Genomic DNA, 135609 nt, shown 5'->3' with positions numbered 1-135609 from the left:
AAGAACAGGTTTGGACACAGCTGGGGAAGGAGAAGGTAGGATGAGTTGAGAGAGTAGCAATGAAACATATACATTACCATATGTAAAATATTCATAGATGGCTAACGGGAAGTTGCTGTGTAGAACGGGGAGCTCAGCGTGGTACTCTGCGACAACCTAGAGGGGTGCGGTAGAATGGGGGTGGGGAGAGGTTTAAGAGGGACGGGACATATGTATACTTATGGCTGATTCACGTTGTTGTATGGTAGAAGCCAACACAATATTGTAAAGCAATTATTCCCCAATTAAAAATAAATTTAAAAATAATAATAAAATAAAAAGTTTTCACCAAAAAAATTAAGAAATTCTACTCAAATATTTGTTGCTCAGCTGGTAAGTTGTATCTGTCTCTTTGTGGCCCCATGAACTGCAGCACTCCAGGCTCCCCTGTCCTTCACTATCTCCCAGAGTTTGCTCAAACTCATGTCCATTGAGTTGGTGATGCCATCCAACCATCTTATTCTCTGTCACCGCCTGCTCCTCCTGTCCTCAATCTTTCCCAGTATCAGGGTCTTTTTCAATGAGTTGGCTCTTCTTAACATGTAGCCAAAGTATTGGAGCTTCAGCATCAGTCTTTCCAGTGAATATTCAGGGTGGATTTCCTTTAGGATTGACTGGTTTGATCTTCTTGATGTCCAAGGGACTCTCAAGAATCTTCTCCAGCATGACAATTTGAAAGCATCATTTCTTCAGTGCTCGGCCTTCTTTATGATTCAACCCTGACATCTATACTTGATTACTGGAAAAATCATAGCTTTGACTAGATGAACCTTTGTTGGCAAAGTAATGCCTCTGCTTTTTAATATGCTGTTTAGGTTTGTCATAGCTTTTCTTCCAAGGAGCAAGCATCCTTTAATTTCATGACCACAGTCAACGTCCACAGTGATTTTACAGTCCAGGAAAATAAAATCTGCCACTGTTCCCAATTTTTCCCCATCTATTTGCCATGAAGTGATGGGACTGGATGCCATGATCTTAGCTTTTTGAATATTTTAAGCCAGATTTTTCACTCTCCCCTTTCACCCTCATCAAGATGCTCTTTAGTTCCTCTTCACTTTCTGCCACAAAGGTGGTGTCATCTGCATATCTGAGATTGCTAATATTTCTCCTGGCAATCTTGATTCCAGCTTGTGATTCATCTTGCCTGGAATTTCACTTGATGTTCTCTGCATAGAAGTTAAATAAGCAGAGTGAAAATATATAGCCTTAATATACTCCGATGTCAAGTTTGAACCAGCCTGTTGTTCCATGTCCAGTTCTAAATGTTGCTTCTTGACGTGCATACAGGGGAAGGTAAGGTGGTCTGGTATTCCCAACTCTAAGAATTTTCTACAGTTTGCTGTGATCCACATAGTCAAAGGCTTCCGAGTAGCCAATGAAGCAGAAGTAGATGTTTTTCTAAAATTTCCTTGCTTTCTCCATGATTTAAAGAATGTTGGCAACTTGATATCTGATTCCTCTGCATTTTCTGAATCTAGCTTGTACATCTGGAAGTTTTCAGTTCACCTACTATTGAAGCCTAACTTGGAGGATTTGAGTACTACCTTGCTAGCATGTGAAATGAACACAACTGTATAGTAGTTTGAACATTCTTTGACATTGCCTTTGTTTGAGATGAGAACAAAAACTGACATTTTCCAGTTTTCAAATATTTAATAGAAAGAAATGTTCACAGTAGACATTCTCTAATGGAGAAGCTTGATTTTTTTTTTAAGTCAGTCTTTTGTGAATAGTCACCAGAATTTATAAGTTTCTGGATTTTTACCAATGGTTAAAAATGATCAGGTCTTCCCTGGTGGCTCAGTGGTGAAGAATTCACTTGCTCGTGCAGGAGACACGAGTCCAACCCCTGATCCAGGAAGATCCCACGTGCCATGGAACAGTAAGCTTGTGCTCCACAACTATTGAGCACAACTACTGTGCTCTAGAACCCAGGAGCTGCAACTGCTCAATCCATGTGCTGCTACTGAAGCTCCCACACCCTGGAGTCCATGCTCTGCAACAAGAGAAGTCACCGCAATGAGAAACCCTCATGCTGCAACTGGAGAGGAGCCCCTGAAGCAACATAGACTCAGCACAGCCAAAATAAATAAATTAAATTATAAAAATTATCAGAGCAGTGGGTGTTCATGAGAAGATGAAAAGATTTTCACATGTATAGTAGAGCAAAATCTTCCTAAGAAACCATCATGATTACACAACCCTATAAACCAATACTTTCTCAATTCCTTAAGGGATTAATCCCTTTATTTTTTATTTGAAATTTGTGAATTTTTCATTTAGACTGCATTCCAGGATGCTGTTTTATTCATTTATTTATTATACTTTTGAGAACCTATTGTGTGCCTGTACTTCTAGATGCTGGAGATGCTGCTGAACAAATCTCATTAAAAAAAATTCTATCCCCTCATGGAGCTTGCATTTTAGTGATTAGACCAGGAAGCATTACAAGAAGAATCAAATTATAGGTAGTCAAAAACCAGACAAGTTTTTGAAGTGGGTAAAGGATACATTTTTCTTTACTGTAAAACCATTTGTGAAATATTGTCACTTTCTTATTTAGAGTTCCATCAAAAGGAAGATCAAAATAAGGACCTCCACTCTCCTGAATAAATTGTGCTGAAATGTTTTGCTCCAGGTGGTAAGAATTATCAGAACATGAAGAGCAACTAAAACAAAGCAGAAATTTGGGGGAAGAGTATTTACATCAGAGAGAACTGCATCAAGAGACTCTTAGTGGAGCCAAGACACAATAAACCATCATAAAGAAATAATGCATCTAAAGAAACAAATGGAGATGTGCCATTCTGAGCAGGCTTAGAGGACAGTGAGAATGAAATGCCAGTGCATTTCTTTATGTGATTACCCCAAAGTAGCACCTTTTAAACTTATCAGATTAACTTACTAGGAAGCAAATTCAATCAGCCAAATGAATGTTTAGGTATGACATTTTTAATCATTAACTGTGTAAATATTTTTATCTCCTCTGGTCTTATATTTACTCAAATTACTTGACATACAATCACTCTCTGGGTCCCCCTGTTTCACCTCACTTCCAAAGTTTTATTTCCTCTATGTCTTGACATCACCCTCTAGACTACTGCCTTGGCAACACACATGCACACCCACAAACAAACTTGATTAAATACATCTCCAATTTCATCATATATTTCATACCACATTTTTTTTAACTTAAAGATATTTTTTTGATTCAAGGATAATGGCTTAAAATGTCGTGTTGGTTTCGGCCATACAACAGCACAAATCAATCGTAAGTGTATATATATATATATATATATATATAAGTATATATATATATACACCCTCCCTCTTGAGCCTCCTTCCCACTCCCATCCTACCCCTCTAGGTCGTCACAGAGCACCAGGCCAGGCTCCCTGTGTTAGGTAATAGCTTCCCGCTGGCTATGTATTTTATGCATGGTAGAGTACATTTGTTAAAGCTGCTTTCTAAATCTGTCCCACCCTCTCCTTCCCCTACTGTGTCCACAAGTCTGTTCTCTCTGTCTGCATCTCCATTCCTTCCCTGCTAACCGGTTCATCAGCACCATTTTTCCAGGTGCCGTATATATGCATTAACACGTGGTATTTTTATCCACATGTTTAAGAACATCTGTATGTAAGGGAATAGCTGTGTTTGCCCAGAAAACATACTTCTTTCTAATGTCTTGTTCAGATGCTAAGTTGAGTCCGATTCTTTGTGACCCCATGGACTGCGGCACGCCAGCTTCACTCTCCTTTACCACCCCCTGGAGTTTGCTCAAATTCATGTCTGTTGAGTCAGTGATGCCATGCAACCATCTCATCCCCTGTCTCCCCCTTCTCCTCCTGCCCTCAATCTTTCCCACCTGAGGGTCTTTTCCAATGAGTAGGCTCTTTGTCAGGTTGCCAAAAGATTAGCGCTTCAGCATCACCATCAGTCCTTCCTAATATCTACCTTATCCATTTTTGCAAAAGTTAAAACTCATTTGCTGAGTCTACATTTGAAAACAAAATACAATTTTTAGGTCCACAGTAGAAATTGAAATCTTTCTTTTGAAGCCCATATTTTCCTTAGCCAATTATTGAGAATCTTCTGAATACCCTGAAAAATATGATGAAATAATCTCTTTACTCCCTCACAATCATAGTCTATTTTTCAAATTGAAATTCCTGATTTAAATAGGTTCAGGTTCAGATTGTAATGCACTATTTCAGTGTTTTCAAGTACAGCTGCACTTGGCTTTGCGGCATAGAGAAGATTACATCGGAAGCATTTTCAAATGGCGTATACTTTTAATGCATGGTATTGAATTAAATAAACCCAGCTTGTGATGATAGTGATGAAAGTAATCATAGTCACTTACGATTCCGTTTCTCTCCATCTCTCCCTCCCTCTCCCTTCCTTGTTTAATTTCTATAAGCAGAACACACCTAAAGGTATTAAGATATTAGTTCAATATTTTAGAAAAGGAAGAGCATGGACTTTGGAAGAGGACCACCCAGAGCTGAATTTCAGCCTTATCACTTGCCAGCAGTGCAACCTTCAGGAACCTAGTTAACTTCTCTGGGGCCTCATTTTTTATCCCTTATATATTATAGATAAAATTCATAGTTATCTCATAGGATTGTTAGGATCAAATGAACTCATAAATTCCTTAAAACCTGGCACTAGGAGGTACTATTTAAGCACATTTAAATAAATAAGCCTAAAAACAAAACTGTTTTAGAAATAATTTCTCTAGAACAAAACTGTGGAAAGTTAGTCAAGCCACCCAGTTTTTCTACCTTCCACATTTGCACCAACCTTGCCCAACAAATATATTCTATTTCAAGAAATTGAAATTGATTCCTTCTTGTCTATTTAATTCACATTTGTAAACAAACATTCCAGAAGTTGGTGTATCCATTCCACTGGTCATTAACGTAAGGCAGGATTCCTTCTGAAATTAGATGACATTGGAGCAGCAGAGGGGAAAGAGAGAAAAGTATAGCAAAAGTGACTAAAGGTGAAATACAGGAAAGTAGAAGAAAACATTTAAAAATCTATAATTAAAAGCATGCACGGAGTCCTGTTGACCTCGGGGGACTCCAATAACAAGGTTACAAGAGAAGTGGTCTAGCCTTAACAGTAAATACAGAGATGAACAGCTCCAGGGCAATCACATCAAAGGCAAAGAGAAAGAGCTGATACGAAGGGGCCCCACCCAACCTCCCGGGATGGGCTGGGTTTGACATCTTTTTCCAGCAGACTAACCAAACAAGCAGTTTTGACCCTAAGTGCAAATCTTCACCAACCCTGGTACATGAGCCTGCAAGTGATATTACAGGCAGTTCCTCTTGAAGATCAAGGAGCACACAGAAATCAGAGGCAGATCTTTCATCCCCTTGTCTCTTGAGTGGTGACTTCTTGGGACCCTTGAGTTTGACTGGGATGAATAAAGACCCTCTCAGACGTGCAGACTCCCCCGAGGCTTTTGACATCACTCGCCAAGCACTTGCTTTCTATGAGCAGCGTCATGTCGCCCTTTGACCTAGTTCCTGGAAGTGTTCTGAGACAGCTATTCATTGGTAGGAAAGTTAAAATACCAATCTGGGGGCCTTGGAAATCGTTTTGAACTAGTTATTAATTCTGAAAATTTTAAATATGAATTTTTGGATTATTTTTTATTGCTCTTTAATTCCCAGTTTACTAAATCGCTGTTCAAATCTATACTGGAAAAAAACCCCAGCCAAACAAGCAAAAAATAAACATAAAACAAAACAGACCAGGAGGACTAAAATATGTAGCAAGAAACAAGCCAGAAGTATTTTAATTTACATTTATCAAGAAAGGATTTGCAATTTCCTTTCCTGCTAAGTCACTTCAGTCGTGTCCAACTCTGTGCGACCCCATAGACGGCAGCCCACTAGGCTCCTCTGTCCTGGGATTCTCCAGGCAAGAATACTGGAGTGGGTTGCTATTGCCTTCTCCAGAAATTTCCTTTGAGGTCAATGGAAATGTAATTTCTCTGTGTGGTAGAATGTGAGGCTGTGCCATGGCATGACAGGCAGCCTAGATTAGGAGTAGGCCTGGTTTTCCAGGGTAACATGATTATCAGGCCACCTGGAGCCAGCCAATCAACATGCGCCTAGCAAGTAAAAGGGAACCTATCAGGGGAAAGCTGAAAAGCCCGAAAATGCCCAAGTTTGAACAAAAACCCGTGAAAGTTTGTACCAATAAAATTGCTTTGCAAACATGTAACCAATCCGCTTAAGCCAGCTACTAACCGCTTATGCATACCTTATAAATTTGGGTAACTGCCTCTGCTCAGGGCTTTCTGACCCTGCACCACTGCGTTGGTTGTGGCAGTAAGCCCTGACTCGAGTCAGCAATAAACTTCCCTTTTTTGCGAGTTGCATTGTCTTGGAAGCCTTCTCTCTTCCTGCTCGGGGATTCGGACATAGGGCATAACAGAGAAAGTTGGCTCCATAGGGTTATGCTAACAGCATGACACCTGATCTTCTTGGGCTGAATCTCCTTACCTATAATCAGTCACCAGCTTTGTTCTGAATGGACCTATTTCAGAGCACAAAATCTTTCTAATTAATTAATTTAAATTATGAAAACATCTTGGCACAAAAAGACATAAAGAATACTATAACACATTTCTAAGTAAAGATGATTAACCACACACTTGATTTCCTCCTGGACTAACATGGTTTTTCAAAGCCCTACACCCACAAAGAAAAAGAAAATGTTACAGCAGGAAACAGAAGCAAAGTTTAGGAAACCATGAAGCATATGGATCAATGGTGACCAACTTAGCACATCTGAGAAAACAAAACCCTAACCTGGCAACAGAGAAAGTCCAGGAGCAAAGCGACTTCAAGCCCAGCATCTCCAAATGACCAAGCACAGCAAATTCCAGATAATCCTGCAAGTGATGGGAAGGGGAGGGCAGTGAAAAGAGAAGATTTAGAAAATGTAGGAAGTAGTTCGGTCCTTCACACAGATAACCAAATCCCCTCCGGTCTCCTTATCTGGGTTAACGACCCTCATCTATGCATGCGCGCTCAGTTGCTCAGCGGTCCGACTCTCTGCGAGCCTGTGGACTGTAGTCTGCTAGGCTCCTCTGTCCATGGGATTTCCAGGCAAGAATACTAAAGTGGGTTGCCATTTTCTTCTCCAGGGGATCTTTCCGACCCAGGGATCAAATGCGTGTCTCCTGCATTGACAGGTGGCTTCTTTACCCACTGAGCCAGCGGGAAGCCTTTTCCAGCCCCACATTGAAGGTTTATTCTCCAAAAAGGGTAACAGAGCAATTCGAATTGAGGAAGGAGGAGAGGGGATTAGGTGGCACTGAGGCAAGAGTCCTGGAGGGGAAGAGGGGAAATACGTGTGAAGTGCAGAATGTCACACTAGAGTTTTGTCTCCACCAGCTTCCAGAACCCTGAGTGCCGACAGACTCACCAGACTAGAAGACCATTCACTGAAGAATCTACCCAACCTAAAGATTTTAATGTTGGGTGCCTCCCAATAAAACTGCTAAGTCAAGTCATGCCAGAGTATACATGTCCCACTAGACCCTAAAACTTCCTGTTCAACTCTCCAACTTTCAGTATAAGTGAAGCTGCAAAAAATAACAAGGTATTTGAGGGAATGCTCTACTGTTTTAAAATGAAAGTTGAGATGGGGGGTGGGGAACAAAACAGATCATCAAAAAAAAAAAAAATTGCAACTTGAGGAAATGAAAACTATTTTGAGAAAACACAGTACAACAAACATCTATCATTAACATCCTCAGAGAAGTAAGAAATAATATAGCATCTGTGAAATGCTGGCAGGATGCCATAAGAAAGAAACAGTCAGATAATAAAAGGAAATCTCAGAGATTAAGAATAAAATACCATAAATGAAAAGCTCAAAAGAAGGCATAGAGAATAATGTAAAAGAAAAAGAGGGAGGTAAAATGTAAAAATAAGATGCAAAATAGCTATTTTTAATAACACCAAATTAGTAACGAAGCTTCTGTCCAAATAACAGAAATTCCAGAAAAAGAAAGCAGAGTAACTTGACTATAGAGGAGGGAAAAGTTATCAAATAATTCAAGAAAATCTCCCAAAACTGTAGAAATGGTTCCACTGGGTTCAGGATGAAAATAAAATTGTATCAAAAGAACATCATCATAAAATCCCTAAAATATGGGATGAAAACAAACTGAAAATTGCCTGAGAAAAAAATTGTATAAAAAAATGAAAATTGGATTGGATCAAATGTCCCAATAGCTCGCTGGCACCCTGAGGTCATTAGAGCAAAGCTATCAAATTTCCTAAAGACAATTATTTCCAACCTAAAATTTAGATTCAGTCAAAAGACCAATTAAAGATGTTGCTGTTTCTTGTTCAGTCATCTTAGTATTAAGTATTTCAATCCATAAATATAAAATACCTCTCCATTTACATGTTACCACAATGTCTTCTGTAAATTTTAGCAGCCAAGTTTTATATTTTTTTCCTCTACTTGGTTTGCTCTTCTTTTGTAAAGTTTGTTACTAAGTATTTAATTTTCTTTAATGAAATTATGAATGAAATTGTGTTCTTAATTTTATTTTCAGGTTTTTGGTAGCTGTTGTTCAGTTATTAAGTCGTGTCCCAATTTTTTGCAACCCCATGGACTGCATCACACCAGGCTCCTCTGTCCTCCACTATCTCCTGGAGTTTGCTCAGATTTATGGTCACTGAGTTAGTGATGCTTTCTAACCACCTCCTCCTCTGTCGTCCCCTTCTCCTCCTGCCTTCAGTCTTTCCCAGCATCAGGATCTTTTCCGAAGAGTCAGCTCTTTGCTTCAGGTGGTCGAAGTATTGGAGCTTCAGCTTTAGTATCAGTCCTTCCGATGACTATTCAGGAAAATAAAATTGACTTTTATATATTGATCTTCTACCCAATCTTGCTGAACATGTTTATTAGCTCTAATAGAATCTCTCGGTTTTCAGAATACAGGATCTTATCACCTGAATAAACAAAATTTTACTTCTTTTCAAATTGGATGCCTTTTTTTTCTTGCTAGAACCCCCAAACACAATGTTGAATAGAAGTAATAAAGAATGGCTATCTTTGCCTTGTTCTTGATCACAGGGAAGGAACATTTTATTCTTTCATCATTAAGTACAATCTTCACTATAGGTTTTTCAACAAATGCCCTTTATTAAGTTGAGAAAGTTTCCTTCTGTGTCTAATTTGTTGAGATATTTATCCTAAACAGTATTGACTTTGCCAAATATTTTTTCTGTACCTATTGAGATGGCTATATGGGGTTTTCCTCAGCTTTATGGTTGCTTTTTGGGGAGAGGATTTATTTCTTGCCTTATTCTGACAGGCTACAAGTAGGAGATCCCAATGAAATTATAATTTTGAATATCATATTATTTATTCTAATGTAATTCATGATTATTATTTTCCTCATTTATTTTTAAATCTGACTGATATATTTACATGTTTATTTTATATTTATTTATTTTACTATTTAAAATATGTTTTTAATATATTTCATTGTATTTAAAATACATTAGACTTTTAATTTCATAATCCTTTAATCCAAACTCCTGGGTGTTCAGTTCTGTAGCTTATTACTTTTTTGAATCTCACTCATAATGGTTTATTTGTATGCTTTATAATTTTGTAATGTATGCTTATATTTATTAAGCATACATTACATGGGAATCATGGTTTGAAGACATCTTTCTCCAGAGAGGATTTATAATGAATTCCGCCAGACACCTCAAGGCTACCAACTCTAGACCATGTTCGGTGAATTTTTTTAGTTTGAGACTCTTGGTTCCAAGAAGTATAAATCCAAACCTGAAGCCATGTGAGGGTCCAACAGTGGTTACAAATTCTTCGTAAACAGTATTTTTCCACCAGAACTCAGGCCAGTTAGGATGACTCTTGTTTTCCTTTCTTGGTGGGCAGATTTTTCTCGTCTCCCTTTGCTAAGGGTGTAACACTCACAGGGATCCAGTTATACTGTTAGTTTTCATTCCAAATTCCCCTCTTCCTGCGTCTAAGCCTTAGTTATTAATAACTGCTGTGCTTAGAAGATTATGCCTCAGATCCAGGAAGATGGGGACTGGAAAATCCCTTGGGGATAACTACTAACTCAGCGCTGTGCTTTGCAAACGTTTTTAGCTCCTTGTACCTGCTTTTCCTTATTTCTTCAGCGCACATCTGTGTGCATGCAGTGGTGCTAATCTAGTTTCCAAGACAGCCTTCAAGGATCTTTACTTTCTGCTGTTCACATCCTTGCTAGTTCCCTCCCACAATGAATCATGGTTGATCGGTGTGTCCATTAGGATAATGTGGAAATAACCATGTGCGCCTTCTAAAAAAAGCCATAAAAACAATGCAGCGCCCATCTTGGCTTCTCTCATGGATTGTTCTCGGGTAAACTGGCGTCTTGTTGCAGGAACATTCAAGCGCACTGTGCAGAGTCCCCCATGGGGTTGAACTGAGGCCTCCCACCAACAACCAGCATCTGCTTTCCAACTATGTGGGGGAACCACTTTGGGAGCAGATCCCAGCTTGGTTGCTCCCGAAATCTTGATTTAAAAAACTTGTGAGAGATAATAAGTGTTTACTGTTGCTGTAAGCCATTAAGTAATTTGTCGCACAGCTATAGAAATCCAATATTATACCATATCCAGCATTTGAAGATGTCTTATAAAGATGTTCATATTTTTTAGTCTATCATATTCCCAGATACAGAGTATTGGTCACGAAAAAGAAAAATATTCTCGCCTCAAGGCCTTTTCACTTGCTCATCCCTTCACCAGTCATCCGATCTAAAATCTCACCCCTGCATACTTTCTATGCTCCTTCCTCACTTTTCCCCTCTCCTTAGCATTTATCACTATTAAACATACTACTAATTTATTTTTTAAAAATAGCTACTATGTATTCTGAGTAGCTAAAATGATGGAGATTATTATGAACAATTATATGCCAATAAAATGGAAAACATACAAGAAATAAATTCCAAGAAACATACAATTTCCTGATGCTAAATCAGAAAGTAATAAAAAATATGAACAGACTGATAACCAGTAATGAGATTTAAACAGTAATAAACAAAAGCAAACAAGTTGAAGAACTCTCCCCAAAACAAAATTTCAGGACCAGACTTCTTCACAAGTGAACCATACCAAACATTTTAGTTAATATCTCTTCTCAAACTATTAAAAAAAAAAATTGAAGAGGAAATTTTTATGGTGACAGTAACTAGACTTATTGTGATGATCATTTTATAATGTATATAAATACTGAATCACTATGCTGTACACCTGAAACTAACATAGGTCAATTATACTTCAGTTTAAAAAACTGTCTGTATTCCAACTAGAACATGTATTCTATTAAGAGCTAGGATGTTGTTCTGACTAGTTCACTGCTATGTCCTGTGACCCAAGGACTGTTCCTGGAAAACAGTCAATATCTAATAAATATTTATTCTCAACCCAGGAATCAAACCCGAGTCTCCCACATTGCAGGCAAATTCTTTACCGTCTGAGCCATCACTTTCATCAAAAAGTGAAAAATCCTCCTAGCTGGCTTGCTGAAGTCCCCAGTAGAGATCCTCAAGTGGAGGTGCAAGGATTGAACCTGGGGCCTCATGCATGCTAAGCACACACTCTACCACTGAGTTACACCCCCCTCCTCCTGACAATAAATATTTCTAGAATTAGTAAAGGAGGAGATGAAATTTTCAGAGAAGGCAATGGCACCCCACTCCAGTACTCTTGCCTGGAAAATCCCATGGACGGAGGAGCCTAGTAGGCTGCAGTCCATGGGGTCGCGAAGAGTCAGACATGACTGAGTGACTTCACTTTCACTTTTCACTTTCATGCATTGGAGAAGGAAATGGCAACCCACTCCAGTGTTCTTGCCTGGAGAATCCCAGGGACAGGGAAGCTTGGTGGGTTGCTGTCTATGGGGTCGCACAGATTTGGACACGACTGAAGCGACTTAGCAGCAGCAGCAGCAGATGGAATTTTAGCCTGAACTGCAGCCGTATCATCTTGATAAAATCTTACTCTACTAATTCCCAGTAGAATGAAGTCCCAGTTCTCCAGATTTGTAGGTGTAATGTGCCAAGTTTCTATCCGTCCTATTTGTATCTATTCATTTCAACATCTATACCACTCATCTAGCTTCTAATCATTAAAATTTTTTGTTAGTGAAATTTCCTGAGTTTCCTATTTCCCTAGAAATAGTTTGTTTTGGCCCAAGTTTGATATCTTTTATCTACGTAAAACTTATTTTTATAGAACAAGACCTCCATATTGGAACTAACACTTTTCAGGTCTCTGAAACCAGGAAAGGGGTGGAATTTCACAAGTTCACCCATTTATTTGCGCTCAGCATTTCCTCCATCATTTCACCTAATTATTAAACTTAGGCATTGTAAACTCTGTTTCTTATAATGCTAAATTTGAAAAACCAAATTCCTACACAGTCACTTTAGAAAACTCCAAAAGGAAAACTGAATACAAAAGTTTTAAAATTTGTTGTTTCTCCCTGCATATTTAATTAAATGGTTTTTTAATGTAAATTCCACAAAGGATTATGTTTATTTGGCTATTCTTCGTCAGTAAAAAACGTGTTTGTGACTTTAAGTATTCAAATGGAGAAGAATGTTCATTTTCAAAAAGCGAGAATGTGACTTAATTAGACTTATTTATTCCTTGCTTTCATCTTACAGATTTTTGTTATGCCAGAGAACACCAAAGCATGTCCATTTTTTGTATTAAAAAGAATACAAACAACAGTTGATTTTTAACTTAAGCAAGATTGCCCTAATATTGTGAAATATTTACTTGACTAGAGTATGGAGAAGAGGGTTATTTCTGTGCCTGGGACATACGGATGTTTTAAATATGTCATGAGACTGTTATTTGGCTGATTAAAGTCAGATCTTCACATGGCAAATGAATTAAGCCAATTACCCTAGAAATTCTTGTTGGTGTTAGATTAATTCCGTTGTCAGTGTGGTGGAGAGATGCAACAGAGAATCAAAAATCACTTGGAATCAACAGTATGGTTACCAAAATACAATATATTTTTAGTTCTGAATGTTTTTTTATGATAATATAGAAAATTTAAAAATAATATAGGGATCAATTGCCCACAGTGTATTCTAATGATGTTCAGTTCAGTTCAGTCCAGTCACTCAGTCGTGTCCGACTCTTTGCCACCCCATGAACCGCAGCACGCCAGGCCTCCCTGTCCATCACCAACTCCCGGAGTCCACCCAAACCCATGTCCATTGAGTCGGTGATGCCATCCAACCATCTCATCCTCTGTTGTCACCTTCTTCTCCTGCCCTCAATCTTTCCCAGCATCAGGGTCTTTGCAAATGAGTCAGCTCTTCACATCAGGTGGCCAAAGTATTGGAGTTTCAGCTTCAACATCAGTTCCTCCAATGAACGCCTAGGACTGATCTCCTTTAGGATGGACTGGTTGGATCTCCTTGCAGTCCAAGGGACTCTCAAGAGTCTTCTCCAACACCACAGCTCAAAGGCATCAATTCTTATGCACTCAGCTTTCTTTATAGTCCAACTCTCACATCCATACATGACTACTGGAAAAACCATAGCCTTGACTAGACAGACCTTTGTTGGCAAAGTAATGTCTCTGCTTTTTAATATACTGTCTAGGTTGCAAGATACTATTATTGTTATTGTCACCTCCAGTGGAACAGTTAATAAGATTCAAAATTACATGTAAAACACCCCAAATTCTCCTTTCTTTGAGATAGTCATATGTTGTTTTATTGAAAGCAACTCACCCCTCAGAAGGGGTTTAAACTGCTACGAGTTCACAGAGAGGGTTTTCAAGTGCACACAGGGGCAAATGGAAACACATATGTGAACACACATGGAGCGGGGTGGGTGAAAGGGAGAGCAGAGGGGCACCCCTTTCATTCATCTGTCTACCAGCAGCCCTGGGATCAAGCTATCTTGCTTTTATCTTTTCAGCACATAGAGCACTTTTCACCAAATTGGTATAAAAGTTAAGTGTATCTAATTTTCCTTGAAGAAAGCTCTCCAGTGTTCCTGTGTCTGCAGATGCCATTCCAGTTGGTTCTCAGACGATTGTCATGTGGGAAATATGAACTGAATTCATCTTACATGAGCTAATGTAAGACATACAGAAACTAGAGTAACTGGCAACAGACTGATGCCACTCTAATGGCAGAAAGTGAAAAGGAACTAAAGAGTCTCTTGATGAGGGTTAAGGAGGACAGTGAAAAAGCTGGCTTAAAACTCAATATTAAAAATCTAAGATCATGGGATTCAGTCCCATCACCTCATGGCAAATAGAAGGGAAAAAGATGGAAGCAGTCACAGATTTCGTCTTCTTGGGCTCTAAAATCACTGTGGTGAGCAACTTGAGTCATGAAATTAGAAGACAATTATTTCCTGGCAGGAAAGATATCACTTCGCTGACAAAGGTCCATCTAGTCAAGTCTATGGTCTTTCCAGCAGTCATGTACAGATGCGAGAGTTGGACCATGAAGAAGGCAGAGTGCCGAAGAACTGATGCTTTCAAACTGTGGTGCTAGAGAAGATTCTTGAGAGTACCTTGGAAAGCAAAGAGATCAAACCAGTCAATCTTAAAGTATATCAATCCTGATTATCCTTGGAAGGACTGATGCTGACACAGAAGCTCCAATACTTTGGCCACCTGATGCAAACAACTGACTCATTAGAAAAGACCCTGATGCTGGGAAAGATCGAAAGCAGAAGAGAATGGCCAGTTGGCATCACTGATTCAATGGAAGTGAACTTGGCAAATTCTGGGACAGGGAAGCCTGACGTGCTACAGTCCATGGGGTCACAAAGAGTTGAACACAACTTGGTGACTGAACAACAACGAAAGGTCAACAGCCATTGAGAAGACAAGAGACCCAGGTCTCAGTAGAAGCTGATCTTTAGAGAATCCCTAAACTTGAAGGAGGAAGATGAACTTGGGTTGGTTCTCTTTACTTGTTCATTTAATATATATGTACCTATGTATAGCGTATAATTAGAGTAAGCAAGGTTATTTAAGGAATGGATTATTGCAACTGAAAAGGGAGAGGGTTGAAGACAAGGTCAGAGAAAAAATAAGACTGCAAGCCTTTTCACTGAGATATCTGAACGTTTAGGTCTCTGGGCTCCTGCCTCCAACAAGTCTGAGAGAAGCTCAAGATGTTTTTTCTTGGGCTATCTTTTGAAATGCATGAGAAAGGAACTAATTGCCTGATCCAAGGGGTACAGTCCCTTACTCCTACTCATATTTGTGCCCCATAAATCTTATTCCTAGCTCTGTCTGCTCTTCTAAACTGGGAGTCCTGGAACATGAGTGCCAGAAATGCTTCTTCATTAAGTATACTCACTCGACAGGTATCTCCAAACTGAAAATGAGAAATATGTATCAACTGACTACACACTGGTCACTCAGTAAAGGTTTTGGGGGTGAAGAGTAAAGGATAAAAACACAAACATAAAACTCAATCCCTAACTGAACAACTTCTTTTTTTTTTTAATTCCACGTCAACTGGTAAAACATCAACATCCATAATGTATTCTGTTGTGTACAAGATTTAATAGCATATTCTGTATTAGAAAGCCAATAGATTAACTGGCTAAAAATATTTTTATGTGTTTCTTTTTTTGTATGTTCTGGACACAAATTCACAATACTTAGTTTCTTTAGTCATAACTTATTTCCCAATTACGAACCTACCAACTCTTTCACCTTTTGTTAGCTTTTTATTTTTCCTTAATTTTAAATAAAACAATTATTTATTTAATTACTCTTGGTTGTGCTGGGTCTTTGTTGCTGCACGGGCTTTTCTCTAGCTGCAGCGAATGGGGGCTACTCTCCAGGTGCGGTGCGCAGGCTGCTCATCGCGGTGGCTTCGCGGGTGGAACGTGGGTTCTGCAGCACGCAGGCTTTATTAGTTGCAGCGCGTGGGTTCAATAGTTGTGGTCTCAGGCGCTAAAGCACAGGCTTCATAGTTGCGGCACACAGGTTTAGTTGCTCCAAGGCATGTGGGATCTTTTCAGACCAGGGATTAAATCTGTCCCCTGCATTGGCAGGCAGATTCTTTACCACCTCACCACCAGGGAAACCAGGGAAGCCCTAGTTTTTGAACCATTTGTAACGGGGGTTATGTTTTGAACTCAAGTATAATGTAAAATAATGATAATCGCTGACGGCTTTGGACATAAGGATTAGAGTGTTTATAGTTATTAAACTTTAGGAAAAATATAATTGAAGGGAAGTAATATGAACATAAAGTTTATATGAGTGTTTGTGAATCTCTTTAAATTCATTAAAAACAACCTACAGTGAACTTTCTCAAATGTAAACAGCATTGATTTTCAAACGTCAAAAGTTGCTCATTCAATCACGTGCTTTCTTCAAATGGAGATAAATGGTGTAGTAATCAATACCGTGTAATAATATTTGAAACAAAATCTAAGGCTGCAAACAGAAAATGTCTTATTATTTCTATTCTTCTTTAAACAACTCTTAACTCTGTCATTTATTGGTTTAAAGTATGCTTTTCAATATTTAGATTTATTATTTCTTGGACTAGTTAATTGATTTTTTCTGTAAAGTCTCTTATGTATCATCATCTGAGTCAAATTAGGTATTAAACAACATGGCCTGCAAAATTTAAAAAAAAAGACATATATGTCTGAGTATTACTTTTCCTGGGGATAAACGAATAAGCATGTCATTTAATGTTTGAAATTCTGCTTTAGAGAAAAAGCATGCTATTTGAAACTAAAGTATGTATTATTTCTGTTAGGCTTACTGCATTTATCCCATGTAAGTTTGATTTTTAAACATAAACATGTATAAGAGCAATAATACCAACAAATGTCCTCAAAATTATAAACTACTTAAAACAAGTTTTTCAATCTATCAGTGATTTAATCTTTAATCTATCAAAGATTTAAATGAATCTCTGTAAGCATGGCCAAGGTACCCACAGGCATATGCCTCTACAGAAGCCAAAAAGCGTACCTCAAAGGGATTCAAAATGAAGGCCAGGGGTGGAATGGTGGGGAGGGAGGCTCCCGAGGGAGGGGTATATATAATTATGACTGATTCACGTTGATGTACAGCAGAGACCACGATACTGTAAAGCAGTATGTGGAAACACACACGGCCACATGTAAGACATCAGTGAGAATTTGTCGTCTGACTCGGAGCTCAAATCAGTGCTCTGCGACAGCCTCGAGGGGTGGGATGGGGTGGGACTTGGGAGGGAGGTTGAAGAGGGAAGGGACATATGTGTACCTACGGCTGATTCGTGTTGATGGCAGAAACCAACACAATATTATAAAGCAATTATCCTTCAATTAAAAATAAATCTTAAAAGAGTATAAAAAAATAAATGAAGGCAGATCATCACGACACATAGGCTGTTGAACTGACTTCATCAGGTAGGGATTTTGGACTGAAAGGTGAGTCATTCTACTCACTGAAGTTTTCCCATTGAAACAAGCACCTGTCGAATTCCTGAGAAATCCTTCACTGAAGTTAAGAAGAGAAAGCAATCCCTTTCTCTGCTGAACACACTGGGGAAAGAACGGTCCATGGAAGAAACTCCGGTTTTGAAGTTTTGAAGCCAAGAAAAGAAAACAAAAGAAAAGCTGGCGCTATCGGCAGGCATGAAGAGGAAGCAACAAAGCAACATGCCATTGAGGTCAGCCTAGCATCCAGAGCTAGAGGAATCAACAACCACTGTATTAGCATCTTCCTCAGGAATTTATGAAACTGCTAAACGAAATGCTAGATTCCCCGAACTAGCTAGGATGGGGACTCAAACTATTTAGAAAACTTTCTGGAAGGATGTAAACCAAACGATTAAACACTTTTCATTGGAAAGAGGGATAACTGGAAACCTTAAGTCTTTTACCTTCTATATTTTAACATCATTTAAAAATAAACATGAATTATCTTTATAAACATGAAAATCAGTAAAAATGTTTTCACAATCATTATTTTTATGTATTGGTTTAAAGTTACACCACAGTGAAAAATTCAGCTGATAGTGTTGTTCAGAAGGTATAAACTTTGTCGTACTTACTCCCTCTGCTGGCTGGTCAAAAGGACCAATGAAGGAAACTTCCTCCCGGCCACCTATTCTAGGAGACTCTCATGCGGAGCAGAACAGTAGCACCTCTTCTTTAGAAACTCTCAGTTGCAGAGGCAGGACCATATGGCTGGTTGTTTCTCGGTCTGAAGGGAGTCAGGAGACTCTCAGGAAAGATGGTTCTTCTTGAAAAATTCTCAGTGTGAAAGCACTCAGAATTTGTCACCCTTTAAAATGGGGCTTCCTTGGCTCAGTGGTAAAGAATCTTCCTGCAAATCAGGAGGTGTGGGTTCAATCTCTGGGTCAGGAAGATCCCCTGGAGAGGGAAATGGCAACCCACTCTAGTATTCTTGCCTATCAAATCCCATGGACAGAGGAGCCTGGAGGACTATAGTCCATGGGGTTTGCAAAAAGAGTTGGACACGACTTAGTGACTAAAAAACAACAATAATTCCCTTAAGACCTACCAATGGTATCTCACGTGTGGTTATTTTTAACCTTAAATTTGATAAATGGATTAAGAGCCTCAGTTTACCAAATGACAGCCCTTCCTTCTTGTGTCTGTCTGGAATTTTCCAGGAAACAGAAAAAGTGCGTTGCTTGCAGTCAGAGCAAACCCATTGGTCACTTTATACTGCAGGTAGTCGGCCTTCAGGAAAGCCATCCACCCCTTCAACTCACATTCACGGTCATGCCAGGAGACACACAGTAATGATGACTCCGTGTGAGCGCCTGGGCGCACACTTTCTCCTCCAGATGCAAGAGCTCTTCCTTTTCTGCCTCTTGGGCCGTGGACTTTGATTGGTGCTGGCTGCCTCGGCTAAGTGATGACTACGGCTGTGTGGATGAGGACCTGGCCTCTGCGGCCCTGAGACAACGTTCATGCTCCAATTTCTTCTGTCTTCTGTCTGAGGTCCTCACGCCCTGCCGTATGCCTTTTGATTTCCACGTTGATTGCTTTCTCTGCTAGTTGGAAGGACTGTCCTCTCCTTGTGTCCAGTTCTTTCAAAGACAAGTTCAAACAGTCGAGAAATAGCTCCAGTGGCAACTCACTCTGTTCTTTTTTTGTCCCTACTGCAGCCTGTATAATCTGTCAATATGATGATTTTTTTTTTTTTTTAAAGTTTAAATCGTAAAATAAACCACTCAAGTACTGAGTCTAACAGACAGTTTACTACGGGGGATTCCTCCCCAAAGGCTGCTCTTGTGCCTTCCTGCTATCTGTCCTCACTTCCACACTCACTGTCCCTCTCACCCTGCGCTGTCTGTCCACTGGCATAACTCCACTCGACTAAACTCACACTCTGAACTAATTTCAAGGTCTTTGGTAGGGATGTGATGCTAATGAAAGCATGTGGCTAATTGCCTTCTACCATGCTGTGACAGAGACGCTTTGAGTATCTGCTTAGAAATGTACAAACACACCCTCCAGAGATGTCAGCTGTGGTCAGAGGTAGATTTATAGATTTACCAAGTTGTCAATGAATCTTAATGTTAGGGCCTCCCATTGGACCGGTTCTAAGGCCTCCTGTGTTCTCTGGTTAATTGGAGAAGGCGTGGCCCTAGCTATCCATGAGCAAGAACAGGGAGTAGTGCCCAGCTTGGCACTCACCCTCTGCAACCTGACAGTGGTACTGGGACTCCAGATATAACCTCAGGCCTCCAGATCATATCTGTGAGAAGGGCTAAGGAGATGTCTCCCTGCTTATGGGCAACTATGACCAGCATTCAGGAATATTTTCTGTCGATCACCTCGGGTACCACCCACTCAGAAGAGGAGGCAGAAAAGACCTAATCAAAGTGGACCATCTGCTGTGGCAGGAGGTTAGCAGGATCCACACCCAGTGACATCAACAGGCTGGAGTTTTCTTATCATTTTCCTGACCACCGCTTCAGAAAGAAATTCTGATGAGGCATTACCAATAATGAATGAAGAAGTTGCAAGAAAGCTTTCTGATCACTCAATTTCCATCAATCATGAGAGATGAAAGATTGAATTTCCATTCTTTCTAGAGAAAACACTGCAAAAAACATTCATATGAAGAGACACAGTGTATGCAGCCCGAAAATGTAGGAAGAAAATTGTTACAGAACTGTTAGACATATTATTCTTCATTTTTTTTTTTTAATTTTGTGGTATTGGTGCTATTTGTCTGTTTTAAAAATAGTATTTCTGCGATTCATTTTCTCATTCTAAATACTTTCATAGCTTATTTTTGTATTCGTAATTTTGTGTTCTTGTTCTTAAAGAAGGCCCACCCACCTGGCACTGGTCTGTCCAACACAAACTGTTGTCTGGTTCCCGTTTGGGCTGTGACTTAGCAAGGGCTAACCACGCAGGGACAGAGGCACAAGAAAGAAGTGTTTTTAATTTTGATGCAGTTTAATTAAATCAATTGACCATGGATGTAATACTTTATATTAGGACTCTCAAGTTTCTCCCACTGATCTATATGTTCCTTCTTGTGCCAATATCTCATTGTCTTGATTACTACTCATTTATAGTAGGCTTTGAGGGCAATATTTATTCTTGCTTTAAGATCCTGATATGACAAATGTTTTCCAGTGAATGATTCACCCCCCAAAAAAGGAATCAATTTCTCTTTGCTCTCTTTCATAGAGCTTGAGGAGGTTTTTAGATGAAAAAAAGAGAAAAGAATACAAATGTCGTATTGAAATTATTAAATGGGAGATTTGGCCTCTTCGTTTTCTCTTAATACAATGATTCTTTTTAAAAAAGGTTAAAACATACTACTTTACAAATCATAAATAGCTTTGGGGAATTAGCAAAAAGTAGACCTTTGAGCATTCTTTAGTTAAAAATTACTGGCTAACCTTACCCTAGTTCTCTGAGATACATTACCACCTAGTCCTAGAAAAGCAAATCAGCAAAAAGCCTGACCCATGAATCTCAGTGACCCTTACACACCTAAGTGTCTCCTCCAACCAAGTTTAATTTAAACCAAACTTTGCAGAGCACCAAAATAAGACCTGCTTTATCTTAAAAAAAAAAAAAAAAAAAAAAAAAAGAAGGATTTTTGTTTTGTCCTTGTGTGATATATTTGGGATTAAAGGTTGTTTCTTACTAGAACTACTTAGAAAAAAAGTTAAGTCTAGAGTGCCCCAAGGGCTTCCCTGATGGCTCAGTGGTAAAGAATCTGCCTGCAATGCAGGAGACCAAGGTTCGATCCCTGGGTAGGGAAGATCCCCTGGAGAAGTAAATGGCACTCCAGTATTCTTGCCTGGGAAATTCCATGCACAGGACGCCAGGCAGCAGTCCATGGGGCTGCAAAACAGTCAGATACAACTTGGCAACTAAAACAAAGTACCCCAAAATCAAAGCATATTGTCTGCCGTGAGTGATCCAATCCCTCTCTGAAATAACTCTTCCCCTTTGTCTATATTTTTAAAATTACATAAAAACTATGACATTTATAATGCAATTGATGCTGAATTATTACCCAACAGGCTAAGTAAGTGCTTAAGATACCAAAAAAGCAGATGAACCAGAAATTACTAACAAAGTTTAACTGTGATGAACTTATGCAGCATTTCAAAGTAAGGAAATCTAGAAAAAACCATTTTAATTTCAGTATTTAGGTGAGCTTTATGATCTTTTGAAAAAATAAATTAAAAAAAAATTAGATCTGGGGTTGCCATCACAGTCTTTTTAGTATCTGGAGCTTCTAAAATTCTCATTCCAGGACTGGATTAAAAAAAAAAAATAAAGAAAACTCTAAACACAGAGGGTTAAGGCATCAAAGATGAAAGCTAGTACACTCACAACTATTTATATTGCAAAAGCTTTGCCCTTCTGCAAGAACATGCAGTTTCCCAAACACTAACCTCTCTTTACAAGGTTATGCTTATTAGCTGGGATTTGAAGCTCAATAGCAACACTGTTCATCCTTGGTTCAATTCAGATTGTAATTTCTTTTTAAACTACCTGACCCTTATAATCATATGGTGAGTAGGTCTGATCATTCATCTTCCTGAAGCCAAAGTACTTGGTCTGAACACAGAGTCACTTGTGTTTCTGAAGTCTCTCAGCATCATGATGACTGGGGTAAAAACTGTTGATTGAGGAAAGTTTGAAAGAAACCTTTCATACAACATTTTCATTGTCTTTTTTTTTTCTTTCTGGAACTAAAATTCCTGATTGGAAAAGCGAAAGTCTTTCTAGATACAAGGATGAAGTTTTAAGGGATGTTTCTAATGAACTGTGGAAGCTATGAACCATTTCATTGTCCCTAGTGCCAGAATTTGCTAATTAAGATTTTCCTTTTTCTTAGAGCCCAGTATTTATTAAGCATTCAGCAAATTCTTACTGAATAAATAAATGAATGATTCTACCCAACCTCATGTCTTTGTCTTGAAGCTGTGTCATCCCTCATAGTATTAAAATGTTGCGTTGTCGTCCACCTTCACGTCTGGTGCACCAGAGCTCACATGTTGCCCAGATATGATTACAGTTTGCAGGAGAGTAATCCTGGAGCTGTTTGTTTGGATTGTGTTTCTGCTCATCCCTGAACCAACCGCCAAGGCAAAAGGAATGGGACAGGCTGACCAATTTATCTAAAGTAGTGCCCACCATCTCTGAAGTCAGGTTGGAGTCAATTCCACCCAAAGTGGCTGCTACCCAAGAGAGGAGAAAGAATATTCCAAAGGAAAGTCTGAGACCATTCAAAATGGGCAAGAATTGCATGGATTCTAGGTAGGCGACTAAGGCATACTGACAATGTAATTTCTACTTTCAGTATGACTCAATGAAAAACTGATAAATATAACTTATATGTTAGAAACCATTCTTTCTTAAGAGTTAAGGAAAACCTGCTTTAAATTGGCTGGGAAAAATTTTTTTAGTTCCATTGGACAGTATGGTCTTTTTCTTAGGGAAGAGATGCTAAGATAAGGATGACATGCATTGTATAGAGCAGTTTTAGATTTTTAACTAGACATTGATTAGGTGACTGGTCTTGGGGATTTCCTAAACAGTTAACAGTGCTATTTTTAAAGAAGTTTTAAATAAAAAGTGGTTTCTAAGAAAAATTTCCCTAGAGGTCATAGAAACCTTCTTTAATATTTTCCTTCTTAGTACATCACTCCTTCCTGCATCTCAGACCTTTCTTCTAGTCATTTTTGCCTACTCTAAATTCATCCTTATTCTTTTATTTTATTTTTTATTACATCCTTATTCTTTTAAATGAATATTTATTGGTCATAAATTCTTTTTGAAAAAAAAAAACTGTCTTTATTTTACCCTTGTTCTTGAAAGATAACTTCATTTTAGATTGACAGTTATTTTCACTTTGTACCTGAAGATGTTATTCTATTGTCTTTTGGCTTCAATTTTTGGCATTGAAAAGTTGGCTGTCAATTTATCATTCCTTTGTATGTGATGTTTATTTATTCTGGTTGCTTTTAAGATCGCTTTGTCTTTGCTGTTCTTAAGTTTCCTTGTATGGAAACTACATTGGTTTCCTTTTACTTATCCTGTTTGATACATATTTTTTTTCTTGTATTCGTGGAGTCATGTTTTTGACTAGCTTTTGCAATTTCTCAACAATCATCTCCTTCCATTTTAGACTCTGATTAGATCTTCTCATTCAACCCTTCAGGTCTCATCACCTGTCATTCATACTTTCTATCTCCTTGTCTGTCCTTGCTACAGTTATGCCTTACTTTTCAGTTAACTACTCATGAAAGCTTTTCATGATTAGGACTTCAGCTATGCAAGTTAACCTCACTCTTGGGCTAAAACTCCAGTTTCTGAAGATGTGAATTTGATTCCTTTTACCCTGGTCTGATTTCAGTATTTCAGATGTACCATTCAACATTGATATGAAACTTCCAGAAGGCACTAGAAACTGAAACTAGTATCAGTAAATCTTTGTTGAGGCTAAATACTGCATTTATAAGTTTCCACCAATGCTAAGAGATACTGGAGTTAGTAACTACTGTCTAACGGTACTTACAGTAAACACTTAAAAATTTGTACTTTGGGTTTGCCAAAGTGGGAATTAATGCCCTTTCAAGTTTATTTAAAGACTCAGTTGAGTTCTAGCAGACTCCCTCTAAAACAAGTAAGGGTGTTGTCCATGTAACGACTGCACAGGAAATCTGGTTTTGCCTTCTACCACTTACATTTTAAGCAGGAATGCCATCACTACACAAAACCTACAGGAATCCCACTCTGAGTAATTAAGTGACCAACCTCTTAAAAACCTGCCAGAAGCAACAGGGTCTATAAAAATCTATGTAGTGTGTCAGTTATTTAGCTCTATTTCTGCATTTAAAATTAGATTTGGAGAAAAATAAGATTTCATAATTTTGTTATTCAGTTGCCAAGTCATGTCCAACATTCATGATTTTACTGCTAACCAAAGGATTGCCAAGACAAAGGATTAAAACTAACAAATTGAAACTGTGTTTAATTTAGGAGAAAATGGGTTAACATGAGCCACTGAGGCTGTTCTTTATTCCCATCCCCCTCCCACCACCACACTCCCCCCAACCCCCAAAAAAGTTAAGGGATAGGGCAGGGTTAAATTAAAAGTATTTTAAGGGACATTTTACAAGGAGCATGCATAATGCATTGACTTTGAGTGTATTCTGAAGAAACATAGATTCCAAAATCCCTTTCATTTTCCTTCCTTTCCAATATTGGGAGCAATAATTTTGCAGAACTCCTATAAATGTCAGTCCTATCAGGATGTACTAGCTTTAAATTCAGATGCTGCCATCAAAAGATGGAAGTTTCGTTACTAGAGACAATACATACAGATCAATTCTCAAACTAGTAGTTACTCTTCAGACACTTTTCTAGTAGTCTGTTAAGTAAGAAATGAATGAAATTCAGTTACTTGGTAATGAAGGAACATGATACACAGGAAGGCAGAATGAGTGGTCCCCAAGTATAGGTGGTCCAAAGAATGACAAATCCATCCTTATTCCCTCACCTCTTCCCTCTCCCACCCACCATTTTTTCCCTAACGTCAAGTGCTAAATGTAAGCTCCTTTTTAAAGGCAGGGGCCACATTCTTTTGGTTCACTCTAATAGCCTCTGTGCTCAGGCATGTAGCAACCTGACACAAAATAAATGCCAAATTAAGTACTCAAACATTTATTGAGCAACGAGACAGCAAGGGAGGGAGGAAGCGGCTCAGCGCTCTGGCTCCCAGACCTCTTCCGTACACCTAAGATTTCAGCAGCCTGATCTTGTTATTTCTCAGCGAGAAATGATACTTAACAAGATTGGCACCCACAATCAGTGAAGATAAAACCATTTCCTCCACCTTCTTTTAGGAATCTGTGTCCTCAAAAGTGCTGTCACGTGAGAAGTAAAGAAACTGCTTGGATGTAACCCTGCAGGTTCGTCTTTCTTCGTTTCAGCTGGATTTAACAAAGTCAATAGGCTCGGTGAAGCGGCATGCCTTTCACTATGACAAGACATGCAGAAAACCTGTTTTCCCTTCAGGCTGAATTACACTGTTTCAACCTCTGCACCTTGATTCAGTCAGAACCGCCACATGATGACAAAAGCCCAAAGGGTTTCAGTGTGGTGACTTAGAAACTTCAGAAGCGGGGATAGGGAAGGTGTGTCTGCGGCACCGCCCTGGGCGGGTCTCGGGAGCGCATCCCGGAGACCCTGTGAATCTGGAGGCCTTCTGGAGACTCCTGTCACCCCAGCCTGCACCACGGACGCCAGCTGAGTCTCAAGGAGCTGTCAGCGGCTGTCTTGGCTGTTGACTGCCAGAGCAGGCGACCTGTAAGAAATCTCAAAGACGCTGTGATGCCCATGTCCGCAACCTGCGCACACACTTCTGCCTGCATGGTTTGAGGGCGGGCCACCTGGCCCTTCTCTCCTCCTCAGTTCCTGGGAATGCCTCTCGTTGGACCACTCTTAGAACCAGAAAACAAAGGGGGTTCTGGTTCTAGAAAAACACACCTTCTGGCTTCCCTGCAAAGGACTACACGGGAGGAGACGGTGATGCGGAGGTGATGCACAACCCAGCACAGTGGTGAAGTGCTGACAGACTGAACGAGTCAACTATGAAGGAGAGAGCCTTGGATTTTTCTTCTCTTCTATTAGGAGTTGGTGGGAAAAAAAAAAAAAAAGCAGTTCTGTTTCTCTATGGTAAATAAGTCTATTTTCCTAACCAGTACAAAGTGCAGAATGAGAAGCCTTCAAAATAAAAAAAGTCTTTTTTCATTGTCTAAATTGGTACTCAAAACAAATTTTTTTGTGCATAAGATTTCACTGTTTTAAATTTAATTTTTTTGAAATTGAAGCATGTAATTGCTTTACAGAATCGTCCTGGTCTCTGCCAACATCCAACATGAATCAGCCATAGGTATACATAGACTCCCTTCCCTCTTGAATTTACTATTTTGTAACAAAGCAGTGAGGACACAGAAGAAGACCCTGTTGCAGCCTCTTCAAGGTGCAGTGCTCTCAGTGAAGAATTCAAAAGCAACTGCTGGGTACCCAGTGTGCTCAGGGGGCCCGACTCCAGAGGCTGTCTCCACCGTCTGCTGTCTGAGATCAAGCTCCATCTGTGTCCACATTTGTATTTTCTAGGGTTGATCCCATGCCTGCTAAAGACAAGCTGCACTGTGTTGGAATGGCACCAAACTGTCTTCTACCACTAATCACTGTGCAAAACCAAAACATTTCCATAATATTTAACGACTGATACAGTGGTCAAACCCTTCCTGCGACACTGTCATTCAATTTAAGCAAAGAGGCTGGTTAATCACAGTCGGGGTCGTGCACGTATGTCTTCAAAGCACACTAAAAGGAATGATGTGTCATTTGATAAGGAAACTTCTTCAGCTTGAGACTTGGTTCGACTCAAACAGATTCAGATATGTTGACACTCATGCAAGTAAGCATTGCCTTTCAAAGAGATTCTAAAATTCACCTAAAGGAAAACTTTGTTCATTAAAAAAATTTGAATACTGTACCATTTTTCATTTTATTTTTTTCTCTCTTGTATTCCAAATATTTTGTGTAAAATTTTCTAAGTTAATAAATTTCTTAAAAAGAGCACAAACCACTCGGGTTCCTGTTTTCAACGATCTGTGTCCCAGTCAAAATAATTTATAAAATATTACATTTTAAATTCAGGTGCTTAAACTCATGTTTCCCAAAGTAAGTGCTTTTGCTGTTATTGGGAACTCAGCAAGAAATAAACAGAAGTAGATGCATTTGCCTGTATGAGAATAAACACTTTATCCAATATAATCACGGCAGAAAATTGAGCTGATATGTGGGATCCATAGATAGTCCTAGGAGACTGGCTTACTATACTTCTCTGCGCACTTACGGAGAAGGATCACATTCCTGCAGGCCTGATGGGCTTGCACTGCCTTCAGAGTAGGCAGAATTTGTAAGAATTCACCTGCCTGCATCACCCATCCTGTTCAATAAAGCAATCTCGTGTAAATGAACACAGTCTTGATGTATCTAATCATTCGCTCACAAAACAGTTTTCTACAGGCTCTTTTTGTGTTTTGGTAACAAGCAAAACAGCTTCTACCTATTAGCAGCAAAAGAGGGCCAAAATAAAAACTCTGAGTGAGCTGGTACTCCAGCAAAATGCAAAACGGTAGCCATGTGGTTACACTTCTACTGTTGTGATGTCAGGCAGTACAGTGGCAAAAGTGTGAGGTGAGTATCAAGTCCCGCAGAAGCGGAATTCTCTTGAAATAAAACTCTCCAGGCACTTTTAAAATCATCTTTATTTTGCTTGCAAAGATACAATTTACTTAGTTACTTAATATTTTATTTGTTCCCAACTGAAGTCTCATAGCTTGCCATGTAAAACATTGCCTTCACTATCAAACCGCTATGTAAGAACATTATAAAATACAAACTATAAAGATGATCTTCTTTGTAGTATTCAGATTAGTGCATTAAAACAACATTGATTTAAAAAGGCAAGTGAGTTAATTGGCAAACATCCAATTCATTTGCTAATGCAGGATGGTACAAAATGATATGCAAAGGAAACCCAGAATTTTAAGTGTTAGGTGCCCGAAAACAATAACTGTGGGAAAGTTACTTCCCCAAAGTAATCTTGACCCAAGGATACAAATGTAATCATTATTCTATAGGACAAAAGGGAAGGTAATTAATGTTCCATCATAACAGCTGTCGAGATACACAGCAGAACAAGTTTGGGATCTTTAGAATTCTAACACAATAGGTACTGATTTGTCACACTCTTCCTCCAGATCACATTACACATTTACAGGGACAACACAGTTCCTTGTAAAGGGATGTCAGGCTCAGCAGAACCTATATAAAAACAATCTATCCTTAGCATTTTACTCGACAGTCTACAACAAATGCTTACTATCCACACATCAGGAGTGAAAGAGATATTAGGAAGTTATTCACTGACTTCACTGAGAATCAACAAGGGTCTTAAGAGAAAAACCAAGATAAAAGTTAAATAGACAACTTATGCTGCTGTGAACCAGGAAAAAAACAAAATACCAAACACAAACACATATGTTACTTTTTAAAGTTATTGACAATGTTTCCTCTGCTGGCACAAATCAAACTGAAGATCTGTAATCAAAGTAACACAAACATGGGTGCATGTTACATCCTGATGGAAAGATGCACACAGGAAACACACACACACCTTTAAATTTACTAATTTCCAAAAGCTAAGTCAACAGGAAAAATAAATTATAAATGAAAGGCAAATACAACGTGGGCAGAATGATTATTAGATCGAAAAGCATGAGTGTTATGCCAGCAGTGATACATAGGAAAACTTTCAGCATTAAAAAATACAAGATTTAATCCAAAGAAAACTTTCTTCCAAATAAAAATAACAGTACGGGAACCATCCTTTAGGCAACTGCTTTAAAATAATATAATAAAAAAAACCCACCATGATTAAAGGAATCTTCCTACATAATTTACATAATGTAGTGCAGAAGTGCGCTCCTGTATCATCTTAGCCTTTCACTCCCCATATGATGAGACCGATAATTAGAACTCCAATAACAAGGATAAAAATGATGATGCAGAGGGTTTTTCTGGATTTGCGCTGCAGATGCAAAAAACAAAACATGTTTACAGATGTAGTGGAGCATCTCGATGGCAAGTGAACATCATTTGGTTCATTTCTAGAGTAAAATCAATGGTAATTTCTCACCCTCAAATTTAGGGCTATATTTTTTTGCTTTTCAATACATATAGTACTATGCTTTCAAAATATATTCTTGAATTAATGGTACTAATTCAGGGGATAATTATTCAACTTTTGTTGGTGCTTTTTCTAGATGTGTGGTTGGGAAAGATACAGAGAAAAATAAAAATGAAGCAACAGAGTTTACCTATATGTGAAAACAAAAAACAGCTTAAAGATATCAATTTTTAAACTTTTATCAAAAAACTGCTCTTCAAAATGAGTTCTCTGACCATATCAGCAAATATTTGACAATGTTTCCTAAAGTTTACTTAAGTTTCCCAAATCGTTCTCATCCCTAAATATGAATGGAAACTGCATTCAGAATTTCAACATACAAATAAATTTTTAAAAACAGTTTAAAAAATTAAAAAACACTCATTTAAATTATAAAGGTTGAGCTTTGCTCCATTCTTCATTCCTGGCCCAGCTGTAGATTTCTGTATTTCTCTAATGACTTGTCTATCTCACGACAACATCCAGGAATCTCTTTTCTTACAAAGTAGAAAAGTCTGTAAATTTGCTTTGGGTCAACCAGAAGTAACGTAAAATTTACCAAAAAGATATGTTTCTGACTCAATTTTTCTTAAAAAACTATTAATACTGCTTAGTATTCCACGTGGCCATCTAATTTTTCAACAAAATACTACTCTTCATATCTTAAACACAGTTCATTTCAATTTCATCCTGCCCATGTATTTTCCCCAGACTCTACCTGGTTACCACAGACGCATGTGTGATGTGCCTTCATCAACAATGACAACTGTTCCACTAGAGAATTTTATTTTCCCTGGGGCACCATCTCCAGGGGTGGCAAGACTCTGGGGTGCTATGGTGATGAGAACATTTTCCACCTTCTTTTATGTTCTTAATCTATCCAAACTATTTAGGAGCACCACGCCGCATTTTGCAGAGGCAGCGTGTAATATCGAGGTTGCCAAGGACTGCCGGGAAACTGCTCTCTTCCCAGCCCCTGTGCTGCATGGCTCTCTTCTCATCCCTCCAGGTCCTGTGAGAGCCCCCTGGACAGTAAGGAGATCAAACCAGTGGATCCTAAAGGGAATCAACCCTGAGTATTCCCTGGGACCGATGCCAATGCTCCAATACTTTGGCCACCTGATTCGAAGAGCCAACTCACTGGAAAAGACCCTGATGCTGGGAAAGACTGAAGGCAGGAGAAAGGGGCGACAGAGAATGAGATGGTTGGACGGCATCATCGATTCAAGGGACATAAATTCAAGCAAACTCTGGGAGATGGTGAAAGACAGGAAGCTTGGCGGGCTGCAGTCCATGGGGTCGCAAAGAGTTGGACACAACTAAGCGACTAAACAACAAGAACCAGGTCCTGTGGGATTAAGGGTGGGGGCAGCTCTGCCTCTGAAGGTTTAGCTTGGGAAGATGTGTTCCCCTTTTTCCCCAGAGCAGCTGCAGGTTTTCCTTCCACAAGGAAGAGGAGAAGTAAAATTTGGAGATATACCTACATCTCCCTAAAATTCAAAAGCAAAATGAAATGACATTGATGAATCTTGCTGAACACTATCTGAGCAGATTTAATGGTTACAGATTACTCTGGGGTGGGGGTGGGATGTGTGTGTGTGTGTGTGTGTGTGTGTGTGTGTGTTCAACTATTCAAGAATGATACCTCAGTCTACGATGTGGTGACATTAACTCGGCTGACCTGCATGTCTGAATCTCATGCATGAAGACAGTAAACAAGAGTTACTCTGCTGGTGAGCACAAGCAGGGGTGTAACTCAGCATCCTCTATCCAGCCTCATTGTTCCTGACATGAGATGGAATGTGTACTGACTCGTCCAGTGAAAAACTGTACTAAAACTAAAGGGAACGTCTAAAATCAGCGAGAAAACTGAAAAGCGATTGAACAGGTCTAGAAATTTTAGAGGAAGGTGACAATTTCTGAGAAAATAATTATGAACAACTACATCAACAAATAATGAAACTTTAAAAGGGAAATAAAATGCTAGGGTGGTATTTAGGGGTTCCCAGAGAGAACTTATCTCTGTTAAACATCAAAGATTTACATACTAAATGATATAGTTCATGGCACTAATATTTGTAGTCTTCTGTATATATTTATATTTGACTCATATGTATGGATTTCCTATACTAACCTGATTCACTTTAGGGATCATGTGATTGCTGGTGAAGGGTCTGCTGAATGCTGACCGAATACCCACTGGTCAAGGACAATCTGAGCTAATAAAATTTCCACAGGACCTGAGGCATCTTTCTGGGACAAGGATCTTCAGGTCCAAAGTATCATGGACCAAAAAGAAAGGCAGAAAGGAAAAGCGAGGAATGGAGGGAAATCGCTATCAAACAGGTTTCTGGTTTGAAATGTGAAAATGACATTGGAGACCAGAAGCTGCCAGAAAAGACTGGAGTTGTCTACCGCTCCCCTCAAGACTCTAAATGCTAAACTGCCCGTTCCTGTGGGCACAACACTTGTTTAATCCTGAGAACAGACAGGCTAAGCCCAGTTTTAAAGGACTGGCATATTTCTGGCCTGTCTTCCATGGGATTTTACATGTTAACATCTCCAGCCACATGATTACACACACACACACACACACACACACACACACTTAAGTCTCAGTTACCGGACAGTTCAGCACAGCTGATATTACCTGATAGTCAGCCGCCCTTGACAGCTGCTGGTTTGCTTGCTGGACGTGCACCTCGGCATTCTCCACGTTGGCTTCTATGCTATCTTTAGAATAAAACACACACACAAAACTGTTAAACAGGTGCTTAGTCATAGAGCTGCGCAAATCACCTAATTTTATTCATGGTTAAGACTAAATACATTCATTATTCAAAGGTTTATATGCGTACGGCTGAATTTTCTCTTAGCAACTGTGTTTCTCAGGTGCCTCAAACAATACAGAAACAATGTGAAGAAAATGAACTTGATTACCTTCATTGCATCGTACTCCAGTTCTACCTGGTAAACCCCAAAAGTACTGTCACCGAGTTTGCCTCCTGTGATGGCCAATTCAGTACCAAGCAAAGTATTCTGAGCTTTGGTTCACGGGAAATAGGGAGGCCTGAAAACCGTCATCTGCTCAGCAACCAGTGTCAACCTCCTTCTGTGCTGGAAACCGAGGCTCCCTGAGAGTCCCCACAGCCTTCTTCAGTGGTGACAGGTTTCCTTCCTCCCCTCCTCCGAACGGGGTAGAACATCCTGCATCTGTAGGATGGATGACCGCTGTCTCCTCCTCCTCCCTGCCGACGTCAGAGCTCACGCCTACCTCTGTCACTCCGCAGGGCGGCAGGCATCCCGAGATGTCTTTTCTTCTTTTTCCTTGAGTGTTTTAGTCCCTGCTCCACTGATGTTCTCTTCAACGCTTCTACTATTATCCACATTGGTGATCTCAATGTCCAACTGCTGACCCTCAAATACCTAGGCCTCTCAAATCTTTGAACATGCATTTTTTTCATCGACTTTGTCTGTGACGCTTTCTGAGCCATCTACTTCCATGGTCACGTTCCAAACCTGTCATTACCAGCAACTGCAGCTTCTCTATAATCTCCATTCCAGGTCTCCCTCTCTGATCACCACCAGGTACCTTGCGAGTTCTATCCTTCTAAGACCCCAACTTTAGTGACCCTACCCCTTTTTCATGGCCCCTTACATACTTCACGTCCACACCTCCCTCTTCCTTACGTTCGACTCCATGGATAGTCATTTGCCACTGCTTTCTTGCTCTCATCGTCAGCCCTCATCCCCCCATTGCAGTCACACTTAGGTGACAAAACCCCAACCTATTCTGTACCGCTGTATGTGGGTACAAAAAAGTCACCAGGGCTGACTTATTTCACTTTAAATTCTTGACTGCAGAGCACTTTGCCCCATCTCCCCAACTCCTGGAAGATAAGTCACACTTTCTCCACTAATCTCCCAGGCCTCCTCACTCACTGTCATTCTCCACCAGGGGCCTTATTTCTAGATCACTGAGACAACAGGAGCAATCAGAAGACATTCCCACAATCTCCTCTGACCCCACCCACTACCACATGCAACCATCTCTGTGCTCAGTGGGACCCATCTGTGCTCAGCGACAGCCAACCCCTCTGTGCGTGCATTTGATGCCATTCCTGCTGCCTAGCTCAACAACCTCAGGCCAGCAATTGCTTCCCTCTCACACTCAACACTTCTTTCTCATCAATCCTATTGCTGCCATCTTAAACACAAGCCAACCCTCAAATCTCTCCTTGATGCCACATCCACCGGTGGTTAGGGCCTCATGTGACTCCTACAAAAAGCTGTCTCCGTTTGCTATCTCTAGTCACTCTCCTCCCAGCCTCTCTGGAACCTACTTTATCATGCTTTTACCTGCACTATTTCGCCAGCACAGCTCTCATCTGAGGTCATCTATGCCCAACATGTTGTTGAATTCAGCAGTCAACCCTTAATCCTCAACTCACCTAACCCAACAGCAGCATCTGAGAGAGCAGAAGGGTCCTCACCCTGAAATGCCTCCTCCACACCATCCTAAAACTGTACACTCGCGTGGTTTTCTTCTGCATCACTGGCTATTCTTTCTTGGTCATTTTTGTTGGTTCCTCCTTGGCTCTCTAGCCTCTAAATCAGAGATCGACAAAACTTTTTCTTTGTGACAGATAAAAAATACTTTAAGCTTTGCAGTTCATTCTTATGGTTTCTGTCAAAAATACTCAACTATGCCTCTGTTGTACAAAACCTGCTGTAGATAACACATAAATGAATGGACACAGTTTGCTGACTGTACTCTAAATATTTACAAGTCCTTAGAACCTCCTCTTGCTCAGTTGTGTCATACTCTTTGTGACCCCATGGACTGTAGCCTGCCAGGCTCCTCTGTCCATGGAATTCTCTGGGCAAGAATACTGGAGTGGGTTGTCATTCCCTTCTCCAGGGGATCTTCCCAACCCAGGGATCAAACGCAGGTCTCCTACATTGCAGGCAGACTCTTTACTGAGCCACCAGGGAAGCCCCTCTCTTCTCTATCTCTACTTATTTTCCAGGTGATCTTACCTAATCTCATGGCTTTAAATAGCATCCATGTGCAGATGATGCCCAGATTTAAGACCCCAGCCCAGACACCTCCCCTTCCCTCACGTTCCCAACCCAACAGTCCGAGTGGGCCTCTTAAAACCCAAGTCGGATGATCACACCCTTCTGCTCACACCTTCCTCTGGCTTCTCCTCTATTAACACAAAAACCGTTCTCATGACGGCTCGGGGGCCCATGTGATCTGGTCCCGTGTGACTTCGGACACTGTCTCCATCCTCCACGTGCTCACTCCATTCACTTAAAATGTCAGGCATGCTTCTGCCCAAAGGCCAGGGCACCTGCTGGTCCCTCTGCCTGGCACCTCTTCTCCTGCTGACTTCCTTACTCCCGTGAAGTCCTCACTAAAACGTCACCTGCCCTTACTGACTCCACTGAAAAGCAGCGTCTTCCCCAGTACCTGCTGTCCCACCCCGATCTGGCCTTATTTTCCCCACAACCACTCATCACCACTTACTTTCCTTTCTGTTGTAATTGTCTCTCTCCTCCAATTAGATTATAATATCTTTTATTTGTTGTTTAATTTCAGCTGAATCCTCAATGCCTAGATTTATGCCTGAATGTAGTCGGCACTCAATAAATATTTATTGGATGAATGAATGGTTTCTTAAGTTTTACCCTGTAATCTACTGGGACTACAGAAGAGGGTAAGAATAGAAAAATAATAATTAAACTATAGGTTCAAGTATTTAAACTACACCAAATTCAGAAAACATATTAAATATATCTTCAGTATACTCACAAATATCTTCATACTTAAAAATGATAAAGAAGATCAGAATCTTGATCAATGCTTATAATTATATCCTATATGAATTACAATTACATTTAAAATTTAAAGGAAGTCTTACAGAGTTTATAAAAACGAATTAAAAGAATTCTCAGTAATTAAGTAATACTACAAAATTAATATGCTAAAAAAGTTATGAGAATGAATGTTTAGGCAAATGGCTACTTATTCCCTCTGCTTGAGAAGACAGTGTGCATGTTATGAAAAGACATTTTCTCCGAAGTCTTGGTGTGATGAGAATTAAACTGGGGATAAGACAGAAACCAGAGGTCCTGGGAATGAGATAGCATGATGCTACACGGAACCTTCCATGATCTCAGCAGCGGCAGACCCTGATTAAACTTAGGACTTCTTAAATACATGAAATTGGTCACTTCAACCAGTAGGAGCCAAAAATGAGATCTGTTTCAGACAATGCCAAGGGTGGTGCTTTGTCTGTTGTAGACTCCAGGCAGACCCAAAGAGAGAAAAGGAGGTAAGTTACTCTGGCTTGAGAAGCTACCACAGGGAAACTGCATGTGAACTGCTTCCACCTCCTGAAATTTCACATGTAGGGCTTACCTATTACATCTCCTTGCTCGTGAATCATCATTCCCAAATCTTTAAATATTTCATTAATATCCATAATATCAGCCTAAGAGAAAAAAGTACATTTTATTATAATCGGAAATTCAGTCCCCAATCCACAACGGGGGAAAATTTTTTAAAAACCCAAACCACTACTCATATCTAGGTGACCATGCATCTGGACTTAATAACATACATTTTGGGCATATGAGAAAACTATTTGACTATAGGCAATCCCAAGTAAATAGACTCTGAATAACAGTAACCATTTCTCTAAAACAAGTTTGTAATGTTAAAAATATCAGGTGATTTGGAATGGAAATGAACGATCTATGTAAGAGAGAAGGGTGGTGTGTTATTGAATTTACACCATGCAATTTGATTAGTCTTGTTATCACAAGCAGTATGTCCTCAAAAACATTGAGAACATTCTAGTAAAAATTTATACGTCAATTTGACACTTAGGACTGTGCTGGGTCTTTTTGCAGCACGTGGGCTTAATTTCCTCACAGTGTGTGAGACCTTAGCTCTCTGACGAGACAATGAACCTATGTTCCCTGCACTGAATGTGGATTCTTAACCACTGGACTACCAGGGAAGTCCCTCGATTTGACACTTTAAAAGAATAAAACATGAGGTGTAAATTCAAATTCTCAAATTAATAAACTTGAATACACAATGGAATAGTGACGAATAAATAAGTTATAAATTTAATTTTCTTTAATATATAACTACTATTTTGCCTGATTAAAGAGTAACATGTAAATACTTTATTCAGGAAGAGTGGGGCGATTTACACATTCATCCTAGAACTTGGCTTTCTCATCTGTAAAATGGGGAGTAATAATGACACGGTTACTTTTATGAAAACTAGATGAGACAATATGAACCATTTATCACACAGTGCTTGATGGATGGAATCCATCAATAACTGGTAGCTATTGTCAGTTATTATCAGGCAACTTTCCAGGGAACCGGTAGGTTCCCTATGAATTAAGGTTATAAACCTTTCAGACCTCTTCGATATCCTACATGTACTAAAGGGAAATAAAATACGTTTAAAGCCCTTGGAAGAAATCTGATTCATGCAGGTGCGATGTGTATTATGTGCCATGGGAGCCATGCAGACTCTCTGAACAGAACTTTATCATTAGACTGATATTTTTCTCAATGGTCAGATGACTTAACAGAATTTTAAAAAAAAGAAAGAAAATCTGGAGTGGAGGGGAGTATATTTTCTCATCCTAGCACAATTTCTAAAGAGACTACTCTTTTTAAAAGCAGTGATTCTAACTTGTATGAGAAATGCCACCGAATTGATATTTATTTAGTTTTCTCTCTTGACCCTTCTCCCAGCATCTTGAGAACAAGCTCACCAAGGGAGGCAGTTCAATCCTACAATGTAAAGCTTACTTCGAGTTGCCTGATAGAAGACTCTCTCTCCTGAATAAGGCGCAGGTCATCCTCTGTAATTTCTTCATCCTGCAACTGAGCCTGAGGCTGAGTTTGGCTATTAAAAAGAAAGGAATATGTAAAAAAAAGAAAAACCAGTATGGAAACAAGGGCGCTTCCTTCTTATTACAGAAATACTTATTGAATAGAACATTTTTGCCTCAAAGTCACAGAATTGCTCACTTAAATTCTAAAAGTATAACAGAAATGCTAACCAAATTTTATTCATTTTCATTTCAATGATTTTTTTAGAGTTATTACTTAATTATTGGAAGCTATTATATCTGGAAGTCAGTATTTCTTCTTGGTTGACTTAAACCTCACACAAGGGAAAAATCTATATCAAAAATAATCTTAATCAAAAATTAAGTCAATAATATTTATTTGGATAAATAACTACTTAAAGAGTATTATTAGTACACTGGACTGTTTTTATATATTTTATAATAATTATTTAAAAATTTTTTCAAATGTATTGTTTTCTATTTATAAATAATTTAGGAATCATGATATAATATATTGAAAACTAACTTTGCCCAAGACCATGATGTAAAAAACAAATATGAAAAATAATCTTTTACTCTGTATACTGTTTTATACTTCTTACCTTTCCCAGGATACAAGATTCCTTTCTTTTGAGCTCTCCTCAGGAAAACCGCCCTGAATAATTTAGTAAGAGAATGGATTGAGAAGGCACAAAGGAAAAGCACACAACACTCATTTTCCTTTATAATAATTTAAACCGATTTATGTCCACACTGGAGGAGAGGTGTAAGAAAAGAGAAAGGTTCTTGTTCTAATATTTTAAGTCAATTACTTCAAGCAATAATAAAACTATACCCTAAGCTGACATGGAAGGAATTCATTAAATATTCTCAAGAGCCAAATAATAAGTATTATTTGATTAAAACAGAATGTAGCCTTAGAACCTCTACATTAAGGAACAAGGAAACACGATAGGTTTCCAGGGAGATTTAAAATTAGATTAAATCAAAATTCCACTCTAACTTATCCTTCCATTTATCTTCTCCAGGTCTAAGTTCATTTTCAATATTCACACAATATATTCACTCTGTTCATTTCAAACCATCTTCATATAACCCAGGAGTAAAGAGTCTTCTACTCCAGCAGGAATACAAAGTAACAGCCTCAGGTGCAAATCAGGATTTGATTCCTAATCTTCTCTGACAGAACATTTCCGTATTTTTATATAATCTGTAATCTTTTGCTCCATGACATGGACAGAATAACCACAATAATACGCAATTATCATTCTTTTAAAAACTGAGCAGAAACTCCTGAAAATAAATATTCAACACTGATTTCCAAGATATTCACAGGTCTTTAAGACTCAAAAAACATGCCATGTAGTTTTTACAGGATCCCCGGGGAATACCGTGTTCAGCTTTACATGCTGTTTTAAATACTCACAGATACTCTGGAGCTGGCTCTTACTCGAGCAACAAATTCTTTCTCTCTCTCAGCAGCCTGCCTCTGCACCTTCTGAAAGTTTGTCAGTGATGTTGTGAATTCAGCCACTAAGCGATCCTTCTGTATTTTCCTTTGACGCTAGAGAGGCGGGGAAAAGAAACCTGCTAGAATCAAGCTGTGAAGTTCTATAGAATTTGCAAAAGCTGTTTTGCTAGTAGCTGGCTCTTTATTTAATTTTTAAAATTTCACGCACTCTATTACAGAGCCTTACTGATTAACACTCAATAACATTTTGCTCAATTTGATAATGTGTTCAAACACTGTGCATATTTACCTTGAGGCAAAGACCCATAATGTTGGATTTTTCACCTCAAGTTTTCATCCTAAAAACTAGGCCACACTTATAAAGTAATTCTTCTTCTTCTTCATTTTAATGGAAATAAAACCTTTGATTCACCTAAGTAATAACTTCCACTAAGTAAGCAGGGTAATAAAAACGGGTGCCCCGAGGAAACCTCACATCTTGAATGAGCATGCATGTTGCATGAAGTCAGTCCTGGAAGGCCAGGAAACAATTAGTCAGGAAGCATTTTCTGAGCACTTATTTAATTATGGGTCAGGACAACTGCATGGAAATAATTTTTGCTTTACTGAACCACAGGATACTACCTGGGCAATTAAATACAGTTTTGTGTTCTCTGAACTAATCTCAAATATTTTTTTCCCCCTGATTTCCTTTCTAGTACAAAGATCAGTTCAAAGATCCCACAACGCATTTGATTCCCTTTCACATTCAGTACATCAACAGCGTGTCTTAAAGCTTCATACCTGGTCACTGGGAGTGGTGGGCAGAGATCCAAACTCTTTAATGTACTTATCTGTTTCTTTGGCAAGTTGGTTCGTATACTGCTGCTTCTGCTGGCTAAAGTGAGAAAACACGCATCACAGTTAAAGAACTAAGGTATTTCTTGAAACTATAACTCTGCCACTTGATTCAACCCTGATGAACAGCTTTAGAAAAATCACTTTTTTTTAGAGACTGGCTCAAATTTTCTCTATGAAAACAAACTTCTCAGGTTCTATAAATATTGAGTAAATACTATGTGGAAGGTGCTTTACTCACATATGGAGATAACTAAGCTTTGAGAAATAAATATCAGCAGCTATTTAGAAAAGAAGATGACTAAAGCCAACGAGAGATTGTAAAATGTCTGATGTTTGAGATCTGGCGGATGTGGGAGCTTAAAACGCTGTCCCGTTCTCAGGGTACAGCCAGCCTCTCTCATTTCTCTACCTGAGTATTTATATCCTATAGATACTTTATTAAAAAAAAAAAGAGCAGACGTCACAATGAATAATAGTACAAATTTACTAGTATTTATGTTCACCATAGGAAAAAAAATGATAGCACTGCTCTGTAGAAAAAAAACCAAACACAGTGAAAAAGATAAATTACATAGTTATCTGTTTCTATCTTGCTAACTAGCTTATAAAGTGAAAAGTAAGATCTATAACTAAAGAAGTTGACATTTAAAAAAAGCTTGTATTCATGTGATGTTTTACAGGTCACAACATCAGTACCTCTCATATACATTATCTCTCATTTTATTTGTTTATTTTTTTGCCTTTTGCTTTTTTTTTTTTGCTTTTTAAAAAATAATTTATTTTTTATTGAAGAATAATTGCTTTATAGAACTTTGCTGTTTTCTGTCAAACCTCAACATGAATCAGCCATAAGTATACCTATATCGCCCCCTTTTGAACCTCCCTCCCATCTCCCTCCCCATCCCACCCCTGTAGGTTGATACAGAGCCCCTGTTTGAGTTTCCTGTGTATTGGTCACACTTTGGGTCCTTTAAAATAATGAGAAACTATATGATAATATCGGAGAAGGCAATGGTAACCCACTCCAGTACTCTTGCCTGGAAAATCCCATGGACAGAGGAGCCTGGTAGGCTGCAGTCCATAGGATCGCTAAGAGTCGGGTACGACTGAGCGACTTCACTTTCACTTTTCACTTTCACGCATTGGAGAAGGAAATGGCAACCCACTCCAGTGTTCTTGCCTGGAGAATCCCAGGGACGGCGGAGCCTGGTGGGCTGCTGTCTATGGGGTCGCACAGAGTCGGACACGACTGAAGTGACTTAGCAGTAGCAGCGCATGATAATATCTTTTAGTATATAAGTATCTATATTTGACTGATGAGGAATTATATCACACTTATATATGTTTACCAAATGCCCTATTTTTATATGCCTTTTGTAAATCTTTATGAAAAGTAATAAAATTATAAAAAGAAGACTTTAATGATATCTACATATTCAGAATCTCCACTCTTAACCTTAGCAAAATATTGTTAACTATTAAGAATTATGGTTTCTGTTCTGTTTTACTTTATTTTAATAAATGATGGTTTATTATTTAGATTTGGGACGTGTTTATCCCCCTGATATCTATCCACTGCAGAAAAATGCAATATAAATTATAAGTCAACTATAAATTCCTCAAACTGCACTTCACAAAAAATATGAATTACTATTACCTATCTTTTAATTTCTTCTTTTTTGCAACTTTTCCTTCTGTAGCTAATGTTTGGCATTTCATTTATTACATATATACTACTTGAAATTTGTAGCTGGCAATCGTGCTAAACTAACATTTAAAAATGATTCAGGTTTAGAATAATGTTGGGCAAACCATCAAATCCCAAACAGAAATGTCTTCCTTATAAGTAAAATGGAAATAGTTCTTTTGATCTATCTAGCTCACTGCGATTTTGTAAGGTTTTATGAGAAAAGGTATAAAAACACACTGTAAAATCTGTAACACCACAAAGTATTGTAGATGTTGTTCTATAGCATATTACTCAAATATGTAAGTACATTACTTGATTATATCTTTTATTTTTTAAACAGAGGCTAATGCTTTCTGAAATTCAAGGATGTAAAGATAAACTTTGCGGGGGCATAGTTCATACTGGATGTTCAATGAAATCTAAGTGAAATAAATAAAAATCATCACAGGGATTGTTAGCTATGAGAAGTGACTCACACAGGGAGAAGCTTAGAGTACTGTTTTTCTAAAGCCATCAAAAACAACCTATTAAAAAAGTATTAGGTAACCAAAGAAGTTCTGCTTTGATAGAGAAAGCCAGATCTTTAAAATAAAGAAAAACAGCTGCCCACTTTGGACAGGGAAAAACTTACACAAAATCTGAGTACAAATGAGGCAGCAGGAAAAAAAGTATTAATTTTTCATTGTTTTCTCCAATAAATATAACACTACACACTATCAAACGAACATAACAATAGGTAGTTTTCTCTCTTTATTTATTTTCTTTTTGATGTTTAACTAAATACTTACAGCTGTTGCCTCAATTCAGGTGAATCTTGAGGTGTTCCAAGTTGATTCAGAGTCCTCTGTATTTCCGCAGCTATTATGATAGAAAGTAAATGTATAGTAATTATTACAAACGTTAGACCATTAGAAATTAAGTTAGAAGTTAACACAAGCTAATAGGACAGTTAGAAAAAGACAGGAAAAGCAAAGAGATAAATATAGAAAATATTAGTTGAGAAAAAAAAAAATCAATGGTTTATTCAAATCTAATTAGTGACAATGAATAGTGTGGGTACCTTAGCATGTGAAACTGTAACTATGATCCAAAAATACTATCTTCTTCCCTATTCCACCAGGACATTTGGTACAATGGCACATGGACTATTACGTAAATTCTACTGCCACAAAAATTGTGAGGAAAATATGATTCACTGGGATATAAAGTGAATGAATTACAGTTAATAAATGATGAAGAATAACAAAATTAGAATAACCATTTTTCAACTGTCTATGTAATAAGCAAATCAAGCAAGAATCAAAGGATGCTAAAATCATGGGAATACTCACATGACCTTAAATTATCATCACATAGATGTCATTAACTTGGGCTAACTTTATAGATTAATCTGTTGCTTACAACAAATGACCAAATTTAGGATCACCAGTCATACAAACTAGTATTATGAGCCTCCTGACATGATGCAACAAGAAAGTCACAAAATGACCTATGTATTTTTCTTGCCAAAATATTTAACTGGAATCTATGAGCAACAGAGCACACATCACACACAATCATGAGAAAGAAATCAGACCAATCGAGATTATGTGATAATCTATAAAACGACTGATCTGTACTTCTTAAAATATTAATATCACAAAAGAAAAAATATATCAAAGCAGGAAGCTTTCTAAATTAAAAACACAAAATACTTTCTAAATTAAAAACATAAAATAACACCCAGTATACAATTTTTGACTGGCTTCTGATTCAGAAAAAAAGAAAAAAAACCTACAAAAACTATTTTTAAAAAGTTGCAGAGACAACCAGAGAAACCTGAATTGAATCTGGAGAGAGAAAGACTAAACAAAAGCTGAAAAATGTCAACAACTGGTGAACCCAGGTAAAGTGTATATAAAAAGATCACTGTACTATACTTTTACTCTTCTGTAGGTTTTAAATATTTCATGCTGAGTTCCCCACTCAGAAGTCTACCACTGTAATAATAGTAATAAAAAAAAAAGGCTCTTTACAAAGGGGAAGGTTCTAGCTTTATGCATTTATGTACACAAATAAAATGTCAAGCAGAGATAAGTTGAAAAATCCATCTCAAAGAACTTTCACATTTCCAAGAACTAGGGAAGAATGATCCAACCCACCCATTCTTTTTCATTTAAAAGAAGTCGTTTATTTATATAGCTTAAATGCTTTTAAAAAGTCATTGTTTATTTATGGGATCAAGGGAATGATTGTATTCCAAAACACAGGATTACTTTTGTTCACTCAGGATGATGTAATGAATATTGCTTTCAAGTCAAAGATGGAAAATATAAATACTGGAGAGGAAATATATAGCAACTGTTAACCATTCAGCTAGTTACAAAGGAATTTCTTTTTGCTTTTTTTTGGTAATAGATGTTTTCTTTTGTGAGGTGAGAAACTTTGCTGTTTTAAACTTATGGTTGCTTTGTACAATAAGCTATATATTTCCTTCTCAACCTCAGTGGATTCTCCTAGGCTACCTTATAGGGGTTTAAAGCTTTCACTTTTGGAAAAAGTATGCTGGTAAGACAAACTGATGCAGGCATTTATCGTTATTTCGAGAGGATTCTTGTCTTTTAAAAAGGCCATGGTAAGTGAAAAAAAAAAAAATAGACTGCTCAATAAATGACATGAGGAAAACTGACCAACCATTTGGGGGTTAAAACAGAGAACTCAATGTTACCTCATGAAGCAAAATAAACCTGTAAAAAATTAATAATTTAAACATTAAAAATGGAAACTATTAAACTGCTACATAAAACTATAAAAATGTATTTATTACACAATCTTATTTATGATTTTGGCACAGGTACAAAATATTATCCAAGTATAATACAAAACTAAGAACCATGAAGGAAAATATTATCAAACTGGCAAAAAATACACAAAAATTTTAAATGTTATATGAAAAATCTGTATCTTAATTACAAATCCATACAAGTAACATATGTGTGTGTGTACATGGGAAAAAATGCCTGCAGCATATGATAAATAAAGGGGTTAATATTCTTAATATAGAAAAAAAACTTCTACAAGTTGGAAATATAAAAATAGTCCAATAAAAAAAGGTAAAAGGTATCATCTTAAAATAATGACAAGCAAATAAACACATGAGAAGTTCAACTTCACTGATAATCAACTTTTCATATATCAGATTGGAAAAAATCAAGAAAAATAAGTGGATGATAATATAATCATAAGTGAAAGTCTTCATAAAGATAAAGACATAGGGAGGAATAATATCCATCATGTAGAAAGAATTTGAAATAACTGAGGAAAGGTCAGACAAACCAGTACAAAAGTAGGCCAGGAACAGGACCTTTAATAATATTCACTGAAAACATGAATAGCAAAAAAAAAAGAAAAAAAGACTGAAAAGTGTCAATCCTAAAAGGATAAATAATTTTAATGCATGAACGCTATATAAAATTGTTTGGCCATTAAAAAGAAGTTAAGTAGCATGCTTCTCATAGACCCAGTGGGAGGGAGCCTAAGTCCACCAAATGGTTATTTCCCTGGTTTTTGTAAACAGATACACTCAGCAACCCCAGTCTTCATCCTTTCTCCCTGAGAAAGGACTCACATGCAAAGGAGGACATAACTGGGAGCCCAGGGCTTGACACTTCAACAAAACAGAAGACTATCAGCCACACCTCTTCTTGTGCACTGCCCAGAAATGTCAGGAAGACCTAGTGAGCTGAGAGCTGTGAAGCCTCTCCTACTCCCATTTGCCTGGTTTGTCCAGAGGATGGGGAAGGCAAACATTAAGGATGGGGAAGTAAAGATGGCTAGCACAGGCCTCTTTAAATGGTGACTCCCATTGTGATGCTCCTCAAAATGTGATCTATTTGCTAGAATACATCATCAAAATCGTTGGCGCCTTGTACAAACCTTCTGATACAGTAAACACTTTTTTGCTCTGTCCTAAAAAATAGAAAATAAGAGGAGTATGCTTTCAGCTGGATGGGGTGGGCGGCAAGCCTTCAAAGTTTTATCTTAGGGTTATATACCCTCTTTATCACTGTACAAGTCAGGTGTCAAGGTTACTGATCCTCTCCTCCTACGGGACACTACACTGCTTACACGTGCTTTTAGCATCTGCAAAGTGAGAAGCCACATGTTCTCTTAGGTGCCTTGGAAGGACGGAAGTATGCCAGCAGACAGAAGACAAATTAATGCAGAGACCTGTTTCCTTAGTGAAGAATCTTGATTTATTGATCTGTATGGATCACTGATGCACTCCTACAGAGTAAATGACAAATTGCTTTTCTTTGCAGTCTCAAATACAAATGGGAAAATACAGCTTAGTGATACTTTTTATGTGGCTCCAATCCATTTTACTGAATGCCCTAAAAGGTTGCTGGCTCTGGCTTCAAGTCTCCAACAGAAAAGGCTATTCTGCTAGTTCAAGTGGCGGCACAAGCAGATCTACAACTTGGCTTCAATGACCTGCTTGATCCCACGGTAACTCCGGAACCTGTGCAATTTCAGGGTTCTGTATAAAACTAGTGGCAAGGTTCACTAGGAAAAAACAACAGAAGTCCCTTAGATTCATTGAGCAAAACGATGCTCCTTGTCAAGCCAACATTGCCCTTTTGAGGAATAGTTCTAGTCTTACTACTGATTCTTGGATAAAAAGTAAACAGTGATATACCAGGTGACCCAGTGACCTGAGTTGCCTGCTACATACTAGGTGTTATCTTGTTGATAGGTTCTTCCTTGGTGGCTCAGTCAGTAAAGGATCTGCCTGCAATGCAGGAGACCTGGGTTCGATTCCTGGGTCGGGAAGACCCCCTGGAGGAAGACATGACTACCCACTCCAGTATTCTCGCCTAGAGAATTCCATGGACAGAGGAGCCTGGTGGGTTACGGTCTGGGGGGTTGCAAAGAGTTGGACACGACTGAGTGACAAACACTTTCACTATCTTGTTGGTGTATCTCTTTCTAGATTTTGTATGTTAGTCAGTCTGCCTCAGTCCAGCTTCTGCAGCACTTGTTCAGTGGAATAAACAACCAGCAATGGTTTAAGAATTAAAAACTACATACAAGCTTTGCCAGCATGGACTTCCCTTTCCTCAGATTAACATGATTACCAACAATGCCATACCATTTTGCAGCCAACAGCAATCAAAAGTAAATATACAATGTGGCACCATTCTTGGGGGTTATGAGCCAGTCACGCAGTGGCAAGACGATTAGAGCCCTTCCATCTTGGCGGAGGTGGAGCTTTATATTGACTGAAATCGCAACACTATGGATTTTGTATACTTCTACTGCCCTCCCCCCATGATCCCACCGGCTTCTGAATCCATGTATCAATCACAACCATTCTACCCACCAGTGCTCCTGATCAAGACACTCAATTTAACAGAGGAGATATATATATATATATATACACACACAGAGCTTCCAAAGACCAAGAATTCCTTGGTCTGCCAGTACCCCTTTATCTGGAAGCTGCTGGATTTCTAGAATGTCTAATGGCCTTTTGAAGACCCAATTATGGTGTCACCTGAGAGACAGCATCTTGGGAAGCTGGAGTGCAATCCCATGGGACCTTCACGCTTGCAAAGACCCACTACATTCTGGCGCTGCTTCACCCATATCCACAAAGAAAACTCAGATTTAGGACCTAAAGTGTGAAAGTGAAGAGAAATAGTTCACACTGACATCTAATCACCCACTTGCAAACTTTCTTCCATCCCTTGGGATGATTTAGAGACAACATTCATGTAAGGAGTGTCACGGGGCTCCACCTGAGAGTACATGGGCCCACTTGGGGCCAGGGCAGTGCAGTGTCCACTGAGGTCACTACCAAGGGGAAGTAAAAGTGTGCCCGGGGCAAGGTCAGAGGGAGAGGTGTGGACAAACCTTGGGAGACGAGCCGGAGGCAACTAGCTAATACTGCCGTCTTCAATCAGAGAAGTTAGTATGATCTAACCCGTGAGCAGGAGCAACAAGGATCCGGGTTTGAAAGTCTGGGATACTGCACAGCCGAGGTACAAAAAGAAGGTAAGAGGAACACAGAATAGCTCTTCAGGAGAAAAGGATTAATAGAAACTGCAGGCTTATTTCCAGCCATTAAGCAGCCGACTACAGCACCTGTCAATGTTCTCTTCCTTGCTCTGTAATGTAGATACTTAGATATTTTAACTATTTGTCCCCTTCCCTATCTCTGTCCTCCACTGTCTTATAGGGGCATGTTGTTAGTGGTTACACTTAAACGCTGGTCCACAGACTAAGGAAATACTGTGACCCCCATCTTGCTGAATCAGAGGAGGAACAGACTGAAAATCACCAAACAGACCTGGCAACGGAAGCAGGAGATAAACACGTCTTGGTTTTACCTGTCAGTGGAGCTGGGAGAGGAGTTCGGGTTGTATGAGCAACAGCAGCACCGTGCTAAGTGGGGCTTTTTAATATTTTCAAGCTTAAATATGAAAAAAAGGAGAAATATGTTCATTATAGAAAACAGAAGAGATGAATTATAATGGACATTTTTGGCCAGCTGATACCCCAAATTCTTATGACACTGGATCTTTTTGGTTTATAATATCACCACTGGGAAGTATCATTACAGAACCAGTCCTTAGAGGGAACAAACTGGAGAGCACAGTCACAAAACCATTCTGAGTCCTTGAGCTTTGCTGACCTCCATTATGAGTAATGCAGGTGATTAATAATGACAGAGTCTCAGCAACAATCACAAAAAAAGAAAGACCAGACTCATAAAACTAGCTTAGCTACTTGTAAAAAAAATCTAGACTGACTTAATGCTATTGAGGTTCCATAAATACCAAAGTTGCTTACAAGTCAAATGCTTTAGCTGACAACTTTCTCTTCACTCTAAAACAATAATTTGAATAATACACTCTCTCATAAAGTGAAGTTTCTTAGAAAGGCAACCATTCAGCTTTGCCTAATAGAGTGCATTTAATTAACTGAGTGCTCGATGTTTTTCATGAATGTAAATGTGAAACAAGGCCTCCTACACTGAAGCAGCATGCAATCTAGAAAAGGAGGAAAAAAGTATCAATACATAGTATAAACGCTCTAATAATGTTTCAAACAAGGACCTATGTATAGGCATTCTGCTGCTGCTGCTAAGTCGCTTCAGTCGTGTCTGATTCTGTGTGACCCCATAGACGGCAGCCCACCAGGCTCCCCTGTCCCTGGGATTCTCCAGGCAAGAACACTGGAGTGGGTTGCCATTTCCTTCTCCAACGCAAGAAAGTGAAAAGTGAATGTGAAGTCGCTCAGTCGTGTCTGACTCTTAGTGACCCCATGGACTGCAGCCTACCAGGCTCCTCCATCCATGGGATTTTCCAGGCAAGAGTACTGGAGTGGAGTGCCATTGCCTTCTCCACCTTCTACTGAAGGACAATCCAAAAAGCCCTAATGGAGGAGGCATTTGTATTATTTTTGAAGTGCAAGACACCAGACACTTTACTTTGGAGATTCGAACCTCGCTATCATACTTAAGACATAACTTGAAATGTTCAGATTACCAACTGGTTCCCCCAACCACAAGGGTAAATAAACTCCTTAAAGGAGAGAACTAGGTATTCATTGTTCATTATCAGATCTCTTGCATCTACCATATTGTTGACACTCAATGAATATTTTTAAACTGAGCCACAAAAGATCATCAGAAAGACTGAATCTTACAGAAGAAGTCTTGTGTAGTTCTAAAACACAAGGCATATATAAGAAAAACGTTAAGAGAGGTAGGTACGTTCCTTTATTATTCATTCATTCAACATGGTCTGGGTACCTACTATCCACCAGGATTTCTGGACAGCAACAATCATTCCTGTTTCTTTAATCTGTACAGCTCTAAACTTGAGGAGCAGGCTTTCTAGGTGCCACAGTGGTGAGGAATCCACCTGCCAATGCAGGAGATGCATGAAATGCAGGTTTGATCCCTGGGTGGGGAAGATCCCCTGGAGGAGAAAATGGCATCAGGCTCCACCATTCTTGTCTGGAAAATTCCACGGAGAGAGGAGCCTGGCGGGCTACAGTCTATGGGGTCACAGAGAGTCAGACACGACTGAGTGACTAAGCACCCAAACGTGAGGAACAAGTGAAGGGATCCTATGATCAGGTGATGAAGAGCCTACGGAAATGCACATCTGAAATTACTGAATCAAATTTAGGAGAAATATTATATGGTATTAGTCCAATTTTATTATACACATGAAGCTGAAAACCAGACAGAATAACTGATTTGTTCAAGAAACTATGACTATTTTTAAGTAGAAGAGCTGGGATTAGAATGTAGATGTCTTCGTTTCTAAAACAGTATTTTTCAGAGTGCTAAAAGGGCTAAGAGTAAAAGACTTTTAAAAATATTATTTCATAATCCAGGTATGATAGCTGCCAAAACAAAGACAGGAAAAATACGTGTGCAAAACTGAAGGAGTTGATCTGAGACACTCTGGTGTTTCAAGTGGTGTTCAAAGTACATTTCAAGGCTTTCCATGGACCACAAGCAGCCTTCTGCCCTGCAGAAGCTGATGAGGAAATAAACACCTGTCCGTTCTTCAGGCCGTATGAGCAAGATTCCATAGACATCACGTTATATATGACCAGCATCACCCTCTTACATCAGTGTCAGCCACATATGGCCTGTGGGGGCTTTCAGCCTCATTTTATACAGCCCTCCAGCTAAGAATGGTTGTTACATTTTGAAAAGGTCAACAAAAACCAAAAGAACGGTGATGAATACACAAGAGACTGTATGTGTGCTGCAAAGCCTAAAACATTTACTATTGGGCCATTTATAGTAAAAACAGGCTGACCCTTGTCCTAAATTAGTAAAAATTACTGAAACTTTGTAATCATAGCTGAGTTCAGTATGGTACTTGAGTGTACTAAGTACAGACTATGTTACTACGTCTGTTTCACACAAAAGTGAGCAGTACTGCAAGTCTTCCACTGAGCTACACGTGTAAGAAGCTGATTTTCTGCGATTTTCAGAAAGAATACGCCAGCCTTACGGCAGAAAGTGAAGAGGAACTAAAGAGCTTCTTGATGAAGGCAAAAGAGGAGAGGGAAAAAGCCAGCTTAAAACTCAACATTCAAAAAACTAAGATCATGGCATCTGGTCCCATCACTTCATGGCAAATAGATGGGGAAACAGAGGAAACAGTGACAGACTTTATCTTCTTGAGCTCCAAAATCACTGCAGATGGTGACTGCAGCCATGAAATTAAAAGACGCTTGGTCCTTGGAAGAAAAGCTATGACAAACCTGGAGAGCATACTAAAAAGCAGAGACATTACTTTGCCAACAAAGGTCCAGAGAGTCAAACCTATGATTTTTCTAGTAATCATGTACAGATGTGAGAGTTGGACCATAAAGAAGGTTAAGTGCTGAAGAATTGATGCTTCTGAACTGTGGTGTTGGAGAAGACTCTTGAGAGTCCCTTGGACAGCAAGGAGATCAAACCAGTCAATCCTAAAGGAAATCAGTCCTGAATATTCATTGGAAGAACTGATGCTGAAGCTGAAACTCTAATATTCTGGCTGCCTGATGCAAACAGCTGACTCATTAGAAAAGACCTTGATGCTGGGAAAGATTGAGGGCAGGAGGAGAAGGGGACAGCAGAGGACAAGATGGTTGGATGGCATCACCGACTCAATGGACATGAGTCTGAGCAAGTTCCAGGAGATGGTGAAGGACAGGGAAACCTGGCGAGCTACAGCCCATGGGTCGCAAAAAGTTGGACATGAACAACAACAAATCGATACCAATTCCTTAAAGGCTCTGGTTTGTGTCAGCTATTATTTTTAACTGCTGCTCTTCTGACATTGATTTAGAAACAATTATGGTTACTTTTTCATTTTACTGGATGAACATTTTTGCAGGGTAACTGATGTATCGTTACCATTTTATTACTCTCCAGTTTCTGACTATCTCCTAGTTTTAGGATGGTGGCTCACATGATCTTTTGCCTTACTCATGTTGACATGTTCAAAAACGTTTACAAAAAACTGGCTTAGAGACAGAGAGACAAAAAAGGTTTCTAGGTAGGTGACAAACAGGATAGTGATTTAAAATAATTGATAATCATTCCTAGCTTCTTCCAAGTCATGTCTAGTAGATTTTGTTTCATTACCTTGCCTGGGGCATTGTGAATTTTTGAAGGAGTCATATTCATTTTTACTGGCAAATGTCTAATTTGAAAGAAAAAAAAAAACCCTTGTGAAAAATGAAAATTAAGAAATTAATTCTTTCCATAACCATAAATAGTTACTTGAAGAAAAACTCACCTAATACACTGAGATAGGATTAAATCAAGATGCACCGCTACAAGAATACAACGAGCAAATTATTTTTGCATTATTGACAATCTACAACGATTTGCACTATTACTACTAGAGAGGTGACATTAAAGTATATTACATTTTCCATAACACAAGGAGAACACCATTTCCTACACATTCAGGAAAAGTTATTATTTATGCAAAACTCAAACCGTGCCCTTTCTGCCTCTTCATTCTTCTCTGTACCAAACACCCACTGTGTTCCGTAAGAGTCTGCTGCCATCTAGCGGATGACCTAAGGAAAAAACTGCTTCATAGCAAAGCTTTTTATTTTTATTTTTTTCTGTCCGTACACCCGTAGGCAGCAGTTGCTATGAGAGGCTGTGTACCGTTTCCACCTGTCAGAGTTCCCAGGGGACCAGGGAGGACATGACCAGTGAGAGCAGCCAGGCTTCGGGGACACCCCGAGTCAGCCCTAAAAGACGCACAGACCACCTTCAAAGAAATGTCTCCAAATAACAGAGAACAGAATACAACCACCTGCTCTTTCAGCACAAAATAACTCTGTTGCTCAATCCAAAATAACTCAGTTGAAACTGTCAATCGTGGAAAAAAATAACGGTTGTTAAAACACGTGGGCAAGTGGTTTAGAGATTCTGACTCAAGTCTCACCCACATCACACAGAGGAAGTCAAGTTTAACACTGACCAGCGAGTAGTCTGGGGGCCAGACGGCTTGATTTGGAAACCTGACCTCATTCCTTCCTGGCTGCTGACCTTGGGCAACTGACCTCATCTCTCCAAGCTATAACTGCCTCACAGCCAAGTGGAGGGAAAATCACCTCTTCCTCAGTCATCATGAACTTCAACTCGGGGCAATGTACGTTAAGGGCTTTGTACTGGAAACAGAAAGAGCTTACTAAATGAGAGAGAATAGTATGAGGAGACTTAATGTTTTTCTTCTGGAAGTCACAGATGAGCACGTGGCCAGCCATCGGAAGTTGACAATGACCAGTTAGGAGCAATCACTGAAGGTGATGTTCTTACAACAAGATGAAGAAGAAGAATATTCTTATTAACATATATTAACTAACGTGAAACATGCTGTAGGAGGGTGTTGAAATCTAATAAACTCTGATAAAGTTATGAGAATTGTAGAGATAATGACACATATAAATCAAGACAAGGTAGTTATAACCCCCAATTAGGAAGGAAGTCAGCTATTGCCTGACAGTGACCATGTCTAGCAGTTACATACAAGTGAGAAACTGAACTATTAATAGGAAAAAACCCAACTAAATATTAAACAATCTCTCAATAAAAACAAACTGTTTTAGCCTCCAGGCTTTCCTCATCTGTCAAACTGTCTATTTTAAAGGGTGGTTTTAAGCATCAATATTATAGAATATGGTATATGTAAAAACATTGCAGAATGGCATAGATTTCTATTAGGTTGGTGCAGAAGTAATTGTGGTTTTGCATTGGTGAACTTTGCTGCTTGATATTGGAATACATTCTTAAATAAATGTGGTTATGTTATATATTATTTTAATGGCCATTTATTGCTTTGTGCTTTTTTGCTAATGCATTACTTGCTGTTTATTTTTCAGTTCAGTTCAGTTGTGTCTGACTCTTTGTGAGACCCCATGGACTGCAGCATGCCAGTCCTCCCTGTTCATCACCAAGTCCTGGAGTTTTACTCAAACTCATGTCCATTGAGTTGGTGATGTCATTCAATCATCTCAAAGACTAAGAGCAAATTTGAGCAAATTTTTTATTCAAGTTCAAAATGGGTCGTAATGCAGTGGAGACAACTTGCAACATCAACAATCTGGCCCATGAACTGCTAATGAACATACAGTGCAGTGGTGGTTCGGGAAGTTTCTCAAAGGAGACGAAAGCCTTGAAGATGAGCACAGTGGCCAGCCATCAGAAGTTGACAATGACCAATCAAGAGCAATCATCAAAGGTGATGCTCTTAGAACTACATGAGAAGTTGCAGAAGAACTCAGCATCTACATTCTACAGTCACTCGGCATTCAAAGCAAACTGAAAAAGTGAAAAAGCTCTCTACGTGGGTTCCTCATAAGCTGTTTTGCAAATCAAAGAAATCATCATTTTGAAGTGCTGTCTTCTCTTACTCAACAACAACGAACCATTTCTCAATCTGATTGTGAGGTGTGGCAAAAAATGGATTTTACACAACAGCCAGCAATGACCAGCTAAGTAGCTGGGCCGAGAAGAAGCTACAAAAAACGTCCCAAAGCCAAACTTGCACCAAGAAAGTCATGGTCATTGTTTGGTGGTCTGCTGCCCGGCGGATCCACTACAGCTTTCTGAATCCCGGTGAAACTATTACCTCTGAGAAGTGTTCTCAGCAAATCGATGGGATGCACTGAAAAATGCAACGCCTTCAGCCAGGACTGGTCCACAGAAAGGGCCCAATTCTTCTCCACAACAATGTCCGACCACACATTGCACAACCAACACTTTAAAAGTTGAACAAATTGGGCTACGAGGTTTTGCCTCATCCACCACATTCACCTGACCTCTCTCATCAACCGACTACCAATTCTTCAGGCATCTCAACAACTTTTTGTAGGGAAAATGCTTTCACAACCAGCAGGATGCAGAAAACGCTTTCCAAGAGTTTGCTGAATCCTGAAGCACAAATTTTTATGCTACAGGAATATACAAACTTATTTCCCAAATAAGCAAGAAGGGGTTGATTGTAATGGTTCCTATTCTGATTAATACAGATGTGTTTGAGTATAGTTATAATTGCAAGGAGATCCAACCAGTCAATCCTAAAGGAAATCAGTCCTGAATCTTCACTGGAAGGACTGATGCTGAGGCTGAAACTCTAATACTTTGGCCACCTGATGGAAAGAACTGTCTCACTGGAAAAGACCCTGATGCTGGGAAAGATTGAAGGCGGGAGGAGAAGGGGATGACAGAGGGTGAGATGGTCGGATGGCATCACCGACTCAATGGACATGAGTTTGAGTAAGCTTCGGGAGATGGTGATGACCAAGGAAGCCTAGCGTGCTGTAGTCTGTGGGGTCACAAAGAGTCGGACACGACTAAGTGACTGAACTGAACATAAAACGATTTAAAATTCAGTCTGAAACTGCATTACTTTTGTACCAACCTAGTAAAAGAACACAAGATGCTATTACTGGTAACTTTACGATAATCAGAGTTAGAATCATTAGGCTGGGCTAATCATTACACAGTACAAGGTGCATAAGATAATGTACCATGAGAAAATACCTGTATCAGCTGGTTGAAAGTAGGTCTGAACACAAAAAGGTTTGAAGAGAAAAAAAAAAAAAAAAAAATCAAGTGACCTAGGTTTATTTTCGTATACCAGGAAAAACCAAGAAAAGTACAGTGTAATTCTAAAAAGCACATGGCAAGTAGAAAAACTTGTTAGAAAATCTGAAAGAAAACTATTGAAATAATTATGGGCTTTTTCCCCCAATATGTTGTCTTGTGACCTGAACAGGGAGCTTATCGTCTTTGCGAGTGAAAGAACTGACGTGCAGGGTGGGGAGGACAATGAAGGATCTTCTAAAGAACGAGTCTTGAGCTGAGATGCTGAAGGTGAAGCCTGTGCGGCCGGGGCCAAGGCCTCTGATTTACTGTGCTCTCCCTCCAGAGACTCCAACAGCCGCCGGCAAGTCCTGCTTCCACCAAGCAGTCTCCCAACAGGAACACATTTAAATTCCTCATTGCTTTTCTTCCCAGATATTTCAAGAAAGGCACACAGTGTAACAAAGTCGCAATTTCGGGCACTTTCAAGTTCCTGCTGGCTAACAAAAAGTTAAATCTCGAGTCATGGGTCTTAAAAATGAACAAAGTACACAAACGCAAGTCATCTGCAAACTGTATGTGAACAGTACTTTGGAATTCGAAGGTAGCCAGAACACTGCAAGCTCTGACTTAGCAAAGATGTTCAGATCTAACATTTTGTCACGTTGGGCCTGCCCAGCTGACCTGCTTGGGGGGAGTCTAGAATCAGGAGTTAACAGATGCCCAGAGTTGGATGCGGCCCCTTGAGAGGGTGGTCTGTGTACTCAGCTAACACAGTGGGGGCTTGCCAGCGGGGAAGCCTGAATTGCTGATGAGTTTTAGCTGCAGCGCCCTGCTACTCACGTTATGGCCTCTTCTTCTCTCCCTAGGCCATAAAGAACAGAGTGCAGGTGGGGGAAGAAAACCTGCACAAGTTATATTTTCAGAGAAACTAAGACAACATATAAATTCTCAAAAATAGGTACATGTGGCCAAAAGGAACAGAAAAGAGCAGATCCTGGGTGAGAAGCCATGTGTGTGGATAGGGAGTGAGGGGGTGTTGCAGATGAGAACAGGGGAGGCAGAGCTCCTAAATGTCACCAGCAGAAGACAAGGACTGCACCCCGAGGTGGGGGGTCCAGGAGCAGGGCTGAGAAGGAACGGGGTGGCACACTGCTGGGGGAGGTAGAAACGGGAGGCTGGAACCACCCTTGGCCACCAGGCCACCCATCTCTGAAAGCGGCACCTCTCTCTAAGAGGAAAGGGGCACCTTAGAAAGAAGCAGCGGACACTGGGGCATCAATGATGGGGGGACACCACGATTGGAGAGGAAAACCCTCCTACACCAGGCGAGGTTCTGAGAGGCAGCGGGGAAAAACAGGGCCTCAGGGCAGTACAGAGAGAAGGGGCCCTGGAGTCTGGGTTCCTGCCTCTCCCTTCACAGCCAGGAAAAGCAAACTCACTCCACTGAGTAACAACAGCAAGAACAGATAGAGCAGCCATGCAGAGGACTATAAAAAACTGTGGAAAAGAACAGCAAAACTCCCTATGAAGAAAACACAGCAGGGAAAAAAAAATGTAACCACAGAAGTGGATAAGGTGACAATTATAACCCAAAATAGCACTGATTTTTTTTTTTAACTCAGTGAAGCAATTGCAGTTTTAAAGGAAGATCACAAAACAGCTCCTAGGCGAGAGGGCCGGATAATAGGGACCAATGAAGCAGAACTAGAGGAACTTGGTGAAGAAAAAGAATTTAGAATTCTTTTCTGCAATGAAGAAAAAATGAAAGGTCAGGTTAGAGGCACAGAAAGCCAAGAGCCCCAGGAATAGTGGGTGTCATTCGCGGTGGTTCAGGTCACATTCTCGATTTTCTGATGGTTTTAAGCTACAGGCTCACTGCCACTCTGACTCCTCTCTCTCAGTTCCTGGTGATCTCAATACCCATGCTGATAACCCACCCACCACCCTGGCCTGGCAGGCTGTAGCCCATGGGGTTGCAAAGAGTCAGACACGACTGAGCGACTGAACAATCCTGGCCTCAGTTCTTTGTACGAAAATGAAAGTTTCTCAGTCATGTCCGATTCTTTGCAACCCCGTGGACTATACAGTCCATGGAATTCTCCAGGCCAGAATACTGGGGTGGGTAGCCTTTCCCTTCTCCAAGGGATCTTCCCAACCCAGGGATCAAACCCAGGTCTCCCATATTGCAGGTGGATTTTTTACCAGCTGAGCCACAAGGGAAGTCCCAGTTCTTTGTATGCTTCTTTCAAAATGAGCTTATCCTCCATCCTCTCAAAATCACACACTCCAAGATTTAACCGAATGCCTTCTTATTACCAACAACCATTAACTCTTCCATAACCTTAGTTTCATAGACACGACTTACAAATCACCACCTCCTGTATGTCTAGCCCTCTCTGACTGGTACCCTGATCCCAACAAGCCTCTGCCAACTGCCGGGACCTAGAACCCTTCGGTCCTGCCTCTTTGCCACCTTCCCTCACACAACCTCCCCCTGCCCCCAGGTTCACTGGCCTCCTGATCCAACTTGCACTCCACAGCCAGCCTAAACATCATCATCTTCACTCCCTGCTCGTGTCCCCGAGTCCCTCCCTCCACTCATCATAACCGCTCGACAAATCCAAAACTCTAGCTGAGCCCACCACTGTGCGTCCTCTAGTATATGACAGCACTTACCAAACCTCTGCTCATGGAGACTTTATCCTAAGACTGTAAGTTTAACAGTGGGGGAACTTACCATTCATGCTGTTTTTACAAATGAATCCTTCCGAGTTCTATATAGAGAAAATACCTAGTGTAATGATACCTAGATGAGAGCATTCTCTTATCTGTGTATCCAAGTTCCATTTATTTACATGCTCAAAAGCCTGGTTTTACCCACAGTAAAAGCCTGAGTTAGGGATTTTGGTAGATAAGAGCTGAAAAATCAACTAATGTCACACTGTCAGCCTTGGCTTATCATTATGGTCATTATCAGTAATCACTTCAAAGGGAAGAAATCTTACAACAAAGGACGATTTAATAAAGGTATTTCTATATTATCCATGAATTACTCTTCCTAATGTGCTATTCAGTAAATGAAAACATCTTTCAGAATCTTGAGTTTTTCATAAAAATCAAAGAAGTTAATATAAATATCTCTTCTTTCATTCTATATCAATACCTGCCTAAAGCACACTAACCCACATTACTTTTGAAATACAATATATTACAACAAAGTGTAGAATCTTGGGATTCAAAAGCCAACGTCAGCATTATCGGGGTTTCCTGTCACTTTAAATCCCAGTGCAACATGCCAAGGAATGCAGGGCTGTGTTTAGTTTGCGAGGGCTGTCATAACAAAATACCACGGACTGGTGGCTTAAACAACAGAATTTTATTTTCTCACAGTTCGGGATGGAGGCTGGAAGCCTAAGGCCAAGGCGCCAGGAGGCTGGCTGCTCCTGAGGCTCCTCCCCGGCTTGCACATGGCCTTCATCCTGACGTGTCCTCTACTCCTGGAGGCCTGGGCAGCTCTGGTGTTTCTCCCCTTCTCATACGGACACCAGTCACGCTGGATTAGGACACCGCCCTTAGGACCTATTTTAACCTTAATTACCTTTCCAAAGGCCCTATCTTCAAATTCAGTCACACGCCGGATGAGGACTTCAACAAAGGAATAGGGGAACACAATTCAGCCCATAACAAGGAACTTGACAGGGCTTACAAGAGAGGAAGGTTAAAAAAAAAAGAATAAATTAAGATAGTTGTCAAGTATCTTTGATGTATGCTCAAATACCTAGATGAATGAGTAACTTGTCCACAGCAGCCTCAGAAAACCGTGCCGGAAGGACCACTCATAATCACTGTAATTCCTTCTACTCAACTCTTAATTACTCTCCTTAATATCAAACAAAAGGAAAGGAGATCCACTTCCACGTGACAGTTCAGTCCAGTCCAGTCACTCAGTTGTGTCCGATTCTTTGCGACCCCATGGACTGCAGCACGGCAGGCTTCCCTGTTCTTCACCAACTCCCAGAGCTTGCCCAAACTCATGTCCAGTAAGTAGGTGATGCCATCCAACCATCTCATCCTCTGTCATCCCCTTCTCCTCCTGCCTTCAATCGTTTCCAGCATCAGGGTCTTTTCTAATGAGTCAGTTCTTCGCATCAGGTGGCCAAAGTATTGGAGCCTTAGCATCAGCATAAGTCCTTCCAATGAAGTTTCAGGACTGATTTCCTTTAGGATGGACTGGTTGGATCTCCTTGCACTCGAAGGGACTCTCAAGAGTTTTCTCCAACATCACAGTTCAAAAGCATCAATTCTTCGGTGCTCAGCTTTCTTTATGGTCCAACTCTCACATCCATACATGACTACTGGAAAAACCATGGCCTTGACTAGATGGACCTTTGTTGGCAAAGTAATGTCTCTGCTTTTTAATATGCTGTCTAGGTTGGTCATAGCTTTTCTTCCAAGGAGCAAGCGTCTTAATTTCATGGCTGCAGTCACCATCTGCAGTGATTCTGGAGCCCAAAAAGACAAAGTCTGTCACTGTTTCCACTGTTTCCCCATCTATTTGCCATGAAGTGATGGGACCAGATCCCATGATCTTAGTTTTCTGAATGTTGAGTTTTAAGCCAACGTTTTAACTCTTCTCTTTCACTTTCATCAAGAGGCTTTTTAGTTCTTCGTTTTCTGCCATAAGGGTGGTGTCATCTGCATATCTGAGGTTATTGATATTTCTCCTGGCAATCTTGATTCCAGCTTGTGCTTCATCTAGCCCAACATTTCAGATGATGTACTCTGCATATAAGTTAAATAAGCAGGGTGATAATATACAATCTCGACGTACTCCTTTTCCTATTTGGAACCAGTCTGTTGTTGCACGTCCAGTTCTAACTGTTGCTTCTTGACCTGCATATAGATTTCCCAGGAGGCAGGTCAGGTGGTTTGGTATTCCAATCTCTTGAAGAATTTTCCATAGTTTGTTGTGATCCACACAATCAAAGGCTTTGGTGTAAAAAGCAGATGTAGATGTTTTTCTGGAACTCTTTTGCGTTTCCCATGATCTAATGGATGTTGGCAATTTGATCTCTGGTTCCTCTTGACATCCCTTCAACTACCTGAAGTAGCAATCCAATTCCCCTCTAGATGAAATGTTCCTAGTATTCCCAAATGCTGCATGGATCCATGCATCATAGAGTGATTTCTGTACCCTCTCATTCCCCTCTCCATTTCCATTATTCACATTCAACAACTGGTTTCCCATCCCCCCCCACCCCGCCCCAGAACCAGGATCATAGAAAGGTACTGTGCCTTTCCTTTAAGTTTTCTAAGATACCTTCCCCCCCATGCCATCCTTGCACAGGAGCCATGCTAATCTTCTCCGTATCATTCCATTTTTAGTATTAATATATGTGCTGCCAACTTGAGCACTAAGATTTCTTTAAAAAACTTGTTTTGTCCTCATTCAGTTGATTTTACATTGTAGCATTGTAGTCAGGATTGCTGAGTACTTCCCATCTTATCAAACTGTGTTCCTTCCCTCCAGGGTCACATCTTGAAATCATAACATTCTCTTCTTTGAAGTTTTCTATTCTCGCCTTTCTGTTCTATCCTTTGTCATCCAGTGTATTCTTAACAGCCTCTGTATGCAAAGCTCTTGAGGGATATAATTCTGCATAAAAGTATGATCCCCTGCCACAGAAGAGATTAGAGACTCTGGCAGTAAAGGAAAAAATGTTGGCACCTAGAAAAAAATCATAAAGATGAAATACAGAAGAATTCACAAGCCAGCATCTCGTTACCAAATGAGTGGGAAGAGATTCCTGCCATAAGGTCAAAGGTAAGAAAAGAAATAAACATTTATAATGGCTAGTACATGACAGGCATACTTATATAGATAAAAGGTAACCTACTTGAGATTATTCATTTGTTCTTATAGGACAGACGGAGCTATGAACAGGGCACATGAAGTCCTTTCTCTTTAGGAGCTGTCATTCTAGTAGGGAATGCAGAAAATAAGAGGACAATTATAGTAGTTTAATACACCAATCAAATAAAAGAGCACTGGACCACAAAGATGGCTGAGCGCTGAAGGATTGATGCTTTCGAACTGGGGTGTTGGAGAAGACTCTTGAGAGCCCCTTGGACTGCAAGGAGATCCAACCAGTCCATCCTAAAGGAAATCAGTCCTGAATATTCACTGGAAGGACTGATGCTGAAGTTGAAACTCCAATACTCTGGCCACCTGATGTGAAGAACTGACTCATTGGAAAAGACCCTGATGCTGGGAAAGAGTGAAGACAGGTGGAAAAGGGGATGACAGAAGATGAGATGGTCGGATGGCATCACTGACTCAATGGACATGAGTTTGAGTAAGCTCCAGGAGTTGGTGATGGACAGGGAAGCCTGGTATGCTGCCATCCATAGGGTCGCAGAGAGTCAGACATGACTGACTGACTGAACAACAGACTTGCTGATGAAAAAGGCATCACAGAAACAAAACTTTAATGAGAAAGAATGAGTGGAGGAAGCGCAACGATAGGTCAGGGAAGACATGTATAATGCCACAACCTTTGGGCTGAGACCTGAACGCCAAGGAGAAGCCAACTGTGCGAAGATTTGAGAAAATGTCTGAGGCAGAGGAAAAGCAAGTGCAATTCCTCTGAGTTAAGAAGCAGCTCAACTGTTCAATCAGGGAAAGGCAGCTACTGTGGCTGAACTCTACAAGGGGGAGAGTGGCAGGCGCCGGAGAGCGAGGGCAGGATCAGACCTGGAGGCTTTGGTGAGGCATGGCGGGCTGACATGGTCTGACATCCTTCACCTCGGCTACAGTATGGAGAAGAGACTGCAGGCAGGCAGGAATGGAAGCCGGGGGACAATTCAGAGGCTGCTGTCACCCAGAGAAGAAAGAGCAGCAGCTGGGACCTGCGTGGTGACCGCAGAGGCAGAGGGGAAAGGACAAATGTGGCAGGTGGGACCAACAGGATGTGCATTTAGGTTGCAAATGGGGAGGAAAGACTAGACAGAACTAGGGGCTGAGGTTGGGACCAAGGGACCAAGAAAGTTCATGTTCAGGACAGATGGCTTACACACGGGGGCCGTAAGGGACAGAGCTCCCTGGAGCCGTATCTTCATTTTAGCTCATAAAATAAATTTTAGTTCCTAACACAAACAGAAAGCATTCACCCACATTCAGTTGTAAACCACAGTCATGTTTGGTCACGTAGGCAAAATCACCAGAGAGAAGAAAGGGTGGCTGCTCCTTGTTCAGACTCCCTTGGATTAAGACATTAATTTTTACACCTACTTATGTTCCATGTCAACACCTGAGGCGTGAAGAAAATCACAACAGTGCATTCAAAGCTACTGAAGCTTTTCTCCTCAAGAGGAAAGAAATTCAACCAGGTATTTTCAGACATGTGACATCAGAAGCAGGTATAACAAATCGCATTTTAAGGAAGGGAGGGAGGGGGAGAGAGAGAGAACATGTTTTCTACTCCTTCCCTTCTATAAACTGCCTTCCCTTCCACCAACACCCACCAACCAATCACCCTGGGAAAACACTTCCATTTCCTAGGTAAATACACCATTTCAATCAATTCATTAATTTCTCAGGACTGGTGATCCTTTTTAAAGAAAAGTCTGCTCTGGCAACCAAAAAGGAGAAGTTGATGATACCAGTTTCCCTTTTTCGCAGTCATGTGTTAAGGTGCAAAAAGAGTATCCTTCACCAGACTTTAGTTAAAAGGACTGCATTCATTCTCAAAAGAAACAAAAGGGCTCACACTATTAGAGATTTTTATGTTGTATCTCAAAGTCCTACGGATCTTCTGAGAATAAGAGCCAGGCACTGATCCTTCTCAATAAACAAGGAAAGAAATCACAAAAGAGAAACGAATACTATTTACTTCAAATCTAAACAAATCTGTGTTGGATCAACAGCTTTAATCTATAGGAGATATATGATTAAAAAAATAAAACAATGAAGATTCAACACAAATCTTTTTTTCAGTCACCTTCTCTTAACCTTTAAAATATGGGCTTCAGTTCACACATTTTACGCCCCCCTACAAAGTCCTGATTTCTCAAATCTTCTGGAACATATATGATATATCATGCATATTTTTTTCTGTTAAAAAGCAGAAAACTTCTACACGTACACATTCCTACTTTATAAAGTCACCAATGGATCTTTTTTTTGTTCATTTTCCAAAGGCAAGCTTTAGCCACTCTCCAACTTCCTCTTTTAGATTATTCTTTAAACCAATACTCAAATGCCAGAATTCTTATTAGCACTGGTAAGACTGACTGTAATATATATGTATGGTAAACATTTACCTCAACAAATGTGTTTCACGGTCAGCTGTGGTTATTTCTACATATCAATTTCCTTCAACTCATAACTTGGTTAATTCTGACATGATTCACTCCAGAATCCCTTGTAACTGCAATTCTCCCACCTCTTAATATTTAGAAATACATAGCTCTTAGTGGAATTCTACTTGTAACTTATGGATGACTGTTTCCATTATGGGAATTTAAAAGCACGCATGAAGGGTCCAGATATGGCAAATGGTTTCTTAATACCCAAGAGAATAATCTCACACATGATAGAAGAGCTCTCAGGACTTCTGTCTTTTTACTTGGTTTAACCAATTTCACTTGGTTAAAATTATAGCCTGTTAAAGTTAGAAGAGACCATAATCCAGGCCACAGAAAAAAATATGTAAGAAAATCATGCCCTGGAAGACTAGACAGCTTACTCAGGTCACGCTGCTCTCTGGATCTGATTTCAGGAAATGTGCATGCACGCACACAGAGCTTGCCTAAGTAGAAACTTTTCCTACTGTCTCATTGATTTTCCCCACTCAGCGAAATCCTGAAAAGTCTGGTTCTAATCAGGGAACTGCAATATAAATCACAATGGGACACAACCGTGGCTAAAATGGGTAAAATTTAAAAGACTGCGGATGTCAAACATCGGCAAGAATTTGGAGCAACGTAAGCTGATACAGTGGCTGATGGGGCCACTACTCGGGTAACTGGTTTGCTGTATCTACTACAGCTGAACATACATGTTATCCTATGACACGGCAACCCAATTCCCAGACACACACATGAAACAAAACAGTGTACAAGGGTGCTCAGCGTTGTTCATGAAAGGAAAAAAACAAAACCGGACAAAGCAAATACAGAAACACCCCAAATGTCCAGCAATAGCAGAAAGAAAAACTAGATATGGTATGTCTGAATTCAGTAATGAAAACAGGGCTGACAGCTACCTGCAACAGCAGAGATCAACTGCACAAACCCGACGGGAGGAAGAACTTTAACATGAATTACTTGATTCCATTAGATAAAGTTAAGAACTAGGAAGGTTAATCGGTGACATTAGAAGCCAGGATGCTGGTCATCTCTGGGCAGTATGGATGGACTCTAAGCATGAGGTCTACAAGAGGCTGGCAACGTTCTACTTCCTGACGTGTGGTACTGTAACATAATTCACTGAGCTACACCAATAATTTCTATGCAACTCTCTCTAAATACATGTATTTTTAAATAGAAGTATTTAAAAAATACTTCTATTTTTTAAAATTAAAAAAAGTCTTTAATTATGTAACACAATGTCAATATATTTATCTGTTTCTTTCAAAAACATGCATTCTTTCTGTGTGTTCCATGTGTCCTGAGTCCTTCTCTGAACTGCATGTGTTTGCACCAGGATGAAGGGGCCCTATGAAACACCCTCTTCTGGTTCACCTCATATAGTAGGCTCAAGCCTTTTCCACCCACAGAGACTTGCTTGTCCTTGTCCTGGATGTCACAGGTAGGATGTCTCAAACAAAATACAGATGTTAAAGTCTAAATGAGTGTATACCTCCTTTCCTCATACTGCTAATGAAAATGGTACTCTTTAAAAAAATAACTTGAGAACTAAATCTACAGTCTGAGAACTAAATCTAAACATGTCTTTGACACACTATGATCTTCTGGTCTTTGGATAGCAATCGGTTTTTTTTTTTTTTTTCAGTGTCTATAATCAACTTTATTTTAATATAATCTAAACACATATCATTTAGAAAATACCAAGAAAAATGTATGTACAAGTCGATGCTATCGCATTTGGACAGAGCTGGCAAGTTCCTGCTACGAGCATATCCCAGGAGATACCACCGAGGAAACCTAATATATTGGAGTAGATGTTATGGCATTTGGCCCACAGTTTGACAGCCCTCAGGGTTAACCTGAAGTTGTCAATGTTTGATACTAAATGTAAAACATCTCATAAAACCATTTCATTGATTTGCAACAAAATCAAAACCCTGCAATCATTAAGACTTCTTATACACATCTAAATTTTTAAGCAGATTGTCATGTTTTAAGTCCAAGTTTCCTGGAATAGTCTGCAGTGCTAATCTTGCAAACAAAATATCAATCTCTATCCCATCAAACAGTTTGATAACTGGTACAAATGCCTCTTCAACAGCTCTTAAATCGTTTACTTCTCCCTGTAATTTCAACTTATCATAGAATGAGGTGAAAAAGTCACTTCAGTCAACATGTCTTGGTGCAACACACAATGCATCAATATTGGCATTTTTTTGTATGCACTCCTAATCTGTAAGATCCAGATGTAAACATTTCCCCATCAGCATGTTCAGTTACAGATTGCCGAAGGTTCTTGCTTTCGCCGATTTCTTGTATCCAGTCTTTCCCCAGGTTAATTTTCCCAAAATTAAAATCCTGCACTGAAGTTCCTCTTTCTCTTCAAAAACCCCAAAGGGCTTCAGAGTCTCCACTAGTTTCTGTGTGAGTAGGCAGTTAGTCTCCTTGGGGGCTGCTAAGCGGGAGGGGGAAGAAATGCCACAGTGCTTCTGTGGTGGGTGTTTGCTGAGATCCCTGCCTTGTAACTGCAAACAGCTTGGTCTCAGCCGGCACCGCCCAGCCGTCCTCCGCCCTCTTCGCCTACAGCCGCCCCCTACTCTGGGCAGGATCCAGAGATGGGAAGGAGGGGCGTCGGCTGCCTCAGTCCTGGTCCAGCCTCACTCCTGCTCTGGCCTAGAGTATTTTTATTTTAAAATAAAAGTTTTAATTTTAAAATTTTCTAGTTGCCTTTTTACTAGAGGCACTATAATGTATTATTCAATCCAGAACACTTAAAAAAATTACATATAACTCACATATACATAAAGTATAGATATCTTAAGTGCATAGGTTGTGAATATTTACATATGGATGGGTGCACCTAAGTAACTGACACCAAAAAGAAGGTAAGCTCACCTAATTACGCTGAGACAAGAGGCATCATCAGGATTGATTGCTTCCCTGTGAATAGATTCTTTGGGGCAAGATTATTGTCAGTGACAATATGTTTCTGCTTGTACCATATCTGGTTGAGGTATACATGACCAAATTGCAACTGTTGCCTATAAGATCTGTCTTGTCCAATGTAGAAATTTACTTGAGGCATTTTCAAGCAAATTAATTCCATTCTGTGACTTAGTATTTTTAAATGTCCCCATCTCCTTTATCCTCTGCTCCCTTAGGGCTGGGCATCTTTGGAGAGACAGTCACTTCTGCTTGTGTTTCCCATCAGCTCACAGGCTTTCTTTCTTCACATGACCTTGGAAGCAGACTGTGTACCCTGGATGCCGGAGGCATGGAGAGAGTGGAGTGGCCCTGAGTCCAGCTGTCTAAAGTCACTGTGGAGTTGACTGTAGTCATTTCTCTATCATTAATTATAATCATAGCTGTACCCTTTTACTGCTATTATGATCTCACTGCAGGCTTTTTGTTAATACTTTATTCCTGTGTACACACTCAGGGCACAGCATATTGTCCTCCAGGTGTGGGGGTGTGAAATCGCCAGAAGGTATCAGGAAGAGTGCGGACACCCTCCTTAGCTTTCCAGGCACCCAGGCCTGCCCAGCATGAAACTGTAAACGAACCTAGCCATCTGTGTTAGCTGGGAGACTTCTCCCGTGGACCACGCACCACCGGACCTCACCAGTCTCTTGTGAGCATACTGGCTCCGTCTTCACGGCCCTGGTTGTCATCCTGCTCCAGGCGGCAAACACAGCTTCTGAGTCGGGGGCAGAAGTTGATACAACTCCCTCAAGAGGCGGAGGAGCTCCCTCGAGGGCAAGTGTCCCCTCTGTAGGAGGAGCAGCCCCTTCAGAGCATTCCAGGGGTAGCTCCCCCTTTTCTATCTTTATCCTTTTCGACAGTGACAGGATCCTGGCCTCCTGTGCTGTGGCAGGAAAGTTTTTTTGATGAGGGTAAGCATATTCACAGAGTCGTTTATATCCATCTAGTTTCGGGCTTTTGGTGCTCAGTTTTAGCTGCTGGCACCAAGCTCGGATGACGTCCCTGTGGACCAGGTTGACAGGCGGCAGGACAGAAGGAAGAGGGCGGATGGGGATCCACGTCGGGGTCCTCGGAGGTTTTACATCATCACAACGTTCTGATGTGTCTCCTGGACCGCAGGCTGTGCTTTTTTTTGTATCTCTTTTTCTTTTGGTCCCCTGTGCTGAGTTTTTTGCTCTCTCTGTTTCAGCAGATGTTCCCGGTCCCTCTTCAACTTCTACTGATGTAAGCCTGCAACTCATATGTTCTTCAGATTTCTCTGTGGAGTTGTTCTCCTTGTTTGTGCTCCCCATGCTCAGAAAGGTCAAGGTTGATAAAATGAAGGCTCTCCTTACTGCTGAAATGACTCCGGCCCAAGATTGCTCTTTAAAAAACAACAATCGGTTTTATTTGTACATCAACTTCAGTCTACTGGGAATGGTTGCCTAGAACACTGCACTAAGAAAGATTTAATTCCATGTTAAGGCCAGCGACAGAATACTGTCAAAGTGGGGCATAAACACCTTGCTGACTCACAGTCAACAGGACACTTTCTCCCTTAGGATAAAAACAGGTTCTTAATCATTTTAAATGCTCCACAGAGAAATCTCTAATAAAGTTCTAGTTTACTGTATCTATCTACTACATATACTTAGAAAGTGATATTATTTTAATATAATTTTAGTTCCAATATACTTTACATTTACATATTTAGAACATTTAAATATTTTATGCTTAATATAAATTATATTACTGTAATGTGGTTTAAATACATCATGAGTAAAGCAAATCAATAAGACTAGAAATTATTTGTAACAAAAAGTAGCATAATAGAGAGGAAAAAAAAACCCACTTAAGTTTAAAAACATTTTGTTTCATCTGTCCTACATTTTGCAAAACAGAACTGCCAGAATACTGTTTTGAAAACTCACAGAATTCCAATTTTACTGAATGCTATTTTGGGGTTCCTCCAAGAATCAAGTCTTTTGACTGCTATTTTTGGTATAAATTAAACCATACAACTCAATATTATTTTTTGGTATAAATTAAACCATACAATTTAGTATTTTACATGTTTTCATTGATCTTAATAAAAATTAATATGAAAATAAATTTTGCCACTGCAATACTCAGGAAGACTTTAGCTTCAGTTGAATAGATGTACATATTCTAAATATGAGGTTATTTCCTTACTTACAGCATCTTCTCTTTTGATTTCTTCTGTAAAATTAGATAATTTGTACTGACACAAATTCAAAAGATGCAAATGTAGTGTGAAGAGAAGCACCCAAATGTGGTGCAAAGTATCATCTTATTCAATCACATTCAATATTATTAGCATTACCAGATGGGGGAAAAAGTGAACTGAAATTTCACACTTCTCCCTTTCACTTCCATGTGATTTCTGCAGAGCCCTTATCAGTAATGCACACTTGATGGTAGGTTAGATTTTTAGCAGTAACTTGCTCTACCTAAATCTAAACTTCCCATCACTTAAACACTTAATCTCAGAATTTAAAAAAGACAACCTTCCTCTGCTTCCCTGGTACACCCATTCTCTCAACTGTTAAAACTTCAAGTAGTTTACTTTCTCTTCTTTCCCTAAACTTCTAACAGCTTTCTCTCCCACTATCTATCTGATGCCTGTGCCTCCTATTTTGTTCAGAATTCAGAAACTTTCCATCTTTACCCATCAAATTCCGAGTCCACACCACACTTTGCAACAAATCTGTACAGTAGATAAAAAGGCAAACCGCTTACCAGTGGTCCATTCCCCATAGCCTCTCATCTTCAAAGACAATTCTTTCACAAGTATACTCCCACCAGAATCTCCCTTGTGTAGCGGGAAAAAAATGCACCTTTTCTTTGATCACCTTTGTATTTCTGTGGTAGAATCTACTAGTTGCCTCCTAAATAATTGATTTCTCCCTTCTCTCTCAAATAGAGCAATCCCCATTTTTAGTGAGCACACCGCAATCCAGCTAAAAGATGCTTTCGGCCTTCCTGGTAGTAGCCATGTGACTCTAAATTCTGGTCAGTAATATACACAGAGGTGAGAGGGTGCTGGAAGTCCCTTTAAGTGGACAGGTAGGTCAGTCCTTCTGCCTCCTTTTCTCCATCTACGTTTGGAACATGGATAGGACACCGCCTTTCTTCTTTTTTTTTTGAGTTTTCCAAATCTGTGAACCATCTTCTTTTTAGTTAAAAAATATATATATACATTTTTTTATCTTTTAACCCTCCCACCCCTCACCCATGACAACCACCAATCTGTTCTCCATATGCAGAAGTTTAGGGGTTTTTTGGTTTGAGTTTCTTTTTTTTCTTTTTTAGATTTCACATACAAGAAAGATCATACAGTAATTGCCCCCTTCTCTGATTTAAAACAGTGCACTTGAGGTCTATCCATATGGTCACAAATGGCAAGATTTTGGGGGTTTTTAATGGCTGAATAATATTCCACTGTGTATATTTATCTATCCACCACATCATCTTTATCCATTCAGTCATTGATGGACACAGGCTGCTTCCATATCTTGGCTATTGTAAATCGGTAATGAACATGGGAGTGAGATACACTTCCAAGCTAGCATTTCTGTTTTCTTTGGATAAAAATCCAGATGCAGAACTGCTGGATCACATGGGAATCCCTGGTGCATCAAACAGTAAAGAATCTGCCCGCAATACGGGAGGCTGGGGTTCGATCTGTGGGTGGGGAAGATCCCGTGGAGGAGGAAATGGCAAGCCACTCCAGTATTCTTGCCTGGAGAATCCCATGGACAGAGGAGCCTGGCAGGCTACAGTCCATGGGGTCACAAAGAGTTGGATATGGCTGAGTGACTAACACAACTGCACAATGGTAGTTCATTTTTTTTGAGGAACCTCCAATACAATTTTCCATAGTGAGTGGTTGCACCAATTTACATTCCCACAGACAGTGAATAAGGGTTCCCTTTTCTCCACATCCTCACCAATACCTGTTACTTCTTATTTTTTTGGTTTCCTTTGCTATGTGGTTTAGTTTGATGTAGTCCCACTTTTGTTTGCTTTTGTAGGTTTCACTTTTGCTGTCAAATGTAAAAAATCATTGCCAAGACCTATATGAAGGAGCTCACTATCTATGTTTTCTTCTAGGAGTTGTATAGTTCAGGTCTTATGTTCAAGTCTACACCATTCTGAGTTAATTTTTGTGTTAAGATAGCAGTGCTGTTTCATTCTTTTCCATGTGTCTGTCTAGTTTTCCCAACACAATTTCTTGAAGAGACTCCTTTTTCTACTGTATATTTTTGGCTTTATTGTAAATTAATTGATAATATATACATGGGTTTATTTCTGGACCCTCCATTCGTTTTCACTGACCTATGTGTCTGTTTTTAATGCCAATACCACAGTTTTAATTGCTATAGTTCTGTAATAGTTTAAAATCAGAGAGCATGATTACTCCAGCTTTTTTTTTTTCCCCTGTGATTGTTTTGGTTATTCAGGATGTTTTGCAATTCCATAAATGTTAAGATTGTTTATTCTATGAAAAATACCATTGTAATTTTCATAGTGATTACACTGAATTTGTAGATTACAGTGGGTAATATGGACATAATATTAATTCTTCTGATCCATAAGCATGGAATATCTTTCCATTTACTTGTGTCTCCTTCAATTTCTTTTCTTAATGTCTGGTATTTTACAATATATATCCCTGGTTAAATTTATTCCTTTCTGATACAATTGTAAATGGGATTTTCTTAATTTCTCTTTCTGATAGTTTGTTTTCAGTGTATAGAAACACAACGGATTTTGAGTATTGATTTTGTAACCTGCAACATCACTAAATTTGTTTACATTAGTTCTATATTTTACTAGTTATACTAGTTTTTTGATGGATTCAAAAGGGTTTTCTATATATACATATCATGTCATCCACAAATAGTGAGTTTTACTTCTTCCTTTCCAATTTGGATGCCTTCTATTTATTTTTCTTGCCTAATGCTCTGTCCAGGACTTCCAATACTTTTGAATGAAAGTGGCAATAATGGCTATCCTTATGCTTGTTCCTGATCTTGGAGGAAAAGCTTTTAGCTTTTCACCATTGAGTATGATGTTAGCTGCAGGCTTGTTACTATGGATGTTACTATGTTAAAGTAAGTTCCCTCCATACCCATCTTTGTTGAGAGTTTTTATCATAAATGGATGTTAAATTCTGTCAAATATCTTTTCTCTATTTACTGAAATGATCATATGATTTTTATCCTTCATTTTGTTAATGCATTGTATGCATCACATGGTCTGATTTGCAGAGGCTGAACCAGCTTTTCATCCCTGGAATATATCCAGGGATTTATTCTTTCAAAGTCACCAGTTTGCCAGATTCAATTCTCTGCTTTCATCTTATTCAGTGTCTGGGCAACATTAGACACATGATGCCTCACCCATTCTTGAAACACTTTTTAATTTCTGGAACCGCAGCAGAGATTGATTTTCATCTTTCCTTAATGGTCGTCCCTTCCCTGACTATGCTGTTTTTCCCCTACTTTCCCAACTTCTACATTGTTTTTTAATGCTCCAGCCCTCTGAATTCTACTCCCTTCTATGTGATTATTTTAGATTTATAGTTTCGAATATCATTTGTATTCTGATGCCACTCTGGTCTCCAAACTCATATATCTAAACTAGACGTTTGACATCTCCACTTAGAGGTTTAAAAGACGTTTCAAAAATTTACTTGGCCAAAACAAAACTCTCCCCCATCTCCTGAACCCTCGTTCTTCCCATCTTAATACATACTCACCACCATCCACTTGGCTGCTCAATGCAAAAGCCAGGGCATCATCCAGGTCTCCTCTCTCCCTCCTGCCCCCGCCGCACCCCAAGCATTACAAGTCCTGCTGGTTGTGCCTCCACACCACATCCAGCACTTCTCCCCACCGCCCCGGCTACCACTCTGGGGCCAGGCAACATCTCTCTCTACAAAACCCTGCCACGGCCAGGGTGTCCTCCTCCTAGTTCCTCGAAGTCTATTTTCTAAGCAGCAGCCAAAGTAATTTTTTCAAAGTGCAGATCTGATTGTGTCTCTTCCCTGCCTGTTGGAATGAAATCTAAGCTCCACAAGGCCTCACATTGCCTCCAGGGCTCTAGGTGACCTGACTGGCCTCCTCTCCCAGTTCTGCCTCTTGCCACTCCTGCCTCATCAGTCACACTGGATTTTTCTTCTTTCGTGTTTTCTGAACACCCTAAGCTCTGGACGGCTTTCTAAAACTACCAGCTGTGGCTTCCAACTAATTGCCCTTCCCCAGTATCTTCTCCCTACCAGCCCCTCCTCTTCTGCATTCAGAGGATTCTCTAAGCTAAGGCAGCTTCTTCCTAATCACCTGTGCTCATATCACACTCATTATTTTTTTTTCTTCATGGGAAATTAAGTTGCTCATTAATTTTTTTTTATAAAAATCCATCAGTTTCTCTTCACACTGGAAACTACAGAACAGGACCTTTTGGATCTTGTTTACTGCTGGATACCCTGGGTCTTAAACAGCGACAAGCAAGCAGCTGGTGCTCAATAAATTATTTGCTGAATGAATAAAGACCTAATATCAAAATTTTAAAGTCACTCAGTCTAAACCATTATTCAGGAATCTAAAACTCTGAGTAACAGACCTGAGAAATATCTTACCACCATATGCTGCTCAGAATTGCGCTGCTTCTGAGGTAGATAGTTCTATCTCTAAGCAACCAGGATTGTTCAAAAGCCCTTATTCCTTCGCAAGCTGAAGACTGACTACCATGGTTCTGTTCATCTGTGGAGGCCTCTGTGATGAAGCAGGGTAAATCCCTTGTGCTTCAGACAAGTCAGTGCTTCAAACGTCTGAAGGTGGTGACTGTACCTTCCCGGGGCTGAACAGTCCCGTCTCTTTAACGGCTCTTCACAAGGCTGTTAAAAACAAGAGTTTCGGGTCTTCTCTTCACCCTCCCACATACCCCAAGACTGCCCCAAACCACAGTGTCGTCACATATTTAGCTATCAACCACGCCATGAGTATGCAAGTCTGGTCCAATTTACCTCACATCACCTGGGTGGCCTTGAGGGAGTGTGACCTAACTGAAGTTAACTCTCCCTTCCTTCCGGTTCAAGCTCAGACACCAATTCCAATCCACACATCTTCATCCTACTAAGTGCACACTTCTGTGATCTCTGGGCATTACAGTCATTCCCATCTTCTTCCCAGAATTCCCGACACCATTTAGCTTTCCCAACATAAGATACCAATCCTATCCTATGGAAAAAGACCTCCTGGACTCCTTTCCTGGATAAAGGTCCCGAATTTCCACATATGCAAATTAAAAAAAATTATAAATTCATGTTATCTTCCCACAGGTAGCCTGAGGCAGACCAGCATTATTTCTAATCAGCAGTGAGGGAGCCATAAAAGGAGAGGCCCTTGCAGTTAACTAGGAGAACAGATCTGAAGCCAGAAGAGCAAGGTGGAGCCAACACCGGCGCCCCGGGACAAACTGGAACAAGCGTCAGGGCACCGATCCTACGGACTCTGCAGGGGGCAAGGTGGGACCTCCATGCCATTCCCTTCCTTGCTCCTCCACGGACAGCCACGGAAAACTAGAGTTACCCCAAGTCGGAATATGAGTTACCTTACACTGCTGAACATGGCAGCGCTTTTTTAGAATCATCTGTAATCGAATTTACCCCCTTTGATTCCAAGACACACTGATATCTCACTTCAATCTTTCAGGTAGAGTAATAACTGTTGGGAAGTTAATGATTACAGAAACACAGCTGGTCATCTGAAAACATTTCAGATGTTCCAGTGCGTCAGTATTCTGGTAAAGAGAGAAGCCTTAATGAAGTAGGTTGAAAAATAAAACTATGTAGATTAACAAATCCTGAAAGAGTTTAGGTATGTCCAGATGACCAAAATACTGACTGCAAAATGACCAGAATAATCCAGGTATAGGATTCGCTGTGACTCAGAAACAAAAAGTCAAAACAAACCTATAGCTCAGATCTGTGATTTTTTTAAAAAAAAATCTTATTATATATACTCTGGGGAGTAATAATTCCTAACAATATGCCACATTAAACTATTTTTCTAGTATTCCATCTTTGACAAGTACAACAAAGGATAATTTGTGGGGAATCGAGATGGTTATCTTCTACATCTGCCTCAGGAGATAGCAATAGTCCCGCTTTAGTTCATCCCTGTCCTTAATAATGTACCACACATTTGCCCCTGACAAAATTAACCTAAATCATATCCAGTCAGATTTTATTTTTAACAAACAAAACTTCCTAAAACTTGATAGTGCTTCCAAGCTTCAAAGCTATGAGATTTCATCAGATCATCTCATCTAGAATCAGATAGTTTTAAAGTAACCCTCGGTACCTACATTTTAAAATCTTTCATTAATGAACGTTTATTAGCTGCCTAACACACTACAGAAAAATGCAGTTAACTGGTCTCTTCTAATGTAATTATTTCTTACATTCCTCCTAAAGAGGTCTAGCCTTTTAAAATCTCTTCTTGGAGGAACACTAGTTGTCCATTTCTGAATCTCCACCAAGTTCCCATAAAGAATTGAAAACAAAGTAAGCCAGAAAGATAAAGAACATTACAGCATACTAACATATATATATGGAATTTAGAAAGATGGTAATGATAACCCTATATGCAAAACAGAAAAAGAGACACAGATGTACAGAACAGACTTTTGGACTCTGTGGGAGAAGGCGAGAGTGGGATGCTTTGAGAGAATAGCATCGAAACATGTATATTATCTAGGGTGAAACAGATCACCAGCCCAGGCTGGATGCATGAGACAAGTGCTCGGGCCTGGTGCACTGGGAGGACCCAGAGGGATTGGGTGGAGAGGGAGGTGGGAGGGGGGATCGGGATGGGAAATCCATGTAAATGCATGGCTGATTCATGTCAATGTGTGACGAAACCCACTATAACATTGTAAAGTAATTAGCCTCCAACTAATAAAAATAAATGAAAAAAATAAAATAAAATAAAGATGTACCACATACATCAGAGACTAATTAAATACTCTTTTTTCCCATCAAAAAAAAAAAAGAATTAAAAACAAACAGTGAAGTCAATTTAAAACTCAACTCACAAAAAAAAACAAAAACAAAAAAACAACTCAACTCACAGCATTGTGTGATCTTCTGGATGTTGGAAGAGATACGCTGGGCCAACTGGGCGGGGTCACCACCAACTCCTGGAGTGTAAGACATGGTTGATTTGCTTGTTCGCTAATTTCATCAGCTGTTGGTAAGCAGTGCAGTTTTCTCAGCAGTTACCTAAATAACATAAAGAGAAGTCACATAATTATACCTATTTTAATGTTTCTCCTTATTACGAATTTGATGAACCTAACAGGGTTGAAATTTAGCAAAGGAACATGTCAAAGAGTAAAACTCACATGTTGATATTTTTAAAAATGGACTTTATAGGACAGAACTGAATTAAACATGTTAAATAAAATAAGGTTCAAATTGTCCATTCCCTTTGGAAACATCTTTGATCTCACGAGGGATGACTTAGTCAGTGTCTTTTCTGTGTATCATTTTAACCATTTGTATATTTTCTCCTTAACTAAACTGTGAGCAGCTATAGGCCAGGGTCCACATATTATTTATCCATCTTTCTCCAAAATTTAAAATAATTCCTGGCAGAGAAGAGGAATTCAATTATGAATTATATAGCACACAGATTTCAGGCTTTCCCCAGAAATTTCATCTCATTTAACTTACCCAGGAACAGCTCACTAATGGGTCTCTAATTTTAATGGGAAAAAAGGTTCAATGTGAAAGAGCAAAGTCAACAAGTTAAAAAAAAAGGAAATACCCTGTAAAATGCCCATCACACACACACTCCCCTGACAGAGCAAGGAGGATTCTGCTGTGGAAGCCAGTATCTTAGAACAGGAAGCTAAGTGGGGTGGCTGCCACAGGAAGGAGGTAAAATGAAGCTCTGGTCTTCTTTAGTCCATACCACACATCAGTCATGGTTAGGGAAAAAGGATAAAGAGGGGTGTCGCTGTAGATAGGACTGTGCCCAGAGAAGAATTTCAACTACTCCTCTACTATCTTCTCACTGAGTGTGCTCGGAACACTGTAAAGATGTGCGTGGGCAGTCACTGACTCTGCTACACACCCTACATTACATTAGGGCCTGGGGAGCTGCAAACAAGCAAACAGAACAATCAAGAGAAAGTATCTGCTCGAATCAGTTCAGTTCAGTTGAGTCACTCAGTCATGACCGACTCTTTGCGACCCCATGGATGGCAGTACGTCAGGCCTCCCTGTCCATCACTTACTCCCGGAGTTCACTCAAACTCATGTCTGTTGAGTTGGTGATGCCATTCAACCATCTCATCCTCTGTTAACCTGTCTTGTCCCGCTTTCAATCCTTCCCATCATCAGGATCTTTTCAAATGAGTCAGTTCTTCGCATCAGGTGGCCAAAGTATTGGAGTTTCAGCTTCAGCATCAGTCCTTCCAATGAACAGTTAGGGTTGATTTCCTTTAGAATGGACTGGTTGGATCTCCTTGCAGTCCAAGGGACTCTCAAGAGTCTTCTCCAACACCACAGTTCAAAAGTATCAATTCTTTGGTGCTCAGCTTTCTTTATAGTCCAACTCTCACATCCACACATGACTACTGGAAAAACCACAGCTTTGACTAGATGGACATTTGTTGGCAAAGTAATGTCTCTGCTTTTTAACATGCTGTCTAGGTTGGTTATAAATTTTCTTCCAAGGAGCAAGTATCTTTTAATTCATGGCTGCAGTCACCATCTGCAGTGATTTTGGAGCCCCAAAAAATAAATTCTGTCACTGTTTTCTCATCTATTTGCCTCGAAGTGATGGGACCGGATGCCATGATCTTAGTTTTCTGAATGTCGAGCTTTAAGCCAACTTTTTCACTCTCCTCTTTCACTTTCATCAAGGGACTTTTTAGTTCTTCTTCACTTTCTGCCATAAAGGTGGTGGTGTCATCTGAATATCTTAGGTTATTGATATTTCTCCCAGCAATCTTGATTTCAGCTTGTGCTTCATCCAGCCCAGTGTTTCTCATGATGTACTCAGAATTTAAGTTAAATAAGCAGGGTGACAATATTCAGCCTTGACGTACTCCTTTTCCTATTTGGAACCAGTCTGTTGTTCCATGTCCAGTTCTAACTGTTGCTTCCTGACTGCATACAGGTTTCTCAAGAGGCAAGTCAGGTGGTCTGGTATTCCCATCTCTTTCACAATTTTCCATAGTTTGTTGTGATCCACACAGTCAAAGGCTTTGGCATAGTTAATAAAGCAGAAGTAGATGTTTTTCTGGAGTTCTCTTGCTTTTTCGATAATCCAGCGGATGTTGGCAATTTGATCTCTGGTTCTTCTGCCTTTTCTAAATCCAGCTTGAATGTATGGAAATTCACGGTTTATGAACTATTGAAGACTGACTTGGAGAATTTTGAGCATTACTTTACCAGTGTGTGAGATGAGTGCAATTGTGCAGTAGTTTGAGCATTCTTTGGCATTGCCTTTCTTTGGAATTGGAATGAAGATGGCAAGAATACACAGAAGAACTGTACAAAAAAGATCTTCATGACCCAGATAATCACAATGGTGTGATCACTCACCTAGAGTCAGAGTCCTGGAATGTGAAAGTCAACTGGGCCTCACAAAGCATCACTACAAACAAAGATAGTGGAGGCGATGGAATTCCAGTTGAGTTATTTCAAATTCTAAAAGATGATGCTATGAAAGTGCTGAACTCAATATGCCAACAAATTTGGAAAACTCAGCAGTGGCCACAGGACGGGAAAAGGACAGTTTTCATCCCAATCCCAAAGAAAGGCAATGCCAAAGAATGCTCAAATCAAGTCTGCCATTTAGAAGAATGACAAAGTTAATAATGTAAACCAATAAAAGCAATACAAGCCTGCCGTCTTCTGTGACATTAGTTTTATGGGGCAGCAAGGATGGATAGCTTTAGAACCAGAATCCTGGAAGTGAATCCCAACTCTGCTGGTGGGTGGGTTGGGTCAGTAGAAAGTCATGTGCTGGGCAAAAGTGATAGGGATGGGGAAAAGGAAACATGACTATCACCCTTCTCTAAAAAGAATTTATGAAACAGGTGTAAGACTTGGATACCTGAGTATGACTATATGAAAAACAACAAAGGCAAAGACATGAAGCCGAGGCAGACAGACCCAGACCACGTGGGCAGTATGCAGGCAGGGTGTCAGTTCCCAGAGCAAGGGGAATCTGTGGTCAACCCTGGATCAGATGCCTCAGGGTCGGGCAAGCAGGAGATGACACAGAGAAGGAAGGAGTGCCATGGCCTCACAGTCACTGCACATCTGTGAAATGAAAAGCATTTCACAGAGACTGCCTAATTTAATGTTCAAGTTCTCCCCTTTAAAGTAGGTAGTTTACCAATGAGCAAACTGTGGCTTATGAAGATTAAGTAACTGGAAAGGTACCCAAACAACCCACTAGGCAGACATGGGATTCAATTCCAGGGTTCTGGTTCTAACACTACCTGTCCCTGCTGCTCCATAAAACTGATGTCACAGAAGAGGGTGGGCTCTGGATGCTAGGTTTGGTTTGAATATGTTGCAAGAAGAATCCACTGGAGATTTCTGCTAATCAGGAGGGCAGAGACCACAAGGAAATATGTGTCTTGGATCCAATGGTCGGTGCTGGTAGGAAGTACAAGAGTGGAATGGCTGAGACAGGAAAAACAGTACTGGGGCCATGCCTATACTCTGCTGTATCAAGGCCACCCTGGAACCTCTGGAGGTTTCAGATGCTCTCCATTCTCTCTCCCAGTTCATCTATTCTGAGCCCTTTGGACTTCACTAAGTCATTGAGAGAGACTCAAAACCCATTTCATAAAAGGTAAACCAAGCTTCTCTTCAAACAGTGGAACCACTGCAGCAGGGAAGCAGGAACAAGATTACGCCCAGGCAGCCTTGGACTTGGGCTTGCAGCCACCTGAAGAGCTGAGCACCCAAACTACACTGGACCTGGGATTCAGCGACATCAATACTACCCAAGCTCCCTACAAAACACCAACTAGATCTTTAAATTTTGCATCTTTTTTTCCCCCAATAAGAGCTCGGGGGTTGAAAAGGGCTTCCCTGATGGCTCAGTGGATAAAGATTCTGCCTGCCAATGCAAGAGACACAGGAGATGCGGGTTTACTCCCTGGGTCAGGAAGATCCCCTGGAGAAGGAAATGGGAAGCCACTCCAGGACTCTTGCCTGAATAATCCCGTGAACTGAGGAGCCCAGTGGGCTGCAGACCGAAGAGCGGATGGAACTGAGCACGGCAACTTTACTTACACGATTCACATGGCATGCACTCACCCGCTTAAAGTGCACTATCCAGTGGAGTTTTTAAATACTCATAATAAAAAGCTGTGCAACCACCACGTCACTGCTAGAACGTTTCCTTCCCCTCCAAATAAAGCTGATACCCATCAGCAGTGACTCCCCATTGCTCAACAAGCTCCTAAACTGCAGGCCACCACTCATCTATTTTATGTCTTTACAGGCTTGCCGGTTCTGTACATTTCATATTAAAGGAATCATACAATGTGTTCTTTTTGTTACTGATTTCTTTTTCTCAGCATTTCAAGGCCCATCCATGTTGCAGTGTGTATCGATTCTTCCTTCCTGTTCACTGCTGCTGCTGCTGCCAAGTGGCTTCAGTCCTGTCTGACTCTGTGCGACCCCATAGACCTCAGCCCACCAGGCTCCCCCATCCCTGGGATTCTCCAGGCAAGAACACTGGAGTGGGTTGCCATTTCCTTCTCCAATGCATGAAAGTGAAAAGTGAAAATGAAGTTGCTCAGTCCTGTCCGACTCTTCGCAACCCCATGGACTGCAGCCTACCAGGCTCCCCTGTCGCCGGGATTTTCCAGGCAAGAGGACTGGAGTGGGATGCCATTGCCTCCTCCCTTCCTGTTCACTGCCAAACAATATTCTACTGTACAGACAGGCAACGTCCTCCTGGCTCACTGATATCTTTCTTTCTTCTTTCCCTCTATCAACTAGGCTCCCGGCCAACACAAACACACTAGATGAGGAACTGTTCCTCTTCTTTGCATACCCTCTTGGGGGTGCTCTTCCGTCCACACACACACAGGTGAGTCTCACATCCACGCCTGCAAGTCACACTCTCCACTCTCTGCAGTATCTCTATGTCTTTGAAGCTGCAGGAACTCACCACCTGCCTTTGCTGCTGCCAGTGGAACTGGCAAAAATGGGAAGTCTCTACTTTGAGGAAGACACTTAACATTTGGGCCTGCTGCCAGGATCCAAATGAGATAAGGCACAGCCAGGGACCAAGCGCTTTCCTACTCTACACAGAAGAAAGGACGGCTCTGCTCTCGCATCTGCAGGAGCAACATCAACAGATCATAACCACCTTCCCTGCCTCCGGACCACCCGACCACAGGATTAGCTGAGGCCCGCTTTCTCCCCCAGAGGGGAGTATGATCAGTGAGACCCGCAGACTGCCACCCCGTATTGCAGCATTAACCTTAACCCTCAAGACTCAACAACCCTAGGATAAGCCTTCCCACTGTTTTCTTTTATGGTCTCCTTTTCCGCTCTTCAGAGAATCAGCCAAATAGCCACAAACCACCGGTTTTCCTCACCCCTTTACTCAAGCGCCTGCATTTGAGGAAGTTCCTGTTGGTGAGCCAACTAAGCATCATTCATCCAAAAGGGCTGCCACTGCTGGACTGGCTGGCATTTCCTTAGAGAAAGGGTGCAGTGGTGAGTCTTTTGGTTCAGTGTTGAGCTAAGAATGAAAAGAAACTGTGATGGATGGGAGGGAAAGGAAAACTCAACAAGATCATCGCTAACATTATTTCCTAAGCATTGTGTTTAGGACTTCCATGTTTATCTTCTCAGTTGACTCCTCTACCAAGCCTACGGAGATAGGTACAACAATAATTATGACTTTTTACACGAAGAAACCGAGACATAATGAGAATAAGCAACACGCTTAATGTAGGAAAAGAGCTAAAGTTTGAAACTAAATCTTAGAGCCTACTATATTTTAAAAACACAAAACCATGTTGTTGCTATATTTTAAAACACAAAACCATGTTGTTGTTGCCCTGTACAACAAAATTAAGGACGGGTGAGCCCACTCAACTGAGAAACACCAAATTTACCACCTTTCTGCAGACCCTGTATGAAATCTGGCTAAAGTCAAGGAAGATGGGGAAATAGGCCTGGGGTGACTTCACGATGAATCACGGTAACACGGCTGCATAGCTTCCTCGTCTGCTCTTATTCTGCTCGCAGTGATATCTAAAAGACAACGGTGATTGGCTCTCCTGATGATGAGCTATGAGAAATAAAGGGTCCAAACCACCAACTATACTGTAAAATACATAGAAACAGACAGCTAACTGTAAACTGATTTAAATGTGTATGATCTTTGCACACAGGTTACATCAACCAAGTTATTCTGATGATTGCTTTACACGTCACATCCAGCACATCGCCCAGAGCTAAAATGCACCAAAGCACTCATGCTGTATACTTATTTTATGATCATTCAGAATTTCTAGTTTTATGGCTCAGAATAACTATACCTCATTATCTAAACTTGCACTATCAAGTGTTCGCACATGTGTGGCCACTGGCTTGGACAGCTCATGGGTGGAACATTTCCATTTCAGCAAAGTTCTATTGAACAGTGTTCACCAACCATCTCAAAAATTAGCACTCTATGAGGATATATAAACATTATAAAGGGAAAGGTGGGAAGAGAGGATCAAAGTGCAACACTCATACTGAGAATCTTAAGACTTTCTAAAGAGCACAAATAAAAGAACAAAGGGGATTTTAAAAAGGAATCTTGAGCATCAAACATTATTCCTAGTTATAGGACGCAGTGCGGAATCCTTACAATTCTCATTAACATAAAGGTCATGCTCTGTAAATTCAGTGTGGATAAAGCAATAGAAATAGTTTATAGTCAGTTTCACTTTCTTAATGGTGAGCATCAGCAGTACTTCCCTACAACCTGTGCTCCAAAAATGATAAGTTCCCACCAAGGGCAGGCAGGTTTTTGTTTTGTTTTGTTTTTGGTGGAGTTTTTTTTTTTTTTTGGTCTATTGCATAGACTGCTCTGCTTTCAGTATCTGTATATATAATAAGTGCTTAATAAATATTTGTAAAATAAATGTACCTATTTCCTAAGAACACACACCCAGTCTGAGGGTTAATATAACCATTGCTAAAACAGTGAACTCGTGGGCTTTCTTTCAGATCCAGGATGTTCCAGACTTGTCGCTGACTTGGGCCACTGCTCCATGCTATTTCTTCTCCCTGGAGGGCTCGCCCCATGACCCCCACCCCCTCCGTCGATGACTTGCTCTTTTTCTCCTGGAAAGTCGCGTCACATGGCTGGAGAAGTATTCTACAGTCACTTTGATTTGAAGTAAGAAGTCACCATTCTGCCACCCTGCTGATTTAACCTACAGCATCATACTGCTAATCATCATTTAAAACGATCTAGTCAGTACATCATTTATTATCTATTCCTACCTCTAGAATATAAAGACGAGAGAGACAAGTTTGACAGTCTTGTGGAATTCACAAGTGCTGGGGCCATAGAAAATGTTTCACAGATGTGAGGGGGATCACTCTACTACAAGCATGAGCACTGTCAACATAAGTTGCATTAACTGCATTTGTTAGCTCAGATCCTCCATTCATTAAATTATCATACTATCTCGGTTTGGTCCACAATACCAAGAATTATTTTTCACCCTTTCATGCACTAGGCTTTCAAATTAAATGGAATTACAGCAAACTTTACTCAGACTTACTGCAGATGTTCTATACGATTTATTTTTTAACCAGCAGCCCCTGGCTAAAGTTTGAGATCATAATCAAAATTCAGACTGGTTTTGAGATCAGAACAGCAGAAGTAAGATATCTGAAGAAAATTGTAGCTGTTACTGAGTTAACTCCTTCAGAAAATCTGAACTAGAGCATAATTCTTAACCAGTCAAAAGTCTGGGATAAACTCCTTAAAGCAGCCTGCAAAGCAGAGGCCTGTCCACATCACAACACACAGTTTAACACTTCTGCCCTGGGGGGGTGGGGGCGGTGATCAGAACAACTCCAGAAGAAACGTTCACCTCCAATATCACAACAGCACAGTATTTCATAACCATTTCCTTTTCTTCCAGATGCTGTGCAAGCTTTAATGATATATAATTATGGTCAGAATATGTTGATCTGAATTAAACAAAAATTAACCTATGTCTATAAGAGCCAAGAAAATGTAAGAAACTTGAGAGAAAAAAATATACAGCATTTCACTGGAAGGGCATTTTTTTTTTTTCTTTTTGTCTGAATTTAAGGAAAGTAACAACCTAAAAAACAAGAGGGGCGGGGTAGGGAGGCATCCTGAAATATTTTATGTACCTGCAAAGGGCTTTCTGCAAGCCAATTAAGGGCAGGTACTCAGATGGTAAACAATCTGCCTATAATGCAGCAGACGTGGGTTCGATCCCTGGGTCGGGAAGATCCCCTGGAGAAGGGAATGGCAACCCACTTCAGTATTCCTGCCTGGAAAATTCCACGGACAGAGGAGCCTGGCGGGCTAGAGTCCATGGGGTCGCACAAGAGTCAAACACGAAAGAGCGACTAACACTTTCCTGCACTGAAAAGATCAAAGAAAGGCTGCAAAGTCAAACTCTTTCCCAAACCGAAATCCAACCACGATGAGCCTTCGAATAAACAGACGGCTCCTTTCCTACAGAAATATATGTCTTCAGTTGTTCTGTATTCGAGAGGAGAACTTTAAAGCGCGTTTTCCAAATCCGTGCATTAAAAAGAGGAAGAGGTCAACTGGTGTCCAGCCCGAGACAGAAGCTGGATTCCAGAACTGGGCCGGAGCGGCCCGGGCACCAGCCCCGCCCCGGAGCGCGCAGCCCGCCGGTGCGCCTGAGCGAGCGCGGCCGGGGCTGCCGGGGCGGCCGGGGGCGGAGGCGAGGCTGCAGCGCAGCCGGCGCTGGGCGGGCCGGGCTGGCAGGGCCGGCGGGACCCGCCTGATCGGGCGTGGGGAGCAGCGCGATCCCCGGGCAGGGTCAGCGCCGGCCCTCCGACTCCCGGGAGCCTGCCGCAAAGCGCAGGGGCGGCGGCTACCTGACAACGCGCACAAAAAACAAGGCGGCGCGGCAGCCACAGGCACACGCGCTTTCGGGGCGCCCCGCCAGGGACACCCCCTCCCGAGGCTCCTCTTACCCCGACCTCCTCGGCTTCCTTCTCCGTCTTTGGCGGCGGGGACCCAAGGGCCCCTGAGCCCCCAGCTACGATTCTCAGCTGATGGGTGGTGGCGCTGGAACGCCCACTGCGCATGCCCGCAATACCTCCCAGGGAAGGAGGCGGGGCTTTCTCCCCTCTCATTGGCCAGTGGAGTTGAGTGACAGCGGCCTTCCCCGCCCCCTCTGGTTCTAAGCTAAGAAATAAGGGTTCCTGCAAAATTGCACAGTACAGAGGAGGTATTCTTTGAGGTCTGAAGTGCGGATGGCGAACGCCCTCGTTTGCGTGTTAAAAACAAGAAGGAATGGAGAGCTGCTGTTTTCTTTATCGGGTGATTTCGGCCTCCCTAGACTTCAGGCCCTATCATCAACTCATGCCTATCTTGCTTCCCAACGCTTAGCTCTACAGTAGACCATATTCGCAGGTCTATTAAAAAAATGCAAACGTATAAATATGTAGTTCTTGCAGTTCTAACAGGAACAATGAAGGAATAAACAAAGAGTAATTTCCTTGTGCTCTCTTAGACAAGTTTTCATAGCATCCTTGAAAGTCAGGAAGTAGTTTTCACAGGACTTGAAGTGAGCAGAGAATGTTCTTACGATAAATATTCAAATATAAAATAATCGTTAGATAAAAAGCATCAGTTGCTTCCGGTGAAAGAAATACTAAATTAATTAATGAGGTCTTTATTGGGACTTCTCAGGTGCTGTGGTAGTAAAGAATCTGCCTGCCAATGTAGGAGACCCAAGAGACACAGGTTCGATCCCTGGGTTGGGAAGATCCCCTAGAATAGAAAGTGGCAACCCACTCCAGTATTCTTGCCTGGAACATTCCATGAACAGAGGAACCTGGTGGGCTACAGTCCCTGAGGCTGCAAAGAGTTGGACCCGACTGAGCACAAGGCACATATTTGCCTTTATTATGGCAACAGTATTTTCTGAAAGGATCACCAGGACATCAAAATCCAGATGAACTAAGGTGGAAAAGAAATCTAAAGCCAGAATACTTTGAATTGGTATCACCCAAGCAAATTTTTGGAGAAAGAAATGGCAACCTATTCCCGTATTCTTGTCTTGAGAATTCCAAGGACAGAGGAGCCTGGCAGGCTACAGTCCATGGGATGCAGGGAGCTGGACATGACTGAGGGACCAATACTGTCACTTTCACTTTACAAGCAAATTTTAGGTTGTTTGTAATTATGCATACAAATGTACTTAAGTGAGTGAGGTCACCCAAGGATAAGAAACATAAGAGGCTCTCCATTTATTTTTTGTTTTTCTCCTTTAAACAGAGAAATGGGAACAAGAAATATTTTATTTTTTAAAAAAATTTTTGGTTATACTGCATCTTTATTGCAGCACTTAGGCTTTCTCTCATTGCCCCATGGCATGTGGGATCCTGGTTCCCTGACCAGGGATCGAGCCCACATCCCTTGCAATGAAAGGCAGATTCTCAACCACTGGATCACCAGGAAAGTCCCCAAGAACCATTTTCTATTTCTCATTTTTCCTGAAGAATACTGTGGTATAAGTGTGACAATAGGCAGCAACTTATACTTTCCCTCTGTTAAGAGCAGACAGTAGAAAAAGATGGGCAGGATTGTCAGACAAAATGCACACACCCACGTCTAAAGGGGCAGCATGGTTCAGCTAGAGCTGATTGCAGACTTTTAGGAATATTGGCCCAATATAATCAAATTCTCAACTTTGTTGAGATATAGTGGGAATTCTGATTATTTATGTGAAAATTTTTTTCCAGTATTCTGAACCTTTTCATAAAACATTCTGTAATCAAATAAAATATATATTTCAGCGTTTGTAATAGATAATAATTTCAGCCATCGAGTATTAAAGCTGGAGAAAGCCTAACAGAAAAGCTAGCTCTATTTCCCCATATGACAGATGAAAAAAATCTGAAACCCAAAGAAGCATCATCAAAATCACACAAATAATTATGAGAAGCTCAGGTCCAGGTGACCTAATTCAGCATCTTGATTTCTTCCTTTATTTCATTCAGCAAATACTTACTGATGCTCTGCCCTGTGCTAGGTGCTGTGTGAGGCACTGCAAATCTCAAAATGAGGACACAGTATTTTCCCTCAAGGAGTGAGATCTTTCCCAGAACACTGTAAGAGATGCTGTGATAAAGATTTACACACAGCACCAAGGGAGCCCAGAGATGAGGATCACTTATGGGAACAGGAACCATTCCAAAAAAGGAAGAGTTACTAGAATCCTGAAAAATGTGTGAGAGTTTACTGGGGAGACAAGATGGGAAAGGACATTCCAGTCAAAAGGAAGAACACATAAAACATAAAATCATAGGCAAATGCAAACTCTCAGGGATCTCTTATGACTTTAATTAGATAAAGCAAAGTGGGTGGGATGGAGGGGCATGAGACTAGAAAGTCAAATGGAATTTGCATAATGAAAACATGAAAATCAAGTTTCATGAATACCTAATAGGAGTTAAAGTATGAAAGCAAAGGTGTGATGTGCTCATAATTCCATCGTACGAAGAAGACTTTGGAGAATGGGGGAAAATAAAGAGAAATAAGAGTGAGAGGAGCTTCCCAGATGGCGAAGTGGTAAAGAATCCATCTACCTAATAGAGTTGTGCCAAGAGAATGCACTGGTCATAGCAAACACCCTCTTCCAACAATGCAAGAGAGGACTGTACACATGCACATCACCAGATGGTCAAGACTGAAATCAGATTGATTATGTTCTTTACAAGCCAAAGATGTATTATGCTCCATACAGTCAACAAAAAACAAGGCTGGGAGCTGACTGTGGCATAGGTCATGAGTTTCTTATTGCCAAACACAGAATTATATTGAAGAAAGTAGGGAAAACCACTCAGAGAAGTCAATGGCATCCCACTCCAGTACTCTTGCCTGGAAAATCCCATGGATGGAGGAGTCTGGTGGGCTGCAGTTCATGGGGTCGCTAAGAGTTGGACACAACTGAAGCGACTTAGCAGCAGCAGTAGCAGCAGCAGGGAAAACCACTATACCATTCAGGTATGACCTAAATCAAATCCCATATGATTATACAGTGGAAATGAGAAATAGATTTAAGGTAATAGCTCTGATCAACAGAATGCCTGATGAACTATGGATGGAGGTTTGTGATGTTGTACAGGAGACAGGAATCAATCCCCAAGAAAAGGAAATGCAAAAAAGCAAAATGGCAGTCTGAGGAGGCCTTAAAAATAGCTGTGAAAAGAAGACAAGCAAAAAGCAAAGGAGAAAAGGAAAGACATACCCGTTTGAATGCAGAGTTCCAAAGAACAGCAAGGAGAGATAAGAAAGCCTTCCTCAGTGATCAATGCAAAGAAGTAGACGAAAACAATAAAGTGGGAAAGACTAGAGATCTCTTCAAGAAAATTAGAGACACCAAGGGAACATTTCATGCAAAGATGGACTCAATAAAGGACAGAAATGGTATGGACCTGACAGAAATGTTATGGACCTGACAAAAACAGAAGATATTAAGAAGAGGTGGCAAGAATACACAGAAGAACTGTACAAAAAAGATCTTCACGACCCAGATAATCATGATGGTGTGATCACTCACCTAGAGCCAGACATCCTGGAATATGAAGTCAAGTAGGCCTTAGGAAGCATCACTATGAACAAAGCTACTGGAGGTGATGGAATTCCAGTTGAGCTATTGCAAATCCTAAAAGATGATGTTGTTCAAGTGCTTCATTCAATATGCCAGCAAATTTGGAAAACTCAGCAGTGGCCACAGGACTGGAAAAGGTCAATTTTCATTCCAATCCCAAAGAAAGGCAATGCCAAAGAACGCTCAAACTATCACACACTTGCACTCATCTCACATGCTAGTAAAGTAATGCTCAAAATTCTCCAAGCCAGGCTTCAAAGTATGTGACCCATTAACTTCCAGATGTTCAAGCTGGTTTTAGAAAAGGCAGAGGAATCAGAGATCAAATTGCCAACATCCACTGGATCATTGGAAAAGCAAAGGAGTTCCAGAAAAACATCTATTTCTGTTTTATTGACTATGCCAAAGCCTTTGACTATGTGGATCACAATAAACTGTGGAAAATTGTGAAAGTGATGGGAATACCAGACCACCTGACCTGCCTCTTGAGAAATCTGTATGCAGGTCAGGAAGCAACAGTTAGAACTGGACATGGAACAACAGACTGGTTCCAAATAGGAAAAGGAGTACATCAAGGCTGTATATTGTCACCCTGCTTATTTAACTATATGCAGAGTACATCATGAGAAATACTGGGCTTGAAGAAGCATAAGCTGGAACCAAGATTGCCAGAAGAAATATCAATAACCTAAGATAGGCAGATGACACCACCTTTATGGCAGAAAATGAAGAAGAACTAAAGAGCCTCTTTATGAAAGTGCAATAGGAGAGTGAAAAAATTGGCTTAAAGCTCAACATTGAGGAAACTAAGATCATGGCATCTGGTCCCATCATTTCATGGCAAATAGATGGGGAAACAGTGGAAACAGTGGCAGACTTTGTTTTTTTGGGCTCCGAGATCACTGGACATGGTGACTGCAGCCATGAAATTAAAAGACGCTTACTCCTTGGAAGGAACGTTATGACCAACCTAGATAGCATATTAAAAAGCAGAGACATTCCTTTGTCAACAAAGCTCCGCCTGGTCAAGCTATGGTTTTTCCAGTGGTCATGTATGGATGTGAGAGTTGGACTATAAAGAAAGCTAAGCACAGAAGAATTGATGCTTTTGAACTGTGGTGTTGGAGAAGACTCTTGAGAGTCCTTTGGACTGCAAGGAGATCCAACCAGTCCATCCTAAAGGAGATCAGTCCTGGGTGTTCATTGGAAGGACTGATGTTGAAGCTGAAACTCCAATACTTTGGCCACCTGATGGGAAGAACTGACTCATTTGAAAAGACCCTGATGCTGGGAAAGATTGAAGGTGGGAGGAGAAGGGGATGACAGAGGATGAGATGGTTGGATGGCATCACCAACTCAACGGACATGAGTTTGACTAAACTCTGGGAGTTGGTGATGGACAGGGAGGCCTGGCATGCTGCAGTCCATGGGGTTGTGAAGAGTCGGACATGACTGAGTAACTGAACTGAACTGAACCAATGCAGGAGATTCAGGAGAACTTGCTCTGATCCCTGGGTCAGTAAGATCCCCTGGAGAAGGAAATGACAACCCACTTCAGTGTTCTTGCTTGGAAAATCCCATGGACAGAGGAGCCTGGCGGCCTGCTGTCCATGGGTACATGACTTATCACACACACATGGAAGAGTGAGAGAGAGAGGGAGGTTTGACTACCTAGCAGGCTGCTGCGATAGGCGTATCCCCCCATTTAAGAATCTCTCCAATATCAGAGATATTGAAGGACTGCAGTAAGGCAAATACACTAGAGAAGAGGAGGTGAGGACTGCTTTGAGAAATATTTAAGAAGACTTGAAAATCAGTTAGATATGGAGAATGAAAGAGATGACTCCTTTTTTTAAGACACGTAACTGTTAAGCAGAACATGATGTAGCTGAGATCTAAGACAGATAAAGCTGATAAAGCAATTGCAGTTTGAGCAGGGAGGTGGGGAAATGAGGGGGCAAAGTGATGATATGTTTAGCTTGGGAGTTTCTGCGTTGAAGATTCTGGGGATCTGAGATGTGTGGTGTCTTTTAGGTACTTGAGAATGTGAGCTGGTGTTCCAGATGGGAGCTCTGCTTGGAGCTATGGGAAGAGATGAGGTCACTAACCATAAAGATGGGGTGTTGTGAATTTTCTGTGTCTAAGGAAGGGCAAAGAAAGAAAACCCTTGAAAACGAGTAATCAGAGAGATCGGAAGTAAACCACGAAAAGGTGTAGTGAAGAATGAAGGAAAACATTTCCAAAAAGGAGGGAATGACAGCACATGTCACAGGAAGTTCAAATAAATTAAGAACCAAAAGTTGTGCATCAGACTTAGGGTTTAGGAAGTGACTGGACTTTGGAATTTAGGAAGAGGCATTTCAATAATTCAAGAACCTATCATTGCAGGGAATTTATATCTGTGTGACATCTGCTATACTTTCCACATCCTATCATGTTTGGTAGAATCCTGGGCTGTGGTTGGGGCAAGCACAAAGTACATAGAAGTGGAGGCTTGGTGGCCTCTTCGGGTCCCCTGTTAATTACTGACTGAACCGGAACCAAAGCTCAACTGTCTGAATCCTGGGTTCCTTCCAACTTCCCATATGTTAAAATATATTATAAATGGATTTCTTCCAGCTCTTTTGAAAACTAAGATTTCACGCTTTTGTATATCCTTTGCATTCAAGTGAAAAAATAGATATACTTTAGGTAGCCTTGCAAAATTTAGAGACACAGAAGATAAATGAAAGTGTTCCTGATGTTTATGGTATCCTATCTGAGCACGACTTAGCGACTAAACAACAACAAATCTGAACATCAGCCTGCTTCTTAGTGGATTCTTCACCTGCTGAGCCACCTGGGAAGGCCCTAGTAAAATTCAGCCAGGTGCCTCGAATCCAGTAGGGCTCAAAAATTCTGTTGATTTTACAGGTTATCTTTTCACTTCTTGCAAAACAAATTCTTTATATTTGCAGAAATTACCTGTGTTTGAAGTCTTGTGACTTGGATTTTTCAGGGCTAGCAACTTTGGGGATTTGGGTCTTCTTGGAAAGATTTTGAAGGGCAATCAGAAATAAGTGTCTGAGTGGGAATTGCTATCTGCATACTAGTGTCCGTATTAATATAAATACTACCTAAATAACCTTTGCCATGCAGGCTAGGGAACTCTTCACTGCTGTATCTCCAGTGTTTAGAATAGTAATTCTAGTGAACAGAAGGAGATAATTGCCCATTCACGTGATAGCCCCTGAATTAAAAATTTTTTAAAGGACCACCATGTGATCTTGTGGGACAGCTAGATAAATAAAAGACACAAAAAGAAAAATACAGCAAGACAAGGAATTTATGGATAAATGAGAGGTACAAGAGTACTTGTGAAAGTTTGGTTTTATTAATGGGAAAACCACAGCTGTTTTAAGAAATCTGTCCTAGATTAAGAGGCAGCTGAAATTAATATCTAATAAACAAGTTTGTTTCATTGTGCCTTGTTTTTAGGCACCCCTCACCTTCCTTTGCAGTCTCTTTGTTTTCTGAGACCACCCTGTGCCTAGTTAAATGCCAAGCACAGAGCAGATTTTGCTCTCACTTTTAAACATAGAGCTAATAGACAACCCAAAGAAATCTTGCATGGACAATTACAGCATGACAGCCTGACAAGTGGTATGTTCATTTCTAATTTTACCTCCTAAATATTGTCATTATGTGGCCTCTTATCTCCATCTCTCCTGGTCTGTGTCCCAATCCTCTGGCATCTGTACCTCCACTCCACTCAATGTCATTATTCTCAAAGCCAGCACTGAATATTTGAAGCACAAATCTGAAAATATTACTTCAGGCTTCATGTCATCACCATAATTGCCACTTGCCCGCAAATGTACTTTTTAGAAATAAAAGTGCATGGAATGGGCAGGGGTGAGGGATTGTGTAAGGTTGGAAGAAGGAATCATAGACGGGGTCTGCCTTCTTTCATTTAGCAGCATGCATTTAAGATACATGCACTCTATTGTATGAATCAATAGTTTGTTCTTTTCTATGGCGAAGTAGTATTCCACTGTCATTATGTAATGCTATTCTGTCCCCTATTGGTTGTTCCCAATTTGGGGCAATTACAAATAAAACTTATATATGTGTGCAGGTTTAGATAAAAGTGAAGTAAAGTGAAGTGAAGTTGCTCAGTCGTGTCTGACTCTTTGAGACCCCATGGACTGTATGTAGCCCACCAGGCTCCTCGGTTCATGGGCTTTTCCAGGCATGAATACTGGGGTGTGTTGCCATTTCCTTCTCCAGGGGATCTTCCCGTTCCAGGGATCAAACTCAGGTCTCCTGCATTGTAGGCAGATGCTCTACTGTCTGAGCTACCAGGGAAGCCCTCTCATTTTCAATTCACTTAGGTAAATATCTAGAAGTGGGATTGTTGGGTTGTATATGTTTAATTTTATAAGAAACTGCTGAATTGTTTTCTAAAGTGGTCATATAATTTTGCATTCCCACCAGCAATGAATGGGAATTTCTTTTGCTCTAATTCCTTGTCAACCTTTGATATTGTTAGATTTTCTTTTTTAATTTTGTCTATTCTAATAGATGTATAGGTTTCCCTGGTTGCTCAGAAGTGAAGAATCTGCCCGTAATACAGGAAATACAGGTTTGATCCCTGGGTCAAGAAGATCCTCTGGAGAAGGAAATGGCAACCCACTCCAGTATTCTTGCCTGGGAAATCCCATGGACAGAGGAACCTGGCAAGCTACAGCCCGTGAGATCACAAGAGTTAGACATGACTTAGCGACTAAACCACCAAACTAATAGGTGTGTAGTGGCATCTCACTGTGGCTTTAATTTCACTTCCTTAATGATAGTGAACATGTTTATATGCTTATTTAAAATCCATATGTCTTCTTTACTGAAGTATCTGTTCAAATCGTTTGCCCATTTTTTTTTTCTTAGATTATCTCCCTATTTAGGGTTTTAAGAGTTCTTTATATTTTCTGGGGCTGTAACAAATGTGTCATTTGCAAATATTCATCCTACTTTGTTAGCTTGTCTTTTTTATTTTCCTTCCAGTGTCTTTCACAGAGCAAAAAATTTTAATTTCTATAAAATCCAATTTGCCAAATTTTTCTTTTTATAAATCATGCTATTGTTGTTGACTCTTTTCATTACCAAATCCAGAATTATACAGATTTTCTTCTAAATTGTTTTCCTAAGGTTTTATAGTTTTACCTTTTACATTTAGATCTACAATACATATTAACTTTTATTTTTGTATGAGGTGTATATCAACGTTTTGATTTCTTTTTTTTTTAATATGGATGTCTTAATTGTTTCAGGATCAGTTGTAGAAAAGATTTTTTTCTCCATTGAGTTGCCTTTGCACTGTCAGCTAGAAATTGGCATGTGCTGTGGGTACTTGCCTCTACCTCTACAAAGACTAAATCAGGTCCTGCTATAGCTGCTGACCTTCAACATCCCTCTGAAAGGAGTTCAGGGTAGTAGAGAAATGAGGCTCTCTGTGCTTTGGGAAAAACTGGCAGGACAGGTTTTCAGATAGATGTTCTCAGGAGGTGATTTTATGAGCCCAATTTTTGTAGCTCCTCATATCTAGAAAAGCATTAAAATCCTTCATGGTGATGACTGTTTCTCATGACTAGCAGAAAACTTCATGAGATTAGCAAAAGCCTGCTGGAAAAACATGTGCCTGATTGCATGTATGCTCCTTTCAACAAAATCATATACTTGCTGTTCTCCCCCACTGCCTCTTCGGAGCAGTTTCTCAGAGTTATCTGAGGTGCTGTCTCCCGGTCAGCAGTCCTCATTTTGCCCCACATAAGACTCAATTCGCAACTCTCATGTTGCGAATCTTAAGTAGACAGCACTCTTGTCAAAAGTCAACTGGAGGGGAAAGTGAAAGTAAAGAATTAGTTGCTCAGTCATGTCCAACTCTTTGCAATTCCGTGGACTGTAGCCTTCCAGGCTCCTTCCTCTGTCCAAGGGATTCTCCAGGCAAGAATACTGGAGTCAGTCGCCATCTCCTACTCCAGGAGATATTCCTGACCCAGGGATCGAACCCAGGTTTTCTGCATTGCAAAAAGATTCTTTACCATCTGAGTCACCAGGGAAGCTTTCTCAGTTGAAGAGAATTAACACCTTAACAAAACCGAAACTTTCAATTCATGAACACAGTGTATCTCTACGTTTATATAGCTTTTCTTTTATTTATTTTTAATAAGTGTTTTATCATTTTCAGCATACAAATCCTGAACATATTTTGTAAGTCATATGTAATATATTCATTTGTTTGGATGCTGTTATAAATGTATTTTTTATTTAAAATTCCTCTTAATCTTAACCAACATGTATGGATCATTCCATTCACAATTAAAGTATGTTTGAATTAAATCTATGATATGTTTCAATTAAAGTCTACCATCTTTCTAATTGGTTATTTAGTCCTTTTATTCTTTTTTTGTTCACCTTTTTCTTTCTTTCCTGGGTTTAATTAAGAATTTTTAATAAATTTATTTTATTGACATATATCTCTTTTAGAAATATTTTGTCTCATTTTTAAAATTAATTTGAGCCTTGGTAAATGTCACATTGTACTTGAAAATATGTGGGTTATTTTCAGATACCTTTTTATGTTGATTTCTAACATAATTCCACAGTGATAAGAGAACAGACTCTGTATATTTTGCTATCTTTAGACCATGAAATTTTTGCACCTTATTTTACATCCCTGGATATGTTCCAGTGTCTCCTAGATTATAGTCTATGGGAAATTGAATAGAATTTATATCCTACTTTTGTGTGAAAATTGTATAAATCTTATTTATATTGAATTGGTTCATAGTGCTTTTCAGGTCTATGAATATCCTTCTACTTTTCTGTCTTTTCATTCTATTAATTTTTAAGAGCTTGATATTGAAACTCCAGCTAAAAAATATTAATTTATCTACTTAAAAAATAATATATAGTGAAACTATATGTAACTTTCTTCTGTATTTTCTAAGTATCCTGTAAATGTGTTGTCATACTTTCATAATTTAAAAAATAAGAAAGAGATAAAAATTAATTTGAGCCTACCTTCAGGTAATATTTCTAAGGATTATAGTAGCGTCTTCCTAATTCCTCCCTGTCTTTCCTTGTGCTGTTATTGTCATACATTCCACTTTAAATATGCTATAAAAACATATGTATTTTACGGTTTTAATATAGTCATCCATATTTTAGAGCAATTTAAAATGAGAAAAACATTTGTTTTACCTTCATATATTCCATTCCTGAATCTCTTCATTTCTTTGAGTAGATCTAAGTTTATGGTTTATGTCATATTGCATATACCGTAATGACTGTTTTTATCTTGGGGTGAAAAAGGCAAGGAACGCAGAACGGGATGATTTGTATTTATGACAGATGTAGCAGTAGAGAAAAAAGCTTTTTCTTTACTCTCTTGGCTTTGCTGGAGGCTCAGTTGATAAAGAATCTGCCTACAATGCAGGAGACTGGGGTTGGATACCTGGGTCAGGAAGATCCCCTGGAGAAGAGAATGGTCATCCACGCCAGCTCTCTTGCCTGGAGAACTCCATGGACAGAGGAGCCTGGTGGGCTACAGTCCGTGGGATCCCAAAGAGTTGGACACGACTGAGAAACTAACACTTTAGGTTCAGCAGCTGGGCCTTGTGAACTAAATTAACAGAAGACTGATTAACAGGACAAAAGGTTTAGTTTGCATGAATATTGGGGCAAACAAAGGAAGTCACTGGTTTGTTACATGTTAACAAACAAAGATAGAAACAAAGGTTTTATGCTTAACTCCACAGGGGAAAGGTAAGGAGGAGAAAAAACTTCTTAGAAAAACAAATAGGTTTCTTTAGGAAAGACAAATAGGTTTTCAGGACAACAGACTGGCGGTAGAAAAGTTTGCGTTAATATTTGTCTATATAGGCATAAATGGCCTTAAAACTAAAACTCCTTTGAGGAAGCGACTTGGGGTAGGTTTACAGCCCATAAAGCTTCCCAGCTGGCTCAGTGGGTAAAGAACTCACCTGCCAATGCAGGAGATACGAGAGATGCGGGTTCAATCCCTGGGTTGGGAAGATCCCCTGGAGAAGGGCATGGCAACTCCAGTATTCTTGCTTGGGAAATCCCATGGACAGAGGACTGGCAGGCTACAGTCCTTGGGGTCACAGAAGACTCGGACATGACCTAATGATTAAACAACAATACAGTCCATAAGGTCGCACAGAGTGGGACACTGCTGAAGTGACTTAGCACGCACATAGTTGAGTTCTCCATTCTTGGAGTAGATGAGCCCTGAAGAGGAATTTTACAGCACCCTAATTTACCAGAATTTACTGCTTTTAAACAGATATGAGAAGCTTTGAGAAAGCTTTCTTTTTTTTCTTCTTTCTTTGCATCTGTTGAACCTCAAATGCTTTCAGCTTAAAATATTCTTTATACCAAAGTAGTCTCTATTTTGGGGTGCTGATTATCTTCATAGAAAAATTTATAAGTTCTTTATTAAAATCATGAACACAAAGAGAGTGACAAATGAACAGAAAATACGTGCAAATTCTAACACAAATGGTTCACAGCCTCATCACTTATAAGACAAATCTCATATGGAGGAGGCTATTGATTCTCCAATCAAATTCCCTTTAACTGCTACTGGAATCAAACCACAGTGGCTGTATTTGTTAAAAACAAATCACAACTATCTTCTCTGGAGAGTTAGCCTTGACTCAAGATGAGCTGTTCCATTCAGAAGCCCGCATGCCCTGACCCCATAGACTCAGTCAATGACTGACTGAACTGAACTCCTGGAGTTGTTGTAGAACTGATTCTCTGGTGCAAACTCTGCTCCAGGACTTCCCTGTGGGATGGACTGAAGCTAGTCTCTAGCTGAGACCACATTCCTAGCTTTTTCCCTGGCTCATCCTCCTTTCCTTATTCCCTTTCTCTTCTACACTTTCTTCTCACCTTCTCTTGTACCCCAGTTCAACTTCTGCATCTAGAGACACCAACCTAAGACATCACACTAGAAAAAGTAGCAAAAGCTCAGAAAAGACAACTCACAGAAGAGTCTTAGTCCAAGCTTCCCAAAAAGGAGAGCCTAAGGCAAAATTTTATATGCTAAAACTTTTTTGATAATTGAAATATGTTTGAAACGTACTGTGTAAGTTTAAGGTGTACAACATGCTGACTTGATGCTTTTTGTATGGCACTATGATTGCCATTGTGGCATTAGCTAAGACCTCCATCACGTCATGTGATCACCATTTCTTTTTATGGTGTTAGCAGTGTTGAGATGCATTTCTAAGTCCAAGATAGAGACATTCCTGTGCAGGAGGCCATGTCAGCAAACCAAAATTTAGGTAACTTTGCATGTAGAGACTAGAAGCTCTGCAGAAACCTAGACTCATGATTGGGAGGCAGAGAGACGCAGCTGTGTTGGACTGTTCCTGGTGGTTGGATCTCCTGGAAACAAATGGCTGAAATTACCTGGGACTGAGCGTATAGAAGAAATCAAAATAGCCAATAATCATACTTGAAAAGCCAATAAAAGTACAGAAGGAAAAGCAAAATAAAGCAAGCTGTTTTGTGGTTGTTGTTCTGACCTGTTAAAAAACAAATCTGGACTTAGTGAAAACGGAATTTCCTTGAAAGTTACTGCAATGGAGAGAAAGGAGCTGTTGCAGAGAGGAGAGCCTTTAGATCACAAGATCTCTAAGGTCTTCGGAGTTAGGCAATAGGCCGTTTCTTTACTAGAGAGGAGGAAACGAGGCTAAGAACTAGGTGTCAGGACTGGGAATGAAGGGGAGTGACAAGATCAGAAAGTGTTTTCTCCGGAGGCCAGTCCTTTCTCGGGAGAGGCTGTTAGGGAGGGGCTGGCCGTTTGTTGGAAGGCTGAGGATAGACCAAAGTTCAGGCACCTGGGGGAAAGATGGAATCTTAACTGATGCTTGAACAAAGCAAGCATTTTGTTCTGATTGATTTGTAGAGACTGGAAGTTCAACCAATCATTTATGAGGCTAAGAATGGGAATTTGAAACTAGTCTGTCCCACCGTGTCATACATAAACAAGGAGGGCATCTATGATCTTACCTGTGTAAGAAAGGGCTCAACACTGTCACACACAGGAGACTGGGATTATAGGAATGGTATTACACAGTGCTAACAGGGTAGACATGTGGGGAAATGGACGCTCCCTTACAGTGAGGCAGCTCGATAAATTGACACAGCCTTCCTGCAAACTTTTAGATGCAATGTACTAACTCCTCAGCCCATCAACACCTTTAGAAATCTATACTGAGGAAATGCCTGGACAAGTGTGCTGAAATGACATATCACAATATGATTTTAAGTGTCAAGCATTTGGGAACAAAATAAATATCTGTCATTGGAATTCCCTAAGGATATTTGCACACAGACAACAGTGTGGCTTTAATAAAGACAATGGAAAGGCAGACCATTGTGTGGTGATTCAGAGTATGCTCTTTGGAATCAGGCTGCCTGAGTTCAAACCCCAGCTCTAGCACTTACAGATATGTAATCTCGGGCAACTCTCTTACCTTTTCTGTGCCTCAGTTTTCTTACCTGTCAAATGGTACAAAAAACTCCAATTATAAAATAAAGTCCTGGAAATGCAATGTATAATATGGTGACTATAGTTAAAAATAGTGTAATGTATATTTGGAAGTTCCTAAGAGAACAGATCTTAAGAGTTCCCATCACAGGAAAAAAATTGTAGCTATTCAATAAGTGTGAACTTAACTTATTCTAGTAGTTACCTCACAGTATGTACTTATATCAAATCATTATGTTGCACACTTAAAGCTAATAAAATGGTATATGTCAATTATACCATTATACCAATTATATCTCAATTTTAAAAATCTGGTGTTAATTAGAATGGACGATTATTGAAGACTGTTAAAGGAAAAGTGTACATGTTAAAAACATTGAAGAAATTCTTATAACAGTCACTCAGTTAGTTAGGAAATAATCCAGCTGAGCCATGGCTTTGAATATTCGTAGTTATAACCTTCAGTGGGTATTCTCAAAACTTGCTAAAGCATTTCCCCTCCAAGTTCTTTTTTCCTTGTTGAAGTCATCGATATAATTTTGATGCCTCATTTTTTCATAAGCCACTGAATTAACGAGGTAGAGAAAGGGACTAAAAGTCTGTCTGCAGATAGTTACAGAAAGAGTTGAAGACAAAGACACAGGTTTGTTGAAATTCTAGTTTTGCCACCTATTTCCCCTAAATTTGCATAAATTACTCAAAGTTTGTGTACTTTATTTTCATAAGTCAAGTAGAAATCATATTACCTCATACAGTTGTTTTAGTGATTAAATGAATTAACAATGTAAACATTTGTGAGAGTGCACAGCACAGGGTACGTACTCTGCATGTGTTAGTTCTTGCTACTGTAGGCGTCGTGGCCAGGATTAAAGCAGCGTGCATAGATGTTGACCTGGCTTCAGGAAAGGCCTCGGGAGGAGGAGGGTTTTGTGATGCTGGGATGTGAAAGAGGAAGAGAAACTGAAATGTGCAGTGGGGACGGGGAATCACTTTTCTTTCTGTTTCCTTCATCTTTTCCTTTGTTTATCTATCATTTGCCTTTTGCTCTCTGTTCCTCTCATCTCCCCTCATCTCATGTTGTCTCATTTTATTTTCCATTTGGACCTTTCTTGGGATTCACTGAAGTGCCATGATCAATGATTAGATTAAACAAAAATGCATTATCGATTTCTATTTGATAGATTATTGTGGATTAATAATGAAATACAATGAGCCATTGTGACCTTGGGCTTCCCCAGTGGCTCAGTTGTGAAGAATCTGCCTGCAACGCACAAGATGCATGCAAGAGGTACAGGCTCGATCCCTGGGTCAGGAAGATCCTCTGGAGAGGGAAACGGCAACTCACTCCAGTATTCTTGCCCTGGAAAGCCCATGGACAGAGGAGCCTGGTGAGCTACCGTCCATGGGGTCGCAAAGAGTTGGGCACAGCTTAACGACAAAATAGGACCTTGGTTTAGTTGAAAGAATAGCCTTCCTAATAGTTCTTCCTAAGGCGTCTGGATCACACACATAAATAGGACTGGAAAACACTGGGTGGGAGGGGTTTGGAGACAGTGAACAGCATCTTGGGGTCGCTGTACTTGTCAGAAACACTGTCACTAGTGTAAACTGTAAGCACGCTGTGAAGCAACAGTGAAAAGTGCCAGAAGCAGCTGAACGTGTAAGTAAAACCACATGGGCAAATCGACACGTGTGCAATCTGCCTTTTTCTCATACAGACAACAAATGGAAAGCCAGAGAGTTTGAAGACGGGTTCAGGGTGAGAGAAATTAGAAACCCGAATACAACCTGTCCTTATTCACTGCAGAGTCTCTGACTGGAGAACTTTCTGCAATAAAACCAACCTGCCTCTCCCAGGGACCCCCCACCCCGTCCTTGTTCCCCGGAGTGCTCCTCCTCCCTCTCTCGAGGTCTTATCTCAGCTCTGTAACTGTTTACTTGGCCTCTCCCAAACTAGACCACGAGCAGGTTAGGGGTTGTGACTTTTATCTGCATTCTTAGCACAAACATGGATGCCTGGCTCTAGAAAGTGCTTAGCAAGCGTGAGTGGAAAGAATGGACCTGATTTTTCTGATTCGGCTGAGAGCATTTTCCTTTCTACCGGGGCTACTTCCCCTGGGGCAGTATTTCTCAAGGAATGTTCTGTGGAATGCCAGAATCATTTGTGGTGCCTGACTTAAAAAGCACATTTCACCACAGTCCTACAACTTCTGGGTGTGAGGCCTGAAATCTTAAGCACCTCATGTGATTTTGAACATGAAGACAAGTTCAAAAATCTTTCTTTGACTTGTTTGTATGGAGGGGTACCTTGGAAGGGAGAAAGTGGGTAGCCTCTAGCTGGCATGCTTGCAAAGTGTTTGCTGTTCAGTTGCTATATCGTGTCTGATTCTTTGCAGCACCGTGGACTGCGGTCAGCCAAATTCCTCTGTCCCTGGAATTCTCCAGGCAAGAATACTGGGGTAGGTTGCCATTCCCTTCTCCAGGGGATCTTCCCCACCAGGGATCAAATCCGGGTCTTCTGCACTGCAGGTGGATTCTTTACCATCTGAGTCACTGCAGAGACTCCTTTCAAAGTGTTTGGTATGGAGCTTATTTTGGGGAGGGGGTTTGGTGGTGATGTTTTGAACAAACACTTACTTTTCTGAGCTTTAACTTAATCTTGTTTGGTCAGCCCAGTATTGCTCAGAGTGACCACTAAGGGGCGGCAGAGTACAGGGAAAAATGAAAGTGTCACAGAATGGAGACGTTATTACCCTTGAAATAGAGCAGTAAGAAAGACCTGCCAAGAAATGATGAGTTAAGATGCCTCAGTCCCCTTATACTTTTACTTACTATTTCAGGGATTTAGACTTCAAGCATCATAATTTATACTTTTGTTAAATGAACAATTTCTCGATTATGTGGCAGAAGAAGGAAACATGGACGTGTCAGATGGTCATTTTATTGGGTAAACTGGCTTATGAGTACATGCGTGCACCTACCTTGGGAATCCGAGGAGTAACTATGAGATCTGTTCTAAGGAGGAGACTTAGATTTATGCCAGTGGACCAGTGAGGACTTAAATAAGGATAAACTTCAGAAATAAAAGTAAAAATGAATTGATTTAACACTCACGGACTAGTAAGACCTGAAAATGCCACAGACATATATACACACATGCCGCAGATATACATTTATAATTCACAGATTAGCAAAGCTTATGAATTACAGAGTATAGACATATAGACAAAATATACACATACACACAAGTGTGTTCACCCAACTTTTTTTAAAGAACCTGTACTTTCAACAGAGGCCAAATCTATGGTACGAGATAAGTGTGCTGCGTGTGCTCATTTGCTCAGGTGTGTCCAACTCTTTGTGGTCCCATGAACTGTATCACACTGGGCTCCTCTGTCCATGGAGTTTTCCAGGCAAGAATACTAGAGTGGGTTGCCATTTCCTTCTCGAGGTTATCTTCCAATCCCAGGGATCGAATCCACATCTCCTGTGTCTCCTATACTGGCAGGCAGATCCTTTACCACTGAGTCACCTGGAAAGTCAACAGTATGATGGCAGTAAAGTAAGCAAGTAATCTAGTCTCTAGTTCAATTAAGATTCAGGTTCAAGGTTGTAACTTTTCATGGTTAAATGAAGTTATATATAGTTACTATTGTTTGGTGCTATTCATGGCGTTCTCAAGGTATTAATTCAAGTCTATGTTTCAACCACTAATGCAGAAGAAGCTGAAGTTGAATGGTTCTATGAAGACCTACAAGACCTTTTAGAACTAACACAAAGAAAAAGAAAAAAAAGACATCCTTTTCATCATAGGTGACTAGAATGCAAAAGTAGGAAGTCAAGAGATACCTGGAGTAACAGGCAAGTTTGGCCTTGGAGTACAAAATGAAGCAGGGCAAAAGGATAACAGAGTGTTGCCAAGAGAACGCGCTAGTCATAGCAAGCTCCCTCTTTCAACATTTAAGAGATGACTCTACACATGGACATCACCAGACAGTCAATACAGAAATCAGATTGATTATATCCTTTGCAGCTGAAGATGGAGAAGCTCGATAAAATCAGCAAAAGCAAGACCAGGAGCTGACTGTGGCTCAGATCATGAACTCCTTATTGCCAAATTCAGATTGAAATTGAAGAAAGTAGGAAAAACCAGTACACCATTCAGGTATGACCTAAATCAAACCCCTTATGATTACACAGTGGAAGTGATAAATAGATTCAAAGGATTAGATCTGATAGAGTGCTTGACGAACTATGGACGGAGGTTCATAACATTGTACAGGACGTGGTGATCAAAACCATCCCTAAGAAGAAGAAATGCAAAAAGGCAAAATGGCTGTCTGAGGAGGCCTTACAAATAGTTGAGAAAAGAAGTGAAAGGCAAAGGAGAAAAGGAAAGATATCCCCATTTGAATGCAGAGTTCCAAAGAATAGCAAGGAGAGATAAGAAAGCCTTCCTCAGCGATCAATGCAAAGAAACAGAGGCAAATAACAGAATGGGAAAGACTAGAGATCTCTTAAAAACAATTAGAGATACCAAGGGAACATTTCATGCAAAGATGGGCACAATAAAGGACAGAAAAGGTATGGACCTAACAGAAGCGAAAGATGTTAAGAAGAGATGGCAAGAGGGGCGTGGCCCGCGTGGCCGCCTGAGCGGCAGGACTTCGCCTACTCAGTTGTGTCCCGGTTACCTCGGGCCTGACTGACTTCATGTCTGACAGACTTCGTGTCTGACTGACCTGCCGCCCGGTGTCCTTACGGGCCCCCCCTCTCCTCGCCCCAGCCTTCTTCCGGCTGGTCGGGTCCCCGGCTTCCATCTCCCAGCCTGAGCGGGTTCCCGGTCCCGCCCGCCGTCCTCCGGGGGGCCCTGGGTGAGCCCCGGCCCCATGGCGCTGCAGGCGCCTTCCGCAAGATCCTGTCTCACTTCCCCGAGGAGCTGAGCCTGGCTTTCGCCTGCGGCTCCGGGGTGTACCGCCAGTCGGGGCCCAGCTCAGACCAGAAGAATGCAATGCTGGACTTCGTGTTCACAGCCGATGACCCCGTCGTCGCATGGCATTCAAAGAACCTGAAGAAAAACTGGAACCACTACACTTTCCTAAAAGTGCTGGGGCCCAGGATTATCACTGCTGTCCAGAATAACTACGGTGCTGGGGTTGATCACATGTGACGGGAGGCTTATCAAATACGGAGTTATCAGCACCAGTGTTTTGATCGAAGATCTCCTCAACTGGAATAACCTGTACAATGCTGGTCGACTCCAAAAACCAGTGAAGATCGTGGCGATGAATGAGGATGTGGCTCTGCGCTCAGCCCTGGATCAAAACCTAAAGAGCACTGTGACGCGGCTTTCCTCATGCTCCCGGAAAGCTTTTCTGAGGAAGACCTGTTCACAGAGATCGCCGGGCTGTCCTACTCACGGCTGGCAGCCATCTTGAGACCTTCCAGTATCCGACAGAGCACCAAAGGCGTTCTCACAGCCGGTCTGAAGAAACCAGTGGTTTATAGCTCACTCAAACTGCATAAAATGTGGAAAGGATGGCTGAGAAAAACGTCCTGACTTTGCTGGCTTTTATCTGTTTTATGTTTAGTTGAATAAAATGGTCCTTTTTGACAGAAAAAAAAAAGAGAGAGATGGCAAGAATACACAGAACTGTACAAAAAAGATCTTCATGACCCAGGTAATTATGATGGTGTGACCAGTCACCTAGAGCCAGACATCCTGGAATGTGAAGTCAAGTGGGCCTTAGGAAGCATCACAACGAACAAAGCTAGTGGAGGTGATGGAATTCCACTTGAGCTAGTTCAAATCCTAAAAGATAACTCTGTGCAAGTGCTGCACTCAATATGCCAGCAAATTTGGAGAACTCAGCAGTGGCCACAGGACTGGAAAAGGTCAGTTTTCATTCCAATCCCAAAGAAAGGCAATGTTAAAGAATGCTCACACTACCACACAATTGCACTCATCTCACACACTAGAAAAGTAATGCACAAGATTCTCCAAGCTAGGCTTCAAGAGTTCGTGAACTGTGAACTTTCAGATGTTCAAGCTGGATTTAGAAAAGGCAGAGGAACCAGAGATTAAACTGCCAACATTCATTTGATAATAGCAAAAGCAACAGAATTCCAGAAAAACATCTACTTCTACTTTATTGAGTATGCTGAAGCATTTGACTATGTGGATCACAACAAACTGTGGAAAATTCTTCAAGAGATGCGAATGCCAGACCACCTGACCTGCCTAGTGAGAAATCTGTATGCAGGTCAGGAAGCAACAGTTAGAACCAGACATGGAACAACGGACTGGTTCCAAATTGAGAAAGGAGTACATCCAGGCTATATATTGTCACCCTGTTTATTTAACTTATATCCAGAGTACATCCTGCAAAATGCTGGACTGGATGAAGCATGAGCTGGAATCAAGATTGCCGGGAGAAATATCAATAACCTCAGACATGCAGATGACTCCATCCTTACGGCAGAAAGCAAAGAGGAACTAAAGAGCCTCAATGAGATTGAAAGAAGAGACTGAAAAACTGGTTTAAACTTAACATTCAAAAAACGAAGATCATGACATCTGGTCCCACCACTTCATGGCAAATAGATGGGGAGACAACGGAAGCAGGGACAGACTGTATTTTCTCGGGCTCCTAAATCACTGCAGATGGTGACTGCAGCTATGAAATTAAAAGATGCTTGCTCCTTGGAAGAAAAACTATGACAAACCTAGATAGCATATTAAAAAAGTAGAGACATTATGGACAAATGTCCATCTAGTTAAGGCTATGGTTTTTCCAGTAGTTATGTATGGATGTGAGAATTGGACCATAAAGAAGCCGAAGAATTGATGCTTTTGAACTGTGATGTTGGAGAAGACTCTTGAGAGTCCCTTGAACTGCAAGGATATCTAACCAGTCCATCCTAAAGGAAATTAGTCCTGACTCTTCATTGGAAGGACTGAAGTTGAAGCTGAAGTGCCAAAACTTTGGCCAACTGAAGCAAAGAACTGACTTGCTGGAAAAGACCATGATGCTGGGAAAGATTGAAGGCAGGAGGAGGAGGGGACGACAAAGGATGAGATGGCTGGATGGCATCACCAATTCGATGAGCATCACTTTGAGCAAGCTCTGGGAGTTGGTGATGGACAGGGAAGCTTGGCATGCTGGGGTTGCAAAGAGTCGGACATGACTGAGAGAATGAACTGAACTAAATTGTTTGGTGAATTTTGTAAAGTGTCTGAACACTGTGTTCTTCAATACAGAAACAAGCAAATAAAACCAAACACTGGGAGAAACAAACTTTGTATCTCCTTGAATTTTGGATGCCTTTAAATGAATCCATTCCCACCAGAGACCCAGATAATCTAACTACCTCTCCACCCTAACCCAAACCATTCCAGGTGTTACAATAGGCCTCTGTTTTCTTAAGGATGAAAGGTGAGGGGCTAGGTGAGTTATTGCTTATTTTAATCAATCTTACTGATTTTAGACTTCTAAAACTGGTTGTTAGACAAAATAATACTTATACACTGATTATATATTAGTATCAATTTGGGAAGAATAATTCTCCAAATCATCTCAAGTAATCCAAACCATGGAGGAGTAAAAAAAATAAAAAACACCCAAAAAACTCTAATAATATAGGCAGTGGAGGAAATACACTTTCCAAATAAGTTTAGCAAGTTATTGTGAATAAATATTTCTTTAGTCTTTACACTCTATACTATAGGGATTTTTGAAGCTATAATTTGAAGGTGATGTAATTTACTTCTTCCTTCTTGAAAAAATGAAGTACAGTTTATCATTACAGGTGGACTAATCAGGGGAGATGACATAGTACATAAAACTCAGCTTTTGGTAGCCTAATTAGTTCTCAGCTCAGGAGGTTACAGGCAAGATTTCAAAAGGTAAAGTAACACACAAAAAAGGGACTTTCTAATGATTAGCTAATTACATGCTACAAAATATATCATTGGACTAAGAAACTGACTGTATTTTAATGACTCTCTGCAACAAACTCCCACTGTAAATATATTAAAAACTTGGGAATAGTTTTTGAAAACACCAAGAGGTTAGTGTTCATATGCTTCCCCAAATGGGAGAAAAGTTACTAACTTTCATTTATTTTAACCAGAAATTTTTTCTTCTTCCAGAAGCTTTTAAAATTGCCATCTCCTTCTTGTTTTAAATTGCTGAAATAGGGGATTGGAGAATCCTAAACTCTTTCAAACAAGAGGCAATGGTGAACAATTTCTCCCAAGCCGAAGCTGTGGAACTTTGCTACCAGAACGTGAATGGGTCCTGTGTCAAGACTCCTTACACACCAGGTCCTCGGGCAATTCTATATGCAGTCCTCGGTTTGGGGGCTGTGCTGGCCGTGTTTGGAAACTTGCTGGTCATCATTGCCATTCTCCACTTCAGACAGCTGCACACGCCCACTAACTTTCTGATCGCCTCCCTGGCCTGTGCAGACTTCTTGGTGGGAGCGACTGTGATGCCCTTCAGCACAGTGAGGTCGGTGGAGAGCTGCTGGTACTTTGGGGAGAGCTACTGCAAATTTCATACTTGTTTTGACACTTCCTTCTGTTTTGCCTCTTTATTCCATTTATGCTGTATCTCTGTCGATAGATACATTGCTGTGACTGACCCTCTGACCTATCCAGCCAAGTTTACGGTCTCTGTCTCAGGACTATGCATTGTTCTCTCCTGGTTCTTTTCTGTCACATACAGTTTTTCTATCTTTTACACGGGGGCCAACGAGGAAGGGATTGAGGACCTAGTGGTTGCTCTCTCCTGTGTAGGAGGCTGCCAGGCTCCACTGAATCAAAACTGGGTTCTGCTCTGTTTCCTCCTATTCTTTATACCCACTGTTGTCATGGTGTTTATATACGGTAAGATATTTTTGGTGGCTAAATATCAAGCCAGGAAGATAGAAAGTACAGCCAGCCAAGCTCAGTGCTCCTCAGAGAGTTACAAGGACAGAGTAGCTAAAAGAGAAAGAAAAGCTGCTAAAACATTGGGTATTGCCGTGACAGCTTTTCTGATCTCTTGGCTTCCATATATTATTGATGCCGTGATTGATGCTTATATGAATTTTATAACTCCTCCTTATGTCTATGAGATTTTAGTGTGGTGTGTTTATTACAATTCGGCTATGAATCCCTTGATTTATGCTTTCTTTTATCCATGGTTTCGAAAGGCAGTAAAACTTATCGTAAGTGGCCAAGTTTTAAGAAGTGATTCATCCACAATTAATTTATTTTCTGAGGAAGCAGACATAGATTGACAAGATTGTTTCAGGAACTTAAAAACTAACACAGAAGTAAGGTCAAGAGCAAAATTAAGTACTTGGATGTAGACAGGCAAGTGTAATCATTTGCCAATCAGGAGGGTATTAATGTTTAAAAGTTAGTTGTTCCAATATATTGCTGTGTTCATGTGTTGATATTTTGGCATTTATTTTAGAATTTAGTGATAAATGAGTAATTTTGCCTCTCATTTCGTAGTCTCTTCTGCTTTTCTGATTCTATACCTTAGTCTCTGAAATTTCTCATTGTTTCTTCAAATAATTTGAATTTTGTAGATTCTTTTCTACTTGTTACCAATGTTAAGTTGTCCAAAATATATAGAGGGTATAAAAAATGCTACCTAACTTTAAGTTAGATTTTGGGGAACAAAAATCTTCTTTAAAGTATATTTTGTTTGAGAGTTAATGTAAGATTACAAACTCTTGAAATTTGTTAATCTAAAAAGGACTTTGGAAAAAGGGAAAAAGCAAAAGGTGCAATGGAAATTGTCTAGTGAATTAAAGATTGAATGTTTGTGTTTTCTAAATCCTGGTTATACTTTCTCTCCATTTTATAGACACTGGGTTCAGAGAAAACATGTACAGTAATTATATGATTACAGAACATTTTACTATTGGAGAATATAATTTATCACAGTCAAATGAACATGTAGACAAAAGATGGTACTGCTTTTTTAACAATCTGGATAAGCTGGGATGTGCTTAGTCATCAGTCGTGTCCGACTCTTTTTGACCCCATGGCTCTCCTGGCTCCTCTGTCCGTGGGGATTCTCCAGGCAAGAACATTGGAGTGGGTTGCCATGCCCTTCTCAGGGGCTCTTCCCAACCCAGGGATTGAACTCAGGTCTCCCACATTGCAGGCAGATTCCTTACTGTTTCATCCACCAAAAGCTAATTCAAATGAACACTGTGTTCCACTTTTGAGTTCATTCTTTGTATCAGACACTGTATTTGGAGATATACATTACCTGAATTATAATAACAGCTGAATTACCCAAATATAACCAAGGATTATTTCAAAATAGCAAGTACCCAAGTTGGTATCATAGGCTCTAGGAAGATCTTTAGTTTTCTCATCTGATAACATTTCTTATTCACGTGAGTTTTAATTCATTTTAATTAAACATGTATGTCAAGTGTTTGAGATGGAGAAAATTTTGAAAAACCAAGAATAGGGTGATTTACCTTCTTAAATCTTTGAATCACAGCCTTAAATCTTTGTTTAGGTGACTCATTTTCACAGACTATTCTATAACAAACTTCTTTTATGAGATAAAAAGAAGAGATAACTAAGCAGAGTTACATAAACTTTGTATGTTGTATGTTTTATAAAAAAAAACTTTGTGAAATACTTTACAGAAGGTTAAGCTATTTCACATCTATACATTGATACTTTTCAAATAGAGCTGACAGTATTTAGGAGAAAAAAAATAAAGATAAAAAATGATGAAGGGAATACAGAGTCTTCATGGCAGAACACCTATGTGGTTCAGACATGATATCACTGAACAGGTCTACTGGTCACCTTTCAAATGATCACAATTAAGGTCCTTCACACTCTCTCCAAAGAAGAGCTCAAAACTGTGTCCCTTCAATAGTGAATCAATAATGTTGTCTTCATAGAAATGTGTGTTCCTTCCCTAATTGCAAGTGTAAACTGACAGTGACACTCATATATAATAAGGAAAATGATCTGGGGGACTTAAAAAACATATATATAAATATACTGTTGTATTCACTTGCACTTTGCAGAGTGTAATCATTGGATGAACTGTTGCAGAAATAAATACTGTCCAGTGATGTTTTTAAGCTCTATTCACATTTGTGAGTGAAGAACGCACTTCAGATGTACTCTTTCTTGTTTATTTTTCTACTCTCCTAGAAGTTCTTCATAAAAGTCTTTTGATTGAAAAAAACACAACACTTGGTTATATACCCCAAACTATCTCAATGATGACCTCAGCACCTCCTTTCTTCTATGTTTAATTTATTTATACAAGTAATAGATTAACTTCTTGGCTAGCTGCATACAAAATTGCTGCAGAGCCATGGATGTATTTAGAACAAGACACCCTGAAGATGGAAGTAAGCAGTTATTGCAAAGATGTAATTTATCCATTTATGTCCCAGGTTGTAGATTTCATAAATACTATGTCTCTCACATATATGTACTATTATTAAAATGCATGTTTATTTTTACTAATAAAATATGCATTTATGTAAAAGCATTATTGAATTCATAATTGTTTTTGTCCCACATGCATTTTTCTTAATCGGTTGATACTAAAAGTACAGTTGCTACTTAAAAAAATATTGTATATTAAAAAAATGTTGAAATGGAGTGTTCAGAAATAGAAAGTTATAGAACAAAAAACCACTATAATATTGTAACATAATTAGCCTCCAATTAAAATAAATTAAAAAAAAGAAAGTTATAGAATAATTGTCATTTGCCTCAGTTTTGGTTGGAATTAGAGCAAATTTATCAATGGGCATCAAGCCAGTGAATAATCCATCAATAACACATTGCAAGGACAAAATAGACCATCATTAACATATTGCTTCTCTTGGAGAACTGTCAGTGTCATTCACTGGTCACTGCTGTAACAACTTTTCGTCTTTTGTTACTGATGTAATTGATGCTTACCTGAATTTCATAGATCCCCACCTTTACAACCTTTGAAGCTACTGTTTATTTTTCTTCAGCTCTAATGCTCTTTGTTACATTTTCACTCTTCATTTTTGACACATTCCAAGATATTTAAGTGTCAGCCTTGAAGGATGACTCTTCAGTGTTACATCTGCACTTGGGAAAAAAGCAGAAACACGCTAGTAATAGTAATTAAAAAGTCAAAAGTGAGTTTTAAAGACAACTGTCCTTTGACATGCAAGAAATTTATTTTGATTACTATATTTTAAACTAAGTTTATCACAGAACCTTAGCAATGATTTTTAGATATTTTCAGGCTTTAGACAGATTTATTATACTTTGTGTATCAAGTAATCTGATGTTTACTAAGAACACTAAATAGCTGTGTACTTTTTACTTGTTATTTTTTCACCTTGTTTCAATCCCTAGTACAGTGCCTTGCTCTTTGTAAGCCCCTAAGGCTGTTTTTAAGAAAATAATGACTTTATTTTCATCCATCAAATAATTGTCTACTGCTTTTTTGCATTAAAAATTTGCCTCTTTTTGAAACAGACATAGAGAATAGACTTATGGACATGGGGAAAGGGGAAGAGAGGATAAGATGTATGGAAAGAGTAACACGAAAACTTACATTACCATATGCAAAACAGATAGCCAGTGGGAATTTGCTGTATGGCTCAGGAAACTCAAACAGGGGCTCTGTATCAATCTAAGGGGTGGGATGGGGCAAGAGATGGGAGGGAGGTTCAAAAGGGTGTACCTATGACTGACTCATGTTGAGGTTTGACAGAAAACAACAAAACTCTGTAAAGCAAATATCCTTCAATAAAAAAATAAATTAAAAAAATCTGCCTCCTTTTAAATTTGGTTTTCTAAAGTAGAAAATTGTTAGTAATCAATGTTTAGGGAAAATTCATATTTGGCTATTGATAGTGTTTGTCTAATCCCCAAATTTTGTATTTAATGAGAAAAATGTTAGAACACATAAACTTCCATAACACAGAGTGGAAATGGAAATTCATGGGGTGATATCTCAAAGATTTGTTATCTGGATTATGAATGTCTAGTTGTTTTTGGAAACTTGTGCCTTCTTTTATCTGTAAAATCTGCATATACTACAGAGTCCCAAGTGAGATTTTAAAGCCAGGTTCTCTGGGATTGAAACCCATCCCTACCATTTCCTAGTTTCAACCTTGGTTAAGTCATTACCCTTTTGTATATCTTAGTTGCTTACCTATAAAATGAAAATGATAATAGGCGTTCTCTTTGAGGTCTTGTGTAAAATTTGGGATGATTGAAACAAATCTGTAGGTTTTGGAGATCAAAGAGCCAATAAACAAACTACTATTGCATAGGAATTGCTTGTTTCAATTTTATAAATTTTATCAGTGGAAAGAATTTTATTAGGATATTTTATTTGAGACACTTTCAGAACATGCCTTTGTAAGATTGATTAGCTAAAGTCAAACAATGAAGCATTCTAACCAAAATGATTTCTTGGCTCTTTGTACATAGTGATGGGAAATAACATAATGTCTTATAATAAGTTACAAAAAACCAATAGCATTTCTCAGAAATAAAAAGTGTAGACTATATTCCCAGGTATTACATAGCAACTGACATTTATATTTTATTCTGTCCACACACACAACAGTTTAAAGGTATGTATTCAATTATATCTAATGACAAAGGGTGATCTTTCATCAGGTTCTAAGGACAGTACAAAGCTAAGTAGAATAGACCATTTTAAAGAGAAGAATAGATAAGGTTTCTGCTATGACTCATCTTTGTTAAATTTATGAGGCAGGTAAAATCCACTTTAGAGTCTTCCATTTGCCCTGTCTTTGCTTCCTACCATTTCCTGGGAACCCCGTTTCCTGCCTATGAGCTGCTAAAAAGTAACTCCTGATTGAATGAAAGCAAGGACAACGAAACATACCATTCTCACACAGCTTCCCCTTGGAGTTGGCAATGGTTGAAGGCACAGGAGAAATTTTAGGGGGCATTCAGAGACAAGTACTTGTGAAAAGGATAAAGTGCTGACATTTCAAGAAGGGAAGATTTATTCAGTTGGGAAAACTTCCTGGTGTCCCTCAATTAGACCAAATTAAAGGTCCTCTTATTGAGAAGAGTTCCTTCTCCATTCCCATGCAAAGCCAATGCAGAGCAAGTCTTATAATGAACCTGCTGTCCAGATTTTGTTTCTATCCACATACTAGCCTGAGTCTGCTGGCTAAATATTGTTGCCCACCTGGGCCTGGATTGATTTTCCCAAGTATTAAATGCTTTTTTCCAGTAGTCACGTATGGATGTGAGAGTTGGACCATAAAGAAAGCTAAGCATCAAAAAATTCATGCTTTTCTTTAAAAAAATTAATTTATCTTATATCGAAGGATAATTCCTTTACAGAATTTTGCTATTTTCTGTCAAACCTCAACATGAACTGTGATGTTGGAGAAGACTCTTGAGAGTCCCTTGAACTGCAAGGAGATCCAATCAGTCCATCCTAAAGGAAATCAGTCCTGACTCTTCATAGGAAGGACTGATGCTGAAGCTGAGGCTCCAAAACTTTGGCCACCTGATGTGAAGAACTGACTCATTGGAAAAGACCCTGATGGTAGGAAAGATTGAAGGTAGGAAGAGAAGGGGACAACAGAGGATGAGATGGCATCACCGACTCAATGGACATGAGTTTGAGCAAGCTCTGGGAGCTGGTGATGGACAGGGAAGCTTGGCATGCTGCAGTCCATGGGGTCGAAAACAGTTGGACATGACTGAGAGAAAAAACTGAACTAAATTGTTGGTGACTTTTGTAAAGTGTCTGAAGACTGTATTCTTCAGTATGGAAACAAGCAAATAAAACCAAACACTGGGAGAAACAAACATTATATCTCTTTGAATTTTGGATGCCTTTGAATGAATCCACTGCCAGGAGATGGAGCTACTAACCACCTCCCCATCCCAGCCCAAACCATTCCAGGTGTTACATAGGCCTCTGCTTTTTTTTTTTTTTAAGGATGCTAGGTGAGTTATTGCTTATTTTAATCAATCTTACTGATTTTAGACTTCTAAAACTGGTTGTTAGCCAGAAAAATACTTATACACTGATTATATATTAGTATCAATTTGGGAAGAATAGTTCTCCTAATCATCCCAAGTAGTCCAAACCATGGAGGAATACAAAAAAACAAACAAAAAATCCCACAAACTCTGATAATATAAGCAGTGGAGGAAATATACTCTCCATATAAGTTTAGCAAGTTATTGTGAGTAAATGTTTCTTTAGTCTTTACACTCTATACTATAGGGATTTTTGAGACTATAATTTGAAGGTGACGTAATTTACTTCTTCCTTCTTGAAAAAATGAAGTACAGTTTATCATTACAGGTGGACTACTCAGGGGAGATGATTTAGTAGATAAAATTCAGCTTTTGGTAGCCTAATTAGTTCTCCGCTCAGGAGGTTACAGGCAAGATTTCAAAAGGTAAAGTAACACACAAAAAAGGGACTTTCTAACGATTAGCTTATTACATGCTACAAAATATATTGTTGGACTAAGAATGCTGTATTTTAATGACTCTCTGCAACAAATTTCCATGCTAAATATATTAAACACTGGGGTATAGTTTTTGAAAAGACCAAGAGGTTAGCGTTCATATGCTTCCCCAAATGGGAGAAAAGTTACTTTCATTTATTTTAACCAGAAATTCTTTCTTCTTCCAGAAGCTTTTAAAATTGCCATCTCCTTCTTGTTTTAAATTGCTGAAATAGGGGATTGGAGAATCCTAAACTCTTTCAAACAAGAGGCAATGGTGAACAATTTCTCCCAAGCCGAAGCTGTGGAACTCTGCTACCAGAACGTGAATGGGTCCTGTGTCAAGACTCCTTACACACCAGGTCCTCGGGCAATTCTATATGCAGTCCTCGGTTTGGGGGCTGTGCTGGCCGTGTTTGGAAACTTGCTGGTCATCATTGCCATTCTCCACTTCAGACAGCTGCACACGCCCACTAACTTTCTGATCGCCTCCCTGGCCTGTGCGGACTTCTTGGTGGGAGCGACTGTGATGCCCTTCAGCACAGTGAGGTCGGTGGAGAGCTGCTGGTACTTTGGGGAGAGCTACTGCAAATTTCATACTTGTTTTGACACTTCCTTCTGTTTTGCCTCTTTATTCCATTTATGCTGTATCTCTGTCGATAGATACATTGCTGTGACTGACCCTCTGACCTATCCAGCCAAGTTTACGGTCTCTGTCTCAGGACTATGCATTGTTCTCTCCTGGTTCTTTTCTGTCACATACAGTTTTTCTATCTTTTACACGGGGGCCAACGAGGAAGGGATTGAGGACCTAGTGGTTGCTCTCTCCTGTGTAGGAGGCTGCCAGGCTCCACTGAATCAAAACTGGGTTCTGCTCTGTTTCCTCCTATTCTTTATACCCACTGTTGTCATGGTGTTTATATACGGTAAGATATTTTTGGTGGCTAAATATCAGGCCAGGAAGATAGAAAGTATAGCCAGCCAAGCTCAGTGGTCCTCAGAGAGTTACAAAGAAAGAGTAGCAAAGAGAGAGAGACTAGCTGCTAGAACGCTGGGTATTGCCGTGGCAGCTTTTCTGGTCTCTTGGCTTCCTTATATTATTGATGCCATGATAGATGCTTATATGAATTTTATAACTCCTCCTTATGTCTATGAGATTTTAGTGTGGTGTGTTTATTACAATTCGGCTATGAATCCCTTGATTTATGCTTTCTTTTATCCATGGTTTCGAAAGGCAATAAAACTTATCATAAGTGGCCAAGTCTTAAGAGTTGATTCATCCACAATTAATTTATTTTCTGAGGAAGCAGACATAGATTGACAAGATTGTTTCAGGAACTTAAAAACTAACACGGAAGTAAGGCCAAGGGCAAAATTAAGTACTTGGATGTAGAGATGCAAGTGTAATCATTTGCCAACCAGGAGGATATTAATATTTAAAAGTTAATTGTTCCAAAATTTTATTGTGTTCATGTGTTGATATTTTGGCATTTATTTTCAAATTTAGTGATAAATGAGTAATGTTGCCTCTCATTTCATATTTTCTTCTGTTTTTCTGATTCTATACCTTAGTCTCTGAAATTTCTCATTGTTTCTTCAAATAATTTGAATTTTATAGATTCTTTTCTACTTGTTATCAATGTTAAGTTGTCCAAAATATATAGAAGATATAAAAAATGCTACCTAACTTGAAGTTAGATTTTGGGGAACAAAAATCTTCTTTAAAGTATATTTTGTTTGAGAGTTAATGTAAGATTACAAACTCTTGAAATCTGTTAATCTAAAAAAGACTTTGGAAAAAGGGAAAAAGCAAAAGGTACAATGGAAATTGTCTAGTGAATTAAAGATTGAATTTTTGTGTTGTCTAAATTCTGGTCATACTTTCTCTCCATTTTATAGACACTGGGTTCAGAGAAAACATGTACAGTAATTATATGATTACAGAACATTTTACTATTGGAGAATATAATTTATCACAGTCAAATGAACATGTAGACAAAAGATGGTACTGCTTTTTTAAAGCTGGGATATGCTTTAGTCAGTCATGTCCGACTCTTTGCGACCCCAAGGCTCGCCTGGCTCCTCTGTCCATGGGGATTCTCCAGGCAAGAATATTGGAGTGGGTTGCCATGCCCTTCTCCAGGGGAATCTTCTCAATCCGGGGGTTGAACCCAGGTCTCCCACATTGCAGGCAGATTCTTTACTGTTTGATCCACCAAAAGCCAATTCAAATGAACTTTTTTTTTCCACTTTTGAGTTCATTCTTTGTATCATAAACTATGTTTGGAGATACACATTACCTGAATTTTAATAACAGCTGAATTACCCAAATATAACCAAGGATTATTTCAAAATAGCAAGTACCCAGGTCGGTATTATAGGCTCTAGGAAGATCTTTAGTTTTCTCCTCTGATAATATTTCTTATTCACATGAGTTTTAGTTCATTTTAATTAAACGTGTATGTCAAGAGTTTGAGACGGAGAAAAATTTGAAAAACCAAGAATAGGGTGATTTGCCTTCTTAAATCTTTGAATCACAGCCTTAAATCTTTATTTAGGTCACTCATTTTCACAGACTATTCTATAACAAACTTATTTTATGAGGTGAAAAGAAGAGATAACTAAGCAGAGTTACATAAACTTTGTATGTTGTATGTTTTATAAAAAAAGACTCTGTGAAATACTTTACAGAAGGTTAAGCTATTTCACATCTATGCATTAATATTTTTCAAATAGAGTTGACAGTATTTAGGAGAAAAAAAAGATAAAAAATGATGAAGGGAATATGGAGTCTTCATGGCAGAACACCTATGTGGTTCAGACATGGTATCACTGAACAGGTCTACTGGTCACCTTTCAAATGATCATAATTAAGTTCCTTCACACTCTCTCCGAAGAAGAGCTCAAAACTGTGTCCCTTCAACAGTGAATCAATAATGTTGTCTTCATAGAAATGTGTGTTCCTTCCCTAATTGCAAGTGTAAACTGACAGTGACACTCATATATAATAAGGAAAATGATCTGGGGGACTTAAAAAACATATATATAAATATACTGTTGTATTCACTTGCACTTTGCAGAGTGTAATCATTGGATGAACTGTTGCAGAAATAAATACTGTCCAGTGATGTTTGTAAGCTCTTATTCACATTTGTGAGTGAAGAATGCACTTCAAATGTACTGTTTCTTGTTTATTTTTCTACTCTTCTAGAAATTCTTCATAAATGTCTTTTGGCTGAAAAAAGCACAACACTTGGTTATTTACCCCCAAACTATCTCGATGATGACCTCAGCACCACGCCTTTCTTCTGCATCTAATTTATTTATACAAGTAATAGATTAATTTCTTGGTTAGCTGCATACAAAATTGCTGCAGAGACATGGATATATTTGGAACAAGACACCCCAAAGTTGGAAAGAGGCACTTATTGCAAGATGTAATTAATCCATTTATGCCCTTGGTTGTAGATTTCATAAAAACTATGTCTCTCACATATATGTACTATTATTAAAATGCATGTTTATTAATAAAACATGCATTTATGTAAAAGCATTATTGAATTCATAACTGTTTTTGTCCAACATGTATTTTTCTTAATCGGGTAATACTAAAAGTACAGCTGCTACTTTAAAAAAATATTGTATATTAAAAAAATAATGAAATGGAGTGTTCAGAAATAGAAAGTTATAGAACAATTGCTGTCATTTGCCTCAGTGTTGGTTGGAATCAGAGCAAATTTATCCATTGGCATCAAGGCAGTGAATAATCCATCAATAACACACTGCAGAGATAAAATAGACCATCTTTAACATATAGCTTCTCTTGGAGAACTGTCAGTGTCACTCACTGGTCACTGCTGTAACAACTTTTCGTCTTTTGTTACTGATGTAATTGATGCTTACCTGAGTTTCACAGATCCCCACGTTTACAACCTTTGAAGCTGCTGTTTATTTTTCTTCAGCTCTAATGCTCTTCGTTACATTTTCACTCTTCATTTTTGACACATTCCAACCTATTGAAGTATCAGCCTTGAAGAATGACTCTTCAGTGTTACATCTGCACTTGGGAAGAAAAAGCAGAAATACACTAGTGATAGTATTGGAAAAGCCCCTGATGCTGGGAAAGGTTGATGGCGGGAGGAGAAGGGGATGACAGAGGATGAGATGGTTGGATGGCATCACCGACTAGATGGACATGAGTTTAACCAAACTCCTGGAGTTGGTGATGGACAGGGAGGCCTGGCATGCTGCAGTCCATGGGTTTGCAAAGAGTCAGACATGACTGAGCTACTGAACTGAAATGAACTGAAATGGAAAATAGGGAGCTGCTGCTAACATTTCAAAGGGATGGTTGTCAGGTACTATAGAAAGACAGTAGTGAGTTGTAAAATAGGAAGAGGCTGTTAAAAAGATTTACATTCCAAAGGAGCAGAGGAAGAACTTACAATAGCAGTTGTAAGTTCAGTTCAATTTAGTGGCTCAGTTGTGTCAAATTCTTTGAGACCCCTTGGACTGCAGCAGACTGGGCCTCCCTGTCCATCACCAACTCCTGGAGCTTACTCAAACTCATGTTCATTGAGTCAGCGATGCCATCCAACCATCTCATCCTCTGTCTTCCCCTTCTCCTCTTGCCCCCAATCCCTCCCAGCATCAGGGTCTTTTCAAATGAGTCAGTTCTTCGCCATCAGGTGGCCAAAGTATTGGAGTTTCAGCTTCAGCATCAGTCCTTCCAATGAATAGTCAGGGTTGATTTCCTTTAGAATGGACTGGTTGGATCTCCTTGCAGTTGAAGGGACTATCCAGAGTCTTCCCCAACACCACAATTCAAAAGCATCAATTCTTCAGCACTCAGCTTTCTTTATAGTCCAACTATCACTTCCATACATGACTACTGGAAAACCATAGCCTTGACTAGATGGACCTTTGTTGGCAAAGTAATGTCTCTGCTTTTTAATATGCTGTCTAGGTTGGTCATAACTTTCCTTCCAAGGAGCAAGCATCTTTTAATTTCATGGCTGCAGTCACCATCTACAGTGATTTTGGAGCCCCCCCAAATAAAGTCTCTCACTGTTTCCCCATCTGTTTGCCATGTAGTGATGGGACCAGATGCCATGATCTTAGTTTTCTGAATGTTGAGGTTTAAGCCAACATTTTCACTCTCCTCTTTCACTTTAATCAAGAGGCTCTTTAGTTCTTCACTTTCTGCCATAAGAGTAGTGTCATCTGCATATCTGAAGTTGTTGATATTTCTCCCAGCAATCTTGATTCCAGCTTGTGCTTCATCTAGTCCAGCATTTCTCATGATGTACTCTGCATATAAGTTAAATAAGCAGGGTGACAATATACAGCCTTTATGTACTCCTTTCCTGATTTGGAACCAGTCTGTTGTCCCATGTCCAGTTCTAACTGTTGCTTCCTGACCTGCATACAGATTTCTCATGAGGCAGGTCAGGCAATCTGGTATTTCCATCTCTTGAAGAATTTTCCATAGTTTGTTGTGATCCACATAGTCAAAGGTTTTGGCATAGTCAATAAAGAAGAAGATTTTTTTTCTGGAACTGTCTTGCTTTTCGATGATTTCCAATGGATGTTGGCAATTTGATCTCTTGTTTCTCTGCCTTTCCTAAACCCAGCTTGAACATCTGGAAGTTCAAAATTCACATACTGTTGAAACCTGACTTTGAGAATTTTGAGCATTACTATGCTAGAATGTGAGATGAGTGCAATTGTGTTGCAGTTTAAGCATTCTTTGGCATTGCCTTTGTTTGGGACTGGAATGAAAACTGACCCTTTCCAGTCCTGTGGCCACTGCTGAGTTTTCCAAATTTGCTGGCATATTGAGAGGAGCGCTTTCACAGCGTCATCTTTTAGGATTTGAAGTAGCTCAACTGGAATTCCATCACCTCCATTAGATTCTTTATAAAGCCCACTGGACTTTGCATTCCAGGATGTCTGGCTCTAGGTGAGTGATCACACCATCATGATTATCTGGGTCATGAAGATTTTTTTGTATGCTTACTGAGCATCAGATATATACTATGCTTTATGGCAGATGATAACAGGCAATCACATGTACTCCTATGCCCACAAAAACACTAGTATGCTGAGGAATCCCACATGATCGTATCAGGCACATTTTTTTTCCTGAGCTAAAAGTAAGCAGGCTAAACTACTCACAGAAGAACCTCAGTTTTATGTCCCTCTACTCAGTCCCAACTTAATCCATCATCTTCCCCCTCAAATGTACTTTTTGTCCTACATACTGTATCTTCCTTTTTGGCAAGCTAAAAACCTGGGAATCATCCTTGATTCCTGCTTCCATTATGCACCCCAAATCTTTATATCCTCTCAGTCTTTAAATTCTGTATGTTATATTATCAGAAAATAGGGAGGCAAGGTTACTGAATAAGAGTGGGGTGAAAACAAGTTAGGTTTGAGAATTGAGAGTGAAGAAAAGATAGCACTACCCAGAAGAATTAGGATGGCAATTAACTGAGTAATTGTTTTTATGCACGTCTTTAATATCTGTTTCATTTTTATATGAAGCTATTTTCACTATTTTTATCCTTAATGGCAGATTATGCTTTTATCTTTAAGTGTTAAACATACTGGAAAGGAAAAAATTCTTCATCACTCAGTTATTTTGCAGGGTTGCTCCCTATTTGCTTTAAAGTATCAAAGGTAGCTTTTTTCCTCAGACTTGAAATCCTTTAATGGGGTGGCTCAGAATGGTACCACTCAGGTGGTAAAGAATCTGCCTGCAATGCAAGAGACTGGGGTTCAATTCCTGGGTCAGGAAGACCCCCTACAAAAGGGAATGGCTACCCACTCCAGTATCCTTTTTTTTTTTTTTCTTTCTGTAGACAAACACATCATTTTCCCTTTTTATTTTAGACAAGGGATACAATTACAATTAATCTACATAGAAACAGGTTCTGTTCTAAAAGCATATTCAAAATTTGTTTAAGTCCAATGAAGTTAACCTAGGTACCCAACTAACATAACTGGTTATATAGTACTGTAATGTAATAGGTTTATAATACTTTCCACAGAAATAATACAGAAAAGGCAAACAAACACAAGCACAAAAAATAAAGAAAACATTTTTAATCTTACAGTACATTTAATCTTACAGTACAGTACCTTGAAAAGTACATTAATACAGTACCACAGCCACTCCACTATTCTGGCCTGGAGAATTCTATGGACAGAGGAGCCTGGTGGGCTACAGTCCATGGGGTCCCAAAAAGTTGGATAAGGCTGAGTGGTTAACACTTTAAAGTCTTTAGTCTTCCCCTGTAATTCTCTGATTTCCTGTGGATACCCCAAAATTCTGTGTCCAGACAGGCTATTACCATCAGAACTGCCTGGCCCTCAGCTCCCAATTGTCCCCTCAGCTAGTTTGGCAGTTGCCTCCGCTTGACATTCTTTGCTTCATTTAGTTGCTGTTACAAAGAGATTATTTAGCTTCAGAAGCAAATCGGACAGGGCCCTTCCATGGGTTTCTGCTAGTCCAGCAGCACTGAACCCTGCTATCGGAATTTGAGGCCTGTTGCTGCAGTTTGGGAATTTGTAATAATTTTATCTTTGAATTGTATTTGTATGTGAAGTCGGAAGGGGCCATGGAGCGTGTGTGGGGGCCTGGAACCTGGAATCACATTACCTGTGACTGTCTGCATCATACCCCTTTCTCCCTGGGAGGGGCTTTCACCCACCTGCTCCTCGCCCCCTGGCCCTTTGGGCCCAGCTCCGTGTCTCCTTCCTCACTCTGACCTACTAGCATCGCCATTCCGTTTCCGCCCTGTGCGAGGACCGGACGTGACGTCAGGGCGGCCGTGGTCAGGCGCGCACTCCCGCAGTCTCACGTAGGCAGGCAGGTGTCATCCCAGCTCAGGTTGGTTAGGGCCGCAGCACGTGCCAGGAGAGGCTCAGCGGGCCAAGCCCCTCACCTACCCCCAATTCATGCACTGTGTGGGTCCTGATGGGGAGGCTGCCCTCCTAGGGAGCTGTCTATCTGCCTTTGGTTGAGGTGGCAGGCCCAGGAGAAGGGCGGATGCCTGGCTCAGCTTCCTCACCCCAAGCAGAGCCTGGACTATGGTTTCAGCGGTTGGTGGGAGGGGCAGCCTGGCAGTGGGTGGGCCATTGAGTTGCCGAACAGGGTTTCCAGGCACCTATGAGGACCTGCCCTTGACCTGCTAATATCTCCATGTCCAAGGGAGTGAAGCATTCCACGGCAAAGATCAAACATTTTGGCAAGAAACTGCAGAGAAGGGGAAAAAACTTGTGAATGTGAGGGCACTATTTTTCACAGTTTTGAACAAAGATCTCCAAATTGTTATTTTGTCCCAGACCCTGCAAATTATGCAGCCAGTCTTATAAATAGGGAGTAGGTAACATTATTGCCAAATACAGAAGGAGGGTATTTTGGAACAGTTGAATTAAAATAGATTTCTTGGATGTGAAAATTGTAAGTGTTTTGATAAAGTAAAAGGGCACAGAAAAATATGTTTTGCAGAAAAACTTTTAAATTATAATTAACAAAAGTAAGTTTCTTTTCATCAGTCACACCTTACACTACAGGGATTGCTTATGAGGAATTTATAATGGGCAGTTTATTGGCTGGCTTTCTAAAGCACCCTAGGTGTTAACTTTTCAGACAACATGAAGGTGGAGGTCTATTAAGAGGTGACTTTTTAAATGTGCAATTGTTGCATGTGACTATCCTTTGCAAGGAAGAAGTTCACAGGTGTAAAGGGCCAGGTATTTAAATTAAATTTCTTCAGTTATCCAGATAATGTGATTTCTGAATAATCATAGTAGATTTGCTTAGAGTTAACTACCTATGAGATTTAGACACAGAGAAATAATTATATAAACACAGAAGAAATACATTTCAGAATTTAAAAAATTCTTTTAATTTCTTTACATAATAAAATGGAAAATAGATGTAATATGAGGAAGTTTTAAAAAGCACTATTCAAGTATACAGTTTTATTTTATTTATTTCATTTTCAGAATTAAACCATTTTTCCAAAGGGCAGAAAAAAAGCAAGCATCCAGTTGCAGAACCATGGCCAGCAATCTTTCCCAACCTGATCCCGTGCAGCTCTGCTATGAGAATGTGAACAGATCCTGTATTAAATCTCCCTACTCGCCTGCATCTCGGGTGATTCTGTACGCAGTGTTCGGCTTTGGGTCTTTATTGGCTATCTTTGGAAACTTCTTGGTGATGACTTCAGTTCTTTACTTCAAGCAGCTGCATTCGCCAGCCAATTTCTTGATCGCCTCTCTGGCCTGCGCGGACTTTCTGGTGGGAGTGACCGTGATGCCCTTCAGCATGGTCAGGTCCGTGGAGAGCTGCTGGTACTTTGGAGCCAGATTCTGTGCCCTTCACAGCTCCTTTGATGTGGCATTCTGTTACTCTTCTCTCTTCCACCTGTGCTTCATCTCCATCGACAGGTACATTGCTGTGACTGACCCCCTGGTCTATCCCACCAAGTTCACGGTGTCTGTGTCAGGGGTCTGCATCGGCGTCTCCTGGATCCTGCCCATGGTCTACAGCGGAGCTGTGTTCCTCACAGGTGTCAGTGACGACGGGATGGAGGAACTAGTAAATGCTCTCAACTGTATAGGCGGTTGTCAAATTGTTGTAAATCAAGAATGGGTTCTGATAAGTGTTCTGGTATTTTTTATACCTTCCCTCATTATGGTAATTCTTTATGGGAAGATTTTTTTTGTAGCTAAACAACAAGCTCTAAAAATTGAAAACACTGGCAGCAAAGCAGAATCGGAGAGCTACAAATCCAGAGTGGCCAAGAGAGAGAGAAAAGCAGCTAAGACCTTGGGGGTCACAGTAGTAGCATTTATGATTTCATGGTTACCATATACAATTGATATATTAATTGATGCCTTTATGGGCTTCATAACCCCTGCCTATATTTATGAGATTTGCTGTTGGGGTGCCTATTATAACTCAGCCTTGAACCCTTTGATTTATGCTTTATTTTACCCTTGGTTTAGGAAAGCCATGAAAGCTATTTTAAGTGGGGGGCTTTTTAAGGATAGTTCATCAACCATTAGTTTATTTTCAGAATGAATGAGAACACTGAGTTGAAAATTTTAGGACTATTTTTAAAATTATGAATTGATGATGAAATTAGATACAAAAAATGAATAAAGCCTTTCAAAATTGGAGAAATATTTAGTTTTTTCAAGTTAGCCAGGAACAAAGTTGCAGGCAGGTGTTTTAATTAAGATTAAAGACATTCACATTGTAAAGATATTTATTGCACTAAATAATAAGTGATAAAGTGCTTTACCTGTGTTGTCTGTCTCAACACTCTCCACATGCTCTTACCACACGCACTTGTCTCTTCCCATTTCATCGAGTCCTGAATCTCATTTTTCATTGTCACATCTGTAATAATTTTCTCATTTATGCTCAACTTTCATATAGTTTTCAATGGTCCTTCTTAGTCTTTTGCAACATTATATTATGTTACTAGCGTTGTCATGACAAAGTATCAACAGATAGGGTGGTTTAAGCAACAGAAATTATTTTCTCCTAGTTTTAGAGGTTAGAATTACAAGATCAATGTGTCAGCAGTTTGCTTCTTATGAGGACCCCTCTCTTTGGACTGCAGATGACTGTCTTCTGTCTGTGTTCTCTCATGGTCCTTGCTATGTGAGAGTCTGCGACCTAATCTTTTCTAAGAATACCAGTCATGTTGGATTAGGGCTCATCCTTAAGAACTCGTTTTAACTTAATTACCTTTTTAAAGATCTTGTCTCCAAATACAGTTATACTGCTTAATAGCTGGAATTAGGACTTCAACATGTGAATTAGGGGTGAGGGGACCTGATTCAGCCCATATCAGACAGTCCAGGCTCAACAACATTACATAAACCTTCCTAGATGGCGCTAGTGATAAAGAACCCGCCTGCCAGTGCAGGAGATGTAAGAGATGCAGGTTTGATTCCTTGGTTTGGAAGGTCCCCTGGAGAAGGGTGTGGCAACTCATTCCAATATTCTTGCTGGAAAATCCCATGGACAGCGGAGCCCCACATAGGGTATCAGAGTTGGTCACAACTGAAGGGGGTTAACACACAAACACGGGTCTGTGACTATCTCCTCTGTACCTTCCTGGAGCTTCTGGAGCAGCAGGTAAGCCTCTCCTCTTAGTGGCTGGGCAGAATCTTGGAATGCTCACTTGCAGTATTGTAGGAGCAGTAATTCTGCTTGGAATCAGATATTAGTTACAGACATTACACAGAAGTAGAAAATTGTGAAAAAATTGTACCACGAAAAGACTGGCATAATGATCATTAGCTAACGTAAAATCTGCATGTGAAAGCAATTATCACTAACAGTGACCATTTCTGCACCAATTTTTCTCACTTGAAGGTAAAGTGTAATTCACATCCCCATTTACTCTCAGCAGTTTTCTTACCTAAATGTAGTCTGTATTTCCTTCTCTGGGATATTGTCGGGTCAAAAATTTTATGCTTTTTACAAAAATTTTTACATTAATGTGAGTACAAACAATGTGTTGCTTATTTACACGTGCTGTGACTCTATCTCCTCTGGTCCTTCCTGGAGATTTTAGAGCAGCAGGTAAGCCTCTGCTGTAAGTTTACATGTTGATCTCTGGAATATTTTACACTGTTGATTCAATAAGAGTTTTTGGAATGCATTTCTGGAATATTTTGTATAAGGAGACTAAGTTATAATAAAGTACTGGTATGTAAGCCTTTTTCTTTTGAATTGTTCTGTGCTGTCACTTCAGTTAAAATGATTGAAGTAATTTTTCTCATCGGTTTTCACCAAGTCTTTTCACTGTTATCAAACAAATACTAAACATTAATTATATGCAAGTACCTGTGTCAAGGATGGCTAAGGATAAAAGAAAATGTATTTTGTCTAGTATTTTCCTCAAGGGAAATAATTTTTGTAGGTAATATGGACAATGCATTTTCAATTATATTTTTCAGGCTTAGAAGAGTACCATAGATGTTAAATCCTGTAAGCCGAGGACTAGATCCTATTACCAGACTGGCACTTGGTATTGATCTTTCCTATAACATTGTCTTCTCACCCACATAGGGTCCCATGACTTTAATTTGTTAAAAATTGTTAATGAGGACTTAAAAATTTTTTGAAGAGGCCTTATTTTTGAGTAGAAAGAACTTTTGAGGTGTCTTCAAGCATGTTTAATCTTGTATAGGCAGATCGGAGTGTGAAAGCTGTTTTGGATTGTGGGATTAATTTCCTTAAGTGGAAAATTGGGCTTGGGAAAAGAGAAAGACAATCTACAAAGAATAGACAAGTGGCCTGGTAACAATAAATACATTTTCATGCTATCACTTCCTATCCTCAATAAATTAGATTAGTTATAGTAGGTTTTTAAGGAAAGACATGATGTTCCCTATTTTTAGAGTATAGAGGACAATAGAAAAAATTAAGTGAAAGAGTTGGATCATATTATTGTTCCATTGAATAAATGTCACAGAGAATTGCACTGTTACTAAATTAAATTATAGATAATGTATATGAAAAGGCCAAAGGAAAATTAAACTTTTAAAAATTTATCCTATGGATAAGCAAAGTATTATATTGTTACAAATGACACCAAAATCTCAATGCAGTTCTAAATGTGAAATTCACTTGAACATGAAGTGAGTGTGTGGAATACAGCAAAAGAAAACAAGAGATCAGATTCTGTCACATACTTCATGATAGCCTTTACTCAATATGACTATTCCAGATATGCTAATCATGGCTTTCTAATAAAAACTTACAATGCCTTGATGGTATTGACACCACATTATAACCTCCTTGGTCTTAGATGACTACATTAGAGTTGGCAACATGATTCCAGAAAAATTCATCAGTGGGTAGGGATGAATCTATTATGTTATCTATTATCATAAAATTATGAATTTATTGAAGAATTTAATTAATCAACAATACATGTTGAAACTCTTGGGGACTTGCCAACAGAATTATAAAAGTGATATTTATAATTTCATAGCAGGGAATGATTGAATAATAAAAAAATTAATTAAAATAAGTTGAGAAGGCTTAAAAGAACAAAGAAAAACATTTGATGATTAGAAAAAACAGTAATACAATCCATTTAAACCCAAACACATCAGCAATCATATTAAATATATACACAGTAATCATTCAAATTTATGATAAACTTATTGGATTGGATTTTAAAAATTCAGCTTTAAATTCCTTTCTTTACCCTTGGTTTAGGGGAGAATTAAAACTTAATATAACTTGTCAAGATTAAAAATTTATCAATATAAATTTGTTTTCTGGATAATAAATTAAAATGAGGAAATTTAATTAAAAAAAATTTCCATTGTTAATGGCATAAAATACAGTGTTGGGTATAATTTCAAATTTGGGAAAAGTTGTTCCTCAAATTCAATGAAACAAACATTGTTTAAAGTGAGTTTCTTCCTCTCCTCTGATAAGAAACAACTACTTTTTCTATAAGAGAAATGTCACCTACTTCAGTAAAGAATGCTGAGGCCTAATCAGTAGAGAACATATTTTAACCATTCTAAGCTGATAATGAACTCTTTTGTAACCATTATATACTGTCAAACACGAGTCTCTTTTCCCTGAAATTTTAAATGTAGAAAAATGCTAGATGTTAGAGATTTCCTTTTTGTTAAATAAATGGTTAGAGTCTATAAAACAAAAAATAAAATAAAGTGAGTTTCTTCAACCATCTCCTAGAAATGTGTTTCCAAAAGCATGTTGGTCATCTTTCCTTACTGCTAAGATTTTTCACTTTTCCATTTCCCAGTCTTCTGGTGAATAAATTTTTTGGTATTTTCACCCTTCATGTTCACCTCCCTATTATTTTCAATGCTCATTTTCCTCTTCCTATTTTTCTCTTAACATCATGTTTCAAAATTTAAAATTTCCACACAATAAACAATCTAGTTGTGAATAAGAGAAACTTGAAAAACCTCTTTAGAACATCTGTTCTATTTTGATTGCTTTGGTTGAAATGGGGAATAAGTAGGATTATTTTCCTAACACTTCAGACATGCAAGGCCAGATTCTGTTGGGACAGGAAGAACTGATGTTCAATAGATTTGAAGTAGTTCTGGACAGCAGCAAGACTTCCTCGCATCCAGGAATAAGAATAGGAAGGCTAATTGGAGAACAAAAATAAGTAAGAAAATAGTGAAGGTCTATTGGGAAGAGTATCCCATCTCCCTGAATATGGTCTGAGTTGAGAGTGATAATAAATGATAAACTCATGTAATTGGTTGTAGAAGCCCTATATGGAGATCCACATCCTAAACCCTAGAACCCACCAATGCTAATCTTATTTGAATAAAGAAAGCTCTTGAAGATGTGATTAAGAACCTTTAGATGGAAAAATTATCCTGGATTATTTGAGTGAGTACTAAATTCATCACCCTGCATGTTCATAAAAGGAAGAGGCACTAGGAGATTACTCACAGAGAGAAAAAGGTGATGTGATTACAGGAGCAGAGATTAGAATGATGAGGCCACAAGCCAAAGAATGCTGGCAGTCAGCAGAAACTAAAGGAGGCTGGGAATGGATTCTTCTGTAGACCCTCCAGAAGAAGCGTGGTCCTGGTAACACCTTGATTTGGGATTCTATAATTTTGGCCTCTAGAACTATCAGGGAATACCTTACTGTGTTTCAAGCTACCAAGTTTGTGGGGGTTTCTTGTAGCAGTGACAGAAAACTAACAGAGTAATTATGTTTGAAGGGAGAAGATCCAAGTGTAGGGGAGGCTCATTCTCCATTTTCTGGACAGAAGCCAATAAGAATGGAGACCATAGGGAGGAAATGTCACCTAGGCTGTCTACGGATGTAGCCTGACAGATCATCTCACTGCTCTGCCACTGCAGAGGGACAGTAAAAGGTTTCTGAGCTACTGAGGGTAGCATGTGAGAGGGTAAAAGGCAGGAAGGCCAGGGCTCTCCAAACGGAGAAAATAGGCTGCAAGTGTCAGACATTTTTCTCTCTCTTAAGTGGCAGGAGGAAACAAAGTAGTAATATTTTTTTTTCCTTTTCTATACAAATTTAAAAGGTTTCTCTTAAAATACTGTGTTGTCATAATGATACCTGGTTTCACCTGAAGCTAACTACTCTCAAACCTTGAGTTAACCAATACATTTTTCTTATGGAAATGTTTGCCTTAAGCAATGTTAATGTGCTATGCATTTACCCCAGACTCTGTCTTCAAGTCGGTTCCACCAAATGGCTCAGAACCTACTTGACAAACCAGTATGTTTTACTCAGATATTGTTCCCCTAATCTATGTAAACGAAACTATTTGTATGGCAATCTGCCCTGCTACAAGATTCAAGTCAATCATTTTATGGTGCGGGATGAATCATCTGGTGCCAAGATTATCCCAAAATGCTTCTTATGGATGAGGGGCCTGGTGCCATTCTGAGTTTTAAGACATTCCTTTCTTTTCATTAACAGACTGTGAGTGACTATATAACATCCATCTGAAGACTAGCAGAGGGTACTCTTTCTGTCCCCTTCTGATGCCTATGTCAGAAGCTTTCTCTATCTCCTTTATACTTTAATAAAACTTTATTACACAAAAGCTCTGAGCAACCCAGCCTCGTCTCTGGCCCCAGATTGAATTTGTCTCCTCTGGAGGCCAAGAATCCCGGCGTCTTATCATTCAGCAGCAACCTTTCACATGCGGTCATGACAGGTCCTAGAAATCGCCAAGTGTCCCATGGCCCCACGTGTACAAGCAGAGCTGAAGGATCAGTTTCTCTGAGAAGCGGAAGTTTTCCCAACAGCACTTACTGAAAAGACTGTCCTTTCCCCATTTGTGTCATAGATTGCTTGTGCCGTCACAGATGAGCTGATCGTAAGTGTGAGTTTACCTTGGGTCCTCTATTCAGAGGCCATCGATCTGTGTTTAGCTGACCGTAAGTGTGAGTTTGTCTTGAGGCTCTCTCTTCAGAGGCCATCGATCTGTGTTATCTGTTTTTGTGTCACTTTAGCTTTGTAGTATCATTTGAAGTCAAGGAACATGATACTTCCAGCTTTGTTCTTTTTGTCATCACTTTTTGTCTTTCATATGTGTTAATTTTAGCTTGAGGCACATTATTATTGCTATTTTCTGTCTCTCTCTCATATTACATGAAGACCCCCTTTAAGGGCAGGGGATGTTTCTTGTGTACTGTCCTATCTTTAAGACTCTTGACCCAAATAAATTCTAAATAAATAAACATATATAAATGTTGCCTACATGAATGAATGGAATGCAGGAGAATTCGTGGATGTCTTGCAATGACTTATACCCTATAAATCTTCTCCCACTGAAGCATCTTTGCCTTTTGACTCATATTAAAGAGAATTCTCTCAAATTCCACTGCCGGGTATATCATATGTGATAGATTCTTTTAGTACAGACCTCTTCAGATACAAAAGATCTCTTGTATTTTAAGTTAGCTAAGAATTTTTTCTTTAGCAGTGAATAAAAGGTAAAATTTATCAAACTCATTTTTGCATTTCATTGGATGGTCATAGAATTCTAATATGTTAAAATGGTGAATTATAGAATTGTTAAACTTCCATTCCTTGCTTACACTCTAATCAAGATGTATCATCTTTTAATATGTACATATTTGGCTTCAGTTTGTATCTTTTTTTGGAGTGAGAGTGTTCCTTTGTTTTTCTTGAGTTTTTCTTGTATCCATGCATGGAACAATAAATTTTAACTATAAATTATTAAGTGTAAGTTTCTTCTTCTTCTTCACACCTTGCAGTATAGGGACTCCACTGTGGATAATTTTGGACATGGGATTTGGCTGTGCTTCCTGGGGAGTTTTGTCATTAACTTTTTAGACAGTCTGGGGAGGGTGGTTGGGTAGTAAAAGGTAACCAATGAATAACAAATCACACACATTTACTACCTTTGGCAAAGAGGAATATTCTCCATATATAGTTCAGGTAATAAATGATTGTTAATAAATTGTAAGGCAAGAAATCTTTTGTGGCAAAGCATATTTGAAATATTTATTTTCTGTTAAATTCTTACTTGATTTAGACTACTGTTTCAAATTACATTCTAAATGATAAGAAAAATAATAGGTAAGATTTATGGACATTTGAATGGAATATATTGTTATTTCATACATTCATAGATTGATACAGATATATGACAGGTGATGGGGATAATGTTTGGTAACTATAACAAAGGTAATCAGTGCAACGAGATCTTTTGTCTCCCACCAGAATATAAACTGCTCTATTTTGTGTGATTGAAAAGGGGCAGAACTTCTGCAGATGTTACGAGTTACGGACAGCAGCAGCATGAACAGCAGCTCACCCAGCGTTGTAGCTGTGCCGCTCTGCTACGAGCACCTGAACGGATCCTGTGTGAAAACCCCCTACTCGCCAGGTCCCCGCCTCATCCTCTACACGGTGTTTGGCTTTGGAGCTGTGCTGGCTGTATTTGGAAACCTCTTGGTAATGATTTCCATTCTCCACTTCAAGCAGCTGCATTCTCCTACCAACTTCTTGATCGCCTCCCTGGCCTGTGCGGACTTCTTGGTGGGAGTGACTGTGATGCCCTTCAGCACAGTGAGGTCCGTGGAGAGCTGCTGGTACTTCGGGGAGCGTTACTGTCAATTTCACACTTGCTTTGATGGGTCATTCTGTTACGCTTCCATCTACCACTTGTGCTTTATCTCCCTGGACAGGTACATTGCCGTCTCTGACCCCCTGGCCTATCCAGCCAGGGTCACTGTGTCTGTCTCTGGCATGTGTATCGCCTTCTCCTGGCTCTTTCCCATTATTTACACTTTTTCCCTTCTTGGCACAGGAGCAAATGCAGTTGGCCTGGAGGATCTAGTAAGTGCTCTCACCTGTGTGGGAGGCTGTCAATTTGCAGTGAATCAGAGTTGGGTATTGGTGAATTTCCTTTTATTTTTCATCCCCACCCTTGTGATGGTAGTTCTTTACTCCAATGTTTTCCTCATTGCTAAACAGCAGGCTAGAAAAATTGAGAGTCTGAGCAATAAGACTGGACGATGCTCAGACAGCTACCAAGACAGAGTGGCCAAGAGGGAGAGAAAGGCCGCAAGAACGCTAGGCGTCGCAGTGCTAGCGTTTCTGATCTCCTGGCTGCCTTACTTCCTGGATTCCATCATTGATGCCTTCCTAGGTTTCATCACTCCCACATATGTTTATGAAATATTGGTTTGGATTGCTTATTATAACTCAGCTATGAACCCCTTGATTTATGCTTTCTTTTATCCTTGGTTTCGAAAAGCCATCAAACTCATTGTCACTGGCAAAGTCTTGAGAGCGAATATTTCGACAGTAAATTTATTTTCTGTGTAAGTTCACTTTTAAGATGGAAGAATTGAAAATAGACTCATAGTGAACACATCATTGGGTAGAAAATTTAATCATATACGTGCAAATCTTCCAATGTAAAATATTAAGTTATGCTTCCAATATGACCTAAACACTTAAATTCAGTTTTATCATTCTTTGGTCAATATAACATAAAAACCTGGTTGTTATGGAAACAGCATGACGTTGGAGCCAGAAACGTTTAACAGGGATCTGGGGCTGCTACTTCTCTCTGAACTTCACTGTGTTTCTCTAGTTAATAATCTCCCCTTTGTAGCATCCTTAAAAAAATTTCAAAGAATGCATGACAAGGATCTAGTATATTTTTGTTGTTCTAAATCCTCCCTTTTATTACTTTATGATAGTCCAATCCCTGGTTAAACTTCTCTTTATTCCTTTGTAATATTTTGCTATTAAAATGCAAACAGAGTGGGAAGATCCAGAGGTCCTGGTCTAGGGAGGGCGAAGTGTTGAATCTCACTGTCATCTTTCCAGATTTCTGAGTCAGGGATATGGTCATCAGAGTCAGGTAAGCTCAATCCAGGGACAGAGTTGTTTACTACCCTATCAACTGAATTAGTTACTATGGGAAAGGTAGTTGGTGGCATAAATAACTTTGATTTGTTGAATGAACTTCTTTTTGGCGATTGTCTGCTCATAACATTTCAGCTGTGTTTAGAAATTTTACCAGATAATTTATGTTTAGTGCATGCATTGGTTTCTAAGATTGTCACTCATTATTTATTGTACCTTATTTTAAATTAATTATTTCCTCACTTTGGCATTATTTCAAAAATTACTTATAAGAGTTTTCAAAGATTCAAATGAAAGCCCAAATTAAAAATGTGTCCAGAAGAGTAGAAAACTGAAGTGAAGAGTATAAAAGAATGGTAGACAGGCCGATAAATGCATTTTGTGTGATCCACAAATTTGAAACTGAATAAGTTAAGCGACTCACGTTGGATACAACTTAGCCAGCTTTTCAGACATGCAGACTTGTTCTTGGTACTAAGATTGGAGGATGTTTATATATATTTTTTAAATAAAATTTTTAATTTTTAAATAAATTGCTCAATTCTATTCTAACTTTAGCTTTGTTGTCATCAGACATCAAGATTTAAAAATTAGAGTGTCATATCTTTGTAGCAGGAGTAAATACACATCAATATATTCTTGTTATTTTTCTCTAATTTCTTGCTTGTTGTAAATCATTCTTATATTAGCACATCATTTCTATTATTAAACAAATGCTTTATATTGGTAAACTCTTCCTGAGATAGTGAATTATTTCTGATTATATTCTACTTGTGTGAAACTCTCGATCTGATGACTAAAGATGATAGACATGAGTTAAAGGCACTCTAGACTGCTTAGTATTAGTTTAGCCACAATTCTTCAGTTCTGAGCTGGAAATTATCAGCTTATTTTGATTTAGTGTTTTCAATGCAGTAACTTTAATTCTGTTTCACAGCTATAGAGAAATAATATTTCCTCATTTTAAAAATGAAAAAGCTAAAATTAAAGTGTTTCCAAACTCTGCTGAATCTCATAAAGCTTCCAGATTCAAACAAGTGCTTCTAATATCTTATTTAATACATTTCCACTTGTCTTTTTTTTAGTAGAGTTTCACATGTACTAGACAAATCATTAACTTTTCCACTTTCCTAGATCTACATTTCTTCTATTTTTATAACTATATGAGAACTTTCTTCTTTAAAAAAAATTAAGCTCCTGCTCTCATTTTTCTCTACTATGAATTACTCTGGCTGTGTGGGAACTAATCCATTGGCCTTTGTTTCAATGAACGTTTATTGAGGGCTTCTGATATGCAAACCTAAGAATGCTTTATTTGAGTTACTGGTCACTCATTCTGTGCTTGGGTCTGACTTACCTGTCTTACCTAGTCTTCCCAACACTATGTGAGAGGGGAAACTATTGCCATATTATTATTACTTCCGGGTCATAGATGAGGGGCACGAGGCATAACGAGGTGAGCCTCATTCCCAAGGTGGTGTATTTGTTAAACGATAGAGCTGATCCTCACATCCAAAGATTCAGAGAGTAAGTGAAGTAACCAGTAATTCTCTCTCCCCTCTTGTGGCCCAGTCACTGCAGTCAAGTTACTGAGAGCAATACGAACCCAAGACTTTGTACCAATTTTCTTAAAGGAAAAAAATCAGTCATCACAGACAAAAGACTAAACACAATTCTTTGGAGATACCAGTACATTGATGGGAGCAATTGGTTTAGAAATGTATCATTTTAACGTACAATTCTTCATTATGTATTTTACTATCCAAAGTTTTCCCCCTGAGGGTGAAGGGAGGTTCATTTAAATGAATTACATCTTAATTTCTACAGCAGAATTGGTCTGAACATCAAGCAAATACAGGCTCTTGTTTTCCCTATTACTGATTATTTGGTTCTTTTGAGCCTCTTCTCCATAGCAAGACTTTTGCATTCAAAACACTTCATGCCATCTTTGTGGTGTGGGTTTCCAAATTGCATTTAACTTTTTTTCATGGATATAGTATATTATTATGATAGCAAATGATTATATTTACACCTTTTATGTTCCTTGAATAGCTCATGTATTAACAATATGTTGTAAAGTTTGTCTTAATTTTTTTTGTGAATGAGAAATTGAAACAGTAGCAATTGAATATATATCTAAATAGCTCCTACCTTCTTAGGAACCACTTTGTTCATTTGTCCATCACACTACTTGCTGCTTTCTGATCATATGTTGGACATATTTATATTATATTTATACATATATATATTTATAGTGCCCCATCTCTCCTCCTGCACTGTGACCCACGATGTGTCTGCAATGTGGGAGACTTGGGTTTGATCCCTATGTTGGGAAGATCTGCAGGAGGAGGGCATGGCAACCCACTCTGGTATTTTGCCTGGGAAATCCCCACGGACAGAGGAGCCTGGCGGGCTACAGTCCATAGGGTTGCAAAGAACTGGACATGATTGATCGACTAAGCACATCTCTCCCCCATAGTG

At 39.7% G+C, this 135609-nt stretch overlaps 5 protein-coding genes and 4 pseudogenes across 5 annotated transcripts; 5 read left to right on the top strand and 4 right to left on the bottom strand.

Annotated features, from left to right (window-relative positions):
• Positions 1-27895: 27895 nt before the first annotated feature.
• On the bottom strand, positions 27896-84631 carry STX7 (syntaxin 7). The gene is made up of 10 exons (XM_065931332.1): positions 84500-84631; positions 75367-75517; positions 42056-42125; positions 39521-39614; positions 38693-38830; positions 37869-37921; positions 37223-37319; positions 35804-35876; positions 32027-32109; positions 27896-29238 (listed from the first exon to the last, which is right to left on the bottom strand). The coding sequence occupies exons 2-10, from the start codon at positions 75449-75451 to the stop codon at positions 29146-29148; spliced, it is 786 nt and encodes a 261-aa protein (XP_065787404.1). The 5' UTR covers positions 75452-75517; positions 84500-84631; the 3' UTR covers positions 27896-29145.
• On the bottom strand, positions 60179-60291 carry LOC136165742 (U6 spliceosomal RNA; annotated as a pseudogene).
• Positions 64933-66585, bottom strand: LOC136162918 (poly(A) polymerase alpha pseudogene; annotated as a pseudogene).
• On the bottom strand, positions 66639-67520 carry LOC136163515 (developmental pluripotency-associated protein 4 pseudogene; annotated as a pseudogene).
• A 150-nt stretch (positions 84632-84781) lies between the features above and the next one.
• LOC136164180 (phosphatidate cytidylyltransferase, mitochondrial pseudogene) lies at positions 84782-104267 on the top strand (annotated as a pseudogene).
• A 2666-nt stretch (positions 104268-106933) lies between these two features.
• Positions 106934-107992, top strand: TAAR9 (trace amine associated receptor 9). The gene has a single exon (XM_065927790.1). The coding sequence runs from the start codon at positions 106946-106948 to the stop codon at positions 107990-107992; it is 1047 nt and encodes a 348-aa protein (XP_065783862.1). The 5' UTR covers positions 106934-106945.
• Positions 107993-114473: 6481 nt separating this feature from the next.
• On the top strand, positions 114474-115520 carry LOC136163356 (trace amine-associated receptor 9-like). The gene has a single exon (XM_065927789.1). It carries the CDS (start codon positions 114474-114476, stop codon positions 115518-115520), a length of 1047 nt encoding a protein of 348 aa, XP_065783861.1.
• A 7749-nt stretch (positions 115521-123269) lies between these two features.
• Positions 123270-124295, top strand: LOC136163355 (trace amine-associated receptor 8-like). The gene has a single exon (XM_065927788.1). It carries the CDS (start codon positions 123270-123272, stop codon positions 124293-124295), a length of 1026 nt encoding a protein of 341 aa, XP_065783860.1.
• A 7252-nt stretch (positions 124296-131547) lies between these two features.
• Positions 131548-132579, top strand: LOC136164179 (trace amine-associated receptor 7a-like). Its single transcript, XM_065928964.1, has one exon. It carries the CDS (start codon positions 131548-131550, stop codon positions 132577-132579), a length of 1032 nt encoding a protein of 343 aa, XP_065785036.1.
• The last annotated feature ends 3030 nt before the right edge of the window (positions 132580-135609 follow it).

Source organism: Muntiacus reevesi, chromosome 3 (genome assembly GCF_963930625.1).
Source record: "Muntiacus reevesi chromosome 3, mMunRee1.1, whole genome shotgun sequence".
NCBI classification, from domain to species: domain Eukaryota; kingdom Metazoa; phylum Chordata; class Mammalia; order Artiodactyla; family Cervidae; genus Muntiacus; species Muntiacus reevesi.
Note: the sequence above shows the minus strand (reverse complement) of the source record. Positions and strands in the feature narration are given on the sequence as shown.

What these genes read in the sequence shown, in the direction of transcription:
- STX7 (XM_065931332.1), bottom strand. Translation starts at nt 75,451, where the DNA reads ATGTCTTACACTCCAGGAGTTGGTGGTGACCCCGCCCAGTTGGCCCAG. An exon ending in CCACCACTCCCAGTGACCAG is followed by an intron (nt 38,831 to 39,520) that starts GTATGAAGCTTT and finishes CCGCCTCTCTAG; the next exon opens with CGTCAAAGGAAAATACAGAA. An exon ending in CTTCTATCAGGCAACTCGAA is followed by an intron (nt 35,877 to 37,222) that starts GTAAGCTTTACA and finishes TTTTTCTCTTAG; the next exon opens with GCTGATATTATGGATATTAA.
- TAAR9 (XM_065927790.1), top strand. Translation starts at nt 106,946, where the DNA reads ATGGTGAACAATTTCTCCCAAGCCGAAGCTGTGGAACTTTGCTACCAG.
- LOC136163356 (XM_065927789.1), top strand. Translation starts at nt 114,474, where the DNA reads ATGGTGAACAATTTCTCCCAAGCCGAAGCTGTGGAACTCTGCTACCAG.
- LOC136163355 (XM_065927788.1), top strand. Translation starts at nt 123,270, where the DNA reads ATGGCCAGCAATCTTTCCCAACCTGATCCCGTGCAGCTCTGCTATGAG.
- LOC136164179 (XM_065928964.1), top strand. Translation starts at nt 131,548, where the DNA reads ATGAACAGCAGCTCACCCAGCGTTGTAGCTGTGCCGCTCTGCTACGAG.